The sequence below is a fragment of the Taurulus bubalis genome, assembly GCF_910589615.1.
Source record: "Taurulus bubalis genome assembly, chromosome: 7".
Lineage (NCBI taxonomy): Eukaryota > Metazoa > Chordata > Actinopteri > Perciformes > Cottidae > Taurulus > Taurulus bubalis.
Genome location: NC_136595.1, coordinates 11712683 through 11856861, shown reverse-complemented (window position 1 = coordinate 11856861; position 144179 = coordinate 11712683). Strand labels below are relative to the sequence as shown.

The following is a 144179-nucleotide window of genomic DNA, read 5'->3' as shown; positions in this document are numbered from 1 at the left end:
CACACAATAGAGAGAAAATATGAACTTGGCTTAAGATACAAATGGGACGATTCATTGGGTGAGCGAGTGTGGGTGGTGTGTTTTGGAGGATGAGAGAACCCAAATTTACATTTTTGCATTAGCTGTTTGATTCTGTGTGGATGGGCATTGTTTGTTCTTTCAGCAGCTGATGCTTGTTTTATTCCGCCACCTCTGTAGTTGCAACTCATTAGCATAGTAATAATGAGAGATAGAACAGGTTGCCAGTGTCAGCACACTTCTTTTTTTACACTGTCAAAACGGCAAGTTTGAATCTTCAGAGACACTCTGTGTACATGCGTTTGTTTGTGTGCGTGTGCATCTTTGGTATGATGGATCTATATCCATTTTACATGCTGAAAAGAGACACCAAAAATAGTTTGAAAGAGTACATTGACGCCAAGCTGAATGATATTGTTTCCGTGGCATATTTTGCATGTCTCACCACGCCCAGCATCACTGTTGGCTGAGGTCAGATGGATGCCTTATAGCACCCGTAACCACACCAAGTCATGCAAAGGTGTTCTGAGCAAGTGGTTAACTTAAACCACTGGGCGTTAGCACAAGCAGGATGTTTATCTGTTGAAGTTACATTTTAACTTGGCTTGTTCAGAACACGCTTTGCAAAACAAACAGATGTTATACCTGCATTTCTTTGTTCAAAGAGCCCATAAATCATCAGATCAAAGAGGATTTAAAGTCCACATTTTAGTGCTTATGTAAAACCAGTCTCTGTGTACCTTGACGTAACTCAGTTCAGCGAATGAAACCGGCTGGTTAAGCAACCCTTAAACTGTGTGTTGTGTTGGGTTTAGGTATGAAGGATGGGAAACCAGCATCCATCTTTGTGTTGTTATTTATTCTAGAATATTTGTACTGGTCAGTCGTACAGCAAGTAAGTAGATGTATTACACCCTGCTGTTACATTTCATAGTAAAATATAAATACATGTTATATGTAGTGCTGAGCTAATCAACCTACCTCAGGCATATCACTTATGAATTAGCAAAGAGACACAACAACGAGTGGCAGAGAGGGGACCAATGAGCAGATAAAACTGCTGTGAACTGTGTATATGGCAAATGGAATCACACACTGCATTAACCCTGATACATCTGTCTTCTTCAGGTGACTGCTGCCGCCCTGCAAAACCATACCTGAAATTCTGCGGATGATTGGATTCTGTGCTTTGGATGTCGAAGCTGTCAGGAGGATTTGGATCCACTTCTGTATCCATTTAGAGTGAGCTGAAAGGATTTTCATTCACACAGGACCAAGAGACCTAAACTGATGTTGTGGAACCTTTGAACGCAGACCAGCACAGATCAAAAACTACAATACACTGAGCTCAGTCAAGTGTGGTGCATTACATTTATTTTGCCGAACATTTTCCGCCACCTTTTATCAGGATAAAACACAGGACTGTAAAACTTGTGTAATTTTCTGCTGGTCCTGACACATTCATGGTGGCTGTTGGTGAATGAAATAATAACTGAAAGGATTGTTCGGGGGATTCTGTCTTCTCTGTGGTGGTTCTGGCGACCTCATTCAGCAGGCTTGGAGTGGCATCAGGATGCCTGAACTGGAAAACTTTGCCCCCTTGAGAAGTCCAAGAGGCCCTGAGCTGGACACAAATGGTCCAGCGGACCCGCGACGGATTCAGCACAGCATCCTGGAGGAACATGTGGAGCTATGGTGGTTCAGAGATCCTGGGAAGTCTCTGCTCTGCTACTGTGTGGCTGTACTTCTGATCCTGGGTTGCGGGCTGGGCGGGGTCGGTCTTCTCTCCACCACCACCAGCGTCTCAAGCGAATGGCGGCTGGGCGTAGGCACGACCCTCTGCCTGCTAGCCTTAGGGGTCCTGCTCAAACAACTGCTCAGCTCGGCTGTGCAGGACATGAATTGCGTTCGAAGCCGACAGCGGATCAATATGTTAAAAAGTGGCGGTTTATCTGACCTGCTTGTGGTTTTGATTACAGGGCTCTCATTGTTGATTTGTGGAGGGGTTCTACTACACCTGGCACTGGCTAACCACATGCCAAAGCCTGGCCAAGCCCTTAATGACATGTACATCTCTGGAGTGGTTTTGCTAGCTGGAGGGGGGACTGCAGTTGCGGGTGTTGGAATATACTCTGTTGCGGTCGTCCTGCTCGAGAGGACAAGGCATGGACGAAGGTTGGTGGACCGGATTTTGAACATCTTTACTGTTTCTGGACACATGGACCGTCAGGGTCGCAGAGAGACGACCTCCAGTCTGGCCAACCTCATATGAGACGTAAGCAGACTAAGACTGTGCTTCATGTGAGAACATTTAGCCTCAACTAAATCATAGCAGGCTTTATGCCAAAATATTACAAGAAAAATGTACAAAAAAAAAAACTAGATTCATCCCATTCATGCTTCAGCTTTGTCACAAGGTGATTAGACTCTGTGTGGCAAAATTATCTGATTTTGAAATGTTTTCTTGCATAAAGCGATCAAATTTTCCCATTCACATTCTACAAATGCCAACAAGTTGTTGCCTGTGGTTCACTCAAGTGGTATTTAAGGATATTCAGAATTGAAACGGGAGAAGTGTTGGATTACCAACAGAAGTGAAATATTGTATCGTTATCAGATTGGTGCAGCCGGCTGAAATTGAACAGAGAGGCCTGTGGTGTGAGCGGAGCGGACCAATAAAATGGTCATTTGGTTTATATAAAGGTCGTCTACACAAATGGTGTTCGTACAAAAATGTGTGAAACTCCACAGATGAAGAGACAGAAACCTTATCAAAGTTAAACACAAGAGAACGATTTGATCTACAAATTAAACTGTCACACATTTATGATCTGTTATAATACGCATCATGTGAGAGTGTCCTCGGGCCACACAGCTGACCACGACCTGCTCGGTCATTGTCAGGAAATATGGATAAGAGCACCAGCTGACAGGCTAACATGTAAACTGTGAATGAGTGATACATGAGTGAATGAGACAACATAAATATATATAAAAACACCTTTTTTAAAATCGTTATGATTGATGAACTCTGTCCATGTTCACATGAAGATAGGAAAATAAGATGACACATTTGAGGGATTTGAGGATGGTCAATAGCTCAGTGAAGCTAAGCTACAGCTAATTGGACTGACTCCCTGTGATCTCATATATTTCCTCAGCAAAATAATAATTAGAAGTAGCAGGGCTATGTTGTTTGTGGCAGACGTGGTCGAAGCTTCACTGTAACATGTGGCTGCCTGAACACACGATACAAGACAATATGATTGTTGAAGAATGATATCACAGCACTTAAGAATGTATGGACTTTGGGTTTTTGTGCATCAACACAGTATTAATCTTGTTTTCCTCAAACCTCCTTTAATATATTTTTGATATTAATACTGAGTCAAATTACTTTGTGTAATGTATAATGGCCATTTATTGTGCTGAAGTCATGGAGAAATGCAAATGCCTTCAGTTCCCATGAGTTATTTTTAGCCTATTTGCTCTTATTTGTATTGCTCTCATCAATCCATGTTGGCAAACATGTTCAGCAACAACGTTTTGTAAAACCCCACTGTACACCACCTGCCCACCACCAAAGGGCAAACAACAAAGTAGCCGATGAGCTAGAATCTTGAGAGCTAAAGATTCAAATAGTTTCCTTTGGTGAATACCAAATTAGAGCTAAAAGGACCATGATTAGCTCCTAGATTTACATTTATAAACCAAACTTTACATGCCAATAAGACTGCTGAATGTTTGAATTGGAAATGAGGTTCATAAAGACAGTTTGGACTTGTCATTGTCAATTCTTGCTACTTCAAAAAGAGGTGCTTCTCACGAGTTACAGATACACAGTGGGCACACACAGGCAGCACACAGGCAGCAGTTCATCAAAGGAAGGAATTAGTATTTCCTAAAGTGTATAATTATTTCTTTAAAGAGTTGTCATATTCGAAAGGCAAAGAGTATTTCAATCAGGAGAGAGCCATCAGATAAAGCAAAGATAATTGATAATTATTAACAGATAATATATGATAATAAGTCTTGACAGAGTCTTTAGTGCCCCGATCAGCAACAAGAGAGACTTTTTGTGATGTTGGAGATAGTCCTGGTGCATTCTGGGACAGATTTTAAGTGGACATCAAATAAATAAGATTGCATAAAACTGAACTAATTAATCTATGCTGGTGCTGTGTTTGTGAAGACATTTGCCACAAGAGGTTAAGATGGTGATTTTGTTTGTCAGCTTGATTTTATACTCTCCGATGCCTAAAAAGTCATTAGTGTAGCTTTAAGCAAGCTAGCAAGAATGATAAATGAAGGATCGTTGCAATCCATGACAAGGTTTTTCATTTTGGGAAAATGTGATGTAAAACCGGGGCAACATTTACAGAAAGAGTGAGAGGATGAGTCAGCAGCACAATTCCTTTGCAGAGTTAAATTAACATCAGTTAACATAAGTAACATCAATATATATAAATCCATGAAGCACTTCAGTAAAAGAAAGGTTGCACATTATTTTAATTTGGATGAAGTTGAAGAATCTCAGTACACATCTCTAAATATGACTCATGGTTTAGAAACGCTTTTTATTTATTTACGCATGAGCCTGTCGTTGGGGGTGACAATTGTAGACCTAGCAATTTTGATTCATCAGATGTATTATTGGCTCAGATAACAGGCCATTATCATTTATCGAAAAAAACTGAAAAGGAGAAATAACTGTTGGCTGCAGGAAAGGTCTGTGAAATTTAATCCATTACATCCACAAGGCCGGTCCTAGAATTTCAATCCACTTGCAAAGTTTGAACTGGGTTGTCAATATGCTTCATCATCTTTCAGTAAATGATGTGAATTTACTGTATGCTGACAATGCTGCATTGTTATTATTGAGTCTCATTTGTTTCCAGAAATGTTGAAACATTCACTTTCAAAGCAAAGATATACCACTATTAAGAAGTGAAGGTCATTTGTGTTTGTAAAATGTTTCCAAAGCTTTCGAGATCCTCACACATCGCCTTACAGAAGAGCCTCAGAAAAGGTCCTGCATTGTGTGCCATAGTGTGTGTGTGTGTGTGTGTGTGTGTGTGTGTGTGTGTGTGTGTGAGAGAGAGAGAGTGAGAGAGAGAGTGAGAGAGAGAGAGAGTCAGTCACGCCTCTTTATCTGTCTCCACATATGCACAGCCTATTGCCTTGAGACAAAAGGGGTCACACAGTTAAACATTGTTGGAGTGATGACGGACAGCAAACTGAAGGCACAATGCACAAGGCAGCATCCTGTAGGGGCTGGTATGGACCAGCACCTCTCTCTCTCTTTCTCCCTCTCTCCCGCTTTCTCTCTCTCTCCCTCTCTCTCGCTTTCTCCCTCTCTCTCTCTCTCTCTCTCTCTCTCTCTAACACAGACAAAAGCAAGGTTCATGCTGCTTTTTTACACATGCAGAAATACTGTAATACTTAATGACACAAAATGTGTCTTTTGACCCACAGTATAAAGTAGCAATGGCAGGTTGTGTGTCCATGCATGACAGCAATAAGAGGTGAGCAGAGCGAAGAGGGAGGCAGCTCTACTGAGGAGACAGGACTGAGTGGGAGGAGAGGATTCAGAGCTTTTCTGAGCGGCAGTGAAAACACGAACAATTTAAACCATTTGCTCTGCTATATATTTCTACTTGCATCATAAATAAACTTATGACACATTTGGTATTTCTGCTTTCACATGTTAAAGCTCTAGTAGTTTGGCTGTCATTAATCTGCTGAAGGTATATAGTCTTGGTAAATGCATAAACTTTCGTGTTGACCGCTGAAAGTTGGTGTTGACCAAATTTACTTTGTTTACACAACATATTGTTTTTTGCCCATATTACGAAAAAAGACTATATTGCTACTAAGCTCTTTACATGGCTAATGAAACATAAATAACTAATGTTCCTATCAACATGCAGCCGTGCATACTCAGAGAGAGGCTGTGCATGGTCGAACAAGTCCACCACCGGTTATGTTAATCGGTCACCACCTTCTTGTAAGTCATACTACTTTTTTTTTCGTCAGAGCATTCAATTTATTGATCGCTATTGGGAGAATTTCAACAAATATAACAAAAGGTTTTTGAAGAACATTACCAAACCTACCTTTTGGTAATATATCAATGTATGTTTTTTTTAAGTGATCAGATCTGCACCAGTATGACCATTTGACTTACTTATAGCTATAGCTTTCGTAGTTGATTGGATTTTCATTGTTTAGCATGTACAAACATGACAGCGGTATCAATCATTTAACTTTTCCCACAAATTTCAGAGTATACCTGCAATGCACTTCAATGCATCACAACTGCCTTACAGCTCCTCAACTTTGAATAATGTATTATGTTACATCTGGCATTTATTGTTTTAATCAAACTGTATGAGATGCTGACAAGAAAAATCAATAGTATTCCAAAACAACATACAAAAAAGTTTATTTCCAAATATATCCCTTTGCTTCCTATCGACAAATCAATGATCAATGAATGAAAACACATGAGAACACACACTTATTAACAATCGTCATTAGTGTCAGAAAAAAGGCCCCACACGAGATAATGATAATATAATAATATAATAACACCGATTGTAATAGAAGGTTTTGTACTTCACAGCAGAAATGCAATAAATTGACACTGGACTCTTCTTTGCTGTCTGCAGTGCAGCTGAATTGACGCGGTGCAATGCATTCACACCAGAGAGTGAATCGCACCACAAACTGCTTTGAAGAAGTGTATGGGCCTGCAGAGGTCAACATACATTTAAGTAGTTTTTAAGAGTTTAAGAATTTAAGAGTCATGGAAAAACAATTAGCTCAACATATTGTCCATATTCTCAGAATCCCTGCAGGATATTTTACCCTTGTCCTGCCACCCCTCTACTCAACCCTCTGTTTTCCCCTTCAAACATTTTCCACAGAGGACGAATAGAACATTATAAACAGATAGAAATATGACGAACATTTCTGCACCGTGCTCATTCCTTTCGTGTCTGCCTCAAAGCTGCAAGCACGAGGACAAGGTTACAGGCCCCATGAGAGCACGTCGACGGTATTATGTTACACTGACAACGCCTCTAACAATATTGTGTCTTATTAATCATTGATCTGGTCGCTGGTGTTAGTGTCAGTGCACTGGGGATTATGTTCACAGCACTAAAGGTGATGATACATAGGCAATTTTTAAGGCAATGAATATATAATTTAAAGGTTCCTGCAAAACATATGCTTTTGAGAGGGAGGCAGATTAACAACAGATATAATAACATGGTTATTGAGGACAACACATATGAGGAATAAAAACCCTTACAATTAAAGATGTTGACTGATGTGCTAAGATGTGGTGGAGTGGTTTAAATCCAGCATGGAGCAAAAACAAATCCCTCCAGAAAAGAATACAAGCTGACAGACAGAAGACATGACACACTTTTGATTCAGATCTGTACTTGTATGTTCCTTTGAGAAATCCAAAATTGACAATGACCCATCACAGTGACTGTATGTTGGCACAACACAATCTTTCGGTTTGAATGTTGTACAGTAAAAAGCTGCACCTCTCAGTGGACAAGCCAAGCCAAGATAATGCCTAAACCCCTATATTTCGTATTATTTCAAAATGTCTTTTCCTCCAGAATTGAGCTCTAAATTAACCTCGAAGGATACCACATTAAAAGCAAGAAAATGAGAACTTGTCGGTGCTAAAGATATCAGTTCATTATTAATATATTAAAACGTTTTGATGGAGTCCTGAGGAGCCCTTAAAAAAGTCACAGGTCAAAGGTGACGCAACAGCTTTCCCGTCTGTGTTGAGAATGCCTTGGAGGAAGGGATGATGTCTTGTCTTGTTTCCGTTCAGAGTAGGAAACAATTTCATGTGTCCTCCTGCGCTTGACCTCTGCTACCCATTGCAGACGGGGAGCCAGAGAAACAGAGGAGAGGAGGAGAGAAAAGGAAAGAAGAGAGGAAGACAGACAGAGAGAGAAAATATCCATTCGTCTAGCAGCATCTGTGCCCTTTAGTTTGTCCGGAGCTGGTAATCTGCCAAGAAAGGTAACAGAAGAGCATTAACAGCTTTCTTCCTCCTATCACTCCTGCACATTGCAATGAGGACCATTAAGATGTTCACAAACTATCTGTTGTGGAACTCGACTAAATCACAATACCAATATTTACCATATTCCTTTCTGAGATATTTCATTCTCTGCCATTTCAGACTTGACTGATCATTTCTAAAACCCACATCTAATACTAGTAATACCTCAATCCCAAATTGGCAATATCAGAGTTATTATGGTGCATAAATGTGTCAGTACTGTCTAATAGAAAGATAACAATACATGGTCAAAAGAATGTGGTCACCCCATATTTTTTATGTACTATGGACGGGGGTCTGCTTTTCAGGGTTCGAAGACGACACCTTTAGCTACAATTAAGACAAATGTCAAGGCTATATGATATTTCAGACCTCAGTGTGTTTGTTTTGGGGAGGAACCATCGTTATGGATTACCGTTTGAAATGATGCATTATTCCCAAGTTATTAATGTATACGCAATCTACAATTGTATGTTAAATAGAATACACATTGATGCTTGAAAACTCCAACATACCAGCATTAAAGATCCAGCTGCAGCGTGATGCTGCCCGATCACATTCTGACCACTGACAGTGTGATATTTGTGAAGTCGTCACTTACTGCTGTTCGGTGCGGCTGCTAAATGCCTGTTCATCACTCATTAATAAGTCAGCAGTCAGTCTACAGTATCAAGAATTTGTTTAATCAGTGTGAGTGTGTCTGCATGTAGTGCGGAGTGAAATGTGATCAGCCCTTTCTCCTCTCCTCTTCCCTCCCCATTTGCTGATGGTGACAATACGAGAAAGGTGATAGCGTTCTCTTCAGTCCCCCCGACTTTATCACTCTTCTTTCTCTCACTCCTATCTCCTGTCTTCATCTTTTCTAGCTCTCTCTTTTTGCTTCCTTGCTGATGTTATAGCAAGGCGATAGCATTCACTGAGTGCCACCCTGGGAGCATCATGGCACTTTGTGGCATCATTCAACCTCCGGCAGCGACTCGTACCTAACATCCAGGTAATGGATATGACGGATGTTATAGAGTCAGGTTCATTTGTCGGGCGTATGTATTGGGCTTCCATCTCCATATAGTTTCCATTTGCCACACATTGACTAGTGAGCTAGGAAAGAGGATTTTGCTGCAGTCCCATCGATATATTGTAGCTTTAATGTGGACATATGCAATTTTGTGTGATCTGTCCAAAATCAAGCACGCTTTAAAAAAAAGGTAGAGATGTAGCTTCTTCAACATATTTCAACATGTGTTTGAGGTAAAATCTTAAGTTGGGTGACAAAAGTTCAAATCTCTCGTCTCTCTTGGTGTCTTGCAAAAGGGTTCATTCCCAAGGCAGCAACTGGATCTACTGATCCCAGGAGCTTTGCTAAACCAGCTTGACTGCATTCTACCAGCTGTACAGTAGCCCTGGTAAAATGTGGTCGAGTGAGAATCAAACAATTTCATGCCATAAGCGAGCAGGCTTGTAAAGTTTCCATCCTTGGCGTCCTGTGTGGTATCAGTCTATGGCCCTGAGGTCATGGCTCATGGTGATAGAGCCAGGTAATGGATATGATGGATGTTCTACAGCCAGGTTCACTCCTAGGCCACACACTGAATAGTGATGCAGAAAGACTGATCCTGACACCTCGTCGCAAGGAAAATATCTAATCTCAGGGTGACCTTGGGTTTGCACTCAAAAATCATAAAACAGCAAAACGGCTTTCCATAAGTCCTACACAATGTGGACACTGGATATTTCTTATTGACATTCAGTGTAATATATGATATCTATTATCATGCGATTGCCTTATTAACTTTTCTGTAAAAGTGCTGGATGTGTGAGTATATTTAAGTGTGTTTGTTTTCACCTCCACTTTGTGTGATGTAGCGCACCCATGGTAATGCGTGGTAACCGCTCTTCTCTATGATCTTAAGGTAACGTACCTACGGAACACAGACAAGTCAAATATAGTTATTTCACTCATTCATACACACCAAAGTATTAATGTATTTATATATATGTCTATGGTCTGTATGCTTCAGTGTGTTCTTGACAACCCACTTAAAGCGGGTATAAATTACCCCTGTCTATTGAAAACCATGTATCTCTGAATTTGGTAATTGAAAAATGTTCAGACAAATTGAAAGGCCAATTGTTCCTTCGTGGTTTGAGAAAAAAACATTCCTACTTCTAAAGCTAAATAAACCATTTAAAACCCAGTAGATCATCAGAAATGCTCTTTACTGAAAAGTGTTCCGCTTTTCTTACTTTATGAAAGGTTTTGTTTCAGAGATACATGTTTTTTTAGGGTAGTGATAAAATGAAAATCAGGAGGCATATATATATATATATATATATATATATATATATATATATATATATATATATATATATATTTGACCAAAAAAGAAAAGCTAGTGTATGGTTGTGAATAAAGGGTACAACCTGAATCCCAGACACGGTGAAATAAGGTATCTCAAAGTTAACTGTGATTGGTCTCTTTGCTTCCAGCTCATCACTGTCCACACTGGGAAGCCCAAAGCTCGCCCGCATCACGTACTCCTTACCACCCTACATGTGCGAAAATAGAAAAGAGGAAGTTACAAAGTCGCTAATGCATGAAGAACATTCAGAGGTTCACAAAGCCTCGCAGGTAAAACAGGTATTTGACTATAGTTAACACAAGGTTATTTATATTCATGACAACGTGGGACCACTCTCACCCTATATTGATGGGGATCATATTTACAATTAGCATCTGACAGATGTATATAGGCTATAAACACAAGAAACAGGTTAATCATTCTTCATACCAGCAATTGTTTAACACATCATCTGAGCATGTAGTCTGTAAGTCTGTACTTTGGTTTTACTTGCTGCAAATCAGTTACCATATTGACTTGAAAGTCCCTGAAAATTTGGCATCAAATCACTTTCTCTTTTTAACATTTACAACCTATAACTAAATAAACAAACATCTAAGTTATAGTCTTGAAGAAATTGAGTCTAACTCTAAAAACCTTATCTGTTTCATCAGGAATGTGTGGGTGTGGTCTTATCTATATTGATTGATAGTAACCTGGCAACCAAAGCAAACAACCCAGTTATAATAAAAACTTTTTTTTGTCAAATGTTGTATGTTGTTATATGTAACATTACCCTTTTCCAGCTGAGCTCTGCCCAATTAAAACCAGTGAGAAGAGCTCAGAAAAAGAAAAAACAATGACAGAAACTCATTGGAAGTCAGCAAAACATGTCCTGACCGACAGATAATTGTGTGTTCATGTACGACTCTGTCATAGTAAAAAGCCAATTGGGAAAGAGAGTTCAGCTTCCTAACCTATTGACACTAACTACAGTCGGCATATTTGTATCCTTGCCATTATAGAGCTACCGTGGAAAACCTTATTATCTCTATCCTTGCTTCACACTCATAAAAACATATTTCTTCTTTTGCATGATGTACCAGACCCGATGAATGAGAAATGTATGAAAGACAAACATATTCATGCTCGTAAAATTGACTAATTCCTAAAAGGTTCTTATACGTACTTTCCCTATTAAGATAGTTCTGTTTGTAGAGTAGGTTGTAAATAATTGGACGGAGCTGAAAGCTAGTGGATGAGTCTCTTATCACAACTTTCCACTCAGTCATCTTTGTTTCCTTGAGCCTCTATCACACATTACAAGTTGAGTCTGGTTCCCTGAGAGAACACTCTGTTTTATAGTGTCCAGATGTTGATAGTGACAGAAAAAGATGTACTGCAGAGTCGTATAAGGGCTGGAATACAATACGTCACCAGTAAGAACAATTCTTAACCCTCCTTGACAGACTGAAGGCGGAATGAATTACTGAGGAGATATCCGAACTTGACAGTCTGGTTTTGATGAAAGAAGAGACTGATACCAAAAAACGTGAAAGGAAGAGCAAAAAAAGGGAGCGATAAGATGTGTTATTTGTGTGTGTGTGTGGACGCTGATCATAATTTGATAAATGGGTGCTGTGGAATACGTGTCAGAGTAAAAATACAACTTCTTTTTCTGACACTGGGACTGAATAAAGCTCATGTAGATACGAGGCATCGTTGGTGGTCTCTATTAAAAGTGTTAACATCAAAGTATACATTTTATAGTTATTGATGCATTATTGTGTGCATCACTTTTATGTTGCAGCTGGTAAAGGTGGAGCTAATGTTATTTACTTTATATACTGCCAGGCTTGTGAAAACACCTCACCAGGGACCAATAAAGTTGTATCTTAACTTGCCCAAATGTATTTGCCGATTATATTTTTGGAGAGGGGCCTTTTAACTGATTTTATCAAATAGATATTGAACGAAAGGTGCAATATGTGCCTCTGAATTGTAGTGAAGTAAAAATATAAACAGCAAAAATGGAAAGTAAAGTACAAATACCTAAAAATTGTTACTTTTTAGCATACTGACGCTGGCTTTAAAACCTTACGGCTGCTGTATAAGATAGAACAGTTACAAAACATCAACATGTACTCATGTAGTATTTGAGATTATAAACTGTGATATTGTGTATCCACACTAACAGGGAAAGACTTGATGTTCCACTGCACCGCGCTCTTCTCAGGCACCCACTTGGCGCTGCCTGTGCTGGTCTTAAACTTGGGTGAGTCAGCGTCACTGGGCACTGGCACCAGAATGGACACACTGTTGGCTGTGGACCGGGTCTTAAAATTACTCCGAGCCTGTGGAAGGTCAAAGAGGACAGAGTTCAAATGTCATCGGAGGCCTTTAAAAAAATAAATAAAAAAAAAAAGAGCATGCCCGTCCAACTTCAAATCCAGAAGGTCTTTGTGATTATGCACACTGCGGCTTGTTAATCTGAGTTTGTATGGCCGTCACTGCCTCAAACAGATGGGAAGCGTTAATCCACCCTTGAAGTATGTGTCATAAATACTAAACAAGTTTCAGTGAAGGGGCTAGATGAGTGGATAAAGTGGTGGGGCTCTGTATGTGTCTTCATGTTTGTGTGTCACTCATCCTCACCTTCACCTTGATCTCCACACGGCTGTGAGAGAACTTTTCAATCACGCTCTCGATCCATATGAGAGGCTTCACCTGTCAGAGAGAGAGAGAGAGAGAGAGAGATAGAGGGGGAGTGAGTGGACAAGGTCGGAGAGGCGAGCACAGAGCTGAAGTGCATCACTACAACACACCTCACCGGTGACACAGTGGTCGAGAGAGAGAGAGAGAGAGATATTGTGTTTGTTCAAGGGAGACAATCACCGCTCGGCTGGATAGATCACATAGATTTCAGGCACAGCCGCCCCCTCAAGTATCCTCTGGTTCATTAAGCAGCATGTCAGGATGATTGGCAACATGTGGCTGAGCAGAGAAACTGAGCCGCTACTTGTCTTGAAACATGTTAACTGTTGTTGTAACTTGGCATTTATACTCAAACTGAATCCCCTTTCAAATGTGGTTATAAAAGAGTTGTGATGACGATATTTACTGAGGCAAGATATTTTGCAGTTGAACAATACAATATATCAGTAAACTTCAGAGATATAATACAACAAAACTTATTTTAACATTAACCCCTAAAAAAAACAGCAAAAAATGCATGATATATTTATAGTTACATTTGTGCCAATATTGGAAAATTTCTACCAAATTATCACAATATAAAAGTCTAATAATTAACATTGTAGGTTGTGATGCTATCTGTGTTTAAACTTTAGTGTGAGACAAATATGAAGTGTACTCTTGGTGTCGCTGGTATGCAGGTGGTGTGAGTGTGTGTGTTTTTGTGTGTGTCCTACTTACTGTGGTGTTGAGGCGGTAGGACATGAGCTCGCTCTCGCCGTCGGGGGGGATGAAAGAGATGGTGCGGTCGTTCTCGAAGCGTGACAGACGGACACACTGATGAAACTTTACGTCCTCCAGTTCCACTGCCTTACTCTTCTCTCCTGACACACAATACACACAGAAATACAAAAAAAATGATTGAGAGCCTTCCACGCAGCCTTGGGAAAATCAAGGTCAAGGCAATGATGACTGACAAACATTCACTCAGCACACACACACACACACACACACACACACACACACACACACACACACACACACACACACACACACACACACACACACACACACACTCCCTCTGTTATTTCGCTGTTACATTCATACACACGTAATCACAGTCTGTGTGCCTTCAATGTGCTGCCATCTTCTTCTGAAGCCCATTTAACTGCCTCAAAAATGCGTCCACACCTGCACTAACACACATACAACACAGTAAATACATATTGTAATATCAGCCAGAAAAAAACCCTACTTCTGAACCCTACTCACAGAACTTACCCATTTGCTGTTTGTGGAATACATCCACCTATTACACTAATGCGGGCCGTTTATTATGAAATATAAAAAAAAAAGTCATGATTACCAGAGTAACGCAGCAGCAGCGCTCTGCCCTTTATCTAACCTACTTTTCTAAAACTTCACAAGAGTACTACAGAGGCTGCTATAGACAAAAATCTGCAGAATGTGTCGGTTAGATGAAAAAAATTCTCTGAATAAATGGATGGAGCAAGAGTGCAGCGGTGTTGCAATGGGCATTTCAAAGCGCAACCTCCTTAATGGTGGCATTTGTAGTCTGCTGGAGAAAGCCTCCTCCTCTGTGCTTAATGGAGGGTGCTGAGTGGTGGAAAACTGCTGTAATGACTCTGGGCCTGTGGGCCTTAAACCAAATCCCCCATTCAACAGCGAGCTCAAGGCCTGTCTCACCTGCTCTGAATGCAACCCTGGCCCAGCACTGCCGGAGAGAAAAGTGTGTGCATGTGTACTTATGTATGCAGCTTCCCTGTTCATTGTCCTCCCTCTCTCGAGTGTGTGTACGTGCATAGGTTTATGCATATGTTCCTTCTACTTGCTTGTTTCTCTATTGATTTTGTGAGTGTGTGTGTGTGTGTGTGTGTGTGTGTGTGTGTGTGTGTGTGTGTGTGTGTGTGTGTGTGTGTGTGTGTGTGTGTGTGCGTGTGTGACATTTCCTCATGCCTGAGAGGGGACTGGCTGAGGTCAGGTCTAGAGGGAGCACAACGCTCCTGGACAAGCAAAGCAGAAAAGCCCTTTAGAGCATTTTCTGTCTCTCTACTTCGGTTTGTTTTTATGTCAGTAACACGCACACCTGCATGCAGTGGCATCAAGACAACGGGAAAGAAAGGTCGTACGGGACACTCTCTGTCACCGCTAGGACCTCAGGGGCCGGAAGAAGAGACAGGTGTGTGTGTGTGTGTGTGTGTGTGTGTGTGTGTGTGTGTGTGTTCGTGCATGTACATTTGTGCACATGCCAGGTGGGGATTGAAGATGCAGCAGTGTTCCCTGTGGTTCACCTTTAAGGCTGCTTTAATATACAGCCGCAGACAGGAGGAACTTAATCTGTTTTCTGTCTGCTGTAGCACAGAATAAAAAGAGATACAAGAAACACAGGGAGCCATTTTATAATGGCATGTGGAAAATACTTCTGTCCAAAGCATCGTACGGTGCTGTAATATCACTGAACCAAGCAGACAGAGAGACAGGTTGACACAGACTTTTAAAAGGTCGAGGGCACAGGATACGGTGGATTATTTTTCTCAAATAAAAAATGATCTGCAACTCTTTTTGTTTGTCGATTAATCATTTATGTCATCTTTCCAGCAAACATGCTAAATATTTATTGGTTCCACCTCCTCAAATGTGAAGATAGGAAACAATACTATAGTGGAAAATATTGCCGTTTTGGATTGTCGCTTAGACAAAGAAAGTCATTGAAAAAATTTTCTCAGCACATTAATTGGGATATAATCAGCAGATTAACTAATCATGAAACAACATTCTTAATAACCTAAACCTCAGTTCATACTGTCCAGAATCAGAGCCTTTTAAAAAACTAATCCCAAAAGAAAACATTCAAATCCACACATTAAACAAACAATACCTCTGATAAGTAGGAATTAACCTCTGGGACATGTGGCCAGGGTCTAGACACTCAAATGTTAGAAATGATCAGATATTTTAGTGTTTCTCTTAACTGACGGATGTCTAAAAGAGTGACTTTTGTGGACCATGTTTTGTGAATTTCATGCACCAATTTCAAACTACTCTGAATGAAACTTGTATGAAATGTCTGTTCCATATCGTGACAGTTATGGACATTTTCCAGCAGAGGGCAGCGTTAAATTACTTATATTCTTTCTCACATTTTGGAAGCATCCAGCTGTGATAAAATGTGCAGATCAGGAAAACATTATAAATGCCAAATGACTGCAAAAGGATATGCAAAATAAAGTGTTACTGCTTAGGATGAGAAGAAAAAGCATATTTTAATATGTGTGTAAACATTCAGCGTGAGGGCGTTTGTTGCTGTATCTGTCGGTGTGTTTGTTTGATCGTTATTTCTGATCATCTTTTCTGATGATGTGTTTTTTCCCAGACTGCAAAACACAGCGGGGGGATTGTGTGCTGCATATACAGTATATCCACAGACCCTCACCTTTCATCTGCAGGGCTGTAGCCTAGGGTGAGGATTAACTGAGAGGCAAAGAGGCTAGACAGTGATGGAGCCTTTCCCCTTCAGTAACGAGTAGTAGGGGGGAAGAAGTGAAGGCAGGAGAGAGGAGAGAAAAGAGGGAGATGAGAGGGGGACGGGGGAGGGGGTGCAGGAACAGACAAGGGGGAGATGTAGCAGTGGGAGACGTTATTGGGGAAATTGGGAATGTAGGAGGAGAGGGAGAGGAAGATGAGGAAGGATGAAAGCTAAACCGAGAGAGAGATTTGCAAGAGAGTGAGGTTTAGACAGAAAGAGGAGGTGAAAGTGGAAGTCTGAGGGGGAGTTCAAGGCTAGTGCTCTACCATCAAGCAGTAGTACATTTTCAACTACATTCTGCCATTTCAGCATTACTCGTGCAGATTTTAAAAGGCAAATTTATATCAAGGGGAAAATATTTTTGATTTAAAATGCAATACAACTTCTCCTGTTGAAAGTTTTACAAGTCCTCTATCAATAATGTCAAATCTTGGCAGCTTGAGATAAAGAAGAAATGTAAAATATTCCTCTGTGTCACTGATGCTGTCAGCTGTTAGCCCAGTGTATGAAATAAAGTGTGCCAATAGCAATTTATAAAATGTAACTGAAAGGGAAGTAATGAGATCAAATTGGCTGCTGCCTGATGCTGTACATTTACGAATACAACAACAATAAAGCTATAAAATATTGCATTTTTAAAGAAGCATTGGGGTTATATCATCAAACAAAACGTGTGTGCTTTGCATAACCTCAGTTAGTGATTCCACACCTGGGGTACATGTACCCCGGCCGGTACGCCAGCAGTTACCAGCTGGTACATGGAAATATTCAAAGATATAACAAAATTATCCATGCTAACCCTTTTTTCCCCTCTCATATTTGTTGAACAGGATTCAAGTCAACTTCACCGTTAAAATGACTTCCTCATTTTCAGCATATGAAACTTGCATGACACTGAGCATGACTCACGATTACTTACTGCCTGTTATTTCAAACAGCACTTTGTCATTGAGGCCCAGTCTGAGTTCAGGCATCCCCGACAGGACTACCCTGAGCTTGATGGTGCCCACTATTTCACTCCGCAGGACGCTGCCGCTGGCGCTCACCTGTAGACAGACCAGAAAAGCATGAAGTATTAATTCATATTTAGAAAACCGCATTGTGATCACTTGTACATGTGTATCAGCTATGATATTGTCTGTACAGTTAAATGTGCAAGTCCACCTGAAAGTACACAAGCTTTATTTAAATAATGATATGATACAGATCAATAGCCGCCATTAGTACATAGAAACAGACTGTGGGACAACACTGAAAAGGAATCAGCTTGCAGCTTGAGACATGTAAGCGAGGTGTTGATGTGAAAGAGGATGAAGAACTAAAGACCTTTTAAAAAAAAAGTCCCTGGTCCCAGAAAAGAAAGTGGAAACGGAAGTTCTATAGCCGTGCTTACATACATATATACATACATACATACATACATACACCTTATCAGTTTACCTTTGACTCACAAACACCTGCAACTGTGTGCTGAGTCATCTTTGAGATGTTGCTTCAAGGACAATAAAAAGACTCTTCCTTTTAATTTAAAATACAGCTACATGTTAATGTATTTATGGCCGTTTGTTTCTTAAGCTGCACGAAAACGTAGCCCTTGTCTTTATCCTCAATTAAAAAATAGAAAATGCTTTCCTAAATGGGTTTATCATGTATCACATAATCTCACTGATCAGTGATTATATCTGTGTGTGTAGTATTGTTGAAAAAATTAGGTCAGCAAGTGACAAATATAACTACAATAATGACTACATTTATCATATTATGAGTCAATATTTGTATTATTATTTTTATAACAACATTTATGAAGAAATACTCTGCATGAAATATAATAATGTTTCTTTTCCACCAAATTAATACATTGAGTGTGTTCAATCTTTTTTAAGCCATGTATGGGGGCATTTTACTACAGTTTTACAAAGCAATATCGTTTTACAGCAGTTATAAGTCATAGACTTTATCAAAAGTTGAGAATATTGTATAATAAAATCCCTTTTTGAGTATTAAAACTGACTAATGTGTTTTATCTGCTTAAATTGCCTTCAAACCTTTGAAATACACTACTGTATAAGTCACTCCTCCGGCATACAATGGTGAAACGTAAACACCATAAAATGTTATTTTGAAAAAGAATAGAGGATTGTTGATATCAGAGACTGTTTTCTTAGCAATTCAATTCAAGGAAAGAGACTGTTAGGAGGAGTCAAAACATGCCGGGGCTTCGGCAAACACACTGACAAACTCATTTGGCTTCAAGGAGGCACTTTGACTTTTTTAAGAAAATGCATAATAATGATGGATTAAAAAAGTGGAAGATGATGGATAAAGAATGTAGCACTGATAGAGTTGATAAGTCTATCTACAGTATCTGTTTTGTTTTGCTTCTTGTGACCTTATATATTGTATTGAGAGTATATTCAAGTAAAAAAAAAATAGTTCCTTATCAACTAATATTCTTACATATTGTAGAAATATAGTACTGTAATATTACAAAGTACAAAATAAATGTCTGGGATGTCTATAATAATAATAATACATTAATTTTATATAGCGCTTTTCAAAATGCTCAAACACGCAAGTGTCTCTTTGCTGAGTCAATTTCTATTTTCTAGAAAATATGATGTTGACAGAGCAAAGATTGTCCTCACCAGTAGGTTGACTGACTCAATGACGTCCATGAACACTTCGTTCTTCCTGTACTTGATTCCCTCTGACCGCCAGGACACGGCATTAGTGATGGTGGCTGGAGGTCGAGGAGCTCCGACTTCTAATTTATGACCCTGCTGGGTGATGTACCTGAAAGAGACAAAGGCAGAAAAAAGTTGTGACATGCGTCAAACTTTTTTTTTTTTACTCTGTCTGTAAACCTGCCCCTACAAGTGGAGCCCCTACAAACCCAGGAGGGCACAGTCCTCATTGAGATGCTTCAGACAGAGACAGCATTTCCAGCTTTTGAGAAATATCTCAAGAAATGACCGCAGCGATAATAATTAAATCTTCTAATCTCATTCAAGATTTTCACCTATAAAAAGGAGTCTCATCAACAAAATAAGGTTCTTATTTTGAAGTAAAATAAACAGAAAATTACAACACACAACATACAATATGTTGTATAAATCACACCTCATGAATTAAAATAAGTGAGCAAATCTAGTGTGAATAATTTAAAGAAGGTTGTTATTCATGTTTGTGTGAAGGTTAATTATGGATGTAATTGGAAAATGGAGATTTAAATGAACCCATTGTGACTAAAGCCACTGATAATGTGTCTTACATGCATTTGTTACATGATACTAAACTATCAAGTGTTGCTTGGGTGAATAAAAGTCCAGCATCAAGTGTCTTAAGGAGATGCCAGAACAGCTTTCATAGGTTTGGAAGCTTCTAACACTGGAACATTGCTGGGAGTCCCCCTCCCATCTGCTTCACACATGCATGTATTTGATCCATTGCTCATATAAATATATTGATTGGTGCAATCAATAATATGTGTAAGTGCCCGAGGCCTTGACTGTGGCAAAACTCTTTCTCTTTATAGTTATCAACATTAATATTTCCCCTGTATATCCGTCCATCGATCCCCTCATTCACCGCACAGTACTGTGGGCCGTCTCTTAAGGTGCTCTGGATGTGCCCAGGGAGACATGATGAACTGTCACGAGAATAAGAGGGAGCTGTAAACAACATGTGACCCGCCCCGACACTTTTTACTTCCCTTGACCTTGTTGCCACTGCAGAGCTCTTTTTTTGACTTATGCCACCACATTTTTCCTTGGGTGTTGATTCTTTTCATGTTTTCACAATATACTACTTTACTTATTATTTTAAAAAAAAAAACACACATCCCAAATAAATGATATGCTTCAATTTAAGTTTAGTTTGTCACTTTGGCAAAAACAAATTGAACGATTTTTTTTCATTTGGCATTCACTAAAAATAACCGTTCAGCCACTACCCTTCTAAGGACTGCTGATTGGTAAAGTATCCTGGGGGGCAATTCAAGGGAAAAAAAGGTGTTTCAGACATTCTTGTTAAAAACATTCTGGATTGGTGCTGTTGACCTGCACTTGAACCTGCTGTGGAGAAGTGGCTGATATTCACAAAAAGACAAGATACAATGGTTTTGCCTTAGACCTGCTTACATTCATTTCCATCAATTTCTCAAAACAAAAGTGTGCGCAACTATTTTAAACTGCCAACACAAACGCCTCTTCGTCTGACCTCTTCTCTTCACCCTTCTCCTTTCAGTTGTCCCTCACCTTATGTTGACCTCCAGAGGCCTGAGCATTTCCCCCTGAGTCAATCACACACTGACCCAATGTGCCACAATAATCTGCTGTCCTCAAGCCAGTGGAAGCGTAACAATGCCATTTTCATGACTATAAATATATTGCTTTTGTTGTGGCTGTTTCTGGATGAAAATGGCGGATAAAGTGGTACATGTGCTAAAATTGTGTTAATGCAGCCAAGGTACTGATTTTTGGAATGACATCGTGGTCGTGATTCTTACTAAGTGTGTATGCATGAGGAATGTATTTTCGGTAGACTAAATACAGCTACAGGAATGGTGTGTTCCATATGCTGTTTCTAATTTGAGAGACGGGTTGCACAAAGTTATGCACAGGTCAAACAGCAACGGTATTAATAATGTTTCTATCTTGCTCCAGACTCATTTCTGGATTGCACTTCTGGGAACCAACATTGCAAAAATATTGTGCATCTGTGTCATTGATTCAACCGTTCAAAGTATATTAACTAAAAATACTGACTAAACCAGATTTCTTTGCTCAAATAACTAATTGTTCTTTTTTTAATTTAATTTAAATTTATTTAAACTTGCAATAATAGTTTGTTTGTTACTTGTCGGCAGTGCAACAGCGTTTTGAACACAACATTGACAAATCATTATCTTTCAGGTTGATATGGTCAGTGGCAAACGTTTTCCAACGGAGCAACATTATAATTCATTTGGAATTGTGTTTCTGTCCACCAGATGAATGTAAGGTCAATATTGACTCTATGTTAGGACCATTTTTGGTCTCTACCAACTCTTGATGGAAATATCTGGCTCTTTTGTGGCTCAATGTTCACCAGCTAGTCGCTAACTGTCTCTGTCCACTATTTGGTGCTGAGCAAGAAGTGTACAGTGGGGTTTCTAGAGCTGAAAACAAAGACTTACTGAAAGGTCTTGTTTTCCAACTGCACGTTTTCTATCTAATTTCAATCGCAAAAAGCGGAAGATAAACACGTTTTAAATTGATTGACAGATTAAAGCACAATGTTTTGTGCCTTAATCCTTAAGACTTGGTTTTCTATCCCAGTTCCTCCCACATAGAGGGTCTTGAGCGCAGGTTGACACATAGCAAAGTCTGACAGTGCCGAGAGATAAAAGGCGGCGACTAGTGGGCTTGAGGTCGACGTTGGGTTGTTTTGTTGCTTCTGTGTTTGTTCTGTTTTTCCCTGATTCTCTTCAGAAATGCTAATGAAAGGATCTGGAAGCCGGGTTGGCAGCAAACTGACAGATTAGCATAACAATAGCAATCACAACAAAAACACACACACACAGATATGAAGGTTCATACGAAGACACACACATGAACGGAATCACATGCATCCCTACAGTCTCACTTGCTCAGTCTCTTGCATCTTCCCACACATGCACACAGCATGCAGACAGAGAGACAAAGTGAATGAGTGTATGTGAACTGTGTGCGTGTTTGTGTGTGCGTGTGTAAATGCACAAGAGAGAAATGACTTTTGTGCGTCTCCTTGGAGAAGAGAAGAGCAGGGCTTTTCTTTCTGAGAGTCTCGAGTGTGTCCAGCTGACATTGTGTCTTAGTGCCAATAGGAGCCTGGTAATTATCAGCACACACACACACACACACACACACACACACACACACACACACACACACACACACACACACACACACACACCATTTTGAATGTTTAAAATACAAGTTCCCCATTCATTAGAATCAAAGATGATGATGTGCACACAGAACCCATGTTATCATGGTATCGCAAAAGGGAGCGTTGAGCCCTTCCCTCGAAACAAATGCCTCTCTGAGGAGCCAAAAGGAAGGAAGAAGCAAAACAACCGTGTGTACACCCTGAACACAAACACCTGTGAAGCCCTAGAATAGTATCTGCTTCAGTTCATTTCACTTGCTGAATAGAGTTCCTCCATTCATTATAGCTTTAGTCACTGGTTGTACTTTTCTAAATACAAAAATAAAATAAAGCAAATGGTACTTAAAACTGAATCCTTGTGTGCTCTCACTCCCATCACTGCTGGTAAATTACAGTATGAAATACACTGCTGTTATTTTACTAAAACACTTGAATGTGTTGTTTTCTGATTGATGACACAGTTACCACTTGAGCAAATATGGTTACCTTCAAATCAGACTGGAGTGCCTTAGTGCAGTACGTCCCTTGAGAGTTTGAAACTTTAACCTCATACCCTCATCAGCCGGATTCATGTTACACTTAAAATGCCTGATCACAGTGCCAACGGACATAGTTGATTCACGTTTTGTAAATGTATAAGTGTTGACCTTTTTTATGGTTTAGGAATGATTATTGTACAGAAACACTTTCACTTTGAAGTTTTGCCAATATTAGCCACAATGGTTATGAGGCATAAACATGCAGACACAGCCATTCTTATTGTTTTCTTACTCTTGTAGGATCTTGCTGTCCGTTGTCTGAGGGAAACCAAAGTCCATCACTTCATCCATCAGCTCGTACACCGTCACAAAGTTGTCACGAATGCTCTCCTCCTCAAGCTCCTTAAAGTACTCCTTAAAGACCTACGGACACATACAGACACACGCAGTTCGACAAACACCACATGTTGTATTATATAATATGAAAGTTGTTTGGTTGTACTTTTTTTTCCATTGTGTTTAGGCAAGGAAAGTGTAAATTTATGCCATCTAATTGCTGTATTCAAGAAGCAAAAACCTGGAGACACAGCATTGGATAGATATTAAGCAGCGAGGAAACAGACAATGAGTAAGAGCTATAGTTGCACTGGCTGGGTGGGTTTATAACAGAAGTGAACACAAGTAGCAGTAGTTAAATATGTGGACTAAAGTTTGAGGAAATAGACGCACCTGTACAATTTTATAAAGAAAGGTGTACACCAGGGAAGCGTTGGCATTCTTCTTCGTCATCGCCACCACTGAAGAACAGACTGTTAAGAAAGAACTGTACATCCACAGAAATTGACAATACAGAGATATGTAGCAAACATCTATTATACTGTAGGTGGTTATGAGATGAATGCAATTAAATAATAAGTTAGCTGAATGAGTATAAAGCGATTGAGAACATGGCCACGGGGAGATAAAACAGCTCAGTTGTCTAATGCAGTGCACTGGGAATACCACTTACTCACAACTGCAATATCATGCTGAATTAATAATGTGTAAGGAGGTTCGACTGCCCAATCTCACATTCAGGGAGGAGGATATACAGTGCGTAACACATTACAGTGAATATGCGTTAAATGTTTCAACTGGCTGTGAAACAGAAGCTGAGAAGCTGCCTGCAGCTAAGAGAATATTCAGGTATATGTGTCCGAGGCTGTGAATCTCTGTTACATTTGTAGTCATTTCTCCACAAATATGATTGATGGGAAGGCTCTCACATGAAAGTAGAAAGACATTTGTTGTAAAGGATACAGTAAAGGTTGCTGTGTTTAATCCACAGGAAGTGAGAGGAGCCGTGGGTGACCAGAGGTGTGGCCTCAGCCTCCTCTTCTCTCTTCATCAGGATGGGCATGAAGTGGTCAATCTCATTCATGTCCATGTTCCCCTTGTAGTTACGGCAGATCAGAACCTGGATCCAGAATATAAAGAACGAAATATAGAGGCAGAAGACATCATTATGAAGCCACTACCCAGTCATTAAATGTGTTTATAATACGGGTAGATCAAATCAAGCATTCTGATTGGTTGAGAGTGAGTCACGGGGTGTACTTTATTCAGCCATAAAGTACTGTACAGCCTGTTTACATTTAGAGCGTTCCATATCAGTGCGCACTTAAAATAACAGGTAGATTTAAATTGCGCGACCGTTAGTTGTCATTTCAAGCTTGACAGTTGACAAATTCTCTAAACTTAATGGAGGAGAAAAATTACAGAGAAAAGACAGGCAGAAGCCGCGAGAGCACTTCTTTACATCGGTGGCGGAGTGTCATCCTCCACCCTGCTTTCAACCGGCTTGCGCGTCGGGCCTAACAACACCGTTGAACAGTATTATTGACGATACAGTACTGCCTCTTGTACCTTATTGCTTAAATAGCTTTTGGCTGAGACACCAAACCTGAGCACTCAAGCTTAAACATGCCTCAAGAGCCATTGGCTGACGACACACCCTGACCTCATGGAAGGAAATGGCACCACTTTCCAAGTTTATCTCACAAGGAAATGTGCAAACTGTGTTGCTAACTTCTGATGATGAATGATGAATGCCCATCTTCTTATCTTGGAACAGGAGCTAATGCAGACTTTAGATAAACTGCAGGGTTTCTCGGGTTTGAAATGATGGCAACCAAAGGGGCCACACTAGCAGCATGGCTATATGGATGATAATGTCAGTCTGTCGGTGGGTCCACCACTCTGGTTCGGACTGAAGTATCTCAACAACTATTAGATCAATTGCAATGAAATGTTGTACAGACATCCACATCCATCTCCAGAGGACAGATCCTTCTGATTTTAGTGATATCCTGACTGCTCCTTCAATGCCACCATGTGGTTTTGAGTGAAATGCTAAGCATTATTGATTGAACATAAATTGCCATGACATTTTGGCGATACATTCATGCCACCATCAGGATGATATTATAATAACATAATAGCATGGCTGTCTATATATTTTAGAGCCGTGTTTGCATACAACCACTTTCTCTTGTGTGTATGTTGAATCCTTTTTTCCCACATCTTTCAGGATGGCTTTCAACAGTCTAAAAAGAACCTGTTTGTAATGAAAAGTGGGTGTGGACCTAAATACAGCTAGCTACTCAATTACTTATGGACATGTCTATGAATGCAGCCTATCCCTAATACTAAAAATAGAGCATCTTATAACTGTATACCTTCTGTTCTTTTGAGGCTAGTGTCACGAGAGATCTTGATATTTAATGGCTGAATGTCAGTGCAAAGAACTGCCCTCCTGTGAATCTAAGAGGCCGACATCCTGACATTTACTAAACAAACAGTTGGATCACTTTCAGCAAAAAAAAAAAACCTCCATTGTGGTTGTACAAAAAAATAAAACACACACACACACACACAAGTAAAAGTGTTTTTGTTGTTGTTAAGTCATGGATTTCAAGTGATTACAAACGACATTTACCAACATTGACAGAAACACAGGCCTCCATGTTGATATCACAGAACTGCGCTTTTTTAATAATTTCCGACATATTGAAGATTCCGTGAGAAATCACTGCACACCTTCCTGATCTTAACCGAAACACACACAACAAGATGAGTCAGCAGTCCGGACACAGAGGGAAGTGAAGAAATAGATCAAAGCTGCTCCGCTTGAGGGATCTAGGTAACACACACACACACACACACACACACACACACACACACACACACACACACACACACACACACACTTCTTCAAAAGAAGAGTCGGTTGGACAGGGGTCACACACAACAAAGGCAGGAGGAAATAAGAAATAAACAAAAAGGAAATGCCAAGAAAGTAATATAATCTGGGGGAGAAAAAAGGATATGAACAGGCCAGTGCTCAGCTTCTGTGAGCGTAACATCTCAGAGGCAAGAGTTCAGAGGTTACTAGAGACAGAGAATGAGGTCGGCAAATCTTTGCATTAAAAAGAACCTTAAGATAAGGTATCCTGAGGTTCACTTTCTAGTTTTCAAAAAGAACACTGAAAGTATATATATATATATATATATATATATATACATACATGAATTATATTACAATTCTTGTGATGTGAATGGGATCTAGGTAAGGTGATGTTTTTATTGTATCTGGTGAAACCAAAGGAGATTTTGCAGCCTCAGCTGGCCTATAAGGTTGTATTTTTTTTAATATATTATTCTATGTAAAGTGTGGGTAATGGACTGTTGGCCAGACAAAATAAGCTATTTGATCAAATTATCTCGCGGGATTTAAGAAAGTGTGATAGTTTCTTGCAATTTCAGACATTTTGTAGTCTAAATGCAATACTTGTTGCAACGTTGATAAATTAATCGAATGATTTAAAAACAACAAAATACTTAATGAGCAGCTAAAGAACATTGCATACGATTAAAAAGCAAAACATGAGCACTACATGTTTAGTAAAAGGCTAGTTTCCGCATGTGGAGATGCATGAATCACAGGGTAACAATATGACTGTGTGCCAGTCATTTTAAATCAAATACATTGATGATGAAAAGTGGTGACACATTTATTGTCTGCTCTTTTATGCTGCTGTTAACTCCTCATTGTCGGTATACAGTGGGGGGCCGTGCATTTTCATCCTAGGCCTGCTGTCTGATATCGTATACATAAATACGTGCAGGACGGGATGCTGTTCGGCGCGCACCCATCGCTGGGTGAGATGCGAGCAGGGTGAGATGCGATGAGATGGGCTGGGAGGACAGCAGGTCCAAGTGTTACACAGAGTCCACAGGGAAAGTCTCTGCAGCTGCAGCTGCTTCTTCTTCAACAACTTTAAGTGACGGATCGCAACCAACTTGACTAGGTGCATACCTCCACCTAATGTACCGGAGTGTGTGTGCAGGGTGCTGTTCCTGTCTCAGTGAGGAATCACAGTACATAACCCTCTCGCTGGCCTTCACCATGTGTTTAACCGGCGGAGAGAGAGAAGAGAGAGAAACATAGAGAGAAACAGAGGTGAGATCTGATTGGACAAAGAGCGCTAAGCAGCGCGCTTCTGGCCAGACCAGAAGCAGACAGACCAGGCAGAATGAACAGACAGGAGACATGAGCTGGTCAATGAGAAAATAAGCTAATAGGGAAAAATAATTATAATACATGTAGTGTATTTGTGAAAAACAATTACATGATAAAATAGCTATAACTTTGTGATTCTGTTTAGGCCAGTAGAGAAGGCTTAGCAGGCCTTGACGGCCCGCTACTGTCGGTATATTGATGTGTGTTTAACTTTCTTTCGCTAACCAGCCACTTGTTTTGCGAGCCATTGCAGACAGCTGAGAGCTGAATGAGAGGATAACAGCACAGCTTGGAGATTCATCTTTTGACAATGCATTCTGAATAAGGCTGGAAGCTGTGACAGTTATGGCCTTGCTATGATCACAATGATGATTTAGAATAGCATGTATTCCACCTTTAGGGTATTTAGGAGTCAACATATCATTGTCATGCTGTCAGCTGGTTTGAATGTGTGCCAGTTACACTCATTTTAAAAAGGAAAACATCTGATAGCGTTGTACATTCAGCAGAGGCAGAACACTTCAAACAGAACACCTCACACAAACAGTTAGCATATTTCATGCCCCAAAGCAGAGCGCAGCTACTTAATAATCCAGGTCTCATTAAATTTGGCTGGGAGTGTGTTAAGAACCCATTCTGTCTGATATGTGTTGGCATGTACAAATACATTAAGAAAATCATAACTACATCCCTCCATTACATTAATTACACATCTAATCATAAGTGTCATTCATCTATGACGAGCAGCTTGAAAGAGTTTAGTAGAAGATTAATAGAATAATAGAATAAAATAATAATAGAATAAAAGCAATAAAATAAAAAAATCAGACAAGTTGTAGCACCAAAAACAGAAACAGAGCTGGCAGAGGAAATAAATATATCAATATAAAATATATGAAATATATGAGCAAATTGTAGAGACAGACACATATTTATACATTTCACAATGAAGAATGGTACAGAAGAGCAACTATGTATAACGTAAGTTATACATAATCTACAGCAGTATAGGATAGTTTCTTACAGAAGTGATCCACTGCTGGTTGAATCCAGAAGTATCAACATTTGTGTTGTTTTACTTCACAAAAAGCAACGAGAAAAAGTCTTCTCTTAAAACCACCAGTGGGTTTAAAATACTATGTGGTTCTTATTCCAGGTGAACACAAGGCAAACATTAACTAACAAGAATAAATAATAGAATAAATAAAAGAATAATAATTAAATAATTAACGGTAGCTTACTTGTGGACAAAATAACGACACATTGAAGGCTGCAAAAAGATGACTCTGAGTTGTGTATCAATTGCAACCATTTAACATTGTGCATGCTCACAGTGCCTCTTTTTCTAAGCAGAACTAGAGGTTCATTGTTGCTCAAGACGCCCAATTCAACAGAACTAATGCACCAGCAAGCATCTCTGAACAGTCCACACACAACAGCACTGATTTTGTGAGCGCAGAGCCAACGCTGATTTCCCTCTCTGGAACATCAGGGCAAAGGTCTTGCATGCCTAGTTTGGACTTGGCATTATCTGTTATGTTTAAAGGATAGGTTTAAAGGATCAGCAAAGTCAAGTCACAAATGTCCGTACAACATGTTGTAGTAAAGCCTTTAAACAGTTGCTGAGATATTTCAATCTGGACCAAAGTGCATCACGAGGGCTAAAAAATAAACAGATTGAACCGATGAAAATGAGGTCATTCTAGTACAATTACACTCTAATGGGGAGGAATGTGCACTGTCCCTGATAGATAAATAAATAAACTCAAAAATACAACTGAACTGCAGCTCCTTTGGGACAATTGCTGTGTGCCTAAAATGTGAAACCTCACACTTGTATGCTTCCAGCTAATGCAATGTGCCGCTTCTCATTACAACCCCAAACTTCACTGGGAACAAATGCTGCCATGCTGATTTCAATAGCCTGACATTTCAAGTCTCCCCGGTCCCTGCAGCCAACAGCGTGCGGTCGAGTGCCCAGGAGCTACAACTCAGAAGGGTGGAGGGGTAAAGGGCAGAGGTGGAGCCTGTCTTCTGTGTAGTAGCTGTGTGTTTTCAACTGTGTCTATAAATGTACTAGAGTGATCCGTCCCCATGACCACAACTGGTTTCGGTTGGTTGCCTCTAAAATTATTTTGGTCTTTGGTGCATTCTAGTTTAGTAGATTTTTAATTGCACCCACAATATATGCAGCTATACAGGCGGATGACCTTCCCTGGTCAGGACAGGACGGAGGGAGGGAGGGAAAGGACTGAAGGTGAAGAGCTACTGACTTTGCCCCAGGGCACAGATAGATGGTTAGGGGAAGAGAAAACATTGGATCTGCACAATCAGACATGCTATGAGGGACTGATCCTTTTCGTTAGGCATAAGGCGACTTCATACCTTTTACATGTAAAACCTGAAGTAAGAAGTAGTACAAATTCAAGTGTTTTTAGTGTCTTTTATTTATCCCATATCACAGCATATATCTAACAAATAAAATGCATTTTCGAGAATGTAATTTTTTTAATACTAATAGGGACTATACTATTTTCATTATCAATTAAACTATCTATTACATTCTCAATTCACTGTTCAGGCTATAAATGCAAAACATTTAGAAAATGTGCCCATGAGAATCCAAGTCCAAGGTTTCAACTTCAAATTGTTAGTTTTGTCGGACCAAAAGTTTCAAACTTAAAAAAAAATTGATATAAAAGCTGAATCGATGAGTCTAAAATGAATTGACAACTATTGTGATGGTTGATGAATCTATAGAAAGCAAAAATGAAACGAAATTCAACCGTATGCTTCTGACAGTTAACTGAATCTTTGGCAGTTGGACTGCTGCTTTGAACAAAACAAGCAATTTGAAGACACCTTATGTTTCAGGGTAGAACATTTTCCAAAATGTTCTGACATTTTATAGATCAAGAAAACTATGGACAGATTAGTTGTTGATCTGTCTTATTGCAAGTCACCGTCCTAAATGATATGTTTAGCAAATTCTTATATGTGAAAAGCTGGTCCCATGATGTTTGACAGTCAAGCTTAAAAATACACAAAGCAAACGATCGATCAAAAACTGTTGATTAATCCATCAACTGCTTCAGCACAAAATACTGTAATCTACAAGTGCCTATGGATTTGTCTCTCAAAATGCATTTCCTGTGAAAGTCAACCTACTGTTTTGGCAAACATCAATATTAAGTAAACCACTGTCGATTTTTAAAGAATAACCTATATTGGGCTGCAAAAGAAGTATGAGGTTTTAAACTTTGAAATTGGACACATAGGCTACAATGAGGCTGCATCGCTGCACAAGAACAAGCCCTCTGTGTAGACTCAACATTGGAGAAACGAGTTTGGCCAGTTGAGGCTTCTTCTGTCCTACATGAGGGCACATGCAGAGTGACTGAGCCTGTCTCTGACAGGACATGCGAGCTTGATCCAACGTTACACCAATACACATCATGCTCATATATTCTCACAGCAGGTGCTTCGTAGATAACCCCGATGTCAACTTTCCCAACAACAAGTCACCACAAACTTAACGTTACCTTTCCCTTCAGGTCCAGAATAAATACTGCCGACGCCGACATCTTGGTGGAGAAAAAAATCCTCGAGAGCAAGAACTAACCGAGATAATATGTAGGTCTAGAGTAAGATGTGGGTCACTTAAAGGGGATAAGATTCGCTCCCATCCTCCTCCTTCCTTCTCTCCTCCACTCTCTTCAGGCGTTGCGTTTCATTGCAACTCGCTGATTTTCCGGAGCGAAGCGTCAAGCTGGCTGCAGGAACAGAAAGGCAACTTCCGGTGGTTTTAAATGATTTTTTAAATTTTAATTCACCCAACATTACCAATAATGGTATAAAGTAAACAACTGAGATGCCCACGTTTACTCAAGCACTGTATTTGAATAATACTGAGTATTAGTAATTATTTGTAAAAGCATCAAACGTTTAGCAAATACTTCAGAGTAAGAATTTAATCCTGTACGTTTACTGGTAAAGTTGTATTTATTAAATTTATTTTTACACGTATTGCTACTTTTACTTCAGTAAACTACATTACTCCATGACAGAGCAAAAATATTGATGGCTGTCTTTTATTCAATAACCTACATTTAGCCTCTTTAAAAACCGGCTACCTACATTTTCCATTATAATGTTAAACTGAAATGCATTCATATGTACTACGCGGAAGGTAGTACATATGATTGATTTTGATACACACATTTTCCGAGACATTCGATAATGCAGAGCTTGTACTTCCAGTGGAGTATGTTTTTTTTTAAATTGCTCGAGGCTATTTGTTTAGATTATTTTTAACTAGGTGAAGTGTCTCAATACTACGCCTACCACAATAAAACATTTACGTGAAGAAATCTAGCTCTAGAATATAGTCTCTTTAGTTTACACTGAAGTGGTGGGTTTATTATTTAAATAATCCTCCAATGGAAGTAAATCATAATTTGACTCAAGTTAAAGTACTGAAGTATAAGCATCAAAATATAGTAGTAAATTAAAAAAATACTTATCATGCAAGAATGTTCCATTTTGGAATGTATTATTGGATCAAAATGATTGATCAATGAAGTCGTATAATAATCCATCATTTTCATCTTAATTTTTTTGTGATCATATTTTTGTATTATTAATCTGAATCTATAATGTAGTGGATTAAAACGTCCATAATCGTGCCCGAGTAAATCTATTGAATTAAAGTACACCACTGCTGATTTAAATGGATATATAAACACACCCCAAATAGCAAACAATTTCAAACATTTACTTTTACTTTGAAGGCAGCACCAGCATTGCTCCGGTTTGGCTGTGGCTCGTTTCTGAGCACTTGACGCGCTGTGTTTCCGGGTAGAAGCCTCGCCTGCCAGCCCCACATAGACCTGTCAAACCGCTCTTATCAGCTGGATAGTCTCAGAGGATCCCTAAACGCTCCAGGCCTCTTTTCGAGACACAGTGTCAGGCTTAATCATTGCAGTTGATACAGTGTTGCAAAGTTTAAAACGAAAGTTTGGAGTCGGATTTAAAAACGTACTTGACCCTTGCAGAGTCCAGGCAACACTGTTTTTAGACTTTATTGAGGTCACGCTGTTTACAATTTACTGACCAAACCATGTGATGAGTAGGCCCATACAGTCTGAGTTCATACAGCTCCAATCATGGTTATCATTCTAAAAATAGCGACCACGTGGAGAGTAACTAATTACAAGTAGGCTAAAGCTTTTACTATATTTGATGTGGCAGTAGTTGTATCTTCTTTTCAAACATATGTAAAACGTTCTACTTTCTAGCGCAACAACAAATTACAATGTACACTGATGCTGTCACAACACAATTTTAAAGATGTTAAATTAATTTCGCTTTTCAGCTGTAAAGCTATGTGATCTGTCTGAAAGCTCACCTACGAAGGAAAGATGAGCAGCACTTTGCAGAGCATCACAGAGCACTATAAAATGTGAAAACAGTTGAATAGCTTTCATGTTATACACTCATCTATTCTTTTACTTATGCGTCACTGACAAGAGATGGCTATGCAAAGTGAAATGCTCCTGTTCATATTCAGCACACCTGTGCATATTTTTCTAAATAATACACCTTTTTATTTCATAACCTTTGCTGTCAAATCAAGTAATCAATCAACCAACCAATACATCTAAACACTGATCAACAGATACAAAGGTATATTGGTTTATGTCCATATTTACACCTCTTGACCTAATTTTCCCTCCTTAAAAAGATGATTCACAACAAAATATCACTTATAACTAAAACACATTATTATGACTGTTACCGTTACTGCTGTCAGTATACTGACAAATACGGCGTGACAAAAATTACTTTTCTTTATATTTGTATGGGGACTTGGAGAACTGTTGCCTTAATAATGTGCCTTGCACTACGTCTTAAAATCAAGACACTCGTGTGCACTGGTATTAACATTGTTAGGCTTTCCTAACTGAACCTTTTTTTATATATACAATATGAATCTTACTCACAAATAAAGAAATTGCGGGAGTGGAATGTTTTTTTTTTTCAGGGGGTTATATTGCTGAGGAGGTGTAGAGACAGTCCAGCTAAGCGATGCTAAATTCAATTTCATCCATCTCCTCCTCCGTGTCCTCTGTGTCCTCCATGTTCTCCGCTGCTCTTGCAGCCCTCGCTCGCTCGCTGGCTGGGATGTAGTTGTCCTCAATGAAGCCGTCATCATCTTCCTCGCTCACAGTGGGGATGCAGTGAGGGTTAATTCCACGTCCCCCGTGCATGTTGAATTCCACCTCTAAGCCTGAAAGCAGTGAAAGAAACAGAGGTGTGCTGCATGACAATTATCGAAAGGTAAGTCCTATATGTCAGTCTAACTGACAGTAGGGTTAGTGTTTATCCATCCGTTCCTTATTTAACGGCTTATCCTAATCAGGGTCACGGGGATCCCAGCTGACAGAGGGCGAGGGGGCAAAAACCCAAAAGATGGAAAGATGTATTGTCACATTGATGTACAGCCTGTAGCTGCTTTAAGGTAGACTAACCAGCTGGACTGTGTCATCAGATGAAGTCTGAAAGAAAGTTTACTCTCAAATGAGCTTTTATGAATGAATACTGTTTTATCACAAGCAGGGAGAGTGTCTATACTTTCCATCTTATTGGAATGTTTTCATTAGTTTTTGACCATGATGGATTGTTGTGTTTTTCTTACTAATACACACTGCACTGTATGAAGCACAATAAAAACATGTTTTTTATGTAAAATGTAATTGTATTGGCACTTCTTGTTTCAGATTTGGCTTGAAGTGTGCATTTCTCTTGTGTCACGTTGTGTAAAACGTGTGTGGACATGACAATTACATGTGCAATTTTCTTTTGTTCTTTATGTTACCCACACCCTTGATGAATTAAAATGTTGTGGGAGCTGCAACAAGATGTAAACACAACATTGGCATATTCTATTAAAGGAATATAGTAATATTTTCACACATAGCTCGTTGCTAACTTTGTCTGCCTGCAGCTTGTTGCTGGGCAGGTGGGGTTCACTTTGTTTATCGGAGCTTCTAGTGGAAAAGGGTGTGCGCAGTGAAACTAAAACTATATGCTGAACAACACTTAAATGCTACATTCGTTGTTTTTGTTGTTGTTTTTTTCTTCATTCTAATATTTATTCCAGACTAAAAAGTAAACGCTTCGATAAAGTCGAATAGTAAAACAAAATGATCACAGATTTTGGACGAGGGTTCATGCTGAACACAAACAGGCTGTGGTCTCACATACACTTTTACCTACCACTCCAGAAAAAGGAAGGTTTTGAAATGTTACGTATACTTTATGGATAAAAAAAACAAACCTGAGGGGTCACACTGGCTGACGGTGTCTGTCTCCCTGAGCCGTGTGTGTCTGTAGCTGGCCAGGTAGCGACGGACCGCCTGGCATTTAGCTAGAAGGGCGATAAGAATGGAGATGGAGATGGCTGTGACCAGGACAGCCACCAGGAACGCCCAGTTGTGAGATTTATATTCTGATGTCTGGCTTGCCAACGTGACTGCAAGAGAGGGACATTAATCACACCCTTGTCATTGTGGAAAGCACCGTAATAACCAAATCTCAGCTCACTCCCACCTCAAAGCAGGTGGACATTTAATCCTCTATCATTCATTGTAAGATGATCTAGACCCAGATTTAAACTAAACTGGCAAGACTCCAAGTACATTTTTTGCTGAAGATAAATGAATTGTTTCGGTTTGACATTGAACTGAATTCTTACTGTTTTGTGTTGCTGTTGGTGTAGCTGTCGAGAGCATGCTATTTAATGACAGTTCCATCTGGCGTTGCTCTTGTTTGTGCAGTCTCTTTTGAGGAGTGACTTCTCCTGTGTGGCTCAATTTCCTTCTGGTTGGATGCTCTTGCTTTGGGGCACCATCAACTCTAGCATGAAGCCATGTATTGGTGCATATCACACATATCACACGTCAAAGAGCAGTGTTTGTGAACTGCTAATTTACAGCCTCTTGAACTCCTGTCGCTGATGCTGGAAAAGAGGTTTTAATTCCTTCTCCAACCGGTGTTTGGAAATGTGCAAAGCTGCTTAGTGCTGTCTTGTCTTCAGCGGGTAAAACACAAATGGGATCAGAGGGAACTGTTGCAGGGCAGGCATCTCCCCAGATGAGGGAGGTAGTTATCTGGAAGATTTCTGCTGACCAGGAGGGAGTTAAACCTTCAAAGCTCCACTAGATGGCGAGGTTGAGTGACAGGGGACTCCTTGGTTCAGTAACAGGTGAAAGGTGGTGGCAGCGTCGTCATCCTGTGTATGAGTTGAAATATGAGCCGGCGTCCTCTGGCTGCAGTCAAATGAGATAAAGTGTGAAATAGAAATAGTGAGTTAAAGCAGTATGAAGCACACAGACTACACACACTTGCAAACAAAGGCATCTTGCAAAAAGAAAAAAAAAGCTTTTGCAGTAGAATACAGTCTCAGTAAACTACAATGCCCCCATATCCCACTTGCATTGTGGCTTTGAATTATTTTGGACTCTTTGTGCCAGCAAATGCATATTTTATAACTGAACCACACAAAAAGAACTTGAAAAATTGAATGACCTAAATATTTCACTTGGTATGTATGAAGAGTGAGAGTGTCATCATGAAAAGGATACGCTGCCTGGATCCTTTAAATCCAGAAGTCATAATTGAGTACAAGCTGTCAGGAGCTCAGGAGGATATCATCCACAACAGGAAAAGTGTGTCGCAAACAGGAAGTCCCACAGACTGCAGGACCTTCCTCCGTAGGTCCAGCTGACACACAGCACTGGTAAAATCACTAGTGTGTGTGTGTGAAGAAATCTGACAACAGGGATCAACACTAACTTTTAAACTATGCATCAGCTTTTCTTTGCCAAAACTGAAAATATGGTTGCCATTTTTAGTCACCTTCTATTTTGAGTAAGTAATATACTTCAGCTTGATCACGCAAATAATGCAAATGGCAGTGCTCATCGTCAGTGGGTGTGCCAGCTCTTGCAGCCTTCACCTCATTTTGTCGTTGAGCTGCCCACTCATGTTGTTGTATCAATTTACATCCGTTTGTGATGTCGATGGGTTATTCTGGCTTTTCACCCCACAGTCAGACGACTTGACTTAACTAACGCACGTGTAGCATTATCACATGCAGTGTTCACTGTAAAAGCAATATTTAAATATAACTGATGCAACAAATATACATGTCCCACTTTTTTTTATATGTGTGGTTGTCACTAATGGCAACCAAAGTATCCCTCCAAACCTCCCACAATACAGGAGTCACATACTGCTCAAAGGCAAATAGAAGCCTACCGTATGTTATTTGTTTGCAACAACAAACATGACCAATACATAAAAGTAGAGGCAGATGGGAAATGCTTTCGGAAAACGTTGTTGAACATTGCATGCATGTGCTAGAGAAATAGTTCAACGTTTTTAAAAATATCATTATTTGCTTTGTTGCTGTGAGGCAGGTGGGAGTATTGATAACACTTCCAAAATATAAAGTTAATGTAGATTAGCACAAAGACTTGCCTCTGTCCAATGGTACCACATTCTGCCAACTCTAACAATCAAACAATCAACTCTTGAAATGATAAAGGCACTTGCAAAGACAAGGTTGTACACAATGTAAACCGTACTTAGCTCTACCTAAGATTTCCTTCAGCTTTTTTCTTTTATTTTTTACAAAATGTACCAAAACACTGGCCACAAGGACGATCTTGGGTAGATAAACAAAGAAAAGAATATAATTTTCTTCTTAAATCCCTCTAAAAAGGCAATCTGGTTTGAATTGACAACAAACACTATTACTAAGCTTGTTTCCAAGATATTTATCTATTGAGGGATATTCATCTATTGTAAATGTCTACGCTGCGGGACTACTAAAGAATTAACATATCTTATCTTATCTTAAACATAAAGTGTGATTGGATGGATGAGGAAAACAACACTGAATGGAAATGCTACTGACTCTTTTAGCCCATATAGAATGAATAAACAGTTACTGATTGGCAGTGTTGGCTGTAAACACACCAACAGGGCTGCCTTCACCTCTTCCTCGTCTGTCCTCACACATGCAAAGCACAACTAAATACACAAACAAAGCACCACAGTTCTGGGAGTTATAGGAGAGAAGCTGGGCAGCGAGAAATCTATGTGTCAGATAGTGAACGCGTCTGTGCACCATATTGCAGTTTTTGTATATAAACATGCATTGTGTAAGAGGCCACATTTGCATCTTTGTCTGCAGAAGTCTGCGTTCTCAAAGGGTGAAGTTAGTTTTTCTTTGTCACTCTTTGTTTCAGTGCCCCAAATTGTGAATGGAGTGTCAGTTTATAGACACTAATGATGGCCAGAGGGGATGAAACATTTTTTTCCTGTCATCAAACTGAATTAAACATAACAATTATATTCTTCTCTTTGAGTGTTATCACATTCCTTCGAACAGCTAAATTAACTGTTAACAATTTTAGGGTTTGATTATGCTGGTTAATTAAGATGGTTTATGGAAAATAGGCATATTTAATATGTACTGAACTTTGAGGAAATTTGTACTGTGCAACTTTAGATTTATTTTACATTACAATTCAAAAGTAGATATTGTACTTACTCCACAACATGTAGTTGACCGCTGAAGGGTCTTGTGACCCCTTCTTTGAGTTGTTAGTATTTGTAACCAATAACACATTTTCCTCATAAACTTCTCAGATGGTTTTCGGGCCAAAATGTCCAATATTTCACCCAAAGAATGCCAAACAATAGTTAGGATACAAGAGCCATCTTATTTTTTTCCCTGCCTCATTAATCATTTCCTAAACCTGAAGATTTCTTGAGACCAGCTGCAGTCGGTCCGACCTCTAATTTGGGAATCACTTGACTCAACTACCCAACTGTGTGTGAAGTAGTTTAAAAACAAAATCCACCTCAACCAGCTACAACAGTAACATGCTACTTGATTCATCACTATTAACAATCTAATAATGTAATATACATAATAATATAGCAGTCAAAAGTTTAATTTGTAATGCAACCATGTACTTTTGCATGGTTGTGTCAGCACTTTTACATCCGTAGAGGATCTGAGTACCTCTTCCACCACTGAACTTATGTAACAAAGAGCTTTATATTAATAACAAAAACTTATTGGAATTACATTTTGAACAGTGCATTTTGAAAACTGCTCACACAAAATTGCCATTGGCTTCATATCACAAATCCTACTTGACCAAGCAAACATCTCTTTCCCTGGCTGTGATAATCACACATATTCATAAACCACAGAAAATCAAAGAGATGTCCTTCTGTTGAACCTCAACACAGAAACCCACAGGGCAACATGCAGCAAGCCTCCCTCTTATTCCACTGCCAAGATCTGTATTTCTGTCTTGCTTTGAAAATGTGTGTGGAGGAGTCAGGCTACACTGAGCTATTGTGTATCAAGGATAATGGCATAAGGTCACCTGTCAGAGACATTGTTTATGAGCATGATTATTAAACACACTCACACTGTAAGACATGCTCACAGAGCCTGCGTGCGTAAAATATCTGAGTAAGAATTCCACTTTTTCTCCCCCTTTTTAAGTTTAATTGAAGCAAGGTCATATTAGTTACAGTGTCCTCAAACGTCATGTTTGGTTTTTGCCTTTCAGCCCAGGAATAATGGAGTCAACAGAGAGGCCGCAGGGACACAATGGGTAAAATTATTAACATTCCACTAATTAAACAACACACTATCTTGCATTATGGGCACAAACTATGCCATTTAAAAAATGGCTCCTTGATAACATATCTGAATGTGTGCTTCTTAAAGAGGGAACAGATAATGAAAACAAAGTGAGAGTGAGCTGCTCATGGTGCTTTACTGTTTTGGGTGAAAACAGCAAGTGGCCAACATGCAACAGGCAGAGGTGTCAAAAGTATTCACATTCAATACTCAAGTAGAAGTAGAGATACTAGGGTTTAAAAATACTTCTGTAAAAGTTGAAGTATGAACTCAAGCTTTTTACTTAAGTAAAAGTGTAAAAGTACTGGTTTAAAAACTACTTAAAAGTATAAAAGTAAAAGTAATGTAAGGGGAATGTTTTTTTTCCATTAAGGACAAACTCTTAAGCCGCGTCTCAGGGGCCTATAGTGCACTACCCCACCTCCCCCAAAACAATCATTTTTATAAAGGCTATAATGTTTTAAAATGTAATGTTTGACTATATTGTTTTAAAATGTTATGTTGAAAAATGTGGGATGCACTAGGCTACCCGTTTCAGCTGCATATATGCCCATTTAAAATGATCACATTTTATTACAATGCAAATACATATATGTGTACTACTGAGCATTAACATGCGTTTCATGGAGCGGAAGACATGATAACTAGTTGCCTATAAGTATTGTAATAGTGCAAAATAGGCGGTGGCGGCGACTCCGACACAAACACTTAAAGCTGTGGTTCTCAAACTTTTTCTGTAAATAACATAATTGTGTGACTCATCTGTGCTTTTATAAATAACAGAATAAAGAAAATTGCAATCACTTTCAAGTAAATCAGATTGCCCCATCAGACAATGTTTTGTGTAAGTTCTATCTGTGCAAAAAAATACTCATATTTAGTTACTACTAAATAGCTCATTGTGGAAAACAATAAGCTTTTAATTTTTTTTGCCAAACAAAACAGAATGAGTGCAGATATGTGAACCATCACGTTGTATCAGTATTAGTGGCTGCAGTGACCTGCTTTCCTCGACACATATGTTATAAACGGGGTTGTAGATTTGATACGGCCTCTCTCAATTCATGCTCAATATTGAGCTTAGATCTGTTTTTATATTTTGAGAAACGCAACAGCAGGAAAAGACGAGCTCACGGAGCTCACGGCGTCGCGTCAAATCGCGCATGCGTAAGCTGTAAAATGCGTAACCTGTTAACGGCGTACCGCAACCATTTACCCGAAAGTACAGGCATGTGTCCATGTATTTATTAATGACTTAGTTTTATATCCGTGTACTTTGTACTTTTGTAATATGTGAAGCCAACAGCTCAATGTTGGTAGAAGACACGAGCACCGTGGCTCGTTTCATCTGGAGCAGGAGAGCTGGTTCGGGTTCAGAGAGCTGCTCCGGTGCGAGGAGAACTCCGCTGCTCCTCACATGAGAGCTGCTGTTGCATCTTCACCCTGGGAGCGTTTAAAACGCAGATATTGCGGTCTACTTTTCACGCGACATATTTTTCGACGCTCTCTGTCCGCTGGTGTGTGTGCTCAGCGCTCACCTGTGTGCGCGCGCACGTATCTGTGGGCAACGGGGCGAAGAGGTTTTTTGTGTGTGTGTTTTTGAACGATGACAAGCCGTGTGAAAACAAGTGAAAACAAACCAAAATGAAATAGTAACGAGGCTATTTTTATATATAAATGTAGGGAGTAGAAAGTACAGATATTTGCGTGAAAATGTAAGGAGTAGAAGTAAAAAGTCGTCTGAAAAATAAATACTCCAGTAAAGTATAGATACCCACAATTTCTACTTAAGTAAGGTAACGAAGTATTTGTACTTCGTTACTTGTCACCTCTGGCAACAGGTGCAGGAAAAGGTTTGGCGAGCAGGTCACTGAAATGAAAACAATTTGGCTTTGTGTCTTGTCTATATTGAGACAGAACGACCTTCATGGATTGCTACAGCGCTGAATAACTGCAATGAAAAACAGTTTATACGATGATTTAATGTATTCGCGGTGCTCCAAATGTAGCAAATAAGCCTGTCCAGCACACGTTACTGGGAGTGCCTTCTTCAGTCTGTCCTCCCTTTTGGTCAAAACCCAAAGTAAACAGATGATTGTATCTGCAAATACATTGTTTTGGAGCCTACGCTCAGCACATTTTTCAGCATGTTGTGACATTTTAGTACATTGGAAATTATTGCATACAGTTCACAAGATAAATTGTAATCCCAACAAGCAAGTCCAGCCCTTCGTGTGATCTTTGCATAGTGCAACAGCATCTGTGGACTGTAGTTCCAGCTTTTAGAATAGCAGCTGTTAAATTCCAGTCTTACCTGGTCACCTGTCTGTCGTGTCTTCTAGCTTCAGCGAGTTCACCTCTTGTCTGCCCACTCTCATATTTCACATCAGCCTTTTTTGCTTTTTTGCTTTCTCTCTAAAATGGAGAAATGTTGTGCAAAGGTTGAAGAGGTGTGCTCTGCAGTTGCTTCCCAGAAGGACAAGTTAATGAGTAACTTCGGAACTAAGGTGTACTCCCTCCCGCCTACTATTGCGTCTCTCTGGCCAATGGCACAGCAGACCTGGTCAGGAGCAATGTTGTCACTCAGCGGAGCCAAACCAGGAAGAGGTCAAATATGACTTATGAGCAACATGTCATGTTTTAAATGATAACTACCCGTGTGCATTTACAAGTGAAACAGTAACCAGTCAAACCTGTTTTATATTGAAAATATATGTTCTGTATTGTAGCTTCAGTGGATAATCAAATAATCTTGTTTGATATCTGCTTTGTGTGGCCTCTCACTCTTGTAGTGAGCATAGTTTAGTTAGTCTGCCTGCCTGCAAGGAGCCACGCCTTGCTTTGTTTATTTAAAATGTAAACCCTCCCCTCGGTCCTTTTCAAATGAGGGAGGAAATCGGACAAGATACAGTTTGTGGCAACAAAGAGTTTTGTTTGTTTAAGACGTACAGCCCGAGGGGAGAGAACAGACCTCTGGTGGCTTTGAAAGGAAAAGCGAGGTGACCCTGAAAACAATAGGGCCACTTCCTGGCCACTCTGCTTCTTTACATCTCCCTCCCTTAATCTTCCTCCTTCCCTTCCTCCACATGTTTCAGGATGCTTCAGCTGCATGTCTTGGGGCAGATGGCAGGGACGAGGATGGGTTGGGACAGTAAAATGATAACTCAGCATCAGCTGGAAGAAACAGTAGGGGATTCCCACCACAGATACTAGGGGTTGTATGTTGGATTATTGTAGTCCTGCCATGCCTTTTCTAATCAGCTTCTTTAAGAAAGACATGATCGTTGAAAGCAAAATGTTCACTTTTACGATCATTGTGGTTTGGGCATTGCAGCAAAGGCATAGAGTTAAATTGGGATAAAAACAAGGTGAATGTCTTCATTAAGCATGTGTTAACAGATTTTTTGGACACTTGGGGGCAGCAAAAACAAGCTGTTATCACAACAGACTCAATATCGCTTTTTATCTTGTTAGTAGAGGGTTGCTCATTTACACACCAAGTGTAGAAAGAATAACATTCGCTTTCATTTGAAGTTGTGTTTGTGTCCAACTTAAGTCCAATATGCGCTCTACTTTTAGCTCTATTTTGTGCGCCACCAAATTATGAGAGACATTTTTGGCTCTGAAGCTGCTAAATACTCGACCTTGCTCCACACTGTTCACGATGCAACAGTCAAATGAGGAAACGTGCACAATCGTTAATGTCAAATGTACGGATAGTAAGTAAGTGCGACCTTGTGTAGAGAAATGAATGACATCTAGATAGCTGTGATCATTGTTTAATCGCAAAGATATTTTAAGTTCAGATTTGTTTAAATGATTACGATTTGGAAACATATTTCTTGTCAAATGACGGTAATGTCTTCAGCGCATTTAGACGAACATAAACAAGGTCATAGTGAAACATTTGGAGCCGTATTCAGATTCTGGATAAGGCTTTTGGAGACCAGGGCCCACCCCCCCTTTTCTACCATGGGATGTTTACTATTTGTCCTCTCAGTGAAGCAGTGGAGGTAGGGTCTGATGTCAAGGCCCCTTCTGTGGGCAAGATGTGAAGGCCTTTGCTAAGTCTTTTAACAGGAGGGAAATAACAACACGTGTCACACTGTCCATAACAATGGACAGTCGGTTGAGGAAGAGCTATGTGACAAACAGGCCTGCATTAAGCATCAAGAGGAGACGCTCAGCAGGCTAAATTTTTTTTCTTGCCTCTCACAAAATTCCCTGCTGCAGCCATTGTGATGTGCATACACCGAAGTGTACATTTTTCGAGGAGACAGCCGCAAATTGTGCACATTTTTGTGAGTTTGCGAGTCCATATGTAAGCTCCATCTGGAAAAATGACAATGTGAGTGAGGCTCTCTGCACATCTGCTTTAAATCTGTAAATCTGTTAATGAAACAGCTGCAGTTTTATTTAAAGCCAGCACTATTCTCATTCGTATTCTTGCAATGAGTCGTATATTAAATGTGATACTCACTATCTGGGCTCTGATTTGATCAATCAAGGTGACATGAAAAAATTTGCTGCTGCACACTAAGCTAGGCCCTTTTTTGTCTTTTGTAAACCTTCACTCTGCTGCTGTGATGACCCACTTTTTACTCACATAAAGGTTGCTTAAATTCCATCTAATTTAATCCAATGTAAGATTTTATTGACTATATGTACACTAACCTGGAGCGGGAAGAGTCTGTATTTGTTTGGCTTGAGTTTCTGCCATGTCTTGCAGGTGTAAAACTGTATAGAAAGACATGGATATGACTAGAATAAGTGTCTCTCTTTGATGGTGGGGGTGTTTATTTTGTGTGACTTTTTACTCTTCACGGTGAGTGAAAGTAAAGTGAAACTTAAAGCTGGATTCCAAAAGCATGCCGGTCCATGTTAAATTATGTGAATGCTTCCCCTTTGAGGAAAATGATTCATCCAAATGGCGTGTTAATCAGTAGTCTGTAATATCCAACTGTTTGTTTTGGACGTCATGGTTCTATGAACGCACTCTGAAAGACTCTAACGCTGCGCTGACTGATAAACTCGCTGTAGATAAATGTCACAAGCACTGAAAAACACAGTTATGGAAGTGTAAAGACCTAGCTGCATGAAGAATATCAGCGACATGTGTTGCACCATTGCCGAGTTACTGCAGATCTCAGGGAGATTGATGTAAAAGTCAGTTTTTATAAGATCCAACTGTGCATATTTCTAATCCCTTGGTGAATGCTGTAAGAATATTTATGCGAAAAGTGAGAGTGCTGAATGATTCAGTAATGGTTCAGCAAGGAATTTGTATTTCAAAGGTCTCATATGGTGGTGATAATGACTCATTATGAAATACTGAGTAATACTATTTTTTTAGGTTAGCCCTGCAAAGCGAGATCTGCGCTCCCTATACAGGGATTTAGTGTGCATGTAGGGAATCGTTTAAAGGTTTACACTATTTGGCTATACACCAATACACACATTTTGCTGTTTGCTAATTTTCAAATCACTAGATGGATTCATTCTCATGCTTTTTGGATGAAAGCCTCTAGAAAGCGTAAAAAGCAAGCCACTTATGTCTACAACTGGTGTGATCAATGCAGGAACCTATAAACCTAGTTCAGCTGAGGTCTAACAAATGTTTTAGTTTACAATGTTATATCATATCTAAATCGTGTTTTTTTTAAAATGTTTTTGGGAGCTAACTCCTTGTAAAGAAGGCTTTAAGGCCGTACACATTAATCCGTGATTAGGGCAAGAACCAAGAATCACTAGGGTTTGAACCTTTTACAGAAATGTACCTGTTTTTTTTTCCCAGACGGTCCAAACCAATGAATAATCTTTTGAAACGAATGCCTTTGCACATTTAATCCCAATGGAAGCACAAATAATGTTCCATTTCTAGTTTCTGCAGAACTACATAGGGGCACTGTGGCATGTAAGATGTTTTAAACCAACTTTAAGCCAAAGTGACGGTACTTGATCTCTTTCGCGCCAGAAGCCATCCAACTCTCTCTTGCTGTGTCCTTCTTACTCACTGGCTGATGGGAACAATGTGTGAGCATGTCTGTGTGTTTGAGTCTGTGTGTGTTGAGAAAACAGCTATCAGACAGGAGCCGAGACCCTCCACCTCCACCCCCGCCGCCACCTCCACAGGCCTTTTCCTGCCTGTAGGGTGATTCCTGCCCCTGTGCTCCCTCCACTTCCTTCACACACATATCAGCCTCCAGCAGCAGTACCTCTTCCTGAATCTGGCTCAAGTTCTCTGGACACTGTGTACAAGCAACAACAGTTCATCCATCTCTCTCTATCTATCTCTATTTCCCTGCTTTCTTTAACTTTATTGGACCAATATTGTATCATTTGAATTTATTTCCCCAGGTAACACTATGTTGAATTGTTCTTCTGGGGCCTCTGCAACTGTCTTAAAGCGCTTTTGCACAAAATCTCTGCTCTTGCATTTTTCTGCCTTTCAGCACATCATTCCCAGGGTGTTATCCAACTTCCTTAACACGCCTGCAATATTCCAGACATGTTGGCTGAATTTAGTACCACTCCCTTTCCACAATTTCCTTGATACACATGTTCCGATGGGACTGATACTCCATTTCTGTAATTAGGATTTTGCACTAACTAGCATAATAATAGCAATGTTTAGTATCTGACCATGGCTAACAAGGGATACAACTATGGTTTTGCCATTGGCGTGACAATGTGAGACATACAGCTTTTTGGCCACACTCTCCTTTTAGTCTTTATCTTGCTGAGCGTGCTGACTATCTGAAATCATGTAACCCATATGATCCCGTACTGGAGCAAGCCTTTTCACATTAAACCCACTCTAGTGGTCGACTACATGCTGTTATGATTAGGGCTTCCTTAGTCTGATCCAGAGGCTTTCCAAAACACCAGTAATGAGGTCTGTGTGTGTGTGTGTGTGTGTGTGTATAGTACCTTTGCAAGGTCAGTAGTGGAAATAACATAACACCCATCAACATCGCTGACTGCATGGAGGGTTTGTTTGGTGTCAGGCTGGAGGGTCACCCTGCTCTGGACCCAGATCACCACATCCCCATTCTCAGTGCCCCAGCCTCACCCCAGGAGGTCGATTGGGAGACTAGAGGTTGGTGGGGGGCTTTTTTTTTTCCAGTGAGGGACTGATGAGTGGACAGGAAGAGAAAGTTTAGGAACATGTTACTTCACCCTGATTGCATTTGTGTGTAATCATAAGTGTGTTTAAGAGTGTGTAGAATACAAACATTAGATTACATATTTAAAGAAATATACATAGATATACGTAACACAAACCAGCAGGAATATAGTAGTTATTGGATCGTTAAGTGATAAACTAAGTTAAACGTTTCACTGTTACGGCTAAAACACAACGTTAGCTTTTGATTATATGTTGAAACTATTTTTAAGTGCAGTTATTGATTTACAGTACATGCCGTCATTTGTATACACATTGTCCCACAAGTACACCAGTCTATTATTCACCAAGGGATTTACCAGGATCTTATTCCATATGTACAGACACATGTCAGTTTCATTGGCCAGAAACAACAGTAACTGTTTTTACATGATTTCAAGGTGAAAGTTTAACACTTTAGGGTTTAAATATGCCCATCAACATATGTTAGGTCAGTATTATTTGAGCAATTACAATTTCAAAGAGAACTCTGATGATTTTATATAACTAATTTGGGAACTTGCAAATAAAATTGATATTTTCCTTCCTTTATACTTCTTTCCCTGAAAACCCTGTCTACTAGTAACCCACATGCACATTAATGACATCTTTCTCCTAGACCCTTCCTGAGTGGCTAGACTGTCGCTCCATATTTCCACATTTGCGAGTCTACATTTTCTTTCCTTTCACAATTTTTGACACTTGTTGTCCTGGTTACGTTATCAACAGATATATCAGAATATGTGGATGCTAATGCCATCTCTGCTAACTGGAATTTATTCAACACCATGGCTTGAATTGATCATGACATTGAGCATGTTTAAAGGGCAGGTCTTGACTCACCATGTTGTAATGGGTGATGAGATTATTGGTGGATCCTGAAGAAATGGAAGAGATGGAGGCCAAGTGCCTCTATGGGGAACTTGTCAGTAACCCTTCAAATCATTTGGGATGATTTGTCTGTGTGTAATATAAAGGGATTACCTATGTATACACCTGCAAGCACATGTCCATATTTATATCATCTAGAGCAGGGGTGTCAAACATACGGCCCGCCAGGGGGTCCAGTCCGGCCCGCGGGATAATTGTTAAAATTGCAGAAAAAATAAAGAAAAGAAAAGAAAAAACTAGCTGAATCGGGAACCAAACCACAGAAACTCTGATTGAAAGACAGGCATTCTAACCATTGAGCCACAGTCACAATTGATTAGAGCACTGACATTACTAAATAAATTGCCAAATTGCGAGGTAATCTGCGGAGGAGAGCCCAGGCAGGTAAACAGTGGGCTGATGTTTGAATTTTTGGTCTTTATGTTTCTAGTTTATTGTAGAAAGACCTTAAAATAGGGTTTATCATCCAAAAAGCTTCACCAATGATTTAAATATAGAGAAATATTGTCATTATGTATGCGTTATTATGCTATGATTTTACTGGTCCGGCCACTTGAGATCAGAATGGGCAGCATGTGGCCCCTAAACTAAAATTAGTTTGACACCCCTGATCTAGAGTTATACTATTTTACAGAGATAAGATTATATGGCACATAGTCCACAACTCCTACTGTCTCTCATCAACTGTGCACATCCTGCTGCTCACCCTGTGGGCCATGCTGACTTTGTATATTCTTGTCCATTGTCAAATAATTTCTGATTATTCCATGTGTTGACCCATCTATTGGAGACATGCTCCTCTTGGGGTTGCTTGAATGGAAGTTCAGCCTATACAGTGGAAAGTGACGTATGGGAGAGAAAGTATGGGCGAGAAAATAAAGCAACATGCAAAGGTTGGGAACCATTTGTCATGGTCTGAACACACTTGTGTCTTCATGTGCACAATGACATTATGCAAACATGCTGATGTATAGCTGGTGAAATGTTCACCATCTTAGTATTGCTAGTTAAGTTGGTTCCAACTCCAGTGGAAAATGGAGCTTAACCCTAGAACACTAACGTTAAAAATAATCACACTATCACTAACGTCGGGTGAATTTCACCCGATATAATGTACCTGATAAAAATATACTTCTCATCTAAATATATTCAAATACAACAATACAAGGCAAGTTGAAGTACTCTTCTTTTATTTGACCCTATAGAACTTCTCATAAAAGGTATCACGGGGAGACCCTGAAAAAAGGCTCAAAATCCGGTGAAAAATTAGGGAATCGTCACTAAAACATGATTAAAAATATAAATAAAGGAGCTATGAACTTGTTATTTGGTCCACATGTTCTTGGAACATGTGAGTATTGTTCTGTGAAGGAAAAGTTAATTACTATTAAATGTTAAAATCCATCCGCAAAAAATAGTCACATTATCACGAACGTCGGGTGAAAATCATCCGAACACGTGCCCGGAGCAGGAAGACACGCCCACCTTCAATAACGTCTGTGAGCAGCATGAAGCTACAGAAGGACCCACGCAACTCAGACAAAAGCAACACAGTGAAAATAGCGTAACAACAATCGCTCGGGGGAAAAATCACCTGATGTTAGTGTTCTAGGGTTAAGAGATAGTGTAGCAGTTTGCCACCTTGTAGTGTTGGAAATCTGCTTGCTTTAAAAAAACACATTCAGAACCTCCATACACATATACTAGACTTTTTCTTTGCGGAAATCCCACTTTTTAAGATGGGGGTCTTCAACTTTGACCAATAATGCTCACACACGTAATGTATTTAAAAATCTGTGTCTGTATTTATGTGTCTTTCATCATCTTTACCCTATCACTTAAAACATGTTTCTCTTACACACATACACACACACACACACACACACACAAACATTCATGTCATCACACCCTCAAGCATACACTCACACATGATTTGTGTCTCTCATGGTATCCATGATCCTTGGAAAGGGTTCCTTTATCAGACAACATGAGGTATGTTGGGATGGAGGGGGTCAGCGGTTTTGTAAGTGCAGTTTGAGAGGAATTGGGGGGCCTAAGAGGTGTGAGTGACACCCTTGCTTAGGCTCCCAGGGCCCTGCAGGATCAGTGCGTGTGGAGCCAGGCCAGTTCACCACACAATGAGAGGAAATGGGAATTTAATACAAACTTTCTCACAAAGTCTCAGAGACCTCCCGCCTCTGTTGCCGGTCTCACTTCCAGACACCCCCCGCTTTGCTATCACCACCTCCACTACAACCTCAACAAAATGTTAGAAACAACTCAAACATGCTTGGGAGCATGCTGCTGTTCATCAACGTGTTGAAACAATTCAGGTGATATTTCCCCACAATGACTTTTCTCAGTGGAATTTGTGAATAATGAGGCTCAAGAATAGGAATGTACAGCAGATACAGATTAAATCATCACAGACACGCTTGGACACACGGGGTTCAGTGTTTATACCATACACAGATGGCTGGTTGCATGTCCCAACCCATTGTCACCTAAATTGAAGCTGGCATTGTTTAATTTACGTCATGATTTACTTCATTGTTGCTTTGTTGTTACAGTAATTAAAAAGCAATCAATTATTAAAACACATGCACCTTTGAAAGGGACCCCATTGATGCTCTTTTGCCTCAACCTTAAAAAGCAACATGTCCTCTTTCTTTCTTTGACTATTTGCAGGGTTAAACAAGATTGTTCAAGATTGTTTGTTGCAACCAGGGAAGCAATATTGTGTTTTTTTTAACTTGGCCAGGAGACACACTAAGCAGTGAGCCTTTGTCTGATAGTGTCATAAAGCAAGCGCCGGCCACTTTACCAACAAACACAGTTCATAATTACGATAGGGAAACAAAGACTTTTGTATACAATGGCTAATGTCTGAGGAGCACAGAGTGTCCTCCACCCTCCATGTGCAGAATACTTTCCTTCACAGATATACATATGCATAGACACACACACACAAAGTATTATATATAGACACATTGTAACGGCCCGATAACCCAAGGACCCAAAAACACGACTCAGGAAGACAGAGTTAAAGAATATAATTCCTTTACTCAACAGGTAACTACAGGTAACACACAGGAAACGCTGGAGAGCTAGGTTAAAAAACACAAGACAATCTGGCAGGGGACAAGCGCAAGTGAGGGGATCTAAGTAGTGAAGACTAATGAGGGAATGTGCTACAGGTGAGACAGGGATGGGCCAGGTGCAAGGAATGAGGGCTGACGAGGAGGGAGTGACTGATGAAGTGGGCGTGAAGCAGGATCTGAAATGACAGGACAGTTAGTAAACAGACAGGCAGACAGGATGAAAATAACTAATAGAGAAAAGTGTGGCGCTGAACCGTGACACACATACACTATGTAGCTTCACATCCATGCACCATCACATATAAATGCTCATGCGCATGTACATATACACACACTCACACAAAACCAACCCTGGTTTCTGGCTCCTGATAGTCTTAATGCAGCCAGGGCCTGAAGCGTCAGTGTTGATCCAGCCTTTGGTCTTTTTCCTTTTGGCTTCCTACAGAGGCTCCACCAAGCTGAATGGGCAGCATGCAGCACTTTTCAATATTTTCTGTGTTTGCACTCCTTCCTTTGCTCTCCTCATTTTATTCCCTAAACTTTAATCACAGAGTCTACAACATTCTGCAAAACCTGCAATATTTTTTGGGGTGATTTTTTTGTTGCAAGACTAGTTTCAAAGTAATTTGTTGCTTGCATGTTATGTTGTCTATATGTTATATGTTGTTGTTTTTTTAACTTTTAAACCGTTTTTTGCACTTTATTATTATTATTACTATTGCACAATTCTCTATTTGTTGGACAGAAGAGAAACATACTTTCGATCTTCTGCATGTTTGCACATTGCACAAAATTGACAATAAAACTGACTTTGACTTTTGACTTTGACTTTTGACAGATGGTTTGATTGTAAACCTTTGGCTACACTGTAAGCATGTGCTGCAACGAGAACCGTGCAGTTAGCAGTCGGCTCGTGACAGTTCAGTGTGAGAGGAAATAAGATGGTCTTTAAAAATAAATTGTTCTGGCTTCTGAGCTACACAGGTCGCACTAACAGATTAAAGGAACAATATGCATGTCTGAGTCAAGACCCTTTGTTTGCCAAGAGTCTAAATGGAAACACCGTGATTTGTTGACTAAACAGCTCCAACCTGGGTGTCCCCATTTCAGTTTTACTTTGATCTGTTTTTACCTCAGCTAATTGAACCCGCAGGACGTGTCCTTATGGCTTTCAGTGTGTCTTTCATGCACTATTTGACATTATTTTCTAGTTCATATTAGACACTTTGCAAATAATTATATTACTTTATTCTAGTTTATGTTGATAATCAAGCATACAATATACTATTCTGTGCAGGCCGAAGACATCCATGTGAGTTCTTGAAATCGAAAACAGGATATCTCAAACAATAAGAAGTTGAGTCAACTTCAAGTCGATTGTCTGAGGCCGCAAGGAAATGTAAAGAAAACATAAAATCAGTCGACAGTTTTTGCAGAGAAAATGAGAAAAGGCGTGTGCAGTTTTTCCAACTGGATGTTTCAACGTGAGACAGTGCAGCACTTTTCAAAGATTGGGCCAGAAATGGCATAGACACAACAACCATATTGTTCAAAATATCCAGAGGCTGACTGATTTTAACAGTGAGGGAAGAGGGGAGGCTGACCATAAAGGCAGCAAAGATTTTAACTAACTCATTGAAGTGAAAGAACAAAGCTGTTGAATTTGGCAAAACATGATACCAGCTGCTGCTGCAAAGTATCTTAACAAAAAAAATCAGGGCAGGAATAAAATACAATGTCAGCTGAGGACGTAAGGAGCATCTTGCATAGTGGGCGCACAATTACATATAAACTATCAAGTAGTATAAAGTATTGTGGTCAAGTACACAATTATCAGCACGTAGTAGATTTGATGCAATTCACTGCAGTCTTATATTCTCCAAAAACGTAAATATGTCTGACATACGCCTAAATCCTGGTGCCTCGCGTTTTTCAACATGGATTGTGCAATATGTTTACAACACAGAACTAAATATTTCTGTCACAATTCTAGAAGTACAAATAAATACATAATTACAACAACATTTTAGACAATTAATGCTATTCTATCGTAAAGTAGAGTATAATTTCACTGTTTTTACTGTGTAATATACATTATTACAGAATAAATTGTATGCACAGACAATGATGGTAGTTGGCATTGTATTGGAACATCAAGTGACAACGTTTAAACTCATAAATAGGCAACATGAATCAGATCGGGGAGGTCTGGAGCGCCAACAGTCCTCCGCTGTCTGGTGACGCTCTTCCTTCCTTTCCCACCCAGAGAAAGCTGAGCTTTACCGAAAGTCCAACTCTGTACTTCTAAGGTGACGGGCTGTGCTACCATCTCTGAAATCTATGCTGGACCGCTGTAGTCATTGCCGAAGAGATTTTACAACTGAACTGAAGGTCTGGTTTCTTCGCCAAGTTATGCGTAAAAAGGCGCACCACTCGTCTCGTCGTGCCGCAGCGTCACCGTTTTGGATGTACAACTCTTCCCGTAAAAACGATTTACTAACGACAACTTTTTCCTAATGAGGATTATAAATACCATGAGGATTTTGTGGGTATTGGTATTTTGCTTCCTTGATTTATCAGGTAACTTATTTTAAGGTTGTTTGGGTAGCTCTTCAACGGAGCAAAAATATCAAAGTCGTCATTCATTTTCGTTATGTATATTAAGAAAAAACAATTCCCCATTTAAGTCTATACTAATTGCTTATTTATTCATTTAATAATGCATTAAAGTCATAAACACCCTTAAGGTGTAGAGTGTGGATGTCTGAACCCTTTGGGAAAACAAGAGCTCATCCATGTTTCCTGTCATTGTTCTGTGGATCTGGCCTTAAATACCAGGGAGAAGGAATGCTGTACAAACTGGCATTATTGGGATTGGCTTTTCTTCTTCTTCTTCAAATAATCACATTCCTTTTTTTGTTTTAGTACATGCGGGGCAGTTTCTCAATGTCAGATGTCAGTGTGTAAAATGTTGCAAGTCAAAGAGTCACTTTCATAATGAATACACTATGAGATTCCAAACATACTGATTTTGTACGGCACTGTATGTGTTCAGATGGTTTGCGGCACTATTTTGTGTAAACTGTGTCAGGTGTATTAAGAACATCTTACATATTTGGTCTCGAACATGTTCCAAACTGATGTTATCCAGGTTGAGCTAACTTTAATCTAAGAAACCAGATTATGTATCGTAATACTATAATTTCGATTGAAACATACAGCAGCTATTTTAATGAAAGTGGAGTTAAATAGTGCTGAATGAAGAGTGAGCAGTAAAACGTAACTTTGTAGAGAGACATATGTGACTAGGATTTAATTAATATATAAAAATGTGACTCAAAAGGTTTATGAATTGTAAAAGTCTCATAATCAAGTTAATCTTCTTATTACTAATAACTTTCCTCATGTTTCAAACACAATGCCCTGTCCTGTAGACGCTGTGATCGACCTGACAATGATATCCACAGCGGAGGTCACCAATGTCAATCACTTCACCATCTCTTGTATCAATGGAGAGCGCAGCCCTGCCCAGGTTGAGCTGGACATCAAGAAAGACAATAAAATCCTCATATTCCCCAAGAAGCCACATTTTAAAGTGCATAAGCCCAGGAACAAGGAGGCAGTGGCCAGAGACTTCCGTGAACTGGATCATATCGGCATCTTCTACTGTGAATCCACTCAGGAAGTTCCCCCACTTGAGAACGCTACAATGATCAATAACCTTGGCAGCGGTGGGTTCAGACTCTCATAAAAACATATACAACTGCAGTTTTCTGAGAGTTTTAACTGACCAAACCTAAACTATGACTGGATTATTTGTCTGCAGTTTTCTTATCCATCAGGTTTGGATCATAACTGTCTGTATCTGTGTTTGTTTATAGCAAATTTTGTCCCAACACACCTTACACTTACTGCTAACAAAGGAGAGACCGTTCACCTCAGCATGCAGCTACTCAGCTCCCAAAAGAGAGACGTGACCTGGAAGTACAATGGTAAGCCATCCAACACAATACGAAGCCGTTCACTCTCTTTCTATCTTTTGAAAAAAAGAATATAAGACTAGAGTACTTTATTAACACATTGCAAATCAGGCTATCCATGTGTTTTTTTTTCATGTTTCATGCAGGAAACTACTATTATATGACTCACTGGAACGACGTGGTCAATCGTACAGCGGTACTCTCTGTGGAGAATGCAGCTTTTGCCAATCAAGGCATCTACAGTGCCAGCTACGTGGGAGACATCCCCCTTCAGGGCGCGTGGATGAGGCTCATCGTCAGAGGTTTGTTTAATCCTGATATTCACAAGCTCGGAATCAAAAACACATACACATAAATGTGCAGATTGTGTATTCAATTTACTAACATCCATCATACAGTTTCTCACCTCACAAAAAGTGCACTTGTAAATTAAAAATTGAAAAGGAAGATTATGGTGGGAGAAGAAGCTGAAATGGACTTTATATTCTCCAGAAATGTTAATAAAAGCAGCCAAGAGTGAAAACACCAAAGAACATTTGTGTTACGTCTCATAATTGGTTAATTATTTAAAACAGACTGATATGTAAATCCTGAAAATAAGACTGAGAAGTCACTGCGCTCAGCCACAAAATAGTCAAGCATGTAACAACCTGTATGACCACAAATTGTGTTTTTTACACATACGTTTTTGGATGGATTAAACACGAGACCCCTCAATTCCAGCCTTTATGCTAAGCTAAGCTAACAAGCCTTGTTGTTATTGACAGACACATGAGAATGGTATCAAACTCTCAGCAAGAAGGCAAATAAACACATTTCCCCTTATGTAGAAGTATACCTTTTTAGCTTCAGCAAGTTGGTTTTGAGCTTAATGAATTCAAGCTTGAACATGAGATGCATTTCATTGAGACGGCATGTGTTCATTTTATTTCCTGCAGCTCAGTGTTGTAAAGAGACATCAGCAGTATCAACACCATCTCCACCCTCCACCTGCTCTGCTTTGCAATTCCCCTCTTCCCTCTCGCTCTCTCCACCAGATGACGTGGATTTTTTTTCAGCTCATATTACTACATGATTCAATGTCTTTACTATTTCCCTAGATTTGTATAGTGAATAAAAAAATACAAACAGGCGGTCTGTGCAATCTGTACAACATACGACATTGTCTGTCCCAGGACCCTCGCATTGGAACAGGAAAATAAACTTTCACAGGGAAAAAAAGGAAGAGGCTTAGGAAGAGCAACAGAACAACTGTGCAAAATACAATGCAAATCAGAAATCACATCCAAATGATATGGTAATTTATTTGAATTCATTACACTGCCTGTCTTCATTCTCTAAGATTATGAATAGCTTCACTCAGAAAATTATACGGGGTTCAATAGACTGAAAGCTGAAACTGGAATTGTGCAGGCAGGTTAAAAACAAGCTGTTCACATATACAAAGAGGACATAACATATGTGGATTTTGTACGTCACACTTTCAACACGTTGTATACTTTTTTTAAGGAAGGAAAACTTGTTCTCTCTATAGATTGTCCCAGTAAGAAGTGGGGTCCTTACTGTGACAAGGACTGTCCGGAGTGTCTCAACGGCGGAGTTTGTCATGATGTAGACGGAGACTGTATCTGTCCTCCAGGATTCATGGGAACGCGGTGTGAGACAGGTTTGTGATGTACTCAATACTAATATTGTTTATATGTGTGTAAATGATCGAGAGACATACAGCTAGAGAGGGAGAGAGAGAAGATGGGTATAACATCACATTTGTTTTCACTGTTGTCATTAGTGAAATACTAATGTCAGCATGCTTAGATGTTCTCAATGACCGTGAACACATGTTGATGATTAGCAGATTTAATCACCACTGTGTTTGAACTTGTGAACCATAAACCAAAGGTAATTATCGAACAATAACATATAACACACCACTAAACAAAAACAAAGCCCATTGTCTTGGATTTGATTGGTGACCCAATGGCCTACACATGGGTACTATAAAGTGAATCCACTATTGTGTCTGTGCTATATTGATCCAACTTGTGTCAATTTTGACATTGCATTTTAATGACAGACATTAGATCAACGTCACATCTACACAGCACTTTGGTAAGGACTGTGCTTAAACAGCTTTGTTTCACAACAATGCAACCAAATATAACTATACAAATAAAATATTTGGTTTACAGACAAGTACACTGGCAGTCTAGTTACTCTGTTCTCTGTGGTGTTTTGCAAGGCAGGTTGAGTCATGATTCAGTAAAACTCAAGGAATTAAAATAAACACATTTGTGAATTTGTCTTTCTCTGATGGTTTGCAGCCTGCAGAGAAGGAATGTTTGGCCGAAACTGCCAGGAGTCATGTGGCTCCGAGCTGAACTGCAAGGGCCTTCGATTCTGCTTACCAGACCCTTATGGCTGCTCCTGTGCCAGCGGTTGGTTTGGGAGCCGCTGTGAGAGGGGTGAGCATCACTTCAGCTTGTGCCTGTATTTTTAATAAACATAATATGCATATCGTTTGATAACAGGTTTTTACCCTTTTTGTGTGTCACACTGTGCAGTATAGCTTTCTGTCTTCTATTTTCAGACTGCAACAATGACATGTATGGACCAGACTGCAGCCTGAGCTGTAAATGCCAGAATGGAGGAGTTTGCAACCGTTTCAGTGGCTGCCAGTGTCCCACAGGGTGGAGAGGACAGAACTGTGAGAAGTCTGGTAGGCATCCTCACGTCATAGTATTCCCTCTTTTATTCAGTTTCTTTGTTCAGGTCTCTGTGGAAATGAATTGACTGCATTGCTACTGTGTATTTATTATTGTGCCTCATTACTGCATTCTCATCATCCTACTCACCAAATACCACCACCTTCTTCCTCATCACGACAGCAAAGATTTGTGAACATGCACAAGTTACAAAACGTATAAAACACAGTCGGATTACATACAGTTTAATTAAACCTCTTTACCAAAAAAACTGGCTTCATCAGGGCTTATGACAGAACCCCAGTGAATCCCTCTCTGGTGAAATGGTCAAATTAAATTGCTTGTAATCCTCGAGTCTACAACCATTTTGTTTCCTCTTTCTAAAGTTTTGAAATTTTAACTGCTAGAACTATGGACAGGCTTTATGTGAAATGAAGCTTTTGAAATACACACACACACATATATATATATATATATATATATATATATATATATATATATATATATATATATATATATATATATATATATATATTATCTGTCACTTTCCACATTGTCTTTTCTCAATCTCTGGTCTGTGCCTCTCTCCATTTTCAGACCGGGCTCCCCAGATCTTGGATTTGGATAGTAACCTGGAGTGGAATCTGAACTCTAGCCCCAAGATCTTTTGTTCAGCCACTGGCAACCCTCTGCCCAGCCACAACAGCATTGAGCTGCGAAAGCTGGACAGCACTGTGCTCAAGGTAGAAAGACCGACCATTGCTTGCAACACTCTTGCCAAGATAGTTTTCTATAAGCCTGAATTAAAATACAGCAAATGCACATCTTGTATGAAGTTTAAATCAAGGTAGTAAGGTAGATATTACATACAAGGCCTCACAGAGGGTGATCTCGTATAGCAGTTTCCAACGTGGCTGCTTTGAGGATGGGCCAAGGATGCTGGAAGATTCATTATATTGAGCATTTTTCAATAAAGTTTCACCAAAAAAGTCAGCAACATTTTCATTTCTGTTTGGATACAGATACAAAATAAATACAAATATGTTACTTACTATCGCAAGATTTACAGGTGTTGATAGGCAGATCTTTTTGTAATACTTTATGGAGAGCTTGCTACCTGATTCCCTCTCTTTATGCTAAGCTAAGGTAATCGCCTCCTGGTTCTCTCTCCATATTTTACTGGTGCTGTGACTTCAGTTAAATTGTACTGCACCTTTAAGATTGGGAAGGTTGCGTCAAGTTCAGAGGAAGTCAACAACACAATGGCCTGACCAGATAAGGCAATATCACTTTACAGTACAGCAGTTACTACGTGTTGCCTATAAGTGAAATGTACAATTTCTTTGTTATTCTTTCAGTGCTTTTTCCTTGATAATAGAAACAATCTGATAAAGAACTGCACCACCACTGCACACAGGAACAAAAAAAGTTCTCAGAGTTAGGACGTTCTTCGAAGCAGCAAAAATAAACACTAGCAATGTAAATGTGTTTTTCATCTTGCATTACATTATATTGTTTGTTTTGTGTTTTACTCTCAGGCTTCTCGAACTGTCATGGACTCGAATAAGAGTACAGCCCTGTTTGAAATCCCTCGTCTGACTGCTCAACAAGGGGGGTTGTGGGAGTGCAGGGTCTCCACTAATGGAGGCCAGGACTCCCGCAAGTTCAACCTCACCATTAAAGGTCTGTAGACGTAAAAGTGAAGTAATAAACAGAAAGGAAAATCTATTGTTTTGGGACCATTTCCTTTATGCAGGAACATCACATGACAGCAACACATCTACATTTTGACATTTTGTGTCTACTCAGAGCCCCCTGTTCCCACTACTGCTCCCAAACTGCTGGAGAAAAGGAGTAAGCAGCTGCTGGTGATGCCCGTGGACTCCCACAGAGGAGACGGCCCCATCGTCTCAACCAGGCTCCTCTACAAGCCTGTGGAGAACGGAGTCTCATGGTCCTCCATCATAGGTAAGACATCATTCAAGTAATATCATTCAAGTAATATTGCGTAAATCCAAAAGCTGGCCTAGACAAACCAAAATAAATTAAACGCATTTTAAGAAACACCCTCATCATGTTTTCTCTACAATGCACTGAAGGTTTAGGGTTTTATACTCAGTTCAAGTGCCCTGCTGCTTTTTTTTCTCTCAACAACGTATCATATAACTAACAAAAACTATGAGTAATTTTAAATAATTTTCAATGTCCATAATGTTTATGTTTTATGTCCAATGTGTTTATTACACTATAGATGTATGTAAGATAAATGTTAAATAAATGACCCATACATCAAATGTTATGTTAACAGCATTTCCTACATCCACTTTTTCTTTCAGTTTATAGTGACAAAGAGCTGATCACGCTGATGAACCTGGAGCCCTCAACACGCTACCGTGTCCGTGTCCAGCTGAGTCGCCCTGGTGAAGGCGGAGAGGGGGCCCCGGGGCCGGAGGCCATCATGGAGACTGATTGTCCCGGTAAGACCGACCGATAACTGGGATCACACACATACTGAATATACGTATATTTATCTGGACATCTTGCTTTTGAACAAATATCTACAGTCTGAACCACAGAACGTAAGCAAGCACAATCATCTCCTGTCTGGTGAGACCAATAGTTTGCTGAGCAGTGCTTGTACCAGACATTAAGTTGCCAGTTTTCTCTTCCTCAGTGAGCATATCTGTCCTGATGACTCAAATAAGGGTCGGAAGATAGCAATGGACTGAAATGATCCGTGGGCACTTCTTTACTAAACATATAATGAAGTCTCCATGGGATCCCAACTACAATAATAAAAAGCAAACCTTCGTCATCAGTCAGCAATGATTTATTTCCTAAATGGTCTAGAGGAGGGGAGCAAATCCGAGTGTGAGCAAGGAAAAGATCAAGGAAACAAACTGAAGTGGAAAGTGATTGTCATAGTTTCATAGTTCTGTTGAGTTTTAGTTTTTGGCCATATGTGGTTTGATCCATGTGTGAAATGGACAAATTCAATGTTTTACAAGGTTTGCTTAAGGTTTGCATTGTTTGCTCACACAAGCACAAACTATTTGTATGACTCGCAGGCCTTTGAGAAGTACCACAGAACAGTTTATGACCATGAACTATGGAGTGAGAAGTCATATTTAAAATGCCATATGATGCAAATTAAATTCTGCACCAAACAAATGTTGTATTCAAGGTTGATATTCATTTATTTTCTCAAGCCACTTGATTACATTTCAAGGTTCTGTGGCCTGTAGTATTACACGTTGTAGGTTCACAATTCCACTACTACATACTAACTGTATACAGCATATACTAATCTTTACATTGTACACTGTTTTTGTAGTTAGTATACATAAAATCAACATTTTTAATGTGTTATGATTTATACCAAAAGGAAAAAATAAAATACTTGCGCAATTGATCTCGATCAGCACAGTATGTCGAAGGAGGTTTAGGGTTGGCATAGTCACTTTAGTTGTTTGTGGAGCTGTTTCTCTACCAAATTATTTGAAACTTATTTTTTTTCAGCTGTGAGCTTCTCAGTTTCCTTTGTGCAATATTGTGGGATAATAGGTTTTATCACTATACACTTACAGCACACACACAAATCAAAGATATTTGCTTGGGTATTGCCTGTTTTAAGTATCCTTCAACTTGTAACTTCTCCCAGGTAAATACGAAACCTGCTTAGAATTAGTACGTAGTTTGGATTTTGGCCACAGTCAAGCAAAGATGAGACATAGGTGTAAATGAATTAATTTCAAAGGAGCAGGGTCAATATTAAAAGCTAGTTCTTCTTGTCGGCAGCCACTTGAAATCAAAATTGAGGTAATCGTCCACTTGGAAATACTTTACTTGTCGCTCAAGGGGCAATTCTAGGGCACCATGACTGACATAATGAGATAAATTCTCAAGGAGCTGTCAGCTCATACTGTGTTCTCTGTCGCTGCAGAGCCCAGAGTTCAACCTGTGATTGACATCAGCTCGAATGAAGGCCGCAATGCCACTGTACGCTGGCGACTGCCCGCCAACAATGGCGTTAATGCTGGCACAGCCAGTGGCTTTTTAGTGCAGCTCTTCGGGCCTCCACCCTTCAGTGAGAAACTACTGGAGGAGACCACCCTGCTCACTGTGCTCTCCACAAAGTTCCACAACATGAAGTACCAGCAAGACTACACCATGGTGGTGCGCCTCATCAACTGTGGCAGCCTGGGGCCGCCCTCTAAACCCTACCTGATCCGCATCAACAGCCAGGGTAACTAGAAACTCTGCTGTTAATAAGCTGCAAGGAAGGCTCCTTCTAAATGTTGCAGAATTTTCAATGCAGTTGGTAACACATTTACAGGGGTATGTAGGTAAACAAGGGATCTAAAACAATGTGTTAAAAAGTCTCACACATATTACGTTTTAATGGTAAAATAAACATAAATAAATGGGATGATATGAGCTTCTTAAATGTGATTTAAACCCCCTTAAGAAAAGAGTATTGGTGCTTGCTGGTTGCTTGGTGACTCTCTCTCTGCCCACAAACTTTAATTGAGTTGAGTTAGAAAAAGATCAATCCGACAGAACGGCAATGAATGCTGTTAAACCCTTGTCTTTGGTATGAAAGCTTTCCCAGAGCACCAACGGGTAAACCTGTGCTTGTGATTGTAACATTTATTATATTTAGACTATAGTTTTACAGAATCACGGTTGATTTCCCTAACTATTATGATCTCTGTGTGTCTCAGGTCCGTCATCCCCACGCAACATCCAGGCCCTGCCCTTGTCCATGTCAGCCATCCAGGTGAGATGGCAGCCCCCTGAAGATCCAAATGGAGGCATCATTAAATACATCATAGAGTATCAACCAGTCGGCCATGGGACGCCGCACCCTTGGGTGGACACAGACGATGGAAACAAGACCGCCAAAGATGTGACGGCACTCAACGGCAGCACACTCTACCAGTTCAGAGTGAGGGCTTTCTCCAAAGTGCCGGGAGAGTGGAGCAAGATTGTTCAGGCGATGACGCAAGGGGATGGTGAGTAGGAAGTTATTGTCTGCTCACCCACCTTTATCCACCATTACTACAACTCGCATGTTGATATTGTTTGATTAGTTTAAACTTTGTTTGAGTATGAATTTCCTCTAAAAGAAATAGATAAAAAATTAAAAATACTGGATTACCAGAATTAATGAATAATCAAGTGTACTGACATACATCAAGGCCTTTTCATAGCTTCTTGGACATACATTTATTTCCCAAATCAATCCAGCTAAAAGTAGCTCCAAGTGGAACATTTCTGCACTACTGTACTTTGCTAATATTGGGTTTTTCCCAGGTGGCGTTGAAGGGGACCACCCACACAGGGACAGGGTTCTAGAATAGAAATACATAGACATTCTATTTATCTTCGCTGTCTGAAAAAAAACATAATTTCCATCTCCCTATTTGGTTTTTCTTTCCATCTTCCAACTTGTCCCTCTGTCCTTCTGTCCTCTCTCTCTCTCTCTCTCTCTCTCTCTCTCTCTCTCTCTCTCTCTCTCTCTCTCTCTCTCTCTCTCTCTTTCTTTCACTTTGCCAAAAAAGGCCTTCAGAGTTTAATCCCGACCACCCAGGGTGTGGCTGGGAGGCCTGTTGGGGACAATTACCAGCTGTTGGTGGCAGTGGTGGGCTCGGTAACCGTCACCTGTGTGACTATCCTGCTGGCACTGTTGGCTCTTTTCTTCATCCGCAAGACGCTGCTCAACCGTCGGCGCACGTTCACCTACCAGTCTGGATCTGTAAGGAGCCATATTTTTTATTTACTGAGTTTCTGTTGACTCACAAAGCTCAAATGTAGAGAAAAGCCTACGTTCAAGAACTTTAATATGTTTGTATTTATCGCAGAGCTTAAGACTGTTTATACCCCCAGGGTGAGGAGACTATTCTGCAGTTTAACTCAGGAACTCTGACCCTGACACGGAGGCCCAAACCGACACCAGAGCCCCTGACCTATCCAATCCTGGAGTGGGAGGACATAAAGTTTGAAGATGTCATCGGAGAGGGCAACTTTGGCCAGGTGTTTAAGCTGAATATTTGAAATCCTTTATTCACTTGGTGAAACATGTGATCTAACAACAGTGTCAAAACCAGGTAATCAAAGCCATGATCAAGAAGGATGGCAACAAAATGAGCGCAGCCATCAAGATGCTGAAAGGTAACCTTGGCACACATTCAAGCACTCGCACACATATCGAGATATTGCACATGGATCACACACAAACACACCGCTTGCACTTTATCTAATGATGCTTTGCATGATGATCTTCTTGCAGAGTTTGCCTCAGAGAATGACCACCGAGACTTTGCAGGCGAGCTGGAGGTGCTGTGTAAACTAGGCCAGCATCCAAACATCATCAATCTGATTGGAGCCTGTGAGAACAGAGGTGAGTGAGCGACACCTAGTGGCCTTTATTGATATTGATGAGCTTTCAAATTGGTTATGATGACTACTAGGCTGTTAAGAAGACTGTAAGCAAAAGACTGTATGTATGTTACCTTAACTTACTTTAGACCTTATACATTATGTGAAATATATATTCCTTTTTTTATTTGGTGGACACCATCCACATTTTAGTTGCAAGACTATATGAGCCAATCCAATATTTCTATGTAGTATATGCAGTATCAAATTTATGTAATATGCTCCAGTTTAAACCAATTATGGTATAACCTTATTATTTATAACACAATTCAAGGTCCACTTACAAGCTTTCTCTGGAGCATTCAACCATAACACACATTCTTTATCTGTGGGTGGAGTTTGTTCAATTGTCATTGAGATGAACCATTGTGGATGATATGTGAGCTCAGTTTTATAATTTAATTTATAGCAATTTAGGATACCTCTTGCCTGATGTATATTATGAATATATTGGGATATTTTTTGCTAAATATATTTGGAAACTTTCCAAATAGACTAAATGTGTTTGCCAATACACTTTATTCAAGAGCTGGCAGTATTGATTTTCCAAAGGACTGATTAATGCTGATATATATATATATATATATATATATATATATATATATATATATATATATATATATATATATATAATAAGATAAAATAAGATAAGATAATCCTTTATTAGTCCCTCAGTGGGGAAATTACAGGATTACAGCAGCATTTCTGCTGAGTGAATAAAACAATAATAAAATAGAAACAAGTAATATAAATAAATAAAAATAAGCAGTAAAACAGTAGAATATTAATATACAGACTGAATAGAAAAGTATATAGAAAAAAGTAAAAAAGTACTTAAACGTATTGCACGTAAATATATATATATATATATATATATATATATATATATATATATATATATATATATATATATATATATATATATACTAGTGTATATCTTGCAGACAATATATACACTAGTATAGTGATCCTTCTTCTATCTATCCTGATTGGACTAAGTGTACCCCTGTATAGTACTAGAAATAAACTGGTTTCATTATTCATGCTTGAGATCCAAACAGATATCATCTGTCATCTGCACCTGGAAAGCACCAGTATCTATCCCAGCTAAATAATCCTTGCTTGCCAGAGGCATTTTGCACTAGTGCGTCACATTTGTTTGAGTTGTCCATGTGCTTCACAAGCACACTGCTGTGCCATTTATGTATGTATTTGTACAAGGTTTCTTTGGGCCCAGTTCTTACCATGGAGTATCAGTTTCCCATAGTTACAGCCCATGGCTTCCACATCGAATAATTACATTTATTTTGTTTGATCAAGGATTGACAACATATGGGGGAGGAAGTCTAGTGTGGAAAGTACATCAGTGAGGGATTTACAGCACCAAATCAGCCTTGAAAAATAAACATTCTACTTCAGTCTCTCCACTGGTTTCAGCTCTTAAATCTACAGACCGTGTTTACATCTGTTGTTTAACTCAGGTTCCCCTCCATTATTCAGTGATAAGAGTTCAACAATACACATTGACTGTACTACCGCCTCCTGAACGAGAGCAATACAACTCTGTTCTTACCTATTGAATAGGTCAATAATGTTAAGAAAACATTTTAAAAAATGGCCAGCACACCATCCCTTTTTGTCATTTTCAAGAGCAGTTTTGGTCTTTTGTGATTCAGCTGTTTGTTTACATGCCTCCATAATACTTACTGGGTCTTCAATTAATTATTATTATGCAGTTTGTAAATTGTAATAATTTAATCCAAAAGCTATTTGAACGGTTAACACACACATATTCCATTTACAGTATGGAAAGACTGGCTTGTTGTTCAACCAGCAAACTGATTGGAAAATGGATGAAAATGTAAGGAAGGAAAGAAGGAAGGAAGGAAGGAAGGAAGGAATGTTGTGGGGAAGAGGGGAGGCAGGGAAGCCGGCTGGAAGGTAAAGGTGAGAAAACAAAGAAGGAAAGAGATAAATAATAAAAGACATGCTTTCAGGGGGAAATGTTTCTTTAACATGTGTGTTCTTCCTGTGCTGTCTCTCTCTTTGCTCAGGCTGTTAATAAGTATTGTATTGCAACAGATAAAGTCACTGGCTAGGAGTGGTAGCACAAGCATGTACTCAATTGTTATTTCTTGCATTTTGGGAGGTTTTTTTTGTTTCACGTTAAGCAAAGAAAATCGTTTTGGAAAGATGTTGCTGCAGGAAACACAGCCTGTCCTGATTAACATAATAGCTTGTAGCCGAGAAGGAACATGATTGCATTATGTTCCAGTTCTTTAAGTCTGTCCATCGCCCCGCTATTCTTTCCTTCAACATATGGTATTAACTAACTGTGTTGGCACTCTGTCTGTTCCTGGTGAAATCAACATGATACCCTTCCAACAAGCACAACTGCCTCATGACCTGTTGGAACTCTGGTTTGGGCTGGAAGCCGCCATCTATAAACAAAGCCTACACCATCTGGTGGATCTCTGTAAGGATTTTATGAAAGGTCTGTTTTACTTCTGTCTGTGTCAAGACAGAACAGTTGAAGGCCAAGCCCCTTACCAGCTGGAGCTGGGTCTCTTCCCGGCCTATTACAGGCCAGCCAAGCTCATAGTCAGAGTTTTTGGGGAGTTAAACTCATAGATGAAACAGTTATTAGCAGCAGCCTTAACTGTATTAATCCCCAGAGAGTGTCTTGTGATGTCAAAATACACTATGTGTTGCCCCAACGTGAGTAAATCTCATATCAAGATATCAAACATCATAAAAAGGGACATATATGGCACATTTATTAAGTGTCCTCTCTGTTTATTACAGGATAATCTCCTCTTCCTCATGGTACTTTGTCTCCGTGTTCTCTAGGTTACCTGTACATAGCCATCGAATACGCCCCCTATGGTAACCTTCTGGACTTCCTGAGGAAGAGTCGAGTGTTGGAGACCGATCCTGCCTTTGCCAAGGAGCATGGCACTGCTTCCACCCTCACCTCCCAGCAGCTGCTGCAGTTCGCTGTCGACGTGGCCACTGGGATGCACTATTTAAGTGACAAACAGGTAGGAGGTGAAAGGGTTTATGTGTATGGCTGCTTGATCATTATTTTGTATGGATGAGTCCATTTTTCTTGAATTTTATCTTTCCTCATTTTTTAATGTCTCTCATAAAAGGCATTATTTATTTACCTCCTCTCTTTCTCCTACCCTCTCTTACTAGTTCATCCACCGGGATTTGGCAGCCAGGAATGTTCTTGTAGGAGACAGCCTCGTGGCAAAGATAGCAGACTTTGGCCTGTCCCGTGGTGAGGAGGTTTACGTTAAGAAGACAATGGTGAGTGGCGGAGTCAGTTGCACTTTTTTCAGAAAACAACCAACCACCAGCAGAGGGCACTAGTTGTTTTAGTCATTTTGTAATGAATGTATGGTGGTTGGTAATTCATTAGTATGACATTTTGAAAAATACTTGTTTAACTAACAACTTCTTTTAAAGAATAATTATTTACTGCTATTAAAATGTATGTTGGCCGTTATTCACTGGTACCACATCAATTTAAACAGCATCTGAGAGATTCTGATAATAAAGTGTAGTAGTACAGCAGTGTGCTACATTGCCCTAATAGGCCATGGACTTGTGCAGCACTTGGTATGTTAACTGGATCATCTCCATCATCAACCTGTGGCACCCTGTGCCAACCTGTCAGGTTTAAGCATGTTTTACTTCTTGATGTATTCCTGTTTCATATTTTATGTTTTAATATTTCAAACGAACGTCTTGTTTGGCTTTCAGGGGAGGCTGCCCGTACGCTGGATGGCCATTGAGTCCCTGAACTACAGCGTGTATACGACCAAGAGTGATGTGTAAGTGGACAGTGGAAACTCACTAGATCAACCAATATCATTTCTGACTTTAACTATTGCACTCACCCCAAACAGGTGGAGTTTTTCTGGGAGGCAAAGCTCACAATGTTTGTCATACTGGGGCTTCAATTATATACATGTTTTGAGTGACATAATAGGCTCATGGCATTGCAAACAAATCATGCCTCTGGTCACTGGTGGAGTGGTAATAGTTGTGTACGTGTTGTGTAACTGATAAGCACAAGCAGGAAGCCTTGGGTACACCTTAGCAGACAGACCGAGACGTTGGTCTGTCAACTGGAGCATGAAGAGTGCAGGACAGCTAACGGGAGAAGTGTCAAGGCTGCTGGAGGGTCACAGAGAGCTGTGAGCATCAGGGAGAGAAATGGAGTGAAGGGAGAGACAGTGAACAAGACCTGAGACAGAGTGAGAAGCGAGAAACAGAGACAAAGAAACAGGCCGACCCCACAAGCAGCACGTGTCACAAGCAGCACGTGTCTGCTCATATAATCTACCACACAGCATTGTGACATGAGAAACAAATGCCACCTCTCATGTCACTCATCAGATTGTAGGAACGGTTTCATGTTCCTCAGACACTCAGTGGGTACTTGTCTCTTTCCACATTGATGTTGAGAATCATTCAATTCATGGGCATATTTATTTAATTATTTAAATGTTTAGCATTTCAAGCTTTATAATGCATACATTCTAAATGTGTATTACTTTACTGGATATGTAGATTAGCAGGTATGCGATTATGCAGGTTTCTTTACAAAGTTTTAACCTTATATCACATATGATCAACAAAGAAAGTCCCAGATTAATCATTTCTGTCAAGTGTAAGAAATAAAACAGTGCTATTCTCGTCCCATGTTTACTTTATGAACATCTCATATCCTTGCATTTTCTCTCCCAGGTGGTCTTTCGGTGTTCTCCTCTGGGAAATTGTAAGCTTAGGTAAGTAAGCATACGGCTTGTGGTGGTAACATGGTGGTGACAATCCTCACCATTGTTCGACCCACCATCGCCATTACAAAAAAAAGTTAATTTTTCCTTTGTGTGTGTGTGTCAGGTGGCACACCCTATTGTGGGATGACATGCGCTGAGCTTTATGAAAAACTGCCACAAGGCTTCAGGATGGAGAAACCCAAAAACTGTGATGATGAGATGTAAGTATTCCACATTTTGTAGCTAATAATTAGCTTATTTTGTCTATTTTTACACTATTGAACCCCATTCATCAAAATATAATTCCCTGTCCAGCTATGAGCTGATGAAACAGTGCTGGAGGGATCGGCCCTACGAGAGACCCCCCTTCTCCCAAATCTCTGTCCAGCTCAACAGGATGCAGGAGGCCAGGAAGGTAATGCTGCATTCACACAATCGGGAGAAAGGGAAGACTATAAAAAAGTGTACTGTTATACTATAACGTAGGAGTTGAGTGGAGGGTACATCGCTCCAAGATAGCTACTCCATCCCTGAAGTCATACAGCCATTTGTATAATTGTTTATTTCAGCATACCATTTATGGTTTCCATTTCTTATGACATTTTTTATGGCATACTAAACTATGAGTTGTTTATGGCATTTTGATTATATTCTATATGAGGACATTTGTATGAATATTTAAACTACAAATACTCAGATTCAACATTAGATTAGAAATCTGGTCTGTACACAATTACATGAACGTGTTTTGAGGCTCCAGCGTGATGATGTTTTAAACTCTCTAATCACAACAGCTTCTATACATCTTCCAGGCTTACGTGAACATGGCTCTCTTTGAGAACTTCACCTACGCTGGGATAGACGCCACAGCCGAGGAGGCCTGACTACCAGCCCCCCCAGACCCTAGCATGCCACGTAGCCCCAATAGGAAGTCCCGAAGATGGTCGCCACGTTACTGCCACCCACCTGCCGCTCAACGCCACGACAGGAGGACCAGGCGCTCTACCAAAGCCACCCAGCTATAGATGGAGGACTGTGAAAGGACACTGTGTGGAGTATCCGAGGCATTCGGAAATGAGGAGTTGGATGGATCGATGCGATTGCTGCCAACCTTTTGGGAAATACTGACCCCAAATACTCCAAAACCAGTCCCAGAAAAAAGACACAACATTGTACCTCTTGCTGTTACAAAAGTTACAATGCTGAACCCTTTTCTCTGACTGTTTAGGGGATGCAGCAAATAAGGAGCTATGTGACTTGCTAAAACACCACAGGGTCTGTGGGGTGTCGACACATGACTTTATTTTCCCTCTATTGGTCTAAATGGAGAAGGAATTTCTTTTATGATGATGAGATTCAAAGGACACAGTGTGAATCACACATATTCAATATCTCAGACTGTTAGAAAAGGATGAAAGAAACATACATTGTAGCACTTAAACCAGCCTCATTATTGCCATTGGTGTCTTTTACTATTTGCCTATCACTGCCATGTGAATGTAACTACTACTGTATATATTGTGTCACGTGGATGTATCAAAGCCTCCTATTTGAATGTAGTCAAAGATACAAACTGACATAAATGCACCCATGGCAGATGCTCTATGTGTTGCATGCAAAGCAAGATAAGTTGTTTTGAAAATGATACCAATGCAGGGCAGATACATAGCTAGACTGCCAGCTACCAACATTATAGTTTACCTTTAACACTATGCAACCTAACGCAATGTATGGTAATGTATCTATTGTATGAGAATGTACAGTATGTTTTCATGAACTGGTTCCTTGAATAAAGGTTTTGTGTGGTGACTGGACTCATCACCACATTGCTAGCTGTTCTATTAGCATAAGTCCAGTTTTTGTCAGTTATATACTGCAGTTTCTGTGACACTAAGGATGTTCACTTTAGCAAAGATTATTGTGTTGTCGCTGGCCTGCTCAAACGTGAGCAATGATGGGAAACCACAGGTCAGGCTGCTGGGGGCCAAAGCATCCTTTCAGAGTTCAGGAACACTGATACCCCTGCTGCACTGAGCTGATCTGTCACTGGGTTTCCTTCACAAACCAACCGCAGGCGCTTAACTGTCTGTCAAACATGGTCTCAGTGGGCCAGCTTCCTGTGGACTCCCACACAAAGACAGCGGCAATACAACAACGCAAATGTGTGATAAGGGGACACAACAACAATTATTTCTATCCCTTGTTTGAAAAAGGGCTAAAAATGATGTTGAATATCAAGCACTCGCTCTATAGACACTACTGAAACCCCATCTGTTACCTTGGCACATTGTTCCTTACTCCCTTATTTAGTCACTTAGCGCTATGAAAAGATAAACATATCATGCAAAACAATATAATGAATCTACCTGCTATTTAAATGTAAAAAATGCAGAAAAAAGGTAAATATTCTGGGAAGTTTGGCGTAACGTGTTTGGCCTGGTAGAGAGGGCGACTTGGGGTCAGAGTTATTGTGTGTGGGCTAGAGTTGATCTGAAACAGCAGTGAGGGTGTTGGTGTTGGAGCTGGAAGTAATTTCCCAGTGTGAGCAGAGCTGCCGACACGAGCAGTATTGGAGATGTGTTGTCAGGGAGTGTTGACAGTACTGTTTGGCGGGATAACAGATCTTGGCAATGCTCTGGCAATGCTCAGCTGAGACAGTTAGAGAGCTCTTGGGAAGAGGCTGTCTCTTTTATTTTAGATGCAGAGGCATTTTATCGCCCTGTAGTGTTTGCCAAGCGGAAGGGGAAGTGGCTGAGGTGGGTTGGATCTTTGGTTATGTTGGTTTCTCCAGAGGTAGTGGTTGTTATGTTAAAGTTGTCTGGTGTTAAAGATCCAATGATGTTGTGCAGTCCAGAGTACATGTTACAGGGCTGATCAGTCAGCAGCAGACCTGGGCCATGTTCTGCATATATGGTTAACTGATAACAGTTTTAATTTCCTCTTCTTCAGAGATGGCTCAAAATGAAACAAGTCCTTACATTATTATATTCACAGTTGATTGGTTCATGATCAAGACTTTTCAAGGTGAACCTTTGTATGTTCCCCACTTATTTTGAGTTGCAAATAACTCTTTCATGACATTTTGTTGGCAATATGTAATTGAAGCATGAAACACCATGTAATGGACTTTAATTAATTGTAAACACTTAAACAATCAATTAATGTGTGTTAAATTGGGGTCAGTTTAATTAAGAGAGGAAGACAGGAACTCAGTTCCCTGGAAATTGGTCATACAATTTCATATTTGGTTATAGAGCGTTTAATTTGTTTTCTGGCAAGTTTTCTGGCAGGTTTTTATTATCATGTGTTTATGGTTACAGGTCCCTCAGGAACTTGAAGTTTGTGAAGCTTACCATCTCTAGTGTTTCCCATAGGTATCCTTTACATGTGTATTTGTATATAGAGAAAGAGAAAAAAACAGCAAACCCAGCCAGATGATGGACTGAAACATTTACTAGGTTTCACCATCAGCATCTCTCGTTTGTTATTGTGTCTAATAAGAAGGTGTGTTTGAGAATAAACAGAAATACAATATGTTTCAGTCAAAAAAAAAGCCTGCCTTTTTTGGTGCGTACTTCCACTAGGCTTTACACAAAGCACGCTTCCTGCTTTAAGCACAGCCAAGCCCTCAGCACTGATCAACCACTCCCACCCCATGCCTACTCAAAACCATGCATGAAAGACAACACACACAATGCACATTCAAAAGCATGTGTGTTGTTAGTTTGAGTGCCATGGTGGTTTAGGATACATAACACCTCAATCTACAATGAATTTGCCGTGCAGGTGGGAGATCCTTCTTCTGAGCATGTGGATATGTGTGGGCTTTGTCCCTATGATACATTGCAAAGATGGAACGGTCAGACATCTGTCAATGGAAGGTAGGGTTTAATGATGGATCATTGTTGTACAGTTGTATTACGCTAATAACTAATATTAAGTCCAATTCACAGTTACATTTTCTCATTTACTGTTTGTTTCCACTGATAAGAATCACTGTTAACTATATGACACAGAGCCACCAAAGTCACAAAATGTTGTTTTTTCAAAAGTAAAAAAATTTAGAAAAATATGTAAATTTCTGGGAACGAGATAATATGTTGTGGGTAGAAGGTAGAAGATAATATATTTGGCCTGGCAATAATGGGTATTGTTCTCACACAACATCTTGTTTTTTTACAACATAAACACACTTGTTGCCACAATTTAACATCTTGCTATTTAAAGAATACCACCTTGTTTAACTTACAAAGTTTTTTCTGGGGGCTCATGTATTATATATTCTATTTTTATATTTATATTTATTTTATGTCATTATATTTGTCATTTCTGGAGCAGATGCTTTGCTCTTAAAGGATGAGCAGGATCCTAAATGTTTCACCCGCGAAGAACAGGATTTTACCTGCTTCTTTGAGACTGCAGATAACAGAACTTATGATTTACTCTACAGGTTTGACAGGTATGTTTAATATACAATACATATATTGTGTTCTTTATATTAAGGTCTTATATCATTTAATATTCTCTGATTAATTTAGTTTAGAATGTTTCATACTTTTGACTCGACAAAGTGTCTCATAGTCTTGGCTTATCCACTTTGTATTCCACAAGAACACAGGAAACGTCATAAACCCATATCCACAGAACACAACCAAATATGTGTTATCTTTCACTTTGAATGATGTCATTATTTTATTTCTCCTTTAAGAATTGTTTTTTTTAAATTTGAACCTGATGTGTGTTACTTTCTCTATGAATCACTTATAAAGCACTTTGATCTACACTTAGCTTTGTGAAAGATACTTGACAAATGGTTTGATTGATTGCTTAATATATTCCACCATGTCTATTATTTTTGTCATTTATTCTAATCAAGCCTGCCCAGAGAGCAAAGGTGTGAAATGTCTTTCCAGAGAACAGAAGTCGGAAATTCACTCCATATCTGCTCATTTCCTGAGTCTGATGTTTTCTTGTTTGTGGAAATACACCTTGAAGTGGTGGAGCGCAACACCAACACCAGTCTCCACAGTCGCACTCTCTGTGTGGAGGACCACTGTAAGACATTGTCTTTTTTTGCAATATTTATTTACTAACTAAAAAGTATGGAAATAGATCGATCTCTTGTTGGAAAAAAAGAAAATGCACATGAAGCCTTATGCATAACTCTTCCCCCCCCCCTCCTCTTTTAGAGTTGGGAGACAGAAGATTTTCAGGGGTAAATACAAATCAATTGATGAACCCATTAATTAGAAATACATTGTGAAAGTGTGTTAGGAGTAAGAACATTGGATTCTCAATTATGTCTCATAAGTTGCAATATTTGGACTGATGCCATGTATTACAGAGATTTGGTGCTAAATCTATATTTGAATTGTAATGAGATGAATTGATTAAAAAATATCAACAATTCTTCCAAAAACACATTAATCACCACAACCTCGAGAGACACCACAGGAAAGTGCATGCAGTGATTTAGTATTAAAAGCTTTTGACATTTGGAGACTTCTGTATTTCTATAGCTGCACGTGGTGTAATGGCACTGTGGCCTCACAAGAGGGGTCCGGGCACAATTCCGACACAATATAGTCATTTTATCATGTGATGTCAAGTTTAAAAATTGTCTTACGACAATGAAATAGCTATTATGAAGACTACCATCGTCACACACAGCTTACAGTGTGCATGGTTGTAAATACGAGACGTGTGCCGTGGATACCCATAGAACCAATCTTCATTCAGATATCTTCATGTGAGAGATCAAGGGACCCTTTTGAAAACGGCCATGCCAATTTTTCCTTTCTATGGAACGGTATTTAACTCCATATGAGCACATGAGTATACTTCTAAAAAGGCCAGAAAGACCTTTCAGATCAACTATACATACAAAATATAATTTGTACTTAAAATCCCATCCCAATTCTTTGAGAAAAAATGTCAAAGAATTCCAGCTGCCTCCTCAGCATTGACTGGTGGCTTCAGAATTTCTGCAAGGCTACTGGCTGTGACTTTGTCGGCGGTTTTACAAAGAGGTCCTCATCTAATGACATTACCATTCAAGCTGTTTCAAGTACGTTTATCCGTAATAATGCAGGCTCATGTGAATGAACAAGGATTTTCAAGAGAGAAGGCATGCTTGCTAAATTAAAGCTGCACACAAAGCAAGCATGGTTGGCTGATTGTGACTGTCCCCAGGCGGACCCCCGCAGGATGAAAGACTTGTGTCCCTCCAGTATGTCTTGGGTCTTCGCTCCTGTCAATAGAGTCAAGCACCAAGAATGACAGGGGGCCTCCTCACCTGTTGCCTTAACGTAAGGTAATTATTTTCTTTAATGGATTTCTTTTTTTCTCTAGTTCTCCTGGATCCACCCTTCAATGTGTCTTTACACCAAAATGACCAAGCAGGACAGCTGCAAGTTTCATGGCACAAAAAGTACTTGAGATACTGTGAAGATGATGTGATGTATCGGATTCGATACTCATCCAAACGGTTGGGAGAGAAGATAAAAGAGGTACGCATGCACACAACTCCTCGACAAATACATGAGATCATTTTATAACTAAACAGCAGTGGATCATTTGGTGATTTAAGGTCGCTGACAGTGTTCCTATTCCTCAGAGTGAAAGGCTGCAAAAATAAACCTTTCTTCTGTCTGGTCATTTTGAAATAGAGTGCTCTGTAGTGCCTCCCAGAGGGTAGAAGTTGCAAGAGGCTGTGTCCAGGGTGTGAAGGCTCTGAAATGATGTTTCCTGCCTGTTTCCTGACTCTGGGCATCCTGGATGTTAGGCAGGCTGGCACCAATGATTTTATTTGTATTCCAGATTGCCCGTTGTAGTCTGTTTCTGTTTCTGGCCACAAACAGGATCCTTGCATCGGTCTCCGAAGAGTCAAGTTGCAGGATGTAGTGCAGTCCCATGTTGACTGCATCAACAGTCGTAGAAATTCATAAAAAAACAATAGAGAGAGAAAACAGTATAGCATGTTGGAAAAAGTCATAGAAATTCATAGTACAAGCATGTTCAAAATAGTCATAAAAAGTACAGCATAATACTAGCATGATACATCAAAATAGGACAGCATTCTGAAAAAAAATCATGAAAACGTCACAGAATAGTACGTCAAAAAAGGGACCAAGTTAATGTTCCAGCTGGTCAGTTATGATATTGATTTATTAATTGATCTATTGAACACATCAGGGATTCTGTTGTATTTAGTTGTCCACTATATGAATATTGAATCATTGTATTATTTGTAACCATCCTTCACATGTAGGCCTGCATTAGTAATTACAGTGGGTGAAATCAAGTGAAATGTATAATTTTGTTTATTTTACATTATTATTAATTTAATTGTGATTTCTACAGACAAAAGCAGACAGCATACTCGACTTTCTGGTACCAGGGGAGGAGGTTAAGGTCCAGGTCACCATCAGATGTGCCTTCAATCCAAATGCAGGGCACTGGAGCAGCTGGTCCCACCCCGTGCGAGCCGTGGTTCCCCAAAGTGCAGGTGTGTCTGAATGAGAAAGAGTGTGACTCTTAATGAGTGGCAAAGCAACTATTCTCCAAAACGCAGCAGCTCATCCTGTGAGCTCCTCTGTCACAGATGCAACGCTTGAATGATACATGTTTTCTCTTCTTTCAGATGATATATCTCTAATGTGCTACACATCTGACCTGCAAAATATCACCTGCCGTTGGGATGGGAGCAAATATGGAGAAGAGAATGTGTATGCACTTTTATACAAGATGTTTCTCAGGTACATTAATTACCACTTTCCATCATTGATACATGATGTCTCAGATCATGCTATGCTAATGTGGCAGCATGTTTCATTGAGTTTTAATTTAATTTAAAGTGATTTACATCCTTCACGGTAAACACTAGACACGGCATTTTGAGCAACAATAATGTTGCAAACTATTTAGTTTGTCATCTCTTTCTCTGCAGAAGTTTCTTTTTCATTTCACATTGTTGACTAGTATGTGAACAGTTAAAAAAACAAGTGAAGTTCTTTGTTTGGCTCTGATTTGATGTGATGATATTGCAGTGAAGTTTTGGGCTGGACAGAATGGACAGAGTGTCATTCTGACAGGGGCGTGACTGAACGGTGTCGTTTCCGTGGAGAGAATTCTGGAAGAGTCAGAGTCAAGCTGAGCAGCGCTTCAGCTCCACTCAGCAGAACCTTCTATACTCAAGACTTCACTCTCAGCAGGAGCGGTGAGGGATTGCTGCTTCTTTTCTGGTTTCTTTTGGATGTTTTACCAGTATTTCTTTAACTTCATGATTTGTTTCATTATCTCAAGAGTATTATGATGTGATGACATCTGACAAAAGGGAGAAAGTTCTCTTCTAAACCACTCAAATTATAGATTGTCAACGATTTATCGGGAGCAGATGTTCAAAGAACTCTGTATTACTAGGTAGTTGCACCATAAATAAACTGATGACACTTACGTGTGGTTATTGCTGATTGATCTGCATTTCTTATATCAAAAATTTAAAATTGGATTTGCTCAAACCTATTTTAACACAATTCTTTAAGGTAATTTCTTCATGAAGTTAGCATTCTTAGAAGGTTAGCTTATCAAGACAGCTAGGCTAGATGAAGGTAGCTAAGCTCTCTAGCTTACCTATTACATGCGGCAGACTGCATATTTCACTTATTGTAGTAGCAAGAGTACTAATTGCGATTCTGACCTCAGAGAAAATGTGGTTACATGTCTACTCACAAATCATGTGTGCTTTTTTTGATTTTTAGTTCAAACATCCCCACCACGTCATCTGGAAGGAACATTGGAAAAAGACAAGTTGTGCTTGAAATGGGAAGCTCCTCTTCCGTCTCTGTCTAGTCACCTGCAGTATGAAGTCAGCTACCAGATCAGAGGTGGTGGAGCGTGGATTGTATGACGTCATTTACAGCAATACAATTTTTATATTTCATCTTTTTACATTCTTTTCAAAATATATTTGTGTTCCCTATACATTTCAGATTCCCTCACAACATGTTTAGTCATAGTAAACAAAAATACTATAGGTAGAATTGTATTCAAATATAATATCTGTGAATTATTATTACTGATTATTCTGATGGCAAGTTTTGGTTTGTTCAGTATGGCTGTGAGTGGTCAATATTACCACCAGATGGCACCAAAGAAAGGAGTATTACAATACAATGATTAGATATGATATATATATATATATATATATATATATATATATATATATATATATATATATATATATATATATATATATATATATATATAATGATGTATATAGATGAAAAGATGATTCATTATATTGGTTATATTACCATGCTGGATATTGCAAAATAACTGAATTTGCCAAAACATGAGGAAATGCAAAGAATATGTGTTCAAATGAAGGGGAAGGGATAACAAATGCATTAAAAGGGAATGTATCAAAAAGGAAATACAGAATGCAAAATGAGTATGTCATCACTAAGATTGCCCTTTTATGTTCTTACAATTGCATTTCAAAATCTACCTTTGTGTCCCCAGACGGTGTCCCTAAAGGGCCCTGAGACAGGCACGTGTCTCGAGGTTCCAACGGGTATCGATTACAGTGTTAAGTTCAGAGCCAAACCTAATGGGTTCGTTTACTCAGGACTCTGGAGTGACTGGTCAGATGTGCTTGCTGGAGACACCCCTGTTGATATCGGTAAGATCCCACTGAGACTGACAGACACTAATGCTAATACACTGCAGCAGTTTATTTGATTCTCAGGCGGTTATGTTGTTTACATTTTACAAGCAGTTTATTCAAATTTGATTATGTGATAACAATTGCGCTATTATAGTGTACACTGTAGTATACACTGTTGTGCATATATATATTTATTTATATATATATATATATATATTTATATTTATATATATATTTATATATATATATTTATATTTTTATATATATTTATATTTTTATATATATGCACATATTTAATCTCATTAAACACAACCATTCAAACCGTAATGCAGTATAAATAACTTTACAGGCACATTGCTCATGCTGTGCATACCTGTCTTGATGCTGATGATTGCCATCATCCTCATGTCCGTGTTGTCCACGTACCTCAGGTAGGAAAAAAAATCAAAAATGTGATACCTCGTGTGATACCTTCCTCCATTTCTTTTGAAATTGATATCAATTTGTACCGTACAATCAACCCTACAATTAATTAAATAAACCATTTCTACTACTATTGGTATCCAACATGTTTAACCAATTATTTTAATAACATTTCGCATTGTTTGAAGATTATTTTCTTGTCTGTCGTTTTGTGTGTTTTTATAGTAAACTCAAGCTGTATTTTTGGCCGCCGGTGCCCAACCTTGACAAAGTCCTTCACAGTTTTCTGACAGAAGCCAATGGGCTGCAATGGGTAAATTATTTTACTTAATAGCATAATTCCTAATACATGCACCAATATTTCACATTGGTGAAGATGCTTTTTTCCCCAGTGGGAAAAATAGATTTTGGGCATGACAAATTTAGCCAAATAGATGCAATATAAATGTAAATGTAGCTATGGATTATATTTATTATTGTATACATTCAGATATCAATTAGGAATAGGTAGAACACAAGTAATTAGATGTAAATTTAGAGTGATAGTGTGGATCACACTTAATTCCAACCCTTTTAAATGTGTGTCAGAGTTCCAAGGTGTTAAAAATCAAATACTTTGTGCTCACACTACAGAATCCTCCGATAACAGCAAAGCAGTACTCTGATGAAACCACGTCATCTGTGGTAGAGATAATGTCTGAAGAGGAGGTTTCCCAATTAGGGAAACCATCAGGCGGATCCACCAGGGTCCTGTCAGTAGAAAGACAGTTCTGCAGCGGAGAACAGGTCGATGGAAGCCAAAGGACGGAAGTCTTTCCAGACTATGTGACTCTGAACAAAGACAGTGTCATTATTTGCCCAAAAGGAAACAAGTATGTCTACGAGGAAGTTGGAGAGAAAGAAGAGCCGCAGATGAGTGATGAGCTCTTCCAAACATGTCACGGTTCCTGCACTGATGGCTCAGTCTGTATCCCCGCCTGCCCGGGCAGTGACTTTCCTAACCATTCCTACTTGCATCTGGCTGAGCCTGCAGACAGATTTGACTGCAAGGTCACTGTTGCAAGGGGGCCAGGCAACCTCTATACTAATTTCCCCTGTAGTTAAATGTAGAGAATCACCACGTCCACTGGTGCTTGCACAAAGGTGTGTTACCATGTGTTCATAGTATAATAATGGGGATTAGTTTTAATCATGGCATGCTCTCTTCCATCATTACAGACTTTCTGTAAGGTGGACAAATCAACATTTGATAACAAGAACAGAACTTTTCTATGACAGTACAAGCTTTTGGTTAAAAGGATGTTGACGATAATTAGGCATACTATGTTGTAATATTACTTTTATATTGGTAATTGTATATACAGATCTCTACATGCGGGCTGACAGTGTATCTACACTGCTGTCTTTTTATGTCCACAAGAGAACCCTAGATGACGAGATATTTTGTCAGATTACAAGATAAGACCCCACTGAGTGGTTTTGGTAGTCAAGAAGACTGTATATTATAAGAGCGGCTCACAATAATTACCATGTGGTAGCCTGCAGTTAGCTTAGCTTACCTTGGACCAAAAAGGGGAAGAAAAAAAAACAATTTGAAGGAGATTTTGAGAGGATTATATATTCAAATGCAACATTTTGATTGTATGTATATGTCAACACAACCTTGTGTCAAGTATGTGATAATATGAGGGTATCAGTTGGATTTTTCCTTTTTTTTTTACAATCGAGTGTCATGAATTTTACATGAGCAAATTTTATATATTTTATTAACATTTCAAATGATCTGTATCTGAAAGACCTCATTAATTAGTTTTTCTTTTCAGATTTTTTCAATTTTCTATTATTTTTGTCATGGCTTTGTTAACTTCTTAGCTTCTAGTTCGTTGTGCATTGCATTATGCAGATTTCCATTTTTGTCAATAGACAATGAAAAGCTGTTTTTCTTCCAGTTGTATTTTCTGTCAACTATTTGGACTTTCATCGGTACATACTACTTTATTATCGGAGATTCAAGCAGTTTTATCTGACTTGAGTAGCTTGCTGGACAGCAGCCTATTTTGCCACAAACCCAAATGCACCAAAACCAAATGCATTGTGCCTCGATACAAACCGTATCTGGGTCTGTCTTACATGTGGGTGTCACTAGGTGGTAGCAGAACTCAAAGGGACATGGGTTGTTTCTGTGTCCTTTCTGAGACAAAGCTAGTTATTCTACTAACATTTTTGTATTATATCTCCCCTGATGAAGTCACATGATCTATACCAACCGTGTCCTTGATGGCTATACCTGTAAATATATTGTCAAAAGCTGTTAAACTAAATATGAATGAAAATATAATTCATTACCATGAAATAACAAAAGTGAACCTCCACAACTGAGGCTAATTTAAACCTGATTAAAAAATAAAAAGCACAACACAGTTGAATACTAGATGTTCATTTATTACACAAAGTAGACGAAAGGCTCAATTTAAGATGACTCAAATAATTATCACTCACAATTTGTATGAAATCCAAGAGACCTCGGTTGGAACAAGGGCAATCACAACATCATGACAACTGTAATGAGTCAGGGGCTTAGTAAGAGGAGGAATAAACCCTCAACAAAATCAACATACATTTTCAAGAGCAGTTACTCGCAGACAGCCGAGCTGACCAAGAACCAAAAATGTATTAAATGTTCAGAATTTAAAATATTAAAAAGGGTTATGGCGCCAATGGTTGATTTGAAACAAAGAGAGTGCGGATGACAGTGTTAGATAAAATCCAAGGATTGACAGTGTAATAATCAGACAGTGTATGACTGGTCCTGCTTGGCTGAGCCCTCTGGAGTTACTGCGTGAGAATCAGAACTGGATGCTCTGCAACTATGCTATCATCCTGCATCCAGCCAGCCGCCTTCTGTAAAATATACTAGTGTCACACTTTAACGGCAGGCCATCACATTTGCGGTGTTTGCCAGACTGTGTGATATCATGGCCATAAATTAGCAGGGATTGTCTATGAGGCAATAGGAGCGTGTGGGATAGAGTGAGTGTGGAGAGCGGAACAAAAAGACAGAGAAAGTTTAAAAGAGTCAGTGTTTACTGGTGTACAAGCCTCTCCTCCCAACAGGAATTCTTTCCATGTTTCGTCACTGCCCACTTGCCCATATGCAAACGTGTACAGAGGGAGGTTGAATCACCTCCTGATGTAATTTCCTCAACTTTCATATACAATCATATTGAGAAAAAACATGGTTTCACATGATGGGCTTCAACGTGTATATATCATGTTGCCATATCTGCAGGCCTCAAACATGAATTAAGCAACAACAGTGATAAGGCCACCAAAACAGAGCACAGCAACATCCTTTAAACTTCTATTTGAAACGACCATGTGGAAACACACCAAACAGTTGGCTTGTTCTGCATGCTGAGTGCAAACACTGTGCAGTCACATTTGATGGTAATGGCTTTAGTTGAACATCAGATTCACAGCATGCTCTGAGACAGAAAAAGCAATGTAATCAACAACACTGGCAGAACCAATGGAGTGAGAAAACTACAGTTTCTTCAGTATCATTGAGATGAAGAGATGGCATTGGTGTTCCATATAGACGTTGTATATTAAGGAGTGCAGAGGTTTTATGTTGGAATGAAAGAAATGTTAGTTCATCTTATACAAATGAAAACATACATTGCCCAAAAAGGCAGCTTTTGTACGGTTGACACAGATCAATGTTTGAATGTTCATATGAATCTAAACAAGAGCTCACCAGAAGGGATGCCAAATTGCTTAAAAAAATGGCCACAGGTGGTCCTTGTCGAATAAGTGAACAAGCTACTGTTGGCTTCTATAACTGGTTGCAATTATTGAGATCAGTCGAAGATCGTCTCCAGTCTCGTACGTTCAATAGCTGATTGGTTAGTGAACTATTAGTAAGTGCTAGTCATGAAAAGTAAGAGCACCTCGGGTCTCAATGGCAGTATTTATATCAATCATAAATACTTATAACAGTGTAATCAGCTCATATCTCCAGAAAGCTTTTCAAGGACTCTATTTTCAGTAGGAGAAGTCAAAATAATCTAGTAGTGGTATATGGACATGCATGTTTATAAAATACAGAATTGCATGTTAGTTGTTTTGAAATAATGTAGAGTTGTTAAATTTACTCAGCACCAACAGTAAAGAAGCAGCCATAATTCACCATGTTTGTGGTTGTCATATTACAGATTTTTTCCCCTCCATCTTGCTCCAAAATACCGTTAAAACATGCACATGGTCTACTCGTCCTCTGACCTGAGATCGGATTAATTCAAATCAAATTTGATTAGTTTAGAGACTAATTGGAGTAAATACTGTCAAGAAAGATAATATGACTTGACGTGGGGAGAATTTATGACCATGACCAGTGCCTTGTATTCAGCTTTTGAAAGAAAATGTTAGAGTTCATTCAAATCAAGAGAAAAATAAGACTCCTTTTTAATGTAATATAAAAATTCTTACAGAGAACTAATCTACAGACTTTTAAGAAAGTTAAATGTAATTTTACTGTCTGAAGGGAAAAGGGAGACCAGATGATTCCCTCAAATTTATATTTTATTTGTCTCTCAGCAACAACAGATTTCCCTATTTGTACCCTATAACTTCCCTCTAGATTACAAGATAGTTTTGAAAAAAACTCGGGATCCTTGGTGATTGAATACAGGCTCCGCTTGGTTACCATGCACTGAGAGACCCCCTACTGAGCGCCTTCAGACGGCGGCCTTCTTGTTGATGAGTATAGAGCAGCATGTGAGGGCTCCATCCACTTTAATCTTCTCCATGTTGCACACGGGGATCAGCATGTGGTCCTTCAACTTCTCGAACACCTGCGGGACACACAGACATGACTATCAGTGGAAAAACTTCCTGACATCCTGCTCTTTTAGATCAATCTAACTAAGGTTACAATAAAATTCAACAGATCAGTGTCCAGCCAACTATCACTGAAGAAACATGTTAAACAGATACCGTTGGGAATCAAGAACCTGGCCTTCTACATAAAAATCAAATCAAATACAAAATAGATATTTTAATGGCAACAGCTGTTCCTGTCTTGCCTCCTGCATCTGGCCTTGGGTACCACATCTGTGGGCCAGGGTTATAGGGATTGACCTGCCAGCACTACAACAAGCCCTTTAGAAAAGACTGACGTACTGCTCAGTTGGCAGAGTAGTTAAACTGAAAGGGAGAACTTATGCAACACTTAAGTTTGTTTACTCCACTTGACAACTTGCAATGTTCTGTCATATAAACACCCTGCAAGAGTGAAGCAGGAGAACAAGCATTCAAGAAGGTTTCCTGGTCTCCCGGCAAAATATATAAAAAAGATGGGAGTGAGAACTATTACGACATTCTCAAAAGACCCTCGTAAAGTAGTATGTCACCCTGTGGACCTTTTCCAGAAGAAAACCAGTGTTTTCCTACTAGATTTCCAAACCTTCTTTAAACTCTCATTTCCACCCTGCTGTGATACTGAGCGAGGCCTTGCGGCTCAGCCAGAGGGACCAGCTAGACAAATTCTTATCTCATGATGCAATATGGCTGACGAAGCCTCTGGTGATCCAAATGACGTGTTTAAAGACACTGCTCTCATGTGCCTTATAACTCTTCTCAAATCAACATACTCTTCTGTGACCACATTATACTACTTAGAAATATGGTGTTAATGCATATTTCTATACAATTTTGCTATAAATGCTTTTTTTTCTTCCAAACTTAAGTATTGGATGAATGTACATTTTTACAGGATGAGTTCAGGGATTACCAGGGCTGGACTGGGACCAAAAAAAATCAGCCCTGGCATTTTGGCAAAGCCTGACTATCATAGTCAATCACATACCACCTATCTTTGTACCAACCATGCCATTTCGTAAAGACACACTAAAGCTGTGTAATGAGTAAGAAGGAATTAAGGAAGACCAAAAGAGAGAAAAGATGATAAATACCATCAAAAAGTGGTACATGTGAATTATTGAGCACATTTAGTTCTCATTACTTCAGGTGATATTTATATGTTGGGTCGGAGGGTGGCATGGTTTCACAAGGATTAGCTGCTATATTTCACTAGGGTTTGTGTCTGATCAGTTTCTTTATCTCCAAACTTAAACCTCCAGAGCCGTTGCCACTGCTAACCATTAAAGATGCCCCGTCTCCGCCCCCAATCCTCTCTCATGACCCCCTGCCTTTGTCAATGTGGAACTCTTATGTAACTTCACAAGCCAACTAAAAATAGACCGGAGATTAGGACAGACAAGGATTCGAGTTAGAAAGCAGAGTGACTGTGGTTACGCTGAGAAATCTCCATATCTCATTGGAGGAATAAGCAACAAGTTCTCTTGAGAAGCACGTCCCAACTGTGGACTTACTGAACAGCAAGGCATGATAGGCAACTATTCACTATGTGCTATTCATATTTTTCCACTTCATAGGCTCCAATTCTTTAAACACAGGTTTAGACCAAAAATGTGTTCCAGGCCAATTTCTGATGAATTTGAACATTAAAAAGGAAACTGGATCATGGAACTAACATGCATTCCTCAAATATTGCTTGAAATGACCCGTTAAAAGGTGCTTCCGAAACAGAAAGCACAAGATACACATATAGATTTTCATTATGCTGAACTTGAATTCCCTCAGTTAATCTTCCTGGAAAGAAATGAGCAACTGCCATGGATTTAGGTCCAAAGACATATAATTTTGTAAATTCTTCCCTCTAAAAATAGATGGTGGAGGTAGGGGTTTTAACCACAGAGTACATTGTGAGGTCGAAGAACTGTCTCTGCAGATTGTAGGCTGCTGGGTTGGATCCTGTGAGAATCCGTTTTACTTGTGATGAGGAGTGACCCCAAGGCATCTTAATAACATGGCTACTGCTCAACTTTTCCAACTCCGACAGACAAAGTGAGACAATAACACAGTGGACTACAGTGGGAAACAATATGCAAGCATCATCAGTGAATGGCACGTTTTGTTGTTGTTTGCAAGTAGCTCACTGTAGAAAGGTCACCTTTTAGAAAAGGTTATGAGACACTGTTGGAGCAGACTTGGCATGTCGAGCCGGCATACAGCACTCTACAGATCAACACATAACACATGCCATACAAAGAGTTCATAAGAGGGCATGAGGGCAATTTTCAAAATGTCTTTAAAATTACTCTTAGCCCTATAGATGTCCTGAAATAGTGCCAACTTGGCAACCATAAGTACAAAAAGAAAATGCTCCATATAAAAGCAGGTCATTTTACTTTCATCAGAAATCGGTGCAGTCAGGTAAGCATCACTTTTGTTAAGATACATTTTGTCTACTTTTGCCTAATCTTGCCTACTCTACTTCAGTTACACCACCCTCCAAATAAATAGTTTTAAGAGAGATAGGAAATAAGACATAACAAGTATAATTTTGTGATTTGCTAGTTTAAATATGAAGACATTTTAGATACTTAAACTTGCAATAATTCATTTATTTTGGTCCACTACACTGCAACAAAAAGCTGTAGACACCACACGGAAATGCTATCAAGTTGATATGGAAAATGCATTAACAAACAGCGGCTTATTGACACATCCAGCAGATATGGAGCAACATTAGTGATTCTTTTGAATTTAAGTTGGATGAATGTAAGTCCAACATTCACTTTGTTTTTCAGCTCTGGTTTGGTGCTTTTGAGGCAAATAGCTGCCTCTTTAGCAGCTAAATGCTTCACTATGTTCACCAGCTGGTAGCTAACTTTGTCTGTCTGCTATTTAATGCTGGGCAGGATGGGGTTTAAGAACACTCTGTGGAGCTGCACAGTCTGGTGATGATTCTGTGACTGCTTTCACATACATATTTGTCTCGTATTGATTACATCATCTTTAGAGTGTTTTTAGGGGATCTATTGGCCAAAATGGAATATAATATTAATACATATGTTTTCTTTAGTGTATAATCACCTGAAAACAAGAATCTTTATGTTGTCATAGCCATATTATAACTAAATACAGAGAAGGTCCTCTTAATGGAATCCACTATGGGGCACCGCAATGTTTCTACAGCAGCCCAAGGCGAACAAACCAAACGCTGACTCTCTATAGGACCATTCACATCCCTCGTCTTTGGACTGAGTCATGTCCACAAAAGGTCACTTCCCATTAAACTGGAGGTTCTTTTGTTATAAAACACAGTGCTGGCTGTGGTTGGCCTGCGGCAGTCTGTGTAAAACAACCACATACTGGAGGGTTTCCCTCTCCAGCCACTTGTTTATCTCAGCGGTCTTGGCAGGATAGAGGGCAACAAAAGCAAGTGCTCTTTAAATTGAAGCCACTAAAACAGTCTGGTTGTCCTGACAGTGTTTCTTCCTCCCAAAGTTCTAACCTCAGGATTGTAAATGAATGTTATTGTGTGTGTGAGACAAGGTTACTGTGTGAAGATGTGAAATGAGCTTTGCATTACCTTTGCACTTTCTGGAAACTGCTCGGCGGTGGGATGCATAAGCACATGTCCCTTATTAGGTAGGTTCATGTAGATGCAGTTGGCACCAAGGTCATCAGGCACCGTCAGTTTGTCATAGCGATGGTCACTCATTTGCTGCATGATCTACACACACAGATAAGAGACAGACAGGAAATAGACATTTAGGTAAACTAACGGCAGGCTGTGGAGAGTCCTTCAGGGAGACTTTCAGAGACACAGACAGAACAGAAACAGAAACAGTTATTCAGACTATCAGGCACTTTAAGTCTGAAGCAAGGCCACAATACCAAAGGCAGCACCACATCTTTCTGCTGGCCAAACCACTCTCGGGGCCCGAGGGGCCTTAATGGAGAACACAGGAGCAGACAGACATTCTTTCTGGGCAGATGTCATGTTATTTATGTAATCTGAAGGAGTTGAAAGTGGGACAGACAGTGGGGGGAGAGAGGCTGAGAAGACGCCCATGCTGCCAAGTGGAAGTCAGGGTTGAGGATGTTATGACCAGAGTAGAGACAGGTGCCTCTTAATGTTTATGAGCAGAACATCTGCGGACGGATACCTCAGAGACGAGAAGGGGAGGGGAGCTGGAAAGCAAAAAAAAAAAAAAATCCAAAGCCTCAGAAAAGGTATTTTGAGAAGTGAGATTTTTGCACCAGATATAGACCTCCCATCTGCTTTTCTATTGCTCCTCTTTCTGCCTATCATCTTTAATCAAGAGCAGGATAAGTTGGCTGTTTTCTTTTGATTATCAGTCAAATAAGGTCACTTGTAAAACTTTGAATTATCAAAAAAACTAATCTGTAGATTTCACTCATAGAATGCAACACCTATGGGACAAAACAGAATCCAAAATATAAAATGTATGACGTCTAGCATGACGCACATATCAGTTTGGGGGAGTGGCTGTGAGCAAATGTGATGACACAACCTCAAATGCGGGAGGAAAATGAGAGATTTGTGAGCACAATGTGGCTTATGACTGACCCACTGGATCTGTTGCAACAGGGAAGATCAGGGTATTTACTGAGACAGGAAAGGCTTTTTCCTTTTGTGAATTATATAGAAATATAGAATACTTCACAGTTATTTATTCATTTAGCGAATGCAAAATACTTGAGCCAAGCAGAATCCTCCCTTTGTTTGCTCCTCTCCACAAGCACACAGCGGGCTTGTGCTGCTGCCGGTTAACCAGGGGCCGTGGCCAGTCCTGAATCTGTTGAGGGCTGACCACTGCCTCCTTGGGAGGTTGGTGCCAAGACCTGTTGAGTAGGTGCTGACACCAGCTGCTTATTCTGGACATTCCTGGACTCCCATTCCTTTTCCCAAGTTAATTGATTGTTTCTCTTTTCCAAATTAGTCATCTAGATGGGAGGAACAGAATATTACTTGCATAAGAAGATAAAAACACTCAAACTCCTTGTGGCCTGGGAAAACTGAGTTATTGTCATATATGCCTACTGATCCAACCCAATATCAAATGTGCTGGTCTAAGTAGAGCTTTCCTGGGAAAATCTATTCAGAACACAGGAAGTGACACATTTATGTTTCTGGCAGCAGCATCAGTGCTTGGTGGAAATAAATAAGAACAATGTGTGTGGTTAGTATGAGCAGTAAATCTTATCATTAAATAGAAATCCCAGAAGGAAAAGTTGTCACACGACTTGACTCATTGTTAAATAAGTGATCTCTGGGAAGTAGCATGTGAAGCCAACACCATATTAAAGGTTTTGCTCCAACAATGTTAAAAACAAAGAATAAAAGCAAAAAATCATGCATTTCACCAATATTGCATTTAGCTGACTAGCCATAGCTTATGATGTATAAACAGTATTTTAACAGTGCCTGTAAATGACTGCAAATCTAATTATATAGCTGACGTTGCCATTTCTGAGTGCAAGGCTGCAGGGTGGAGTTCATCCAGTTTGTGCACATACTGTACGTCTGTATGTGTGTAACCAGACCAGACACATTCCCAGGTCACAGATGGGTGTGTTAGGTGATTGCAGCGGCCCTAAATGAAAACACTGTCCATGTGCGTGACCGCCAACACTGTCTCTCACATACGGGGGATTAGGAGTGGTAGAGGGAGAATAAACGTGGACTCCACCAAAGATCACAGTTCCAGCTTGACTCAGTAAAAACTCTTTGAGTGTGAGGAAAATGTCCTACAGCAAAATGTCACTGGGCTTCGTGTAAAGTTCTGATCCATGAAATGCAATTAAATCCTCAGAAAAAAATCAGTCGACTGATGTAACAGTTGGTTCTCTGTTCAATGTCAGTGGGTGCAACCAGTCAATATAAGAACAGATTGCTATCTATTTTTTATACTGAGGGTGATTTATTCAAATCTCAGGGTTCATGAAATAAAAAAATCAAGGACTACCAGGTTACCTTGGTTACTGTATGCTTTTTAAGGGATTCTTAGTTTATGATTATGATGCCTCAGATTTGTGTGTCTTCAGCAATAGAAAAAAATAGAGAACCAAGGCTCCTACACAGCCATCCTTGACCAATACCAGATACAAAGCAACAGCAATATACTTCTGGAAAGTGGCAGTGGTCCAGTTAATATATCGAGTGGTAACTGGGCAGCAGAACGTGCTCATTCAGAGCAGCGAAAACATTTTTTTTTACAGGAAGGTAATAAAATCCCCCCTGGGCAATCTCGACCAGTTAACAAAAAAAACTGACAATTTACTGGACCTGATACTGTGTGCAGTGGTCCTCAGCATAATCTGTAATGTGGCCCCTGAAACTAATATTTTCATTGAAGTAATCCTTCCCAGGAAGCCGTTAAAAGTTGTAAAATACTTATCACGGCACGAACAAGACAAATCCGACTTAAGGCTGCTTCCAACTACAGAGGAGAAATTAAACTGAAATTGGTTCTTGTTGATGCACAATAGTTGTTTGACTCATATTTCCCTCTGGAATATCATCGGTCTAAAGTAAGTGTTTCTTGCTGCACCCTCAGGTATCCAATGGAAGATGACATAGGAAGGAAGTAAAGGAGGGGGGTGCAGAACATCTCTAATAATACTGACAAAACAACAGAAATCCGAAAAATACCCTGAACAATTTACATTTCTTATATTTTTCTTTTTAAGTTGTGAATGAACAGGGCAACAAACCAGAGACCGTATACTGTCACCTATGTATGATATCAGTTGCTGCAGCTGACTCAGGGACTCAATGACATCATTGGCAAGGACACCTAGTGTCCAGATGCCACATATGGGCCCTTTCCGATATGATGATGGAGCCTATCAGCTGACATTGGTGCTACAGCCTGGACAGGTTGCCAGACTATTGCAGGGTTAACATACAGTATACACAGACAACCATTCACGCTCACATCCACACCTACGGGCAATGTAGTCATTAATTGTCCTAAGCTGCTTGTCTTTGGACTGTGGGAAGGAGCCGGAGAACCTGGAGCGAATTTGAATCAAATATCAAAACTCATAAAAAAGTGTATATTATGTTCATCTTACTTGTGTAAATGTTTATAATCAGGATTTGGTCATCAAACACAACTCATCCTAAATATAAATTTCACCATGTTGTCACCTCATTATCTATAAAAACTCAAGTGTGCAAACATCCTTGAGGTGAAGAGCAAACCCTGACCAGGAGTGAGCAATGACCTCATGAATAAAACAGGGCTGAGTGACTGGTCATCTAAAGTCAGCCCCCAGAGTCCAATATAAGGAGGGAATCGTGTGTGAGACAACAGGAAGTGGTTGCTGCAGATATTTCAGGATGATGACTTCATAAGTGAAGCTTGGCAGTGACAGCGGCAGATGGATGATGAAATCCATCCGGTCAATGTGTATTCTCACCCATGGGAGAGCTAAACACAGACAGGGGACTACACCTGGCCTACACATATACACATTCTGAGCACGTATCCCAGATATAGACATACAGCTAAACAGAGTGTAAATGAACAGCCTTATTAACCAGTGTCAGTGAGGTATACATACAGACCTTCTACTCTAAACCCACACTGCCAACAGGCCAGGGTCTCCTCTCTTGTCTGAATATATAACAGCAGCACAATTCAGGCTCCCTAAAGACAAACATAATTTGTCGGGCTCCAACTTTAATTTGTACAAAGTGTCTTTGTCTAAGGGTACACAGACATAAGGAGCCTCATTGACATAAGAGCTGCTTCCACATCCAAAACAAGCACTTTGAATTCATTAAAACAGCATTCATGATATCTCACTCCCTCCACAAAGACCACAGAGAGAACATTACCTAATTACAATTCAGGGTCGTTAAAAGTCCTTTAAAATAGTATCTAATTAGTGCAGGAGAAGGTGACGTAAGCCGTAATTAGAAAGCGAGCAGTCTGTAATTAAGTCTCACTATTCCTCACTCCAGTAGCTAATTACTGGGGGGATCAAAAAGGCAGGAATCTTAACGAGCCAATGCTGGAATATAAAATCAATTAGCACATGCGTTAGGGCATAGATTCTTACCTTCTTGTGTACACTTCAGCTATACAAAACCAACAAGCCTGACCTCGTGCTGGTCTCGGGCACTTTGCTTTGTTAGGATGTGCTGTCAGATGGTCTGGTTTTAATTGCCCCATGAGATATTACTAAGTGGCTTTGACTTGACTTATCGTAACCTTGTGTAGGGAAAGGCCAGTAGGGGGAGATATCACACTAGGAGGCAAATGAAGAGCCCTGCCAAAAAGTATCTGTCAAGGCTAAGGGTGTGTGTGTGTGTGTGTGTGTGTGTGTGTGTGTGTGTGTGTGTGTGTGTGTGTGTGTGTGTGTGTGTGTGTGTGTGTGTGTGTGTGTGTGTGTGTGTGTGTGTGTGTGTGTGTGTGTGTGTGTGTGTGTGTGTGTGTGTGTGTGTGTGTGTGTGTGTGTGTGTGTGTGTGTGTGTGCAAGTCTTCATATGTAAATAAACATAAAGCATGCGTGTCCATGCTGTGTAAACACAACATTAAATATTGCTCTGCATTTTAGTCATGTGTGCTGAGTGAAAGGTTCACGTACAGTCTCATGTGTTGATGTTTGGAAATTTTAAGAATAATTCCATCAGAGGGATGGGCTGAGATTTATTACTCTCTTTGAGAAAACGACCAATCCGTCTCTGTCAGGGTGTAAACTGTCTCTTGTTCATGTGGAGTCCTTCAGCATCCCCTGGGTTTATTTCTTTTAGGACTGTTTCGGGTCTGATTGTTACGATGGAGCTAGGTTGATTCAGAAGCCCTTTATGCGGTAATGAGCTCAAGCTGTTAAATGGAATACCTTTGTAATTGAAGCTGGAGTGTGAGCGCCAGGGGCAATCCCCTTAGCTTTGCTGAGCATATGAATTAATGACGAAGGATTAAGGTGACAGGTGGTCTCAATGTGCCTGCAGTGGGAAGCAGCAATCAAGTTGCAAGTAAGGGAGTCTGCTCTGAATCAACACGTGTAATGTCCTGTCTTGTAGTGTTATTCTTGCTGAATACTTTGCAGAGCAGGAGGAAAAAAAGGACAGGTCTGTTATAATACCAACAGTATCGAGCCAAGAGTCAACCAAAAAAAATAAAAAACATCAGCCGCGTCATAGTTATAAAAACAATGCCACGACATTGATTCAGTGGTTTTTATCACCACAGCTGGGGGAAGCATAGCAATGGGATGAAGCTTTTACTGCACATACAACACATACTCCATACTTTGAGGGTTTTCTGTGCTGATTCACTGGCGCCGATGACAATGAGGCCTGGTCCTCCCATACTGCAGAAGCTTTTCAGGTGCAACCCATCCAGCACAGGCACGGTGGACACAGCATAGTCCTGCAAAGACACAATCCAATTAGTTGAAGTGAAAAAAAAAAATGAAGATAGGACAGACCAATAAAGATGATGCAGGAGTCACTTTGGGGTTTGTTGTGTCAAACATTAAGAGCCTGCCTCTACATCTGCTGACATAATGTTTAATCACGATTGTAATTATTTGTCGGTCATTCCCTACTGTGTTAACAAAAAAGACACAACCCTTATGTTACCACTGTGATAACACAGTGCAAGTGTTTCTTTGTTTGTGACAATGTTCCACAAAGAACCATAACAAAGCACTGCATCTCCAGTCAATGTACGTGAAATGATGTGAAATGTGATATATTGTTTTTATAAATGAGCACTGTAGTGGTTTGGGCAGTGTCATTAAACTGGGTCTAAAGTGGCTTTTAAAATGAAATAGCAAGCAGCTCTGGGGCGGAAACAGCAGGAGTGTCTGGGAGATGATGCGACTGAGCCCAGAGCTCGTAGGGTTATTACAGAGCAACTTGGAGAAACTTGATTGGAAAGGTTTTATCTGGCTGCAGGATGTTGCAAACCAAATGTTATATACAAAACAACAGATAAACCAACTGCTATTGACATGGCATTTGGGCTTCTTTAAAATTTTTAAAGGCCCCAACACATTCTCTATGACATTTCATATTCATGATCACAGGCTGCATTAAAGTTCACTGAAAGTGTTGGTTTTTGCCAAGATTGGCTCCGATTGTGATTATAAGAGTCTTGCTCAAGAAGAAGTCATGTTCTGAAATCTCGCGAGGTGATTTGTTCCTGGATGACAATGGTGGAAATATTGCAAGTTGGCCGAGTAAAGGATAGTTTAGTTTAATCTATATGGTTTTTAGTGTTAGATGATTTTGACTATGTAGATGAGGTCTTTGAATTTGATGGCCCTCCGTATTAAATTGAATCAGAGTATACGGATATACAGATTTTACAACAAGACTTAACCTTGAACAGGACTTAAACACAATAACAAACTGACAGAATTAAGCTGAAGGTGAGAATTGGTTGTATTACTCAGTATTGTTGTCAGACACTTACAACAACAATTTGAGCCTGTCAGTGGCAAAAACAAACACTTTTAGTGGACATAACGTTACATTGATGCTCACTTACAGCAGTACCCCTCAATACCGGACCAATTAAAAAGTTTTTTAAGTGGTTAAAAATATTGGTGAAGTTACCCTTTAATAAAGAGTAGGCTGGCAACCTGAATAAACAACATTACAACTGTCCTCATGTCCATATTGATTGAATTATGGTCTATATTTAGGATAATTTTCATAATCCTTTATAGGGGACTATGCTGTGCTATTTATATTGTGCCTTCAACAGTGGATTGTGGACTAGCCCCATTCATTAAAATGCCAGTTGAAAGCCTTCTTGTTTGCAAGAATTAAAGCCTAGATTCCATATTTGAAGAATTACAGCATAGCAAAACCTCCTGAAACAACATTGTTTTACCACAGAGTTTGTTTTGATTTTGAGTTACTGGACTGCAATAATTTCCCACTTTAAACATGATTGATTGAGCATTTGATACACAGACTCACCGTTTGTCACAAACAGCTAGAGTTGAGTCCTACAGAGATGTGTAAACCATGAAGTGATACCAAGCTTTAGTTTGAATTATGTGAGACGTCAAACTTCCGAGACCTTTCCTTCCTGAATTCACGTGAATACATTTATATGAGCATATACATTTAGGTGTGTGCCTAAGAACTGACATCCATGTGGTTTCTTAATCACACAATATGTCTTGAATTGTTTGTTTATAGCTCTTACTTTAACCTATGAGGTAGTGGAAGTATTGTGTGCATTGTCCATAGTTACACTATTTTGTGACATTTTCCATTCAAGAATTTGGTAACACTTTTTTAGTCAATATTTGTACTGCATTAATAGCTCAAATGAAAGCGCTGTGATTTACTCAAATTGTTATTGCGAATGAGCAGAATAGCATTTGGCATTTCACCATGCCAAAAACTTAAATTACTCCATCCTTGACGTTTTCTTGAAATCTTTCCTTGGCACTTGTTCAGAAGATACAAAAGGACAACTGGGAATTATGTAATCTGAACTTCCTTCACTCCTTATCCATAAACAGGAAGTTACAGTTCAAAATTAGAAGTACGGGTCATACATTTCTTATAAAGAGAGATACTGAGTTGCTTTTCATCTGCACCATCAGGCTGAAAAGACCCGTTGACCAACCCAGGAGCACAGCAGACTGAATTTCAACATTGACATCCTTTTTCATAATCTTCATATTTTTGTTTTATTGGTAAATTTGGAGTCACCACCTCTACCTGCAGATAAAAATAAGTGGTTTGGCCTCTATATTATTATTTCAGAATAAACTCCTTCAATCAAAAGCACCATCTGCTCTAACCTCTTCAAGGACCATCAAGAAAAAAGCTTCGACATCTGTACGCAGTTGTTGAGTGATAAACAAACCCAGCAACAAAGTGACCCTTAATTTGATAATGATAGGAAAAAAAAACATGACAGGAGGAATCAATCTGATAAAAAACGGAAAGAACAATAATGGACGCTCAAGTGATTTTTCCTAGTGTCATTTGCCAGTGACGCATCATTAAGTCCTGTTTTATCAAAGATAACAGAAAACACAGAGGAATCCATGATGAGGAATTCAAATCAGATACAAACTGGAAGAAGGAAGTGCAGCAATAAGGCCATTTAGGTCACTGTAATGTGCTGAACTCCTCACCTCTGAACTTGTGGGTAAGCCAGCTTTCCTTTTTGCTACAATCTCACAAAGCAAATCCAAAAGCGAGACGCATACAGATCTGCAGTATGAAACTCCTTCACATTACAATAACAGTAAACAAGATAGATAGAATCAGTCTGTGTTTGTGACCCACACCATGGCCCTGTTTCTAAATCGTCCCAGTTTGCCTAAATCTGTTGTTGCAGCGAGGTTTTGGGATATTTTGCAGAATATTTTCGATGTGTGCGTCACGTGCAAGTGATTTTTTTTAGCTCAGCTATGGTCTATCAAGACCAGGCTATGCCGCACAGGAATTAGTCAGAAAGTAGTGAAAGTCTTGAATGAAAGTAATACACCTCATCAGGCTCTGGGTACACAGGCAATACCTCAATAGTTAGTAGAGGAATAATATATACTGTATATAATGTTGACTTGCTCATCCTTTAACAGTGCTTCTCTCTGAAATTAGTTAAACTGACAGCACATTACATTAATGATGATATCACGTTTCGCCAATTTCAAACAAAGGAGATACAAGTTCATTAATTATGTAATTACTCTGTTCCCCTCAGCTCTACAAAGCTTTAGAAAGTTTTTCAGGTAATGATTTTGGTATTATGCCCGCAACTTCACTGGTTGAGTCACTCTCACCACTCTCAGTGTCGTTTTCAGCTGTAGCAGTCAGGTGTAATGTGCAAAAAGCTCTAAAATTCCAATATATGCTCGCAACAAACAGCAGAAGGACAACATTAGTGACTAGCTGATGAACATAGTGGAGCATTTAGCAGCTAAATAATTAAATGTTTCTCTCAGGATTGCATGGAAAACAAAATGCAGCAAAAAGGAGTGTGAATATTGGATGTACATTTAGCAGTTGACCACTAACAGAACTCCTAATACATGCTAATGACTCTGTTGGCTGGCCTGTTAGCAATGTCAACTTTATGAGGTGATAATACATTAGTGTTATAATTACGGTTTGTTGCGCTGCCCTGCTATGGCTATAAACTATGTAAACTCACCTTAAAGGCATCTGCTAGAATCTCTGCTCCTCTCTGATTGGTCCGTTTGGAAAGGCCCACAAAGAACTCTCGACCTGAAAGAATAAGTAGACACCACTTAAGTTGTTTTGGCAAAAGACTCTATGGATGTTGGGACAATTAAATGCAGCAGCAGCTCGCCACAGATCAGCAGATGCATACACAATATAACTCAAAACAATTAAAGGCTTTAAGCTTAAAAAACTAAGTGAATTTTTTTATAAATAAAATAAGTACATTGATAAATTACTACAAAGACCATACAAAAGCATAACAAACATTACCACCAGTTTAAGGAACTAGGAGAGCATTGTATAGTAAAGATTATTATATTATCTGGAGTACAAACATATATATAACATCTAAAAACTTGAACAAGGCTACATTGATAAAGTCTAAAAACCTTGAAACCCAGCAGTACTGTTGAGCTACATTCGGGAAACGCTGCATGCCCGTAAGAAAAGGCCCACTGTGGTCAGTACGGTGAGGCAGAAGCAGACAGAGGCCTGAAAGTGAGGCTGCAGCAGCACACTGAGCTCACCGATGGACTCCTCACATAGCTGCTGAAAACTTTACAAAATGAGCCGTTAGCCGGGGCCCTGCCAACAGGAAATGTTTCTAGCCCTGCCATGTGAAACCGATTTTAGCTGGAAGGAACGAGCGCACAGAGCCAGCGTCTAGAAACCCAATTAAGTGTACTATGCTTTTTCCTTGTGGCCCGCGCAGTGTAGAAGACTCTGACCCACATTTTTGCCCACCATACGACTGTACCCACAATTTTTTGCTCTTACTAAATTTCATCATCTGATGCCAGAGGAAGAAGAGGCACGTGGGGAGAGCCTGAGGTCCTGCTGATTCTATTTGTCCATGCAGCATTGTACACAACGTGTTTGCTACAGAATAGTTTTCAGGGGAAATGCTGCTTAGTGTGATGAGAAACCAGGTCACTGAGGTCGCACAAAGGAGTGTTTCACCGTTACTATGTATTGAATCCAGAGTGAAATTTCTAAATTGTATCATGTTAGAAATAACACATTAGGTGTCTTGAGATGCAAAAATACCGGATGAGGCAAAGGAAACCACATCTCAAAGCATCTGTTATACACTTTAAAGAGATTCCTACAAGCCAATCAGAAACATGTACGTATGTATGCATTGTGTTGCTGCATTAAAATATTTCCTGGAATGATTTGAGAATTTCTCCATTGGTTAATAGCCGTACAGGGAAATATCTGAAGCGGAGCCCGCGTCATTACTGACCTCAATCATTGAGAGAGGGTGGAAAAACATGTTTTTTTAAACCGGTCATGAATGAGAGGTTTATTGTACACGTTTATGCAAAAAATAATACTTATCTGAACAATAAAAGCACGACATGCAGGAAATCAGACTAAAAGAACTCACACCATACATTTGATTTGTGCTAAACGTGTGGGAATAAATGTTAATTTGCCATCATAATGTGAAAAGCTCTTTACCACTGCATGGCCTTTCCCTAGATCCACTGGCAGTGCCACCTTTACAGTTTGCAAGTTACAAGATCTGGCAAAATCACCAGTATGTTGTTTGATCCATCCAACACTTTTGTATTGAGGGGTGTTGTGTTAAATACTAAATGAAGATCGTGTCTCTTTTGCTGAAGTATCTGATTAAGATGAAGTATATGAGCTATAACGCTTTTTTTATTTTGTGTGTTTTTTTGTCGCATTAGTATGCTCATGGTAGTTTTTAACCTAACCCACTGACACAGACGGCAGGGTGCCATCTCTCGAGCTAGATGTATAATCCATAAATCCTCTTCAAGTTTCATCTATATATTCTTGTACATATTTCATTTCTGTTTCTGTATAAACTAACAGCTGTCAACACAATGCTAAAGTAAAGTACACTTGGATGTTATTATTCTTTGTAAAAGCTTCCATATGTGGAAGGCTTTTTGTTTGATGGTTTTAGGTGTTCAACAAAATACATCAGACAGAGTTGTACCTGTAAACAGCACATCTCCTCCATCCAGTGTGGCGTTCTCGTCAGTCATTTCCACAATGTTCAGATTCAAATCCTTCAGAGCTCTGCTCATTGCCTCCGTCTGGAACACACAAAAAGAAGAAATAGAGTTAAAACATCTGCTGATATGAAACAAAAGACTGAGCTGTGATTATGTACTATACATTAAACTACACCACCAAATGGTCCAAACCATCAGCATTTCCTATCTTGGGACTATAATGATACGGTCTAATTCTAATCAGACATCTGTAAACAAGAAGATGAAAATCAGTTTCACTGGATTTCTTTAAGGCACAGCGTACCCATTTAATTGAGCACAATTAAACAAAAACGTCTCTCCCCAACCGGTTGCTATGACTTCCTTATAATGAACCATGAAAATATGTCATTTGTGGCAGGGAATGCGAAAAATAGGTATGCTGAAGGACCAACACAAACTCCAAAAAAAGGATTTTCCTGCCCTCATGTTCTGGATAATCCGTCTTTCACATATTTATGGCGTGGAAGTAAAATCATGGCTACATCCCGGATAACATTAACAGATATAATGGCATGCATTTACATTTCCAAATTTCACCTGCATCCCCTCTTTGCTGAACTTAAAACCTGAACAAAGAGCTGGTGGCTGGTCTGTTCTCCTGTCTGACCGCCCAGTGTGATTTTACCGTCCTGTTTTTGGGGTTCCTGCGGGACTAGTTTCCAAGGCCAGCCATGTTAGCGGGAGCATCAGTGTTTCCACAAGCCCTATCTCACTATGACCTCAGCCTGCTCACTGTGCTTTTTGGCGAACACAATGCTTCTGCTTCTCCTCATTTGTGGGGGGCCGAACCATGAGGTCATCCAGGTAGACTGCCATGAACTTTCTAGATAAAAGCTTGTATGCGCACACATATGTAATGGCAGGATACACTCAGTTGCCAGTTCAGTAGATACTCCGAGCTAAAGGTGTTTCTACTATTTGGTCCACCCCATGTATATCAATGATGGTAGGCTAAATAACGATATAACGCAATATAGTTCAACAGCACCACAAACGGCATCCTCTGAAATGAGGCAGGAAAACTACGGCTACTGAGTTTAAATTCAATAAAATAAGCTGTTTGTTTGCATGCCTGGTTCTGTAAATTACCGCAAGACTTAATGGCCCACAACCACAATGGCACTCCCTTTTGCAGAAGACAGAAAGTGAATTCCCAGAGAATAATCTAACGTTCCTCCTCTATTTTTCATCCTCACTGCAGGGATCCTGCTCTTCTTTCTACTTTAGTTAACCAAAAAGAGCACAGTGTCCTTCCAATGGGTCCAAATTCATTAGTGGTTTCCAAAACGCTTTGACAGTAACAGCAGCATATTATGCAGAGGTAACAGTTAATCCCCCTCTCTCTTTTTTTTGCAATTAAAGGCACTGCCATGCAGCTCTTGGCTATTCATTTAGCCCTTGTGTTGTCTTGGGGTCAAAATGACCCATCAACACACATACATATACACTCGTACACAGGTCATTTTGACCCCAAGACAACACAAGGGTTAGTTGGGTTTCTAGGTATGTTGGGTGACAAATAAAAGCTTAAGTCAGATTCTGAGGAAGTAAACAATCCAGATGATTGAGAGGGAACTTGTGCTTTTGATTTATCATCCCATTACTGTGGAATCTCAGTTGATCCCAGCCAGGCTATTCCTGCTAAATTACTGATTCATCATTTGTGACAAAAACTAAGTCAGTTCAAACACTTAATGCACTGACGATGACCTTGTCTTCATATCTGTGACCTCAGCAAGGCCATATATGCACAACAAAGCTGGAGAGCAGGGAATTTATGCTTAATACCATGTCCAGATTATATTGAGTATATAATCAAAACACATATAACAGAAAACACCTTTCTCAACAAGGCTGATCATTATACATGCTGGTCTGTGTCTCCATCACCGTTATCAGCCACAGCTTTTTCCTTTCTTCTTCTGTCTGTAGCATACTGGAGCCTCTATTATCACAGTGATCGTCTGCCCAGGAATCTGCAGGACTGTATGAACCAGCGCTTTACCTCAGCTCTCTGGCATTTCCTCTGACATAACTGGAGGTGATGTGACTCAATTGGGGTTTAGGCCCCCTCCTCACTATGTCATGGTGCCTATACATAGACAACAGTGTGATATCTGTGTGTGCGTGTGGTACAGAACATCAATGAGGCTGTCTTTCCACATAGACTCTCCCAAAAATGTAGCTTGTGATTTTAGTTGAGAGATTCAGTACACACAGACATTTTGTCAAAGCACAAATACTTGGGTTGAAAAAACAACGAAATAAAATCATAAATGCGGACTACAAAAAAAGGATTAGAATAATCACCCTACTTGATCACAGAGCAGACCATGGATATTATCTATCTGTTTGTTGCTTTAGAGACAAATGACAGTATCATCCAGTCTACCCCAACAGTGTATGAGCTGAATCTGACTCATTTACTATGCCTTCCAAAAGTTTTGCAGATAAAGACTGGAAGCAGTTGTTGAGAACTGTGCCAAAATAACAAAATTGGTGCTGTGCAGGATTAAAGGCACTTTTGGGCCACAGGATGTATGTCCTGAGTAGTACCACAAAGAGAAATCAGCAAATATATTTTATTGAAAGGGAATTGATCCATTTTGCTTTCTAAAGCATGTACTCAAAATCCCAAGCAACCCAATAGGGATTTAGGTCTTGCACAGGTGTAACAGAAACACTACATGCCGCTGCATCTCATCCCAAATTATGTCCTGTTGGCTTGAGACTTATTGGAGCATATCTTATTTGTACTGAAAGTATTTAAAGACTACAGCTGCCATAAAGGGATGCACCTGCTCAGCTACAAGTATCTCATTGGCTCAGCTGGCAGCAACAGGCCTGACGTAAACCAAGAAAACCCTCCTGACTCCATCACAACGAGTTGTGGCAGAGCATCAAGTGCTGTAACCATGATAGACAAAACAATTAGCATGCTATGCAATTCCCAAATAGCTTCCTGCAGACACACTGCTAATTACAGAAGATACAGACTTAAGTTAATGTTTCCTCATGTGATTCATATTGCATTTACAGACGAGTGAATCTATCGTCTGGGTACAGTTACCAGTTTCAGGTCCATCAATCAGGAATGTCTTCGAGTATTGACGTAGACATACCTCACCTTCAGGTGATAGTCATTGTGCTCATTATCGTTGTGACAAAAGGTGGCATACAGTAGAGGTCAATACACTGTTTACGGTGCAGTGTGCAGGATTTGAGGGCATCTCGAGGTGAGTTTGCAGATTGAAACCAACTAAAACTACTCCCTTGTGCCAGAAGCGACCACGGTGGCCGATGCACTGCAAGTGGTTTCCCCTTTCCCGGTTTCCCTTTGTGCAAAGCTAAGCTAACCATTGCTGACTGTAAACTCATGTTTACCATACAGACCTGAGAGTGAATCAATATGTTAACCTAACTCCAGGCAAGAAAGCAAGAAATATATTTCCCAAAATGACAAACATTTCAAGTTTCTCTTTTGTTAGAATACACCTTCTTTAGAAGCTCTGTCTTCTCCCTGCCCTTTTTCTCATCCTCTCCTCCTTCACTGACTTTCATTATTTCTTTGTTTCTCACATTCCCTCTATTCTCTTTGGACCCTCGTGGCAGGGTCAAGAATGCTCCTAGAGTGGCTTCTAATGCAGAGTGGCCTATTATCTCTCACCGTGAGGGACATCCAATACCCCACCCTGCCTAGGTGCCAATTTACTTTGCCAGCACCTCCTTCTACTTTGCCCCCCAACCGTCTATGCTCCTTTCCTCTTCTCTCCGCTCTCCTCCTTTCCCCCCTTAGTGCTTAGCCAGGCAGCATGCTGTTAGCTAACAGCCTGCTTTGAATGAAAAAGTCCTTTTTAAATTCATTAAGGGCTAAAGGCTCTGAGATCCAGTAGGTCTGCCTGACACATTCCTGCCGTTCCAGCACAGGACAGAGGAGACGGAGCAGAGAGAACAGCCTTTCATTTGGGGCTCTTTATGGACCCCTTCTCCATTCTCTCGCCCCTGGTACCCGTTGATATCACATTCTGCTTAAGAAAAAGGACCATCAGTCTGATGGAGCACGGTGCATTTGGAGAGTGCAATAGAGTACACAACAAAAGCATTCCTGAAGGTCATCCTAGCCTCCCTACACCAGGCAACAGAGTCCCACGCTCTAACATAATGGGGACACAGCATTCCTCTAAGCCTCACACGCAAGGAGGTCAACCTCTTTGAATAGCACTCATCAGCTGCAGTTTGTAAATGTTTAAATTATATGAAATCAATGGCATGTAATGCCTGGCAGTTTGGTTGGTTTAGGCAACACAGGCGAGGTTTAGCACTGATTCTGTCACAATTGCTGAAACTGATAAGCATCTGTGTACATATGTTATATATGTTATATTGGGGGTTAGGTGGGCAGGACAAAGCATGTCCTCTGAAGGGGTGCCATCGTCTAAACAGGGGACCACTAACCTATCTACATTTAGCAGACATGGTACAACATTAGTATCTGGTGTTGTGTATCCTGGCAAATAAAAGTTCAACAAATCATTCTCCTTTTAGCTCTGTTTTGGTTTCCACAATCTCTTGGAGGATCCTACGTTCACAAGGCAGTTGCTAACTTTGAAAGCTTTTTCGTTGAAAACAGCTGCCTGCTGCGGTGGAAAATGGCTTTAATGAGAACGTGAATAATCCAAAATAGTAAAGTTGTTGGCCGTAAAACCCAAACAATCCATAGTATCCATAAAGCTGAGTGATAATTATTGTCATCACTATGAGCGACTCCTTTCACACTACACAAAGTAATTTAACTGCAGCTTTGAGGCTTCATATAGAATCCTAAAATACATAAATGCAAACATAACATAAATGTAAAGTCTATTCATTTAAAGACAGAAAGTGACTTGCTTGTATTGACATATGGGTAGAAGTTAGAACATTGAGTCTTGTGCGTCATAGCTAAGGGTTTGGCTGAACATCCAGGACACAGATGATGATCGTAACAGATACTGTAGCAGAGGCCTAATGCAGAGGAAAGTTCAAAGACCAGTGGAATACAGAATAGGAATAATGGCTCTATTTCAGGGTAATCGACCAAATGGAATTTGACATAAATGCACAAATCTCAATTATGCTGCATCAAGGTATATAAGGTTATCTGAACCTTTCTTGTTTTAAGTCTATGACCTCATGGAGCAAGCAGATAGATGATTCCCTTTATTTGCAAAGAGGAGTAAGTTCGATTAAGTGGCTCAATTATAGATTTGTAAAAGGTTTGCCAGGCGCAGCGGTTTCACTGAGTGCCTGAAGGACTGAATAAACGGCATCTATGAGAGAAACAATCTATAGAAGGTGCAGCTTTGAATCTCACACTCAATTGCACAGCCACACATGCACACACTAAACACATAAAAAAAGTTTTCTTATCAGAAATCAGTGCATAAGGATTTCTTTCCAGACAATCTTGCAAAAACAGTAATCACGAAGGATATACAAAGCCCTCATACATGAGTCACCAGTGTTGGGGTAGTTACTCAGAAAAAGTAACTAGTTACAAGTTACTAGTTACTTCTGAAAATTGTAACTAGATTACTTTACTAGTTACTGCATTTGAAAAGTAACTACACTACTAGTTACTTTACTTTCCATTTTTTTAAGCAAATGTACAAATTAACCGCAAAGATACATGGACAAACATCATGGCCCTTTCATCACTTTATTTTCAATGTTCAATAAAGGGCATCTCTTAGCCTTTCCACATAGTGTATTGTAATTGTAAACATGTAAAACAAAATGGCACATACAACTCAGCCATTAACTTGAACGAACATTAACCCTGTTCACACTGTCTGACTAAAGAAATATGCCTCACTTTAAAATCCACAAACAACAGGATACAAGAGACTACGTATGGTTGGGACATTCAGGTCAAACAGCATAACACATTGAAAACAGGCTTTGGGAAACATGAGACCCCACTAAACCAAATGTTTAAGAACAAAACCAGCTTGTTTTAGGAATCATTGTAGTATTTTAAGAAAGATAGAAAAATAAATGGTACTTTTGGTGATTGGACGCTGCAGCTGAGCGGACTGATCGCTGGAGTTTCATACTAGAGTGAAGACGATCACAGATTAAACTCAAGTTATATATTAAATCTGTTAAATTATTCACCATCTGGTTAAAATATGTTCATTGTAGGTCTGAACCACAAAAGGACCACAAACTACTGTCTTCTAAGATTGTATCTGTTGTTTCCCTTAACTTGTATTATGTATGTCATAAAAATCAGAGAGCTAGAGAGAGGAAACACTTTTTACAACACGTAATGAAGAGAAACTATATTTATATTGTGGGTTATTTTATAATGATGTCACAATCAGACTCATTCCTCCAGTAGAAATGGATCCTGCGCGTATAAGCAGGACACATCACAGTATATAAATACTCAATGCAGATTATTAAACGGTAACAGACGACAGAGAAAACATCTCCACTCTGACACTCATGATAACTGTGTCTTTATTAATGTAAGTAGTAGTTTAACACCATTAAATCAACTATTTTAAGTGCATTTTTATTGGAATGTTCGCTAAAAACTCTCTGGACAAAACTCCGTCAGCTGTTATAGCGACTAACAGCTGATCAGATGTGATCCGCTGTCAGTCGGTCGCAGTCACGTGACGCTTCAGAGGAAAGGACGTCTCGTGTCTATTAAAACATATTTCCTCGCGTCTTCTCTCCGCGCTTGGTTGAGGGAAACGGGGATGCAATGTAGAGACTTGGGACGTACCCTGTGATAGACTGTTCATGCAGGAAGTGTCGTGTGACTCGCGCGCCACTAAAAGAAAACTTTTCGGACTGGTAAAAATGGCTTGAGTAACGTAGGAACGCGCGTTACTGAGGTCTAGTAAAGTAGTGTAGTTACCAATATTTTGAGTGTAATGCGTTACTTTACTTCGTTACCTATAATAGTAATTACGTTACTGTAATCCGTTACTTTGTAACTCGTTACCCCCAACACTGTGAGTCACACAGGTATAGCTGCAGAGATGGAGGGGGGAACAGGGCGCAGTCTGACGCTGTCATGGTGGTCAAATGCTGCATTCCTGAAAGGAACTAATTGCAAAGGTTTGCACTCTCACAGCCTGTAACAAAAGTATGAAATGACAGCATCTCATTTAGTGGCAGCCAAGAGAAAACAAACCCTCAATGGCCTGTCCTTGTGTTATCCAAACAAATCCTTGGTGCATGTTGGAACATACCTGTGGTTAACCAAGCCATGACATCCTCTCCCCTTTGCAATCCCCCCCATCAGCTTTAGGATTACATTAATGTTGAGAAGTAGGTCAATGTGAAAGTGTGCACAGTTAACAGTAGCAGATCTGGAGACCCTCGCACCACATCGACCACAACGATCTGGCAGGCTGCCTCAGTAAAAGAGTTGTTTCAGCCAGACCGGCTGCACTGTTAGACTGCTTTCACTTGGGGCTCCCAGGATATCAGGGCTCCGAGGAGAAAAATGCCACACTATAGTCCTGCTTGAACACATTTACAGCCGCCTGAATGGTGAGAGATTGCAGTCGAGCCAGGATTACACAAATCACACAAAAGATTGTGAGGAACAAAGGAAAAGTGCAGGGCACTATGCATCTGATGAATGGGGTGTCTTCAGCTTCTTAAAAGCATGGTGTGTGTGATGCATTTTAGAGAGCTCAGAAAGGCTACAGTACCCTTCATGTACTTACAAATAAAAGTGTGGATGAGTGGCTGTGTAGAGATTCATTAGACTTCTCCGTAATTAGTTTTCTATTAATGCTCTCATGGCTGTTCATTAGCGACTCCTTTTATTGTTTTTAGATGGAAACTGAACATGAAAGAGAATACCAAAATAATATTTCAACATGAATTTTCATTGAGCATGGGTTTAAATTTAGGTCCTGGGGTGATGATACATATCAAAAGAACTATAACACGATCTACCTCCATGAGATTGAAGCGTCAATGACCTATATAGGTCCCACTTTAAATGATGATCAAACCTCTTATGCATCCTTGTGCATGTGCGTCATGACTCATGTTACTAATATGCTTTGAAACTGCAGAGGTTCTTATAAATTATTACCTATTATGGAGTATCTCTGTTGAATAAGTCTTGTGGAATCACTCTTAGATAACACTCTCAACCTCTGAGATCATCTTATCAGTAAAGAGGACCATGCACATGTCTGTGCAGTACAGCAAATGCATCAGGAATTAGAAGTAACTCTCAAATGTGCAGCAACAGTTAAAGTGGAAGGCGATGTAAAGAGAAACTTCATCAATAAAGGAGGAGTGACAAGAGTATTATCTTGTACTGCAACACCTTGATGATCACAGTGCACACTCACATAGAGATACACAAGCAGATCTGGGTACTGCAAAAATAAATAGAAATATGAGTCTCTCCCAGAGCTAATAAAGGGCTCGCTCCAATCAGCAGGGCTGTAAAGAATATGTCTGCTGCCTACCTCTCACTGTGATGGCTCCACAAATACAGAAGAGCTGCAGGCTAGGAACTGTTGGAAAGCAAAAGGATGGAGGCTGTTGCTTTTGAATGGATGTAAGCCTCCACCGTGGGGAAAAACAGAGGGGGCTTCGGTAAATACATCTCCACTTGGCACCGACTCCTCTGTGTTTATTGGTTTTGACCCCCACAGACTGGACGTCTATACCCAAACAAGAGGGAAAAGCCAATAAACTCACCTACCTCATGGAGAATTACCGTTCACCCTTCCCTGGCTGCATTGGTCTGACAAATAATAATATCTTACCAAACATCATAACACTATATAAAACTGTAGCTTCCCCAGCGGGGAAGACTTACTACACATTACACTTACAACCAAGAATTCATGCTGAATTGCTTTTTTTTGTGGTAAAAAAATAAAATAAATGGCAACCTCCACAAGCATTGCTGCAATGCCAGCTCGTTGGAGGTCAGCAATTGTTGTATGTACTCAAGACGAACATCTTGCATCGCCCTCCAGGTCGTGTGATTCTCTACCACCGACAAGCAACACTAATAAATAGCTTTTACAACCAAGACGTCCTGTTCCCTGGACATCAATTGGGTTGAAAAAGTGAAATAGTAAAGTTCGGAGGCCTAACGTTCGCACTGTGAGTGCAAGATGGTTAAAGGTTGTTCCACTCGCTAACATTTCAAGAAGAGCCATGAAGCTCTTCAGCTTTTATCTGATAAACTGAGGTTAAAGCTTAAGCTTTTTCCACTGGTAACAATCTAATACAACCGAGAAGATATATTGTTGTTGCTCAAAGCACAGTTAAAAGTTAAAAAGTAAAAAGCAATATCTCTTTCTAGAAACAACATCCTGATTTCTGTAGATAATCTACAGAGCTCAGTGTTTCATTGGAAATATGTTCTACCAAACACCGTCTCTAGAAAAAATAAGCTGCTGTTGCATTTTTTTATTCTGTGAGCCCAAAACACAATATTCCATCATCTCTGTATTAGAGTTGCAGCAGAAACCTCAGATGGAGAAATCTGACCTGTCCAAATAAGATAATGACTATTTGCAGTAAATGGGTTGATACCACTAAATTTAAGTCAAGACAAGTACATTCCAGTTATCCCAAAAGAAAGAAGCTTCATAAAATGGTACAATTTGGACATTAAATCAAATGACTGCTTCTTGATAAGTTACACCCCCACAAGAAAAATAATTGTGTACAGTCATTTGAGACAACCCTTTAATGGAGCTAAAACTTGCAAACGCAGTACTATGGCCCTTTACAGAGCTGAGAAGAAAGTCTGGGCTGCTTGAAATTTTCAGAAGCTTTTGTTGAACAATTAGGTCAGACTGTACGGATTGACATTCGGAAACAGGATGAACTGATGTAAGATGGTAATATGCTTCAGTAGACATCTGCCAGTGAGGTTTTGTAGAAGTACATATGGTTTCGGATTGACAAAGGGAACAAGCAGTTGAATGGAAAGTTGAATGTCTGACAACTGTCACCAGAAGTCATTTCCCATAACTTGTCAGGCTTTCCGAGCGCTGCGGTTAACCGACTCTCATTACCCTTGGAGAATCAAAACTTGGCACGCGTGTCACGTGTACCAAAGATGATTCAATTGAGACGATTCCAGTAGGAATCCCCATTGTGTTTGTTTTTGTTCCACGGGTTGAGGCCCCTGGAAAGCCAAAGTAAAAATACCCAGAGCTCCAACATATTTAAGCTGTTTCAACATTTGTGAGGCCCAAGGTGTGCCAGAGAACGGAATGTCCAACAAAACACACTCTGCAAAGATTTGTCTGGATATATATGGCCCGGAGCCTCACCTTTCCGTGGCTTTTTCCTGTTTGGTGCTTTTAGTGCATTGTAAAGCAGGGAGTACAGAGCTACAAGAAAGGTCAAAAAAGGAGGCGGAGATTTTGGGTGAGTCACGTTTAAGTTCTTCTTGAAGGCTTCCCTCACTCTCTCTTTCCTCCCACGCAGAGAGTGTGCTTAGTATATTGCCAACTTACTCAAAGAAAGAGGAACCCCCGGCTAAGAGGTCAGGAAAACCCCAGAAATGAGGAGGGAGGATAAGGAGAGTCAGAGTCAGAGCATTTTGACTGGATATGAGGAGTGTGACTGACAATTCCTCCCACCATGTGCTCTGATACTGTTCTTGTTTAAGCTGTTGACATTCTGAATATCTCCGGGGAAAGCAAAAATGTAAAAAATCTGTATATATATATTTTCATATCTGCATTCTTTTCATTGTTGAGTTAATCCAGTGGTTGCTGACTCTGTCCAGAAGACTAAATACAGCACGGAAACCCAGTGCGTTCTGCAGAAAGAAAACACCATCATACCACACGGTTACACCCACGATTTCCAAAGAATGCAATGGACTTCTTCCCAAAGGAGGGAAAAAGCAGAGTTTGCCAGGCAAAGTACAGACTAACTGCCCATTATGAGGGATTTCCCAAAACAGTCATGTGAAGTTAGATGTATGGGAGGGGCTACTATGGAAAAATGAGAAAAACGGTTGTGTGTTTTAATCTTGAAAGGAAAAAAGAACAAGATGGGCCAAAGGGTTTCCCATAAATGTTAATGAAGGGTTTTCCCAGAAAGATTTTTTTTCCTTCTTTCCAGCAAGAAACAGGAGGTCAGGTGCTAATGTTAAACAGCTGGGCTTGATCCAGGGATTTGCCTTTACAGTATATTAGAAGAGAACCACGTGGAAGTATCTTTACTGCAGGGATTTAGCAGTGAATGGTAAATGGGCTGTACTTATATGGCGCTTTTCGAGTCTTCGGACCACTCAAAGCACTTTCGCACTATATGTCATTATTCACCCACTGTTGGCAGGGGCTGTAAGGTCCCACCTGCCTAACAGGACTGTCTTACATACACACCATTCATACACATCATGCAATTCATGTGTCTTGCCCAAGGAAACCTCGACATGGACGAGCGAAGCCGGGGATCGAAACGCCGATTCAATTCAATTCATTTTATATTGTATAGCCCCAAATCACACAAATTACAAATTAGCCTCAGAGGACTTTACAATCTGTACACATACGGCATCCCTGTCCCGGGACCTCACATCGGATCAGGAAAAACTCCACCCAAAAAATTTAAAAAACCCTTTCACAGGGAAAAAAGGGAAGAAACCTTTGGTAGAGAGGAGGATCCCTCTCCCCAGATGGACAGAAGCAATAGATGTCATGTGTACAGAATGAACAACATAACAGAGTTACAGCACATTCAATGAATATGACAGAAATTATTCATATAATGAGTAGTAGCCGATCCACTGATTGAAGGACGAACCTGTTCTACCACTGAGCCACAGTGAGAGCTAACTTTGGCTGATGATGTGTTAGAAACTATGTGGCAATGTGAAAATGCTCGCTAATTGGGATGAACCTACAGAGAATTATCACTTGAAACTGCGGCTCCCTTCGGCTATCTAAAGCTTCCTGGTAGGTTTCAGCCAGAGACTGTATACAATATACAAGTAGTATCCATGACCTCACCTATACATTTCTGAAGAGCTGTTGTGAAGCTCAAAGTTGGTAGCAGCTGCCGTCGCCATCTTGCCAGTGACTACACATCTTAATTTAAACGGGTTAGTTATAGAAAAATTCAGCCCCCGGTTATGAACTAAATAAGCATCAAGAGACCAAAACTGGTTTATTCTACCATCTAAACATGTTTGTTTTTTCTGTAAAGCTGGACATTTTAACATGGGGGTCTGTGGGGATTGGCTCACTTTTGGAGCCAACCTCAAGTGGCTATTTGAGGAACTGCAGTTTTTGGCACTTTGGTGTTGGCTTCAATTCTCAGCACCAGAGGAAGCCCCTTGGCTTGTTAGGCTGCCCGGCATGCTGTGTAGCATGCTAGTCTGCCAACTAAAAAATGGAAAGCTTATCATTCCTCAAATATGCCACCTCAATCATCTTGCTAACTAGTATGAAGCCAGTCCCTCTCCGCCTCCTTCTGCTTTCCTGTCAGTGATACCAGGCTGCCAGCAGTGAGGCCCGTTTAGCTATGTCTTTGAAGCTGCACATGTAGCCCATGTGTGTGTCTACGAGGGCCACAGCAACTCTATCGCTTACATCGCACTGCTGAGGCTTCTGGACACACAAGGCCACAGAGCTTGCCTCTCACCATGGGCCTCCAAGCAAAAACATAACCACTGCTACAGCCAAGCGAGACAGACTGTAATGGAAACGGCACACTTTCCAGACACTTGAGGGAAGAACAAACATCTCCGCCTGAGCCCTATAAAAAAAAAACGTACAGAACCCCATCCCATCCTCTCACACCCTCTCTGCTCGTCTGGTCGTCTTTCAGGAATAACTGGGCAGGTTTTATAATTATTAGAATACATTACAGATAATAAACCTTCAAAGATAAAAAATAAAACAAAAACAATGAAATGCCTAACTCATCAGGTATTATGTATTTAGTTTGAACCTGTTTATTTGTATTGATGAAAGGTTGTGCTGTATTGGACACTTTACTTTGGAAGAGGAGACATTCCTTGAACTCAGTGTTTTGTGTTGCATACTGATCCTTCTATAAATAAATAGATGCATCAGAAAGGGGAAGACTAAACCACCAAAAGAATCACAGGATAGTTTATAGTCTGGTATGATAGTAAAATAAAGGTATTTAGAACTTTTTTGTGTGTGCAGTATAATTTGTTAATGGGCATTTTTCTCAATGTTCTGATGTTTTATAGAGCAAACGATTAATCTAATAATCCAGAAAATAAGAATCAATAATTCAATATTGAGTTGCTGCCTTACTGTATGGTGTACAACAACAAGAACAGAAAAACAAGAACCCATTAGCTCACTGAGGCTGCACTTCAATCAAACGCTCAGTTTACAAAAGTGTTATTGTATGGAATTAGACAGACTCTGCCCTAGTGATACATTTCACCTAAAAAATACACAAAACAATCTGGTTCACTTGGGCAGGTTTAGACTGCTTTTGATCTCGTAAGTAATCCAATTGAATCTACAACTGATTTGAAGGTTAAATTAGGACATTCCCACACTTCATTTTTGTCTGACAAATTAAGACTTTAGTTTTCAGCCTTTGGCACCTGGATAATGTAATCGTCTCAGGTTAAAAACAACAATGTAAATGAAGCAGTGTTGAAGTGAAGTCCTGGCATCTGCTATAGGTGGATCACAGATTAGAGAAGCAGCTATAAGGTGAAGTAAGCGTGTCACTCCCTCCCCCCTTCTTCATTTCACCGTTATAGAAGTGGATCACATTTCAACCTCCCCTCTCAATCAGCCCCCTTCCATCTGATAACCTATAGTGCTGTTCAGAAGCTCTTAAACCTCTCCATTCTTGACATTCTCAGGATTCTGGCTGGTGTGACCTCATTGGGTGAGCGAAGATGGTAGGAAAATAGCCCCCGGCAGAGCCTTTGCTTCAACATGGAAACTTAAGCTAACAAAGAATGCATGATGTGCAAACTTGACTGTGGCTGCACTTGTGAGTGAAAACAACATGTTTTCCGACGCAAACGTGTTTTCAATCCCGTGTGCAGATGACAAACGTGAACCACTGTATGTTCAAGAAATGTTTACATGCACAAACACACAACAATCAAAAACAAGCACTGACACTGCACCTATCTGCATGAGAATTATAAGGCAAATGTGCCAACTCAAACTTCAAACAACATAGGAATATTAAGAATATTTAGAGAAAATGTAAATGTATTTAATAATTGTGCCCACATGTTAAGCAGTGCACACCATGGGATGTAAGATACACTTTAAATAGATCTGATAAAAAAATCAAATCAAATACAGTTAGCTAAACTGTCCTGACTGCACGAGTAAGCAACATGAGTGGTAATTACATCTGATCTGTACAGTAGATCAACATGTATGGTCCTATATTCCTATCCTGTTGTCTCTCAGTATGCATGCAGGTACTGTGTAAGACTTTATTAATGTGGCTTTTCTGCTCCATTAGCAGCTAGACAACCACAACCTTTGCAACTTAGGGAAGCTGATGCATGATTATCAGTGTATGTTCTTTAACTGAGAGAGAGGGAAGATGCTGTTTAATAAACCGTGAAATCTAAAATCCCTGTTGGAGCTCAACTTGTTCATTTTAGTTGTTGTTTTTTTAAGCACCAGAGATGATCGACTTGTCACTGCTCAAGTTGATATGGTGAACTTATGAGCAGTTGCTTGTTTGCTGACTTTCACTTTCTGCTAAATGCTCCACTACATTCATCAGCTAGTCACTAACTAGTATAATGATTGGTGCTGAGCAGGTACAATATCGTACAGAGCGTTTTTAGAGCTGTTGAAAACAGCTGCCTGCTTCTGGATCAAACAGCCACTGTGAAGGATTTTTCAGCAAGACAACACAACAAACTCACAGGATCACATGCTAACCATTAGAATGCCTTCAGAGTTTGGTGAAATTCACTTGGTAGCGAACAATTACCGACTTTTTACCGAAGTACAGTGCAACTTGACTATCCTGTTGAGGTCATGCTTCTGCCACATGAATAAGATGAGTCCACATTTTGCAATGTTTTAGCTTGGTTTTGATCTTTGTTAACTACAGAGAAAACAGTTTTGTTTGGTATCTTTTGGGCTAATTTGATCTCTTTGCTGTTTGATGCTGGACAGGAAGCAAACACTTGCCTTGTCAGAGCTTGTTAACTGGAAACTGCTGTCTATGGTTTTATACAGAGGATTTATGTGAGTGGTGAGACTCAACTATACAGTCTGGCTGAAGAAGCAAAACAATGAGCTAAAAGCTGCAGAGTCGCATGCTAATCCTGTGGCTTTACATTACAGACAATCATTACAACAATACAGGAAATTCCTTTATTTAAAGCCTAAATCTAGCAAGTTTATGTGGCATCAGATAATAATATTATTTGCAGGTCCAAAAGGAGAAGAGGCAGGTTGAGGTATGAGGTGCGAGTAGTGGTTAGTGCAGATGAGGGAGAGTGTAGGAGGAGATGGATCAGTTGTGCGCTAATGTTTGTTGCAGTTTTGTAGGTATAAAGCAATTATATGGCCCTCTGCTTTATGGAATGTTCTTGGAATACAGAGCAAGGTGATTCATTAGGTTTGCTAATCAAGCCGAGTGCTTGTCCCTGTGTGTGTGTGTGTGTGTGTGTGTGTGTGTGTGTGTGTGTGTGTGTGTGTGTGTGTGTGTGTGTGTGTGTGTGTGTGTGTGTGTGTGTGAAAGTGAGTTGCATGCCTCTCACTGGAGCACATAATTGCTAGCTGGTGATAAAAAGAGGAGAAGGGGGCCTTGTGGGATGGCTGTGGTGTGAGTCGACATTTGTATCAGGGTTTATTGAATGACCGTAGGTGGACATGATTTACTACATAGCTGGGAGTTCAGGTATGCACTTACACAACACACAGGGACACAAATATAAAACAATGATACATGCACATATATATAATCAATAGGAGAATCTGCAAATGCTTAGAAAAATGGCACGTGTACACATAAAATGTCACGTAGCCTGAAATGTGCAATATACACACTTAGACAAACCACAAATGTGGAACTATCAGCACGTCAGGCCAAAAAAAATGGAAAGATGTTTATACTCATAACCAGGCTCTGAAAACATTCATTTAGTCAGGCTCTGCTGAATCATTTACCAAAACTGAGGTGGAAAAAAATATATAAGCATGGAGTCTGGTTTTTACGTAATGCCAGCAGCCAGTCAGTCAGAACCACAGGATGCATACAGGGAAGCAGAGAAAACAAACACTGAAGGATGTCCTTTCTGCATACTTGATGCTTTTCCCAGCCGCAAATACCAAAGTTCGCCGGGACGCTGCAAAACAGATTCACTCTAAACCGACCTGCTATTTTACCTTATAAGGGTTTGAATACTTTGGGCATTAAGTTGTGTGTATATGTATACGTGTCTGTCTGTGCATAGGTGTGCTGGTGGAGCTGGGATAAGGTTAGGTTAGAATATTTCAAACAGCTGGTTAGTCTTTTTGTTATTATCTCGAGATGATGTCTCCAGCAGCATCAGTAGTGGTTCAGGAAAGCTTACAGCAGATGAAGAGAAAATCCCACGCTTACCACTTAGTCTTACATCTTTCTAGTGGCCCATGACAGTAATGCACACACATGCACGTATGCACACACGCACGCACGCGCGCACACAGCCTCCTGGTGTTAGGTCTGAACTGGAACATTGTTGGAATTTTAGTATCTTCGATCCAAAGCCTCTCCCTCCTCTGCAGTTCTTGATGTTTTTGCACCATTAAGGCAAATATTTACTGCAGTCTGCTCCACTGCCGCTGGATGCAAATGGTTTAGTACTCCACACATCACAGGCGATGAACCTCGCTGATTCTTGTTATCTTTTAACAACCAACACTCATTTTGCAGGTGGATTTTATTTTTTAAATGTCCCTCCAGCTGATAAGCAGCCAAACTTCTTTGAAAGCTTTTACTGAGTGGGAATTTGTTACTAATATACTAAAATAGGTGCAAGCTTCTTCTTTTTTTTTACAATGCTCAAAGTATGAATTAAAGTACCTCAAGTCTTTCTAAGAATATGACCTACTGTATCTTTGGCTATATATCACCAGATGTATAGCCACCAGGCTTAGAGGTTAAGATACATACTGAGGGAATGCCTTATGATCTGTTCCAGCCAGGATTGTTGCATGTCATACATCCTTTCCCTTTCCCCACCATTTCCTGTCTGTATTTTGACTGTGACCTCTCCAATAAGGGCAAAATAGGAAAATGAATCTTTCAAAATGCCATTACAAATCCTTAAGATTTCCTTTACCTTAGAGAAGAATGATGAGAAAAATAAATCCTTTGAGAGACCATAGTTTACAATGAGAATGACAAATGCCTGTCCACCCAGAGTTCATTCCTGTGCAGTAACAAGATACTGTACATTATAGTCTGGCCTTGATGAGAGGAAATGGTTTTAACATAGTTTTATATACTCAAAACAAATGCAAACAAATGTGATTCATTGACATCTTAATTGACAGTAGCACAAATAAAAGCTCATATTTGTAACACAAGTTGTCAATTGTCTCATTTTGTCATAAATATGGTCTGATACCGCAAGGTACCCGGTTCGATCCCCAGTCCCCCCATAGCTCACATGTCGAAGTGTCCCTGAGCAAGACACTGAACCCCCAGCTGCTCCCCGGGCGCCTCAAAGGGCTGCCCACTGCTCCCTATTCAGGGATGGGTCAAATGCAGAGAAGAATTTCCCCAAGGGGATTAATAAAGTGCATGTTTCTTTTCTTTTGTTTCATATGCTTTGTGTACAGTGACTTCACAGAATGAAAAAGTTGTCTCTGCTGCTACACACTTCTATTCTTAGACTATAATGTCAAAATAGTTGTACATCTTTTTTTAAGGAATGAGCTGTCAGAAAACTGATGTGTCATATCTGTGGTTGCTGTAAAAGGAACCTGCCGGATGTCAGATCTCATAATGCCAGTCTAGTCACAGCTGCATGTCTGAAACAGAATACTGATTAAGTCGCACAGGCCCTTGAATAAACGTGACACATGAACAAGCTACCTAAAGTGCGCTCACTATGGCACGCATGAAGGGGCAAAGCATGCCCAGCCTTCTGCCTTACAGGGGCAAGGCCACAAAGTTTAACCTTAAGGTCAAGAGGGCAAATGTTGCAGTTCAGGAAGCAAATGCTCACGCAGCCATGCATGCGAATAATCAGACAAGAATCCCTGTGCATACACTCAGTCCAAGTTAGACCCTCAACTGTCTAATCAACAGCTGTTCATGTCATGACTTCATGTCAATGAAAAGAGCAATACCTCACTTTGGAGTCACAGTTCAGGGCCGTACATGATTGCAAATACCTTTTCTAAGTGCTGAACAATGACTCTTCATTCAAGGTCCTAGCCTTGTTTAGCCCCCTGCTCAGGACATGCAGTCATTGGTCTAAATAGGATCTCCACGCATGGTGTAAAACACCTGACACACTTACTGCACCTACACACTAGCAATGACACCAGAGTGAGTCGCAGTCATTCATTTAACATTATAGGAGTGACAAAGAAAACTGTTCAATTAGTAGAAACATGGCATTACCAGTTGATGGGAATATGTACATGGTTTTGTTTGCCTATGAAACTTCTTTTGACTTCAGTGCATTAGCTTATGGAAAATGCAGAACTCTTTTGGACACACAATGTCTCTTGACAGTGAGTGCATTCAATATATGTCACAAAGGATTCATTTGACATATTTTTGCCCTATCCTCTCCATCTTTAATCCATCATTCCTTTGCAGCTAAGCCCTCAGTTCAGACGGCTGGGATAAACGAGGCTCTACTCAATAAGTTCAGACCGTGGCTTATTTCTGTGACTAATTCTGACCGTGCTGTTTCAATTCCACTTATTCCATCATCGTCTCTACAGACACCAAAAATCTGCAAAACTGTTGCATAATATAGATGATTACAAAACGAAGAAGTGAAACTGAATCGCATGATGTAAACTGACAATTTAACCATTTGCGGGCAAAAGCTTGAATTTAATACAACTTAAACTTCAAAACTGGCTGTAAATGAAAGAGAAACGGATGAAGCAGAGTTGTTTCTGCTGTGATCAAGACCCTACAGGCAACTAGGGGATGTTTTCCATTCAAGGACCCTAGATGAACTCCTGAGTTAATGGTCCGAGCATGACCAGCTCTATCCTTTTGCTATAAGCATTGGAAACCAGGACCCAATGTTCTCATAGATCGTAAAGGAAAAAGATCTGACAGAAAGAAATCTTTGCGTACATCACTGCAAAATCTTTCCAAATCCCTTAAACTTTGTTATGATTTCTGGCCTAAACTATTTAAGACTTTCCCCAAAGAAGCCGACGGCTCTCATGTTGTTATCACCCGGTGATGTCATGGACCCAATCTGAGAGGATTACACAGATGGTGGAAGAGAGGAACTCTGTGTTAGCTGAAGGAAAATACGTATTCCTCTGACAAACTATGGGAAGAATGACGAGGAATTTGGCTTCACATTGGTCTCTTCCTTCTTACAAATATTCTTTGGATCGACACCAAATTGTTTCTTTGTAAATGCTCAGCCTGATGGCTGCATTGTGTCAAACAACAGTAAATTCCTCCTCAAGGCTGCAGGAAATAAACAAAATGAACAAAGAAGATTTGAGACAATGCAAGAGGGTCGATGCAAAATTACATTGTGTGTGAGAACAATCAATTCAAGGCGCTGGCTTCCTTGTGTTCCATTCGTCATTGTGCTTGAATGGGAATCACAATTGAGGTGGAAGAACGTAGCAGTGTTATTATTGCGATTCCACTTTTATTACATGTCAGCTTCAAATGAAAAACATACTAATAAAAACATCTCCCAAGGATTAAAATACAGTGGATGGTAAAGTAAGGTATTGTGTAACAAATACAGTTGGAAAGCACATATATTTTATATTCCTGACGTATTATTTCAGGCCATTGCAACAGTCATGAAACAGCTGTTTCATGAGCTGAATATTAATCTTCCTTTGCTGACTCTTTACTCACTGTCGGACCCCATGAATGGTCAGTTTGTTCTTTCTCTCTATTCAGAGTTAATCCCTAAAGTCAGAACGGATGTATGCAAGTATTCAAATCAAAATGCTTGCTACAATGACAGACTGATGGATTGAAGATTATTTACAGACCAAAAACAACTATTAATGTATCTTACTAACATGCATTTCCTGTGTAGCCAAAGCCTGAGAATAGCTTTTTCCTGTGTTTGATAGACTTTCCTTGTTGTCCATAACTAATACAAACTCACGGATGGATTTCTTCATTATCATGAAAGTGGGAATCGTAGGACGTTTGGGTCAATCCCACATAAACCATCCTTCTGCCATAAAGCCATATAACACTGGTGCAACAAAACTTTTGAGAATAGACCCATAATTCACTGCTATTTCAGAAATGTTTGCTACAAAATACAGTGTCTCGCTATTTCAGGAAATTACTGAGCCTTTAAAAAAATTGCCTGGACATTCCGGAACAGAACTCTGACATTCCGGAACCAGGAAATATTCTGGAACCCGGCACCGAGATATCTCGGAACCTTGACATTCTGGAACACAGAACCCGGACTTTCTGTAACACGGAAATTCCGGAATCCTGAGATACCGGAACCTGGAAAACGGATATTCCGGAACCCGGACATTCTGGAACCCTGAACTCTGAAGAATATATTTGGGACTAATTTTTAAACATAATTTGTGGTTGTCTTGGCTTTGCTAAAAGTACAGCAAATATAGAGCACTTGCATCCTTAGTCTTTAAAACTAAATAAATTACATTCTTAAAAAAGCAGGATGATTAACAGAAATGGAAAGCGATATTTACTTTGTGAATTACAGCATAGTTCGACCCATTCAGGCCAACAATGTGAGAATACGTCGGGGTCTTTTTGCGATAAGGCAAAGATGTGTTTCAAGGGAACACAAGACAAAGAGGGAGGGAACCACTAACCTAAATAATCAAACTAGCGTCCTCAATGTCCATTCTTGACCTATGAGGCTGTATGAGGTCATGATTCATACTGGCAACAGAATCTTACATGGCCAGTAAGTCCATGTTTGTGTCTAACAGTCACGCTGACTAGTGCTGAGCAGATGACATTCCTGAGGAGACATTGATGCCCCACTGCCATGACAAGAACATTCCTGTGAGCCTGACACGTGACTTGCCATCTGTTTGCAGGTTCATCAGTCATGTGGCAGGTATTTTGACAAGCATGATGTCACTACTGAAGTCTGGTGAAATCGTAAGACTCTTCTATGATTCAAGCACAAATGTTGATTCAACGTGTCATGGTCACTTTGTTCTACGTGACAAAGTGTGTCGTTTGGCCCTCCATGTCATTATGTAATGTAATTCTAACTTGCACTCTGCACTAAAAGAGTCAAAAGTCATTGAGCTTGAGTCCATAATGTGAAATTGTGCATTTAATTGTAGTTTATGATTGGTGTGCACTCTCTAGTTTCCCCATCAGTCTGCATATAAATTCTGTGTATGACCTAATGAAGGCCCATAAACCTTCACAGATGACATACTGTAAAATATAATCTTATAAGAAAAAAATAAAATAATAATATGGGAATCAATATAGATGCAGTGATAGAGCTACAGATTGATCTGCCTGGAGGGCTGTGTAACAGTGACGTCCATTAAGCATCTGAAAAATCGTCCGTTTTTCTCCCAAATGGCAGACAGCGTCAAACAAAAACAAACAAGTCGCTCAAACCAAAAGGTGTCATTTACGTTTTTGTAAACCTTGAATTTGACCATATAAAAGCAGACATGCTGTCAGAGGACTGGAATGTGAAATGGAGCACAGTGGGAATGTCTCACAGGCTGTGTGTGTGTGTGTGTGTGTGTGTGTGTGTGTGTGTGTGTGTGTGTGTGTAACTCCTCAGCTCTGGCACTGGACAGGTGTGCTTCTTGGGATTGAACAATCCCTGTTATTGCCCAGCCAGCCTTTTATTACTGCCTCACACCCAGCGAATCCCATCCAAACACTGGTAAACAGGTAGAAGAGAACAACCATCAATCACTGCTGAGACCCGACCCGTGCCTATTCACACAAACACGCGCACAAAAAAGATGACCAGCAACACAAAGAGCAGAGTGTATTTCTGGAGGACAATCCTATTTTTCCAGGCATGTTTCTGTCATTATCATTCCTGGAGTAGCTCATGTTTGAAGTCAGCGGGCCGTAGAACAGCACAGCGCTCACTCTGCACCGAGTGGGATGGCTGCGAAGAGATGATGGGGAAAGCAGGTGCTGTGATTGGGGCTACGCTACTACCAGAGAGGTAGAAAAAGAGATGGAGAGAAATAAAGAGGAGGAGGCAGCAGCAACAACAGTGAGAGCATTCTGACCTCATTTCCCTGGCTAGACCCTACCCCCGTCTGAGTAGTTTTCATGTCCACTTCCCGTTGCTGTCTGATCAGTGGGTTTAATCTATCACGCCCATGGTCTGCCTTTCCGTCTGTCTGTCTATGTTTAATAGAGAGTATTAACAAAAGCAGGGCTGTTCAGCTGATTTCCTACAGAGTGATATGCCGCTGAAACCTAATGGTGCCTGAAGCATTTCACAAAGCTCGGAAGTGATGAAAGTTCCCATTATTTAGAATTTTCACCGTATTTGCCTCCGATTAGTCAACGCATGTTTAATCAGATTATGGCTGACCAAGAACTGTAAAGGAAATGTTTTGTGGTTCTGGCCATCATTAATCACCGAAGTTATTGCTAAGATCCGGAAACACGGCAACATCAAAGGGCTGCCTGACAGGTCCAGAAACACAGTCCGTCAGATGATTAGAGAGGCCGAAACAAAGCCAACAGCTAAACCAGATAATCTAAATCTCATATTTAGAAGGGGGTTGAGGGGGCAAGAGCAAGGTGAACCTTTACTCTCAAAGGCATCATGTGGACCCTCCTGATCATCATATGTACATATTATATTATTTCATCAGACAAAACTGTCCTAACAACAAACACACCAGGTGTAGCCAACTTAATGCCTCATTTTGGGAATGAAATTCAGACCAGATGATCTAAAGATACATCACTTTATGAGAAGAACTGCTGTGTAACATGCTTTAAAGATCATGTGGATCCCTGTGATAAAAAGAACATTGTCGTTGTCTTTTTCTCACTCTGATTTTCAGCAGCCAGAGTGGGTCACATCTATTATCATCTCAGTAAATAAGAAGATCATTTACAATCCCTAAATGCTACAACCTCAATTACAGAAAATGTCAGAACAAGGTGCACAACATGGCTGGTTCTCATTTGGTATTCATGACTACAATGCCTTTAGGGGCACCAAAGCTATTCAGTTAAACAGTTTACTCTTCTTGAAATTCAGAGAGGATTTGCAAAGTGAATACTGAATGACAGGGCAAAGTCACATCAGGGGTTTTAATCATGTTGTGATGAAAGAAAACCTGGCACATGACAAACCCGTCAGAGGCTTGCAGCTGGAACAATGGAGCCGCAATGTACGTTTGGTATCTGGCCTGGATTAATAGCATACACTCGGGCATGGATGTGCCATCACTTCTCTACTGCTAAATATTTCAGGATTTATTGAAAATACATGAACATATATTGAAAAGCAGAGGCAAGAAACAGAGCCTGTGTGCGTGACAGTATCAATACTTAAGTTCCTCCTCCATCCTCTCAGGAATAATGAAAACCTGTGTCATTTTTAATAGCAATCCATCCCATATTTGAGAAGATTACGTCTCTAGACCAAAATCTGGAAGCACTCATAACACACTGTATTGTGTAAAACAGGAGTTTGTTCAATGTTGCCCGACCCCATTTCAGTGATCTGACGCTCTGAAAACAAAGAGGGGAAAACTCAAGTATGGCTCAGAAAAACAGGCACAAATGCATCTCTGTATATACACATGAAGAAGGGTGTTGTGGGTAACCGTAGGTCACAGTGCAACTGTTGGGAGGCTGGCACAAAATGGACAAACATGGACAAAACATGTAATAAAGGCTCAACTGAGTCTAAAGGGAGCATCCATGTGCTTGTCTTTGGACCACCAGAGGTACTCTGCTTTATTTGGTATAGTTCTACTATGAACTGAAAGTAAGAAGAAAAAGAACATTTGGATCCATAATTGGCGGAAGATGCAGTCAATGTAAATATCTATAGCTTGTTCTACATCAGTTTAGTTTTGTATCAAATCAGTCTCAAGACTGATCTTGACAAATCTTTCGACCACAGGTGGACGCTGGATCTGCTCAAACTGCAACACAGCAGTCCAAACTTTCTTGCATGCCAAACATTCCGCAACTAATGTGCAGCGTAATTAATGCAGTGTCGGGCCATCTTATTGTGTAACAGTTAAGGATGCTTATCAGTAGTAACATGGATTACGCTAAAGGTGATGTCAACAATCCTGAATTGTTGGATAGAATATCAACATGAACCACCACGAGTTCTTCAGAAACTTTCTATTCATTCGCTTTTTAGGGACTTATTAATGTCTAAATATTTGCTTTGATCTATTAATTTGGTTGTGTTGTATATTGTCTACACTTATTTTATTCCATGCTTCTCTGACAACTAAATATGCATCTGCACTATATCAGAGCCTAATGTAGCTGCTGCTGTTACATACGCAGAGGTAATGAGGCAGATAAATAAAGCAGCGCTCCTGACGCCTTCGGGCAGATCTATAGACATCTCTGACAGGAACATATAGGAAACCAGTAATCAGAAAAATTACTATTCAAGCTACCAATGTAGATGCATGTAGAACACATGCACACGCGCACACACACACACACGCACACACACGCACACGCACACACACACACACACACACACACACACACACACACAAAGCTGACCCGACATGCCTCGTTGAAAAAGGTCAATCAATAGCATCCCAGGGCGGTGACGAGGAGGAACTGTGCGGTCTGTTATGGCTGGACAACGAGCGCGGCTCTCAGCCAACAGAAAACAGACAATGTGTTCCGGTCACTGCTGGGACACACCGACCTGTGTGCGTCTGGAAGGGATGTCTGTGTGTACAGTTATTTATTTTGAGTGTATGGGACAAGCTTTTGAGGGTGTGTGCTTTGGTCTGGTTTCTTATCTAACTGTGTGTATGAATCGGTTTGGCTGTGGGACATGTCTATTTATCTGCCGACTTCTCTGTGTGTGTCTGTGTCTGTGTGTGTGTGTGTTTAGGTGGGCCGGAGGTTGGGATTTGAGGACTAAGACACAGGAATCATAGACGTCATGGAGATTGCCATGAATCTATGGGTGCACCGACAACTACCACTGGATCACTTTAATACGGAAGTCTCAGTTTCGTTCAAGTTCTGGACTAATAAGGAGATTTATTTCTATGATTTTTCTGTGAATTCTTGGACGTTTATTTGCATGACAGATGATGTTATCTTTGTTAATAATATGCTACAATGAATATAAAAATGTGGTTTTGCATGTCTGCGTCTTAACATTTGACTTAAGAGAGGAAGTACAATTTTCTGCAGACAAAGAAGTAATGAGATTTGGAATAGATGCAGCCCTGTGCTATTGAGTTTTTGTTCTATTTATGCAGCTGCTACTACTGAGTGAACCCGGACTGCGGTTTGTCCACATTATCTTTGGCAAACAAGACCCAAAACATGACCTGCACACTCCTCTCCATCACATGTCTTTCTCCCTGGAGACACGTTTCACTGCATAACGTGACAGATAGCTTGAGACAAGCATTTGTGAGCAAATCTCTCAATCTTCCATTTTAAATAAATTGATTTTGTAGCAGAACTAAACTTTCATACTCAGGGTCGACTGCAAACAGATGCCACCAGCTTTAAAATGCCTTCTCTTAACAGCGTCTGACATTTTGTTTTATAGGCAATTATTGCCTTGCATTTCACTAATATTATGGAATTATCTTGGAGCTGTCAAGCTACATTTGCTTGAGTATTCAGACTATTTCCACGAAGCGACAACAGTGTGATTTCAAATGAATTTGAACCAACGGTTCCCATGCGTTTCAACCTTTCCAGCAGAGTATGTGCTAAAAGGGAAAAGGACCTATTATGACTGAGGAAAGAATGGCATATTCTTCCCTAATAGCTCTGCTGTAATGATCCTGGCATTTGTGAGACATTGTACTGTCTCACAAACATTACTGGAGCTACTTGGCCATCATTCAACTTCGTCAGACCTCCGCTGAGAATTGTGAACCCTTTGATAAGGCGTCCCCCGGGCTCCAAAGAACACACCAAGTGTAATTTAGTCCTTTACAGGCTTATTTGGCTGCAGGCTATCTGAGTCATCACCACCTTTCAAGTCATTTACAAATCCCAGAGTCATGCAATGCTTTTTACCTCCGACACTGACTGAGTGTGATATAATTGCATCTCTTACAACTTCAAAATGTTACTGGGCCAAAACATTAAACCACATCATGTTCTACGTTAATTATCAAGATAATCTAAGTCGTCAATTTAGATAATAATAAAGCATGAATTGTAAAGAACATAAATGCCCAATAATTTGCTTTTCTCTCTTTTATGTCACCGTAAATTGTATATCTCAGGATTTTAGACTGTTGGTAGATCAAACAAATATTTTAAAGAAGTCCACATTTGGGTATGCTAACTTTGAATTGGCACCACCGACTGTTTCTCTTGATGTCCCTAACTCCTAATACTCTTTCTGATTTTTCTTTTTTTATTATTATTTAATATTTATCTGTTTTATCTAGCCAGTTGCACTGCAATTTTAGTGCTTCTTTTTGTACTTTTGGTCAGATGCTAAAACTGCATTTCGTTGCCCTAGTACTGAATTTGCATAAATGTAGTGAGTGGAGACACGCAATCATTACTATTTAATTTAGCAGATTTTCTGTAAAGTCAGTCAAATGTTCTGCTGCATTTGAATGGAAACTTGACGACTGTAAGTTGAACATCTTCAGACTGTGAACTATTTGTTAGACACCTCTGGGACATTGTGAGATACATTTTAACCATTTTCTGATATCCTATAAACCAAACAATTATTGATTAATTGAAATAATAATGAATCAATAATAAATTACAGGCTTAGATCCACTGTAAATATTAGATATACTGTAAATAACTAAAAAGATAAGGACTACACTCTAGTTGGAGCAAATACAGGGCAGTTGCTGATATAACAGTTGACCTGTAAAGCTGATACTGGCAATGAGGCCTTCTGGAGTGATAGTGTGTTTATCCTGTCTATCCTGTCTGCTCACCAACTGATAGGAACATCCTCTACCGGCCAACCGGATTCCAGTTCATCAGTCTGCCTGCTGACCCCACAGCCTCTGACCTGTGATCACCTGCCAAGACTGTTCTATTGAAGCCAGGCAGCGACTGGGAGACTGACCAAGAGTGATTTACCCCCTGCTATGTTTTTATTATTAACCGGATCTTATGACAAAAAGTCAATTGCACATAACCACACGTGCACTCACAGACACATGTTCCTTTGCTCTGACCTATCAAACATCTGCTATGGGGAAGTCACAGAGTAAGCCAATAGGGGTGGATGTGGGTGTATCTGTGCAATCAGTAGTTGCAATGAGAAAAGGTTGAATTGTGTCAAAGTTAAACTTACAAGCTCACTGTGTGTGTCTTCTTTTTTTCTTTTTACTCTTTCCAATTTTCTGGAAGTCAGCTGCAGCCTCCCACTGTTCTGGGCCCCGGCGGATGACTTCTTATTGTGGGTTTGGAGCCCCAGAGCAATTAGATGAGTTTATGGTAAGCGCTAAGAAGCGGAGAGGCTTGTCATTCTGTCAGAGCTGATTTCCCCCTCACTCTAAATGTCGACCTCTCTGGGCTGCCAAGGGTGGACATGGGCCACATCCGCGTGTTTAAAAAAAAAAAAAAAAAAAAGAGAGGGAAGCGGAACATTTTTTAACCTGCAGTGTTTCTGTTTTTACTTCCTGTAATGACATTTCGTTGCCAAGCAATTTGAGCCAAAACATGCTGGCAGCAACTGTATTTGATGCATGACAATGTAAGTATTTTTTATCCAGTAAAGGGGGACTGATGGGCACTTGCAGATTCGGGATATTTGTATATGAATAGATGGACCCACAGTGGCTTTGTGAAGTTACAGTACCATGCATGCATTTTTTAATAGCAAAAGAAAATCTCCAACACTGAACCTCCTTTCATATTCCCTGCCCTACTGTGTTTATCATCATACAATCCAAGCGCTGTGGGAGGTTGTAGGTCGTCAGAGGCTGCAGGAGTTTGTCTAAACACACAACAGCTTCAAAACAAAGCCTACAAAATCAACAGAGTATCTAACAATGAGGTAGCTTGCCATGGCATGACACAGGAGTAAAATCCAAAAGATTCTTTCCACAAAGAAAGTAAAAACACATTTTAAACAGAGACAGCACGAGCATAGCATTCTCTACATGAATGAAAAAAAGCAACTATGATGCACCTCCCTGTGCAGTCCCAAGAGCGTTTCCCAACACTGTTGATGTCTTTTTTCCAAGTGCAGTGCCAACAAAATACTTCATCCGCTCCACCTCTGAGGCCTGTGTATCCTCCTGAGTCTTTCTACGAGATTCACCTCTTTACTGAAGCATTTGCTGGAAAACTAAATAAACACAGTTACACAATGGAAAGGGGGTCTTATGTAACTGACACCAGCGATGCCGTGGCCTAAATGTAACAATTTTCACGGCCCTGAACTTGAATACCCTCCATCCCATAGAAACGTGTATATACAACGTCAACCTGCTATGTTACATGTCGTGTTGCTTTGAAAGATGAGTAAAAGAATACCTGGAGGTGAAGCAGATCCCCCTGAGACTACACTCTGATGATGATGATGATGTAAATGTCCCTAATACTGGAACGTATTTTCTCTCTCAAACTTTAGCACTTAAGAAATATGAGGTAAGGTATTAATGACAGATGTTTATTAACTCATCTGATACATGCATTTATACCTGAGGCTCTTTTATGATGCTATTGGCCCAATATGTCTCTGTTGTACTTTCTTAAAGGGTAGCTTTGGTATTTTCTAACCTGGACCATATTTTCCCACATGTTTCCCCCATGTTTTGACTAATAGAGACAATTATTTCTGAAATTGGTTCCGTATTGCATGAGACCACTGTAGACAACAGCTGCGCACGGGCTGCAGTGTAATCCTATTGGGGAAAGGTGGCACCGTCATTTATGTCCACTAAAGGTACCTGTTTTTGCCACTGATGGGCTCTGATTGTTATTAATAGTGTCTGACATTATGGAAAGAGTCTAGAGTCCAGCTCGGGAGACTGGTGGTGTTCCTGTGGGTGCTGTGACCCTATGTCGCTCACAGAGGAAGAATGCGGAAGAGTGGGACCTGTTGCCGCCTGATGTTCAGACAACACTCCTCCTTGAGGAGGACTTGAACACAATAATATAGCGGTCAGATCAAGCAAATGCTTTTCTCTCTTTTTTTATGGTCTTTTCCATAATGTTGTCAAGCACTTCTGAACTGGGCCTACCAGTGTTAAAAAACAAGCACTATAAGTTGACGCTGCACAATTGGCCTCACAGCTCGTTTTGTTACAGCTTTGTCCCTCAATACTGAACCAGTTTAAAAATGATTGTCCCTATCAGCCTCTTAGACATGTAACAAGGGGGAAATAGGGTCCAGGTTGAAAAATACCAGTTACCCTTTAATGTAGCAGTAATGTAGGATTTTCGGTTGTGATACATGGGCTAGCTAATTTATATAGAAATCCACAATAGAAGGGGAAATTTGTCAATAACTGAGACAAAATTGATACAGATGACACACAATTGCTTGCTTATAATTGAATTAGCATTTAAAACAAATTATGGTTGAGGTTGATCACAGGCTGACCCCCCCACTTACAACATTTCATCTTTTGTTATGCAATGAATGCTGCATGATGGGATGCACTTATGCTAGCATGACTATGCAATCAAGGTACTGTCTGGTAATGGAGTCAGAAAAGTCTGTCAAGACAACCTAACTTCCCCAAAACCTGTTGCCAAAAGCTCCTTCTCATCCGTCAGAGATGCAAGTTAAACAAATGCAAGTTGTCTCAAAGGGAAAGTAATGTTCTTAAAGTCTAGTGTGTTCATTAAATACAATGGAAGAAGTGAATACATGTTTAGTCTTTCAGCTGCTGGCAATACAATAGTGTCCCTACGCTCTACAGAGGAAGTCCAGTGTGGGATGTGCCAGAAATACAATCCATGCTTTATTTTGTATAACATATCTATAATTATTTTTTATATGTTTCAAATGTTCAAAAGTACACTTCCTCTTCAATTTCAATCAAGGGTTTAATCTAGATGTCAAAAACACTTGAAATAAGTAAATCACAATTTCCCAGAGCCCAATATGTCATCTTCAAATTTCCCCAAAAGATCCCATTTATAGTTATTAAATGTTTTTGTATTTTTTTTTTAAGTAGCAAATGCTCACAACTGAGGAGCTGGATCCAGCAAGTGTTTGGCATGAATCAATTAATCAACTAATTATGTTCTAATTCTTGGACAACTGGATTATTTAACTAATCCTTTCAGTACTGACACATTTGCGGTGCCTCTGCATGTGCTCTGTGTGTGACTGAGGAGATTGGCTGCCGGAGAAGACGAGTGTGTTTTCAGTATGATCCTTGGCGTGAGAACAGACTGCGAGCGGACATCACACCACACTGTGACAGCCGAGGGCAGACAGGGGAGGCAACACACACCTCCCTGCCCGGCCCCGATACCTGCCCTGCCCCTCCGGACCTCTCACACATCCACGCGCACACAGACTTGTACCCAGCATGCACATGTGAAGGCGTACGTGCACAATCATACAGTACTCTTTGAGACAACTGACAATTTACAACCAAGATTCAAATTGTCAGAGATTTATGATGGTGTAAAGTCTTCTGTAAAAACGAACCTTTTGCACAATACGCCCAACATGCAAACTTCTAATTGTCTGTTTGTGAACATGCCCAAAGCTGCCAAATACAAGGATCATCAAACTACAGTCAGACATATTAAAAATCTCTGAAAATACACAGTTAATGATAGATGCTTGATTATTTTTGGCTGAGATGGCTTCTTCAAGTCTGAACAAACACAGTATGACATCAGAGGTGTTTGGAATACTGGCAGACACAAACTCACATCGCTTCAGTTCAGGTATAGAACGCCAACGTCGACATGTATATACATCGCCACTAATTATGGTAATTGATCCATGTAGCCCCACTGTAGGCAACAGCTGTAGGCTACATACTGTTAATTAGTTAAGGTGTAATTGATTTGCTGCTACCAACAATACTTCGAAAGCGGAATGATATATTGCCAAATTGCTGTAAAACATTACCTTAAATAAACTTGCCTTGCCTTGCCTTCTAATGCAAACTTGTAACTTGGTGGTCTTTGGATTTTGTAGAGAAAAAATTCTGTTCAACTTCATTGTATTAAAGTGGCAGCCGAAATCTAAGAAACAGACATCTAAAAACTAACCATATGGCTAAAATAAATACATTTGAAAATATGTTGTCAATTACCCTTTAAAAGGTTGTTTGACGGCAAATTGCAGCAGATGCAGCGGTACGCACTACTGTAACACGTGCAGAAATGACACGTAGGTGCGAGAGATGCGACAGACGAGCACTGTCCCCGTGGCCTCCAGGATGTCCTGAGTCTGAGAACATTGTGGCACCCAGTCGATACATACTGTCTCTGACGCATCCTCATGGGGAAACCAGACACCTGGGTCTCACCTCCTGCGTCTGAGAATGAATGGACTCACATGCGCACACACACACACACACACACACACACACACACACACACAGTGAGCATGTACGTGTGTGATTGTACATATACGGATGCAAATTCTGCACATTAATTCATGCAGATTACCGAGCAGTAAGCATATACTAAAAGCTGTTCTGCTTCAGTATTGATGAAATTAAAGGGGGAGTGTGCAGGAGGAAGAATGTATTTATTTATTTTTTTGTGTTGGCCTTAAAACCCAAACTATGAAGTGAAAGATGCTAAAATGCTTAATGAAGCGGAGGAGAGTTGGTGCTTGTGAATAAAGAAAATTGCGAATGTAGCTTGTTCAAAAGCTTCAGTTTAGATTTTTTTAATTGAACTAATAACTTGTATTTGGCTTCACAAAGATGTGCTAAGTAATCCAGAGAAACGTTAGACTGCGGGGACTGTGAACATGAATTAAAATATTGATATCAGCTTATGTCTTATTCCTTCTAAGCCTCTTGAAAAGAAATGAACAGAATACTCCAGCTACAGTATGAGCACTTCAGTGCATAATGAAGGCTTTATTTCTGAATGCTCTTAATCACTGGATCATTAGCTTGGTATCTTCTAATCCCACGTACTTCAAATTGCTAAAATTCAAGAATCCAACTATAATTTCTTCCCAGGGAATACAAATCACAGTAGCATACAGCAACAGTACTATATCCTGCTCAGAAACGTGAATGATGAGCCTGATGAAGGCCACGAGCCAAAACACATTGGTTTTACAATAAAAAATTTCTATGTATGTCGCTGGAGTTTTGACCTATTCAGAACCGTGGAAATAAAGCACACGGGTACAGCAGGAGCACATATTGTTCAGCAGCTGAGGTTCTTTCATTACTTTGGCCAAGATGCACTGGCTGTTAAATTCAATTTGCGAGTGCCCCCTACTTTGGCATAATTAAAAACTACTCTGCAAATCGCATGAGTCAGACTGAATGATGGAGCAGAGTAAAAAAAGACTCATTCAGAGAGGGCGGTTCTGAAACTAAACAGCGTCTGAAATATATCACTTTCCTTTAAAGACCAATGAGTAGACCTTTCCAATGAGGCAGAGAGCAGAACAAGTTCAAGCAGTGACAGGAACATTTGCTCCACACTGTCATAGATGGGCCAAAAATTAGGAGGAGACACGTGAAGCATGCATCAAAAACAAAGTATTCCTATTGATGATGAAATATCATCCGTTTGTGATTAGTGATTATGTCAACAAAAACAGAAACATGCATTCTTGGTCAGTTTCAGTTAAATTTCTATCAATCTGCAGCACTTTAACAAGTTGGTTGGCAAGAAACCTGAAGACAACAGGAGAGGAATGGTGACAGGGCGTGGATACTGGAGCGTGCTGCAGAGACAAATCACTTCGTGTTCCCGTCAGAAAGATAATTTTGAAACAATATTGGCCTTGTGCTCCGAGTTGAGCAGATGTGAAAACAGGTTTTTTTGCCTGGGCAGTGCTCCGGAGGCTTCACACACAGCAATTTACCAAAATGACTGACCCTTAATTTAGCTTCAAACAATGACACATGAAATTGACTTTATTGAGCTTGTGCCTGCTGACTTTAACAGCAAAAAAAGATAAATGGGGATAGGGAGGGAGAGGCAGGTATGTGTGCAAGCGAGAGCTTTTTTGTGGAATTTAGTACACATTCATATGCATACCAACATGTGTTAGCACTGTTGGCGTGTATGTTTGTTTCCCATCTGTCAAACAAAGACTAGTCATACTAAAAGGGTGTGAAAGGGCAGTTGACTTTAAGGTGCGCGTTGAAACGGATGTGGGCATCATAGCAGTGTGTCGTTGTGCGTCAGGGGTCTGGCTCCTGCAGGCTTAATCTTGACATGTAAATACAAAACCCAGCCCTTCCAAGTAATGTGAGGCAGAAGGGTGAAGAGTTTATAATTTGCTCAGTGTCTCCGAGGCGTTTCACTCAGACACAAGTGGAAGTTTGATATTCTTGAAGTTAATTTTCCTTGTTTTTACTGTAACCATTAATTTGTTCTTGCTCGATGCTTCTGAGCTTTCTTCACTCTTAATGGTGCTCCAACACTGCTCTGTTTCACACAAATGCACGTTGCCAAAACCAAAAGCAGTTTCAACCTTGTTGGGCCCTGTCTACACTACATGTCTGAATTATGTGCAGAATTACATTATTTCAGTAAGCATGAGCTCATTGGAAAGTAGACGATTTAAGTAAGTAGTCTGGTGGTGAGTTCCTTTGATGCTTTGTCAATTTAAACTGTTGACTTGGAAAAAACACAATCACGTCAACCTCCTGGTGATAATTACAAGTAGGATAGGAGTGTTTTGACAGGCTCACACCTGTAGCCACACACTGTGGAGACAGGACACATTTTCCATGTTCATTCCCAGGCTACTTTAAAAGATCATTCATCTTCGTCAAACAGCAAATCACATGTCTGAATATGAGTATTCTGTTTAAAGCATTTAGACAGACACGGTTACTGCAGCAATTAGTGATCGTTTTCTATTATTAATCAATCTATTGTCTATTATTTAAATAGTGACTATTTCCCTCAGAATTCTTCACATCCAACAGCGACATCTAATTGCTTGTTTTGTCTGATCATCTGTCAAAAAACCCTCAAATAAAAGTGATATAAAAGAATCACTTTTAGAAGGTCCTTACATTTGAGAAGTTGTTAACGGGGCCTACTCAATTGGCGGCGCGGGCCACATCCGGCCCAGAAGCAACCTCAGAGTGGCCAAGCGTACATAAATCTGATGTATGACAACATATGTAAGCAGATTAGCTAATAAGTGAGCCATCTCACTTCTTTCTCCACGCTGTTGAGAGTTTCACATGTGCAGTTTCCATAGTGACACTATCCTATCTATAATTTTCTTTTGTGCCTTAAACATTGTTATTTTCAACTGCAATGTCTTGTATTTATCAAAAAATTGTCAAATGCTCAAAAACAGTTACAATTAGGCTGCTGAAAATGTCTGGCCCAGCTACAGTTCCTTGTTTCAAAACCTGTCCCAATTTGTAATTGAATAGCTCCGCTTTAAACAGTGTGTATTTGGTATTTTTTGCTCTGGCTCGAAGGCAAATTTGGTTGATCGACCACTCTGATCTTGAATGAAATATCTCAACAACTAAAACAATTAAAATGGTCCAATACTTGAATACTTGACTAAATATCTGCAAAAATAATGAAATCAACTGCTGCTGTACTTTGTGTGTAGCGCTAATTAGCATGCTAGCACACTAAGCTCAGATGGTGAACCTGTTAAACATTATACCTGCCTGACATCAGAATGTTGGCTTTGCCATTGGACAGTGGGTGCACCACTTCCTCACACAAAGGTAGATATCATCTTCAGCACCAGATGCTGCAGCCAAATCCCATCAACAGGCCTCGAGATAAAATGACGGCTGTTAAGACCGTGGTTGCTCAGTGACAGCAGAAAGACTGCATTTAACCACAACCGTCAACTGGACTGACAGACGAGACTGATGGTTATAGCCTGCAAGATGTAGGAGATTCCTTTTGGCTCTGCACCTCCAGCAATCAATGAAGTTAATGTTGACAGTTTGTATCTTCCAGGGAGTCAGCTGTTAGACTGAGAACGAAAGGGAGGGAGTGAGAGTGAGAAGTCAAAGAGTGACAGGGAGTGAAGTGAGACAAGTAGAGAGCGATTATCGGAGTGTGCAGGAATATATCTCAATTAGTCTTGACTGGTTTCTGCCGTGTTTACAGAGTGCAGCAAATTGTGGCAGAAGCAATCATAGTACCAGTGAAGTATGTTGGGTTAAAGTGAGGGCCACTACTAAGTACTTAGAAGCAAAACAATAAAGTATGGTCAACATGCTCAAAGCAAGCAACCAATGACAAATGAACAACAACTTAGTATTTGAGAACTATTTTCACTCTTTTAATATGTGCTTAAGAAATCCCAAAACATTGATTTAGCTATGAATGGTATGTTCTGAGGTATAGATGCTAAGGGGGGTTATATGTGTACTCTCATTAACACAGTAATCAGGACAAAGAGGCTGCACTTTCAGACTTGGTGAAACAACAACAACTAATATGTGAAGCTCTAGTTTCTGCTCAAGACTGAAAACAATCATTTCCAATCCAAGGTGAAACATTACCAAACAACAGACGGGTGTCTATTGTTTGAATAAAATACAAATTCTTAAGAACAATCAATTGCTGAGCAATTAATTTGTCATTTTGTTATCTCGAAATAGCAATGTATTTTACTTCATTCCGAGAAGATCAAAATCCCATTTATACAAATGAAATATGTCTCTGGAAGCCATGTCTCCCCAAAATCTACTGTGCCACCTTTCGTGTTACTTTAATTAATATTTGCAACATTATGACTCCAATTCGGTCAGCAGGCAAAAGGTGGAAAGAAAAGAGAAAAAGAATAGAATAACATTTTATGAGACTTTTATCCCCAAACTTCGCACAAAAAAAGGGGTCTTGTCTCTGGCTATGCTGCGCCCTTTCTGATCTTAGCGTGACTTTACTAGACACCACCTTGCCGGGCCCACTTCCTGTGTCTTACTACTCCGTCTCGCATACCAAACCAGACATTCACACACCCACGGTGACGGCTGAGCGTGACCCAGTCATCCTGCGAGGCTGAGAGGCTGAGAGGAGTTCCTGTTCACGAGACTACTGCAGCTGTCTAGCAGTCTGTTGCACCACGCGGGCTTGGTGGGGTTGTCGCGGGTAAACCTGAGGAAGAAAGGGTGCGAGGTGTAAGGTGACAGCAGCGTAGGGGAGGGCTCTATTATGGTGTACTCATATTCTTTATGAGAGACTTCCTGGTACACGTGAGAGGCAAAGTAAAAACGTGCTGATCAGCTCATACAGAACACATCGCGATGATGCGAAAACCATTAATTAATCTTAGGTTTAGGTATGTAAATGGTGGAATAGCAAAGTTACGCTCTGACTCAGTATGAGAAGTTAGTACGTCCGGCTTACTGCCAAACTGTTTATAGTGGAATGCAAAATCTGCTGATTCTCAATGTTTTATCAATGTGAGTACATTTTCGTGCCAACAAAAAACATCTCAGCCGCACAGTAATTTACCATCGCTATTATTATATTACTTGAAATGTCATATATTCTTCCTGTATTGAAGGCAAGCTAACCTTTTATATTGCTCAGCCAAAGAGAGATTCCTACTTTTCCACTGGCAGGCCATCTACTACGTTGATTTGTGGCAACAATGATGCTGAATTTCAGGTTGTTAAATGTAAATGCAATCAGCTTAACCCGAGTAATACCTTGGAAGACGTTATGATTTGACATCCCTTGTGAGATAATGAATCAAAGACGGGAGGATGTGAGAGGAAGTAGCACGGCGATGTTACAAACGAACGCGCCAGACGAGGAGTCAGACAGCCAAACAGTTGAGAGGAAAGGCCGGTTAAATGTGGAAGGAATGTGACAGACAGCGAGGGAAGGCACGTTGACCTCGGTCCACATGCTACCCGGCGGGTTTCAGGTGTCTCACCCTCCTTCCCCCGTTCACACGCGGATGCCAAGCCTCCCTGAAGGAAACCAGCTCGGTTCCGTTAGGGAAGTCATATATGAGCCAGGAGGACGACGAGGAGTCTGCATCTGCAGGCCATCTAGTCAAAACAGGGCTTCTGTGCTGTCTGGTGTTAGTTTGGGGGCGGCTTCATGAGGCCTGACCAGAAAGGGGCCCGCACGGACGTATAAACTGCCAGGACTGAACCTAAATATTACGTCTATAAAAACATGACCTAAATATTGTGTCTGAAGTGAAGTTTTCCACCCTGTCTCCAGACTTAAATTGACACCTAAACCTTTTACACTTGTTCTGACAGATTTTTAGCACTTTTTAATGACCATTATTTTCCAGCCTCACAGAGCTTAGCTTACAGTAACTGCTTACAGCAGTGTACTATTAAATGATACAGTAAGTATCGACAGGCACTTCCAAAATAGATAAGGGCTACACTTGAAGTCATCACAGTGTCTGAGCAGCTCCAGTAAAAGGTGGCAGGTTTGGTAACCATTTCATGGTGGATTTAAACTGTCCATTCAGTTTATAAAGCTAAATCACACATCACTGTCCAGTTCTGAACTCAGTAAAATCAGTGGAAGTAAAATGTGAGAGTGGAGGATCAGAGAGGATTTTCTTTTCAGGCAATTAAGTTTGTCTGTCAGACTCCAGCACAACCCAAAGGCCAGATATGAATACAGAGAAAAATGGACCCAACTGCAGCTACTGGGAGGCAGCTGGAATTATTTGAAGCAGTTTATCAGAGTTCAGCAAAATTACTACTCGCCATGGCTACTGGATTGAGACTTGAGTTTATTTTTGATCAACAATACTGCAAAAACTGTGCTGCAATGTGTTAATTCTGCATCTCCAGAGGTTATCTGGCTTCGGGCTCCATTAACATGAAGTGCACTGAGGTGGTGAGGTGGCACAGAGAAAGTTGTGTTCATGCAGATTAAGGTGCAGGGGAATTTTTTAACTAGTTTCGGCACAAAATTAAGCTTAACCTTTAGCCCACACTGACCAGCATGTCGTGTAAAGGCAAGCACAAAAAGGCTTTTTTGTGGCTTAAGATGGTGAAGGCACACATACAGACATTTCTCAAAATGACAAATATATTTTTTTATGTAAATGTGTAATGCTTTGCCTTTTTAACTTTGATATCTGCATCGCTAGATAAAGGAGTTAGGGTCTAGTGAACTGGCCCTGTGCCTGGACTGAATGTGGAGGAGCAGCTGATCAACAGTGATCAGCTCAGCTCTTCAATCTGTCCCAGTGAGTGAACCCACATATCCTGTAGTAGAGAAAACTAATTCTGGCCACTTATGTCCAACACTTTGTTCAGTGATAATGTTCTTCTGTGGCTCAGGAGAAGCTAAAGCAGATCTTTTTTTTGACAAAATACAAACAAATATTTGACCAAAAAATGCATAACATGTACTAAAAACAGTATAATCAATGAAAATGATTTGATAAAATCATTGTGCGACCTTTCTTATTTTTAAAAAAATATCAGAATTTGGACATTATCCCTCACTGGCTTCCCATACATGAACCACATACCAGTTATGTAACATGGGGGCAAACTAAAAAGTTCAGGCCGAACTGCAATACAGTTGCACCTTAAACTCCTGTGTTTCTGTCAGTCTTGCAATAACCTTTTACCCTCTCACATATAAAGGGTTATACCTGAACTCCTTTACCTGTTAGTGCTGAAAAAACTAATAATAAAGTATGTACGCAAGCAAAAACATGCAAGTTTTTATTGGCATAAGGAATGCCAACAGTTCAAAACTTGCATCAGAGCATCTACAGAGAGGAGTGACGATACTAAACATCAAAATGCACTGTGAACTTGTCCTCACTAAATCTGCAGTGCACTCACTTCCTTCCTTCCAAACATAGACAGATGGGGACATTTTAAAATTGATTATTAACAGGCTGATTGATTCACTCTTCTTTGAGTTAATGTATAAGTTATCTAAACACTGAAAGTAACAGGAAGGATAGTTAGCCAACATGTGCTTTTCTGCAGCCAAGGTGGAGTTAAGGTCAGGAGGTTTGAGAGAAAAACTCAAATATTGTGGGCAGGCCAGGGACATATTCTCAAGTCAGCCATACGGTACATGAAGAATACATCCCAGGGAGACTTTCTTTCGTGGCTGAGAAAGTCTGAAAACACTAAATGGACATCAAATGTGTTCGAAACTGACTGTGGGTTCAATCAAGAAAACAAATGTAAAATTAAAAACATAACTATACCTATCGGACCATTAAATGCAATCAGAGCGCATAACAATATTTAAGAAATGTGTTCTTGATGGCCTTGGGTAAATATTCTTTATCTCAATTCTGAAAAGGTTTTTTTTTTTTCTTTGACCCCATTTCCCAATGGTTTTGTGTCTAACTGAGAAATAGAGACAACACTTTCTGAAAATGGTTCCATATTGAATGAGAGGACATGGAGACAACAGCTGCTCACAGGCTTTAATGGAATCCTATCGGGGCAAGGTGGCACCGTTATTTGCGTCCACTGAAAGTACTTGTTTTTGCCACTGATGGGCTCTGATTGGTATTTTAAGTGTGTGACATTATGGAAACAATCAAGGAGATAGATAACAAACAGAGAAAAAAGATACAGAAAAACGCTTCATTTTTCTGTATGGCCCATTCATAATGTTGTCAGACAGTCAATAGCAATCTGAGACAAAGAAAACTAAGGCAAAAAATAACAGCAGGTTTACTTTTAATGCCATTTAATGATGATTCTTAAATAGGTTCACAAGCATGAAGGTCACCTTACAATCTGCTGCATGCAGCTTGGTGAACAGTTTCAGTTTCTCAAACTATGAGTTCAGTATTATAAGATGCAAGCTGTATAAGAACAATTAACTTTGGCTCTTTGTTTTAAGTGTTTTCAGACGATGCTGCAGTCTGCAGTGAATAGTCATGCAGTCCATTTAGAGAAGCATTTCCCCTGATACTAAAGCTTTTAAGCCACAGCCTAATGGATGAGATTCATGCTGCAACCTTTAAGAAATGTTTTCCGTTCCATATTGTCATATGGAGTTGAACTGGGTACAATCAATTACAAAAAGCGATGACACCAGCCTTTGAAGATAAAGAGGAGGAGTTAAAATTTCGCAAACCAACTAGTTAATTATCTCCTGCAGTGACTCCACAAGACGATTAGAGGGGAACTCAAAGCAGACAAGATGGATTAGCCAATAAAATCCCACAGCATTTAAAACAGACTAAATTGATAAACAATAACAAGTGGTTCCTGCCAAATTAAATATAAACACCCCACATCTATTCGCCTGCTGCATGGTGCACCTGAACTCCCCATATCTGATCCAAAGAGATGACTTGACTCCAAATCGACTCCCAGAAGTTGAATAACCGATCATGTTAACGACGAATGTCACAGGGTTTATGTGTGTGGTTTGTGATTTCTTCTCTCCCTATGTTGTCTGCATTGATCTCATAACACCTATCCGCTCCGGGAAGCAGAGGGGTGATTGGCAACCTATCTGGAAGGTCATGGTCTTTTCTCCAGAGGAGACGCTGTGGTAACTGTGGAGGGGTGAAGCCCCCTTTACATCTCCTCGCAGCTAAGGACCTCTCCTTCCTTGATGTATTTATGATGATCTTAAAAATGCTCTCGCCCTGGACTATTTAAAAAAAACAAATCCATAAATGAAATCTCTGTAAAGACTGAAATCTGTGTGCTATTTTGGCAGAGTGCTCACCAGTAGGAAGTTCATACAAGACCAACAAATGAGGGGTTTCACCTTGTCACACAAGCAGTGACCAGCCTTTTTTTTTTTTTCTTACTGCAACTGAAATCGACCGAATCTGGCCTCGTACATTTTGGCATTAAATTGGTAGCAACACATGGTAAACTGAGAGGGCTGAAAATATGTGAAATAAAGCAGAGAAAATAAACATGGCCCTGGCCAAAAATGCTGATCCCGATAGGCGCTCATTAATGCTGTCGGTTTAAAAGCAGCCTCAACCAATTGAAGTCACCCAGGGTGTTTGGGGATTCTATTGAAATCAGTCTAAAAGGGAATTTAGTGGCACAGCATAAAATATGTAGTGTTGTTTCAACACAGGCAAGGCTAAAGAATTATAGGTTCAAACATTATGCTATAATTATAACTGAACACAGGAAGGAAACAGTCTACTGGAAGTGACTGCTCACACAATTATAGTTCACATCAACTAGCAAAATGATTTATTCCCAAAAAGGCTGATAAAAAAGACCCAAAACTGCTGTTTTCCCATTTTCCATAATTTCTCGGGTCAAAAAAGACATACCATCTGTTTGTAGATGAATAATGAGACAGCGCTCAATATTGTAAGCGTACGCACTAATGTAAAACTCACGATAACATAGCAAAGTACAAGCATTAGTGCTATGTCACACATTACACAATGTTCAAGCAGGCAGCGTGACTGACTACTGCTTTACAGATAGCGGCTCCTTTCCCTGCCACCATAAGAGATTGAAGGACACTTTTTGACACGTGTAAATGTTACACAAGCTAATAACACCCAAGGTGATTGGGTCGTTTGGTGATTCTGACAATGTTTGGATTAATACAACTTGTACCTGGAAAAACCTATGAGGTTTTATAGCTATTATGACTGTGATGCTAAATTATGTGCATATGATGTATTATACTGTGTGTTATGGGCAACACAACACGTGGCGTTACACTACATCATTCTTCTTTGCATACAAACACAAAAAATTAAAATATTTAAATAATGAAAAGGTGATGAATTTGAAATTCAGATCAGTAATACAGCAGCAAACAACTATTTGCTATGTACAGATATAGTGGAGTAATGTCTCCATGAGCTGAGAATGAATTCACTCTCCCTCTGTATGCTGTAAATCAAGCTTATTTGTGCTATGTTTACATACTTAGCCAGATAATAGCACAATATAAATATGTTTACAATGCATTATAGACATGGGGATCATAGTCAATTTGTGGAACAAAAGCCTTGATGCTCACTTTTATGAGAACATGTCATTTTGTAGATGTATCACAGTGCATCCAGCAAGTCAGCACACAACAAGATTATATTTCATCTTTACACATTTCATCCAATTCAACTGACTAACTCATAATTCTGCCCATTCTGCCTGAGACAATAGTTGTGCGCATTCATTAGAATCTGTGATTATTTGAGTCCTGTTTTTGCAAGAAAATAGTTGATGCTCTTATCCTCACACTCATTGTTTTTTATTCATCACAGCTGGCTCCTCCCATGGGCAGAGCAGGGACCAGAAACCAAATCATTGCTATCGCTTTATGAAATATGAGAAAAAGCTCAATTTAAATGTGAGAAAAGGTTTTGGCAGAGTGCTGATGCCGTGTGCACATGTGCATGCAAATGCCTGTCTTGTACCACGTTCAGAATACATGAAATGTGGTGGCTGACAGTAGCAGCGCCAAGCTTTTCAATCAGTGCCCCTGCCTCCAGTGAGGCTGGGGACCATTAGCACCAAACAAAGTGACTCTGATGTGAAATGACAGGGCCTTTCACAGAAGCCGTCCCACTGTTTCAACCATTGCCAACACGCGGCTGCCCAACATTGCAGCTAGACTCACTCCGGCAACCTTGTGCACTGGCATTGTTGTATGCTTTTCCAAAATGTCTTGATTCATTCATTTCAGCGGTCACAAAGCCTCTCACTTCCGAAAATACATGTCTATGTTTTTATTTTTTCTTCTACTTTTTGTCATGGTCTTGGTGTGAATTATGAAGCAAGACCTTCTTGGATGCGTTGAACACATCCCATGAATATTATTGACAACCATGAGAACAGACAATGAGTATATCATGTTTTTATATTTTTCAAAATGTAGCACAACTTCATAAGGAAAAATACAGTGCAGGACAATGCACATGCTTTTATATACAAATATAGTTGATATCAAGTTGATTACTTGAAGTAACGCCCATTTATATATATATATATATATATATATATATATATATATATATATATATATATATATATATATATTTATATATATATATATATATATATATATATATATATATATATATAAAAATGGGCGTTGTATATGGGTGTTATATATATATATAAATATATATATATATATATATATATATATATATATATATATATATATATATATAAATGGGCGTTACTTCAAGTAATCAACATATCTCTTTGTATAGGCTTGCTCAATATGGTTAAAATGTTATTGGTATGGCACAGCTGGTGATAAGTAGCTTTCAGAGATGTAGGCCTACTGCAGGGTAAACCTTCCTAAAACTACATTGTATTATATCAAACTTTTTGCGGAAACTTTGATTTAGCAGATTTTATATCTGGAGTGGACACGAGTTCATTATGAACTGACTCAAAAACTTCGAGGGGGAAATCTTGCTTTTACAAGAAACACATTTCAAATCCCCGCTTAGAAAACAACAGACTGTCACATACATCAGCCACCTTCATATGTATCACTATAACCTGCACCGCTGCAGACTATTAATGAATTGCCTGTCAAGTGACAACGCCTTCCTCTCCACTTCCACATCAAACTTTTTTTCATTTTTTTTTTCTCCTTTCATTTTCGGCGATTTGAATCATGCCGAGGAAGCTGCCACATCGCTTACCTCTCTCCTCCTGCTCTCGGCCCCGGGTCTGGTGATGAGCGCGGTGTCACCGCACACCACGGCCGCATCCTCCACGAACACGCAGTCCGGGAGCTCCTCGTCCGCGGGGAGCTCCAGCACCTCCAGCCCGAGCGTCGTCCGCAGGACCTCGACGTACAGCTCGTGCTCCCTCCGCGCCTTGGCCGGGTCCACCTCCGCATGGCTGCTCCGGAGCGCTTCTTTGGCCAGGGACGCGGGGATTCCCCGGACGATGGCGTGGGTGTAACCAAAACCTGACATTAAACCAGCCATGTTTCGCTTTCCTTCAATTGGCACGCTCAAATCTGAAAAAAAAAAAATCAAGATATGACTGAAAACACCCTAACGGGCAAACCGGCGAATGAATGAGAGGAACTACTGTCAGATAACCTGATGCTGCCTTGCTTATTTGTACCCTGCTAGTTAGTTGTGGTTTAATTCTTTATTTACAGTCGCCTGCTACACACACTGTCAGTCTGCCCTGCTCCAGTCTCCAGGCGAGGGACAGCGCTTCGGTGACGCGCACCGACCATCACGTGAAGCCAACGAGCCTGTCAGCCCTCTGCGAGGCGGCAGCACAACAAGTGACAGGACAGGCGTTTAGGGCTCAATGCATTTCACACCGAGTTAGCAGGGCACATACAGCCGCCACGTCTTAACTCCTTTATTTCAGAAATAATTCAGGTAGTTATCCATGAAATATAACGCTTGCTTATTTACCATTTCTGTAAAAAATTAAACCTGAAATGATAAGTAAATGTATCAATTAGTCAATCAAGAGACAACTAACCTTCATGGAACTATTTTTTACTTTGGATCATTTTAGTAATTTTTCAAATGTTCTATATTCTCTGTTTTGATGATTTGCGGATGTTCTTTGTCTTAAGCAATAATACACTGGAAATCTTTACATTTTGGACAACTGGTTTGACAAAACAAGCAAATTAAAGACCGAATGCTTTCACAAATTGTGATCAGCATTGCTTTCATCCATTAAATCAACAATAAAGTTATTTACTTTGAGACATGTGTTCCCAGGGGTTCACATAGAAACAGAATACAAAACACAAAATCATTGACGAGTCAACACGAAGAAATGAGCTCGAGCAGGGAAATAGAAATTTGTACCAAGTGCACATGCACAATAATGCAAATGTAAAAGTGAGCAAGGAAATTGATCAATCAATTAATTATGCTATTATATTATATATCTGTTTAAGCTGGTGTCGAGGAAACTTGCCTAGCTGTCTCACTTCCGTCCTGACGTCTATTTCCACTCACAACTACACTTGACTGGGAGGCCCTTTTGATCGAATGTCGCTATCAGTCGCGTCAGTTAATGGCTGCTTTCATGGACTTTGGCTCTTGTTAAGGTGCCCAGATATATTTGAATAGCTAGAAAAAGCTCCAAGGGTCTGTTAGTGGACTATGAACTAGA

General features: G+C 40.0%; 6 protein-coding genes across 6 annotated transcripts; 3 read left to right on the top strand and 3 right to left on the bottom strand.

Moving 5' to 3' along the window:
• Positions 1 to 1591: 1591 nt before the first annotated feature.
• On the top strand, positions 1592 to 2290 carry tmem125a (transmembrane protein 125a; the record flags this gene model as incomplete). The annotated part of the gene is made up of 1 exon (XM_079220633.1): positions 1592 to 2290. One exon carries the CDS (start codon positions 1592 to 1594, stop codon positions 2288 to 2290), a length of 699 nt encoding a protein of 232 aa, XP_079076759.1.
• Positions 2291 to 6470: 4180 nt separating this feature from the next.
• On the bottom strand, positions 6471 to 31330 carry ap1m3 (adaptor related protein complex 1 subunit mu 3). Its single transcript, XM_079221182.1, has 12 exons — positions 31192 to 31330; positions 24388 to 24544; positions 23818 to 23885; positions 23381 to 23511; positions 19345 to 19492; positions 17619 to 17745; positions 13894 to 14036; positions 13114 to 13185; positions 12654 to 12812; positions 10541 to 10666; positions 9963 to 10038; positions 6471 to 8064 (listed from the first exon to the last, which is right to left on the bottom strand). Exons 1-12 carry the CDS (start codon positions 31231 to 31233, stop codon positions 8042 to 8044), a joined length of 1272 nt encoding a protein of 423 aa, XP_079077308.1. The 5' UTR covers positions 31234 to 31330; the 3' UTR covers positions 6471 to 8041.
• A 2323-nt stretch (positions 31331 to 33653) lies between these two features.
• cUnh1orf210 (chromosome Un C1orf210 homolog) lies at positions 33654 to 36070 on the bottom strand (the record flags this gene model as incomplete). The annotated part of the gene is made up of 3 exons (XM_079221557.1): positions 33654 to 33938; positions 34989 to 35183; positions 36055 to 36070. 3 exons carry the CDS (start codon positions 36068 to 36070, stop codon positions 33730 to 33732), a joined length of 420 nt encoding a protein of 139 aa, XP_079077683.1. The 3' UTR covers positions 33654 to 33729.
• Positions 36071 to 53056: 16986 nt separating this feature from the next.
• Positions 53057 to 70272, top strand: tie1 (tyrosine kinase with immunoglobulin-like and EGF-like domains 1; the record flags this gene model as incomplete). The annotated part of the gene is made up of 24 exons (XM_079220530.1): positions 53057 to 53120; positions 53975 to 54271; positions 54422 to 54532; positions 54667 to 54822; positions 56055 to 56186; positions 56842 to 56982; positions 57108 to 57236; positions 57820 to 57965; positions 58761 to 58905; positions 59032 to 59190; positions 59559 to 59699; positions 61166 to 61468; positions 61947 to 62237; positions 62787 to 62980; positions 63112 to 63258; positions 63333 to 63396; positions 63515 to 63625; positions 66514 to 66704; positions 66862 to 66975; positions 67432 to 67502; positions 68422 to 68462; positions 68578 to 68674; positions 68769 to 68868; positions 69266 to 70272. The coding sequence occupies 24 exons, from the start codon at positions 53057 to 53059 to the stop codon at positions 69335 to 69337; spliced, it is 3417 nt and encodes a 1138-aa protein (XP_079076656.1). The 3' UTR covers positions 69338 to 70272.
• On the top strand, positions 69394 to 82760 carry mpl (MPL proto-oncogene, thrombopoietin receptor; the record flags this gene model as incomplete). Its single annotated transcript, XM_079221556.1, has 14 exons — positions 69394 to 69488; positions 71774 to 71827; positions 72240 to 72334; positions 72792 to 72912; positions 73330 to 73508; positions 74805 to 74962; positions 75816 to 75960; positions 76096 to 76210; positions 76502 to 76671; positions 77213 to 77355; positions 77976 to 78135; positions 78470 to 78551; positions 78769 to 78856; positions 79177 to 82760. 14 exons carry the CDS (start codon positions 69394 to 69396, stop codon positions 79645 to 79647), a joined length of 2076 nt encoding a protein of 691 aa, XP_079077682.1. The 3' UTR covers positions 79648 to 82760.
• Positions 82761 to 82932: 172 nt separating this feature from the next.
• On the bottom strand, positions 82933 to 143014 carry ddah1 (dimethylarginine dimethylaminohydrolase 1; the record flags this gene model as incomplete). Its single annotated transcript, XM_079221421.1, has 6 exons — positions 82933 to 83396; positions 87002 to 87145; positions 92706 to 92825; positions 96588 to 96661; positions 98592 to 98691; positions 142724 to 143014. 6 exons carry the CDS (start codon positions 143012 to 143014, stop codon positions 83280 to 83282), a joined length of 846 nt encoding a protein of 281 aa, XP_079077547.1. The 3' UTR covers positions 82933 to 83279.
• Between the last annotated feature and the right edge of the window lie 1165 nt (positions 143015 to 144179).

Excerpts from the sequence above, each read along its gene's own strand:
- ap1m3 (XM_079221182.1), bottom strand. The coding sequence starts at position 31,233 with ATGTCGGCGTCGGCAGTATTTATTCTGGACCTGAAGGGAAAG. Across the intron at positions 19,493-23,380 it reads GACAGCAAGATCCTACAAGA|GTACATCACCCAGCAGGGTC; the intron begins GTAAGAAAACAA and ends TGTCTCTTTCAG. Across the intron at positions 8,065-9,962 it reads CTACATCACACAAAGTGGAG|ATTACCAGCTCCGGACAAAC; the intron begins GTGAAAACAAAC and ends CTTTCTTGGCAG.